Source organism: Hevea brasiliensis, chromosome 18 (genome assembly GCF_030052815.1).
Source record: "Hevea brasiliensis isolate MT/VB/25A 57/8 chromosome 18, ASM3005281v1, whole genome shotgun sequence".
Classification (NCBI taxonomy): Eukaryota; Viridiplantae; Streptophyta; class Magnoliopsida; order Malpighiales; family Euphorbiaceae; genus Hevea; species Hevea brasiliensis.
Window position 1 is genome coordinate 4,989,090 of NC_079510.1, and position 144,179 is coordinate 5,133,268.

General features: G+C 32.4%; 1 protein-coding gene, 2 non-coding genes and 1 pseudogene across 7 annotated transcripts; 3 read left to right on the top strand and 1 right to left on the bottom strand.

The window, feature by feature from the left end:
• The first annotated feature begins 9,610 nt into the window (after positions 1-9,610).
• Positions 9,611-35,734, top strand: LOC110640929 (uncharacterized). 5 transcript variants are annotated; one of them, XM_021831713.2, is made up of 4 exons: positions 9,611-10,873; positions 11,111-11,236; positions 34,800-34,893; positions 35,328-35,734. In XM_021831713.2, exons 1-4 carry the CDS (start codon positions 9,770-9,772, stop codon positions 35,339-35,341), a joined length of 1,338 nt encoding a protein of 445 aa, XP_021687405.2. In that variant the 5' UTR covers positions 9,611-9,769; the 3' UTR covers positions 35,342-35,734. The 5 variants fall into 5 exon arrangements, with proteins under 5 accessions (XP_021687405.2, XP_057997219.1, XP_057997218.1 ...); XM_058141236.1 differs by having other exon boundaries at positions 35,338-35,734; XM_058141235.1 differs by lacking the exons at positions 34,800-34,893; positions 35,328-35,734 and adding exons at positions 24,301-25,308; positions 25,409-25,760.
• A 546-nt stretch (positions 35,735-36,280) lies between these two features.
• LOC110669870 (uncharacterized) lies at positions 36,281-103,865 on the top strand (annotated as a pseudogene).
• On the bottom strand, positions 54,447-54,553 carry LOC131176118 (small nucleolar RNA R71). The gene has a single exon (XR_009146246.1). It is a non-coding gene; the product is annotated as a small nucleolar RNA R71 (small nucleolar RNA).
• On the top strand, positions 88,031-88,137 carry LOC131176288 (small nucleolar RNA R71). The gene has a single exon (XR_009146411.1). It is a non-coding gene; the product is annotated as a small nucleolar RNA R71 (small nucleolar RNA).
• Positions 103,866-144,179: the final 40,314 nt, after the last annotated feature.

Below are 144,179 nucleotides of genomic sequence, written 5' to 3' on the forward strand. Positions count from 1 at the left end.
TTGTATATGTGTGGTTTGAGTTTGATACTACTTTCTTACTTGTACTATTTATGGGTATATAAGTATGTGTTGACTTCGACTAGTTATATATGGAGATAGGTATTAGTTAAGATGGGATCCGTTACCCTAAGTAAATAGGGATAAAATTCTATGCCCATTTAATTGTTCTTGGTGAGTTCAAGTATGGGCCAAGACAGATAGACTTAGTCAGAAAAGAGATTTTGATAGGAAAGTCTTATTAATCAAGAATTAAAATTAAAAGAAGAGCATATGATTCTAAGCATAAGAGTTTGACATGAACCATGACTCTAGCTGGAATCAGGATTTTGTAATGGAGAGATTCTAGTAAATGGTATGTATGATCAGGGTTCTTGAATTGAAAAATTAATTCAGAACTAATTGGGTAGTCATAGCATATTATGCTAGATGTCAACTATGACTTATGAGAACTAAGATGAAATGAAAATTTCTTTTGAGTTTGGAATGGTTTCAATAATATTAAAGAGTTAATATTATTCTTATTGCCAATTAGTAATGAACCTAGTAAGTCACACACAAAAGAACTCAATGATCAAAGCAAGATTAATTTAATTAATTAATTGAATTAACAAATTTAATTTGTAATAAGATTGCAAAGTCTCTAGCATAACTTGAAACTAAATTATTTATGAAAGTATTCAAGTTAATATTTAAAGTGTTAAATATAAACTTGAATAAATTTGGCATAAAGAAAGAAATCAAATTTTGACAAGCTTGACTTTTTAAAATTTGACTATTTGACTTGGTCAAATGCTTACATAGCATAAGTTGACTTGGTAAAAAATGGTGGCTTAAGGTTAATTAATTAGTAATTAGATTACTAATTAATCAAGATTAATTTCTTTAATTAAGATTAAGTATTGACAAGTGTACCAATAAGGTGATGAAAACTCATTCAAAGGTTGAATTAGAGTGTGACACTTGTCTAATTAATTTTTATTAAAGAAATTAAAAAATGACGAATTTGTTGTCTTCTTCACTTGGTTGGCCAAACCAAAAGTTTTCCTCCATAGCCATTTTGATTTCTTCCTTCCATAGTCAAATTCAAGGTGTTTAAATGTTAAACACTTGAATTAGAACTTGAGAAAAGGTTTCTTACCACTTCCATAACCTTATAACCGAAGAAAAACCAAAGAATTCTTTCTCCTCTTTTGGCAACCCCATTTAGAGATGAATTCAAAGGGTTTTTGCTTGGACATGGTGCTATGATCATGGGGCTTGTGTGGACAAGCAAGAGGGTCAACAATTGGCGGCCTAGCTCCCCGAATTAAGGTGATAGAATTTGATTCTGTACCTAATTGAGTAAGTTGTTACTTAAAATCCTAACTTTATAAATTTGGGATTTGTTTCTAAATTGGCAAATTGGGATTGTTAGCAATTGTTTGGGACCTATTTCAAGTGTTTTGTAATAGTATAAATTGGTTATACATGTTGCATGAAACTTAGGGTTTGAAAGTTTTCAAATTACTAACTATGCAGCTAACTAGTGAAATGTTCCAACTTTGGTGCATTATTCTTTCATACACTACCTAGAGTATATGTAAATATATAAAAAGGGAACGTTGACATTGCTCAAAATCCCCTTTATGATTTATATTATTTATGAAAATACTAATAAAAATGTATCTATAGCAACAAATGTAAATATTTGTCACTAATAACTTAAATAGCAGAGAAAAATTTGTCGCTAATTACTTTTAGTAGCAACATATCTGTCATAATACTTTCAACAACGAAAAGCTATTATATACAAATTTGTTGCTAATAGTTTTAAGGATTACATATTTGTCACTGATACTTTCAGCAATGAGAAAATTATTCTATATGGCTCAATTTTTTTATCTAAAATTACTTTATTATATTAAATATCAATTTTTTATTAAATATTTTGAAATTTCAACTATAAAAATCTTATATAAAAAGAATAATTATTATACTACATCTTTTAAGAATTTTAAAATTCATATGTTTACAATTTTGGATATTACAAAATTTTGCTCATCATATTATATATTTTTAAAAATCAATTTTTTTTTAACTAGAGCTTGGCAAGATTGGAAGAGGGGAAATTATTTGTTTTATATATATATATATATATATATATATATATATATTGAGGTAAAAAACTATTTATAAATTTTAAAATTTTATTCTTCAAAAATTTTATTATATTTAAAGTCTAAGAATTTTAAGAATAATAGTTCCAAAATTGTCATGTGGTATATGTACTTTTTCTTTTTTTTTTTTTTACTTTATTTGTCATTTTATTGGTATATATCAATTAATTTTAAAAAAAATAAAACTAATCTATCAATCAACTTATTTATTTATTAATATTTGAAATAAAATTATAATTAATTGAAAATTTTATTATTAACATTATAAAAATGTAATATATATATATATATATATATATATATATATATATATATATATATATATAATAGAATAAAAAAATAAATAATTTGCCTGTTACACAAGAAAAATAACTAATTTTAGTTGTAATTACGTGAACTTCACAATTTAAAAAGAATAATAATATTTTGATTATTGAATAAATTCACAACTAACTTTTGAAATTAAGATAAATTACTAAATTTAAAATATTTGAAAATGATTAAAAATTTCACACACACATGCGCGCGCGCACACACACACACATATACACATATGCCCTTTCTTTATGCTTATTTCAACCCTATTTTTTAAGGCCAATACAAATTGATAGAAGCTATAAGTTAAGAAGGAAGCTAAACTAATAGATGTACTTTTTGAAAAAAAAAAAAAGAATAAGATTTAAAAATTTAATTTTTCCCCAATTTTTTTGATAAAAAATATTAACTAGTGGAGAAGGGTACATGCAATAAAAGATAATTTATAGGTAAAAAGTATTTCAAAAATGAATTATTTTTTATTGATTAGTAATAACATTAAATATCAATTAAAAATATTTTTTAACGGACGTTAATAATGATATATATTAGTATGACATAAAGTAATGCTATATTATTAATGTATTGAAAATCCTTAAGGCTTAGTCATGAAGATTTGACTGGGTGGTAATGCACATTTAAAACCTATACTCAGACACAAGTTCGAGTAGCAGAGTTACTTTTTATGGGGAGGACTTTAACATAATCACACTTAGCCTAAAAACGGGGGATGAGAAACATCTAAATATTCCCCCCCCCCCCCTCCAAAAAAAAAAAAAAAAAAGGCCTTGAGGCTCAATCCAATAGAGTTGATTAAAGCTACAAGACTTATTGGCTAAGAAAGGTGGAGACATTTTATAGCATTATTGATAATTATAAAGTTCTCGTTTGCTCAAGAAGTGATTTAATCGTTTGATAAAGTTGTAACTTTTTTTTTTAGTATTGGGGATGTTTTAATAATTTTTAAATACTTTTACAAATTAAAAAAAAAATTATTGTCTAGCCTAATTTGATTCAGTTGTTGAAGATATATCACTCACATAGTAAATGCTCTCCGGTGAAGTAAAAGAAATTGATTTCTTGATTTCGTAGGAAACTGAGATAAAATGACAATAAAATAATATTTATTTTTACACTTTTCTAAGAACTTGAAGTTCATTAACCAAGTTATCCCCAACCAACCAAGGCCCTAGTCTTATGATTGGGGTATTCTTAATTCCAAGAAATTATTCAGTATATTCGATGTACATACACTACCTAGAATATACGTAAATGTATGAAGGGAGAACATTGACATTGCTCAAAATCCCTTTTATGATTTATATTATTTATGAAAATACCAATAAAAATATATCTATAGCAACAAATGTAAGTATTTGTCACTAATAACCTAAATAGCAGAGAAAAATTCATCACTAATTACTTTTAGCGATAATATATTTGTCATTAATACTTTCAACAACGAGAAGCTATTATATACAAATTTATTGCTAATAGTTTTAAGGATTACATATTCGTCACCGATGTTTTCAGCAATGAGAAAATTATTCTATACAAATTCATCACTAATAATTTTTAGCGATGACTTATGTAATCTAAATTTATAAATAATTTCAATTGCTAATATTGCTATAATTAATATAAATTAAAATTTTAAAATTATTTTAATAGTAATTCTGCTTATACCAAAAATCATATTATAATTATATATTCTTAATTCTATAATATTATTAATTCATTAAAAGTTATTTAATTTATTCTAACAAAATTAATAATAACTTTAAACATTGAATTTAGTTTCTACTAATTTATTTTTTTAATTATTCTAAATATAGACATACTTATTACATTAAATTATAAAATTACTATTAAAAAATTAACTGTTTAGTTAACATAATTATAAATTATTATTAAAAATTAACTATTTAAGTAAATAATTTTTTTTTTCATTTATATCAATAGATATAAAATTCTAATTCTATTCAGTGATAAATATTTTATTTATTATAAATTTGTCACTTTTTTTAAAAAAAATAGTAATAGGCACGTATTATTTTGTATGTCATAAGTATCATAAAATGGTAGTTATATATGAGTGTAATCACTATAATTTTGTTATCATTGCCAATATCAAATGATATTTTTGTAAATTCAATGATATTTATATAGGTTAAGATATATTGATTTTTCTATTTGTTTCATTTTTAATATTGATACGTCTAATAATATTTGGAATTATTAATATTATTTTTACATAAAAAGTGCATTTTACATGTGATAGTATGATAATTTAATTTTCTTAAATTTATTTAGTATAAATTTAGATTAATTATAATTTATTAATATCGTTACGTGTATAAATATATTTTTTATTTTTAATTTATTAGTAAATCTTAATTAGGTTGTTGATTTTGAGTATAAGACTATAAGAAAACTTAATTATATTTTTGCATAATGTATGTGAGAACTTACATTTATTATTACTTTATTTTAATTTTTAAATATCTTCTCCTATTTATATTTTTAAAACTTATTATTATATTTTTTTATTATATTACATTTGATTTTATAATTAAGTTAATATTATATGTTAATAAAATAACACATAACTTTCATAAAAATATGATCCAGTAAAAAAATTCTTAAATTAATAATTTTTTTATTTATATAATCAATTAAAATAACATTAAAATTAATATTTTAATTTAAATAATTAAATGTAATATTTATAATACCATAATAATATTACAACATTTAAAAAAAACAGAAAATTATATAAAAAATTAAATTATGAGATTTTATAATATGGACATAGTAGAAGAAACAAATTAGTTAACATATCATAATAAAAATGTATCGTTATTCATAAAAGTAAACTAATGAAAAAGATTAAAAAAATATAAAAGTATCATCATCATAATTAGTAGATAAATAATAAAAATAAATAAAATAATAAAGATAAAAGAAAACACATGTAAAATCAGCATTAAAAGTTTATCTTGGTACACATTCATAAATAATTTTATTTCCTTGCTACTATTACTTTTTTTTTTAATTTAACTAATTACAATCAGTTCTACTAAAAGTAAGAAAAATATTTTTATGTCATCTAAAATCTTATAATTTTGGACATTTTAAATTAGTAGAACCTCTAAGAATCTTTGTTGATAATTATTAGGTTCTCTTATAAAAGCTTTAATGATACAAAATAATAAAATAGCCATAACATCTTCTTCTTCTCCTATTTGTATAATTTGTCTATTTTCTAATTTAACAATTATAATTTTAGCATTCAAAATACTATTGCTATCATTCTGAGTAATATAATTATTTCACTATTTTTTAAGTGATCCAGTGAAATCAGAAATTAAAATATATGCTATTTTAACTTAAGAATTTTCTTTGACTCTATAAGCAATAAAAGCCATAGCCACTTGTAAAATATTTAAAATTTGATATCCATATAGTGTTAGTAGTATACCCTAGAGCATATCATTTAGTATGTGTTTTGTACATCTTTTATTAATAAAAGGCATTTTCACTTTTGCGTTTACATAATGTATTTATATGTAATAGAAAAGGTCCATTGATATTTTGTTAGAAATTCTATTCTTAAGTTGTCAAGAATATGAGTGACAGTATTTCTAGTACAAAATATCATAAATAGGTTCACAATCGAGGATACTTCATAATAAGGACATGACTTATCCAGAAAGATTGTATTCATGTTTGTTCCCAAGTTATTTATATGAGATATAAATAAGATGGAATGGTGAGTCTCACATCATATAACAAACATGATAGGCATTTATGCATGATAAGTAGGCCGAACCAGTGACACTTATGACAAGCACATGGAGTTTACTCTTGTCAATGTATTGTCATAAATCATATCAGTGCATATAATCTTTAAACCTGAGATAGCACAGTTATCTTGTATATAGGTGGTTTGAGTTTGATACTGCTTTCATACTTATACTATGTATGGGTATATGGACATGTGTTGTCTCCTACTAGTTATATATGGAGGTAGGTGTTGATCAAGATGGAATCTATTTCTCTAAGTAAATAGGGATAAAATCCTATATTCATTTAATTGTTCTTGATGTTTCAAGTTTCTGGCCAGGACAGATAGATTTAATAAGAAAAGAGTTTCTGATGAGAAAATCTTTTAATCAAGAACTGGAATTAAAAGAGAACATAATATTCACAGCAAATGGAGTTTGACATAAACCATGACTCCAGCTTGAGTTGGGATTTTGTAACAGAGAGATTCGTGCATGATAACATATGATTATAGGTTCATTTAAGGTAAACCTTATTACTAATTGGGTGGCTATGGCATGCTATGCTAGGTGTTAACCATGGTCTATGAGGTGCATAAAATGATTTAGAAAAATCATTTATGGTAAGAAAGAGTTCTGATGATATTAAGAGTTGATATCATATCTCATTGCCAATTAGTGATGAGCCTAGTAAGTCACACATATATACAAGTAATCACCTAATTAAATATGATTTAATTAATTAATTAAAGAGTTTAATTGATTAATTAAATAGGTTTGGTTTGCAATTAGATTGCAAAGTCCCTAGCATGACTTGAAACCAAATCTAGGTTATTGGATGTATAGTATAAGTTAAATTTATATTTAAAGTATTTAAATATGAATTTAATTAATAAGAAATTAATTAATAGAGATTAATTAATTAATTTATATTTGATATAAATTGATTAGAAGAAGAGAAATAATTATTTTGGGTTAAGAACTCAAAATTAAGACACGGGGGCATTTTGGTCATTTCACAGGGTGACATGTGGCACTACACATAAGCTTGCCAAATGTCTTTTAATCATGTAAGATGATTAAAATTAAGATTAAATATATGTTTGACACTTGGCACAATGTGATTGAGTCAATTAAACCTAGAACCAAGCACAGGGTGACATGTGGCAAGGGTTTTATGTGTTGACCTAGCTATATAAGTGTTGTTATAAAAAGAAAACAATACAACTAGCAGCTGATATCTTTGGTGCCGCCACCCAAGAAGCTCTCCCTCCTCTTCATCTTCTTCTCTCATCTATTTCAAGAGATTAGCAAATAATCTCTTGAATTAAAAATACTAGAAATTGTTTCTAGTGTCATGTTTATATTTTTAATCTCTTAAAAATCAAAACTTGATTTTCTAATTCATAGAAATAGTTTTAGAAGCTGTTCAAGGGCTGCTATATGTGAATTTGGTGTGGACAAGCTAAAGGGACAACATCTGGTGTCCTAAAGAAGCATCTCAAAGGCACAAATACGCTGCAGTGCATCAAGAGGTTAGTGTATTTGTTCTTGATCTAGTCTAGGGTTCTAAAATTAATCTGATTAAGTTTAAAAATCTTAAATGGCAAATACAGATCCAAAAACATATTAAAAGTGTTTTAATATGTTGTTTATCATTGAAATCAAATAGATAAAAATAAATCTTGCATGATGCATGTGACCCTAGGTGAAAAATTTTTGAATTCAATGGTATAAACTTGTGTTTTTCATGCTTTCGCTCCTTCAGATAGACCATCTAAATTCCACTCACAAATAACTTTATCATCATATTTAGCTTGAGTAATTTGACTTCTTCCTTCAAATTGTATATCAAGAGGAGTAGGTCTTGAATAATAATTTCTAGTCTTAAATTTATATTATAGTATTAGTTTATTAATAATATGTTCTAGTTTATTACTATTATTTTTATTTTTCACTTATTAATTTTTTTATTTCAATTAATTATTTCTTATAAAATTTTATATTTAATTGAAATTAAGTATAATTAGGATTAAAAATTTTAAATTTATACGTACTCTAAAATTAAAATTTTAAATTTATATAATTTTAAAAATTAATTTAAATAATAAAAATATAATTATAATTAATTTGAAAGATGAAGAGCATTATTAGCAATCCTAATTAGGGGTGTGCAAACGGTCGGTTCGGTTTCGAACCGAACCGAACAGATAAAACCGAAAACTGAAAATCAAAAATTTTAAAAACCGAACCAAATCGATTAATAAGAGAAAATCAAACCGAATCGAACCGATAAATATCGATTCGGTTCTGTTTTAAACCGATCAAACCAAAATTTATAAAATTTCATATTTTTAACATTAAATCTAAATAATAAAACATAAAAACAAAAAAAAATTAGAAATCAAAAAAATTCTTAAGGTTCGGTTTGGTTTTCTTTGATTTGGGTTCGGTTCGATTCGGTTTGGTTTAATTTTCTTTGATTTCCTATATATATTAATAATTTCGGTTCGGTTCGATTTTTTTTTTATTTTTTATGAAAATAACAGAACCGAACCGATTAACTGAAATTATCAAAATTATAAACCGAACCGAACCGATTGAATTTTAAAACCGAACCGATTGAACAGAATTGAATCGATTCGATTCTGTTTTTCAGTTTAAACCAAAAACTGCTCTCCCCTAATCCTAATGTCTCCAAAGATAGAGTTATAATTTATAATTTAATATTATAAGTTAACTAAAAGAATAATTTATTAATAAAAAATAAATTATAAATTCAATGATTAATCAGTTAAAAAAAATGGTCTCAAATGAAAAATATCATAAAAAATAAAGTTAAACTTTTGAATTTGGATTGGAAATACACAAGCTTTTATAAAATATAAATGTTACAAAAAAAGGTGAATTTCTGTGTACTTCGTTAATTATTAAAAAAATGATCAATTTTTTTTAAAATGATTTGGGAAAAAAATTGATTTTACAACTATAATTATTATTTTATAAAATTTTATTTTAAATTATATTAAAAAATTTAATTACATAAAATTTAAATACAGATAGAATTAAAAATTTTTAAATAAAATAAAATAAAATTTAAATTTAAGTGAAAATCAATCTAATCAACAAAGTTTAAAATTTTTAAAATAAAAATAATTGTTAAATTATTTTTTAATTAATCAAAATAGAGCTTTTAAATCCAACTAATTAAGTTTATTTAAATGTTTTTTAATTTTTTTAATATCATTAATAACATAAAGAAAATTCTACTTATTTTAAAATTAATTTTAATTTTTATTAATCAATTAAATTTAATTATTTATTATTATAATTAATTTTAAATTACCTATTTCATTTTAGGGTTTTTTTGCCCAATGTTGTCCTCCTTCGTCTCGATGCGCCAATTGTGAACCTAGCCCTCCATCTGAAAATTCTTCACACTTCGAATTGAAGATTAGCTCCAAACCTATCCTTGTTTAAACTTCCTTTATCAAAACCGAATTCGCCGAGGAAATGAGTACAACGATTTACATGTTGTTGCGTCATAGATGTGGAGAAATGGTTCTCTCTATGTTTGAAATCAAGATCCCAAAAGATGAAACAGCGGAACCTCATCATCTCTCTGCGATTCTTGAATTTCCGGAACAAGAATATCCCAGAGGAATGTGCTCCGTCCAGTTGGGGTCTGAATTCTACTTTCTTGGTGGGGAACACGACTTGGAGGATCCCAGGCCTCCTTTTGATCAATGGTTTCCAAAAGATGTGTATATCTTTGACCCTATTGACGGCAAAGGTTCGATCAAAAGGGGTGTGTCTATGAACACCGGAAAATGTGATCCATGTGCAGTTGTGGCTGATGGTAAGATTTTTGTTCTTAGTAGCAGCATTGCTTTTGACTTCACTCTACCTTGTTATAACGAGAAAGGGATGCCCATCGATAATTCTATCAGATTCTTTGAATGCTTTGATCCTGAGAGCGATAAATGGATGGTTCTTGATGATCCGCCAATAGATATTCCGATCTGGTGGCGCTTCTCCTTTGTTGGCGGAAGGTTTATTTTCTTTGTTGGCAGGGATGCAGACGGTTTCTGGTTACTTTCAGTCTTCAATCTGGACACCTTAGGATGGACATCCTCGACGAAGGTGGAGAAAGAGAAGATTACCACTGACGATATGCTCATTTTTACTGCAGCTGGGGAAGATAGCAGCGGCAAATACCTGTATGGATTGCATGGATATCGCAACAACCGTATCTTAAGGTTAGGGCCCTTGTCTAATGTAGACCAAAATCCAAGAATGTTCAGCAGCGTCCCAATTAAGACTATATCAATGATGGAAGAAGTCGACTCTTTTCATAAGTTGAATTGTAGCAGTTTTATTTTGCACTTGGGGAATCGGCGTTTCTGTTATCTGCTCACTGGATCTCCTCCTCGTGGTTTTGGATTTCCTGCTACTATTCAAGATGATTACTCCCGCACTGTTAAATTGTTTGTCTTCGAGGAAACCAACTGCAGTGCATCCGAATTTTATCCAAATGTTGTTTATTCTGCCAGTTTTGAGATCAAAACTTCATTCATTAATAGGGGTGATATCATTAGCTGCCATATCCTTAGCCCAGTAAGCTTTTAATTTTGTGTTTTTGTTACTATAAATGATACATCTTTGATTATTTACAACCATCCAACTTGTTACTGTGCTGAAATGGCTTAACTCATCAGTAATTCTTTTCTGATGGGATCATTTTGGTTTTAGCTTATATGAGGAAATTTCCTCTGTTACATCCTTCAGTGCTTCTTTTTTATTCGTGTAGTATTTTTGTTTGGCTTTTGTTGGAATTTGATAATGGTTGTGCAGGGAGAGAAGCATGAGAGCATGAAGAGGAAACAAGAAGATAACTGGAAGCATGAGAGCATGAAGAGGAAACAAGAAGATAACTGGAAGCATGAGAGCATGAAGAGAAACAAGAAGATAACTGACAAAGTAAGATTCGATTATTGTTTGTTTCCTTCTTGCCTCTCCTTTGTTACGGTTTGAATCCCTAATAAGGCAGTTATAGGTAATTGGGAAAGAAAAGAACTAGGAAGAAAAGAAATAGAGAATTTAGAGAGAGATAATAGCAGAGATAGAGAGAAGAAAGAATTAGAGAGATGAGAACTTCAGTTATCATTTCAAGTGTTCTTTCTACTTATTTATACAGCTTCAGCTAGCTTCAGTTATTCTAACTGAGTAGTCACAACTGTTCTTGTCTAAATGACTCCTCTTAACTACCTCTATAACAGTTCATCCTCTTAACTATTCTCTAGACTTCTTCCTTCTGTACTTTTTCCTCACATATGTAACAATCTTTAGCACCTTCTTGCCCCAAGAAGGGTGCAAAATCTGGAAATTGGGACATGATGAATGAGGCATCCTCCCATGTTGCTGAATAGTGAAGCCATTTGATGAGAACTTGTGAGACTGGTAGACTGTTCCTGGAGATAACGCTTGACTGCAATAGTTTTTCAGGGGCTACCTGCTGTAGTTCTTCTTGCAACACTGGAAGCTCTATGTTAGGGTTTATGAAACCCTAAGAGAAAGAAATAGGGAAATAGAGGTAAGAATAGAAAGAAGAGAGAATAGAAGAGAGATGGTGTATTCTTGCTAATTCTTGGAATGAATTACAACAAGGTTACAGTTGAAGTATTTATAAACAATAACTGCCTTGTAACTACTTCAGCTGACTATTCTAGCTAACACAACAGAATTAGTTACGCTTCCTGCCAATTAATAACCCCTCAACTCTTCTAGAATTCCTAATCACATCTTATTCTTATATTTCCTCCTATAATATGTAACAATACCCCCTCCTCTGGTATTTTCTTGTCCCCAAGGAAGTGGAACTTCGGGGAACTGGCCTTCAGTAAAGCACTATCATCCCAGGTGGCGTCTTTTGCCGACAGATTAAGCCATTTTATAAGCCCTTGTTCCACGTGCTGGTCCCCTCTCATGACAACTCTAGTCTACAATACCTGTTCAGGAACCACTTGAATGCGATCATCTTCCATAATAGGCCAATCAGTAGCAACAAGAACACCATCTCCGACCTTCTTCTCAAGCATAGACAGATGAAAAAACAGGATGAATAGCAGATGTTGGAGGCAAATCCAGGTGATAAGTTACCTTCCCAACTCTTGCCAAAATTCTGTTTGGCCCATAAAACTTGGCAGGCGGCTCAAGGACTTGTCTTACATCAATTGAAGTTTGCCTGTATAGCTGGAGCTTCAAATAAACCCAATCCCCAACACCAAACTCCCTCCCAGTCCTCCTTTTGTCAGCCTGCTGAGTCATTCTGTGCTAGGCCACTTGTCAATTCTCTTTCAATAGATGATTAAGCTGCTGCCTCTCTTTTAATAACTTCCTTAGAGCCCCTACTGATGAATCGAGTTTCTTCTTCATGAAATGTGGGAGGAGCATACCCATACAATGCATCAAATGGAGTCATTTGAATAGCATCGTGAGAAGATGAATTGCACCACCATTTTGCCGTAGGCAACCAAGACCTCTAATTAGGGGGCTTTGAATGGACCATGCACATCAAATAATTGTCCACACATTGATTAACTCTTTCAGTCTACCCATCGGATTGAGGATGATAGGCAGAACTAAAATTGAGTTTAACTTCCATGCTCTTAAAAAATTCCTGCCAAAATGAGCTAGTAACACTTTGTCCCTATCAGAAACAATCACTTGAGGAGGACCATGCAATCTAAAAATGTCATCCATGAAAAGTTGAGCAACAGAAATAGCAGAAAATGGGTGTGCCAGTGGAAGAAAATGGGCAAACCTGAATCTACACACAACCACCAAAATAGTATAATGCCCCTTTGACTTAGGCAGGCCTTCAATAAAATCTATAGACACCTGCTGCCATGCTTGAGTAGGAATAGGTGGAGGCTGTAACAACCCTGGATACGCACAATGTTCCCTCTTACATATAGCACAAGTCTCACAAGTACTAACTCAATGTGTTACATCACTAAACATTCTAGGCCAAAAGAAAAAAAAAAGAAAAAAAAAAGAAAAAAAAAAAAAATATATATATATATATATATATATATATATATATATATATATATATATATATATATATAGAGAGAGAGAGAGAGAGAGAGAGAGAGAGAGAGAGAGAGATTTCAAATAGGTATAATGGACACCTGAATGACTTTGTACAACTGAACTATGATAGGATTCCATCAACACATGCCTTAAATTGGTTTTAACTCCCACATACATTTTGTCTCTGTAATATAGAATCCCATTTTTCACCTAATACGCAGAAACAACATCCTTACCCAATGACTGCCTCTTAATTAAATCAGAGGCTCTCCTATAAATAGCAATCAACTTTTGCATCCAAGAAAGAATTACCACTGAATACATAGAATAAAAATGGGTGCGCACATCAATAGACCTCCTGGATAAAGCGTCTACTACCTTATTTTTAATACCCTTCCTGTATAGTATTTTAAAATCCAGTTCCAACAACTTGAGATACTTCTTCGCTGCAGATTATTATTTACAAAAGTGGCATTAATTTTGGAGTGTTCCCCAAAGTGAGAATTGTGATAAAGAGCCAGTAGATGCTCTTTTAAACTCCTATTACTCCCTACATACAGCTTATCCTTATAAAGCAAAAGGCTATCCTTATAAGAGTACCCAGGATGAGCCAACTCATCTATTGAAAGCTGAGATATTAATTCTGCAGCTTGAGGATCCCCATCATAATTGTGAGACAACTGAGTCATCCAAGTAAACTGCAAGGAGGCATGAAGAGTGTAATTCAGCATATGCTACTGCACGTTTTCTAGACAAAGCATCAGCAACTTCGTTATCTACACCCTTTCTATACAAAATCTTGTATAGTTGTATTGCAGCCCTAATAATTTAGAAACACCCCTTAATTGCAAGTTGATATGCAATATTTGCTCCATGAAGTGCTCAATACTCTCATAGTTAGTCTTAATAAAAAATGGACCTTTCTCCAAGTAATGTCTATACTTGGAGACAGCAAAAGTAATGGCCAACAACTCTCTCTCACAGACTGACAAGGCATTTGTTTTGGAACCAAATGCCGTAGAGATATATGCAATGGGATGCCCTTTCTGTTGCAAGACTGCCTCCATCCTAGAACCACTAGCATCTATTTCAAAAGTAAATGGCTTAGAGAAATCAGGAAGTGCTAATACTGGTGCTTGAGACATGATTGTTCTAAGATTATCAAGTGCATATTGAGCTGCATCAGTCCACTGGAAAGCATCCTTTTTTAACATATCAATAAGAGGTTTACTGATTATACCATAATTGTGGACAAATTTTCTATAATAACTCCTCAATTCTTTCACTGATTTAGGGGTTGGCCAAGATGTAACAGCCTGAATCTTGGCAGGGTCTATGGCAACCCCCCTTCCAGATGTATTAAGGCCCAAATAATCCATCTCAATTTTGCTAAATGAACACTTGCTGAGTTTGGCATACAATCGTTGTTGTTTCAACACTTCAAAAACTAATTCCAAGTGTCGCAAATGTTGTTCCCATGATGAACTATATATGAGGATATTATTAAAGAATACTGACGCAAACTTCCTCAAATAGGGCTGAAATATGTGATTCATAATAGCCTGAAAAGTGGTAGGGGCATTTGTTAGCCCTAAGGGTATAACAGTAAATTCATAATGCCCATGATGCATCCTAAAGGCTGTTTTATGAATATCAGGTGGACTCATCCTGATTTGGTGGTAACCTGCCTTTAAATCAATCTTAGAAAAGATTAAAGCACCATGAAGCTTGTCTAAAGGATCATTAATTATTGGAATTGGGAACTTGTCTTTGATAGTGAGGTCCTTTAACGTTCTATAGTCAATGCAAAACCTCCAAGAACCATCCTTTTTCATGACAAGAAGTATTGGATAAGAATAAGGACTGGAGTTGGGTTGTATGACCTCATTTTGTAACACTTCATCCGCCAATTTCTCTATTTCTGCTTTGTGAAAATGAGGGTACCTATAGGGCCTAATATTCACAGGTTATACTGTTGGTACAAAGGGAATAGAATGATTGTGGCTTCTTATTGGTGGCAAGGTCTTTGGATCTTCAAAAATACTCTGATACTTATTTAATAGATTCTTTAATTCAACTGAATTAGTATCAGGAGTATTTGAAACAACATTACCTATTAATTTAAAATGCATTGAATGTGATTGAGACACTTCCACACAGAATAAAGGAGTTTCAAAATACTTCCCTTGCTTTTGTTAGACCAGCTGAAAACTCAAACAATTAAGTAGCTTGGATTGAAACTCCATGTCACTAACTAATATTATCTCCTTTCCATCCTTCTTGAAACTGATTTTAGAATACTGGAAATCAAATAAAATCGGATTAAAGTGTTTTAAGCCAATCAACTCCAAGGATCATATCAAAATTGCCCATTTCTAATAACCTGAAGTCAAAGCTGAAAGGATATTGATGAATCTTTTAGCTAAATGCAGGCAAATACAAGTACTACCAATTTTTCTACCATCTGCTACCTTAACAAAAATTTGCAGTTAGGTATCCAAGAAGCTATGGGTACTTCCATTGTCCACCAGAATTAGGAAAATTCCCTGTTTTGAAACTTGCCAATAACCCTAATAGTTTCAATCCTTTGAATTCCCTCCAAAGCATGAACTGAAAGAGTTATTGCCTTATCATTGTCAGGTACATCTCCCTCCATTGCATCATGTCATTCTTCCTCCTCTTCTTCATTTCCCTGCAATAGGAAAATTTCTCTTTCCTTCTTAGTCACTTGCAAGGACATTAATGTTTTCTGTTTACATTGATGGCGAGGGTTGTATTTTTCTCCACTTAAAGCAGGGCCTGGGTTGCCTAATTGAATTTGGATTAGTGGAATTGATGGAATTAGTCTTAGTGACAGGGTTGATTTACAGAAGATTGACTGGTAGTAGTTAAGGTTTTCTGCACAGAATTTGATTGTTTTGAATTGGCATTCTGGTCTGTAATAGGAGGTTTAGGAGCATAGGGATAACTTTGAGAATGTTGATTAAATTTATAGGTGAAAGGTGCTGAAGGTGAGAAAGTGTTAGATCTAAAATTAGCTTGGTAGGCTCTAGAGTAAGGAGTAGGTTTCTTGGTAGAATTTATGAGTTGTTCTTGCAATCTTGCAACCTCAATAGCTTGGGAAAGATTAACTAGTTTCATCATTTTAACCATGGGTCAATGTCATTCCTTAATCCACTAATAATGCTCGATCAAAATAATAATAATAAGCTTCCCCTAGGTTAGGCATAAGTCATTCCAATCTGATTCTCCATCTTCAAATCTATCTTGATACTCTTCAAGAGTGCTTTCTTGCCTTAATCTCATAAATTCTTCGACTACATCTCCTAATCATTCATCCCCAAGCCTGCAACACAATTCCTTCTCAAAATCTTCTCCAAGAATGACCTCCATCACCCTTAATCCAATTATGATATGCATCAGCTCTTTCTATCAAGAATAAACTTGCTATTCCCTTCCTCAGGAACCCCATACATCTCAAAACACTTAGCATATTTCCTTAGCCAAGCCTTAGGTTCTTTGCCATTAAAAGTAATCAATTTAACTTCGGGCAAAATTTTGGACATACCTTCCACATCAGTTGCAGATCCAGAGCTATTGTTATCACCATTCTGAGTTACATTATTGTTCTCCTTTGATGTGGGAAGAATTCCCCTTCCCTCAATAGTGGCAGCAGAGGCACCGGCTTCCTTATTGTCACCCTGATGCATTCCTCTGCCTTTGTCAAGTAGATTTCCCCTAATTTTGTATCACAATTCTTCCAGAAGAACATTTCTGGTATCAATTATACCTTGTTGAGCTCCTTGTTGCACACTTTGCTTAATTTCTTCTTTCAATTCCTCCTTATTCCTTCTGGTTTCCTCTTGCAAAGCCTTAATAACTTCCTCCAAATTAGAGATCCTTGATTCCTGAGTAACTGCTCCAGATCTAGTCATCTTCACAGTGTTTCGAATCCAAAAAGAAAGCTAATGCCTCACACAACTTAGCTCTGATATCAAATTGTTATGGACCAGATCTGATACAATCTCTAGATAGAGATTGGAACTTAGAACAGAGAAGAAAGATGAGATGAGAAGAGAACAGATTGGATGAGAAGAGAATAGAAGAGTACAAGAGAGAAATGTATTATGTTATTGATTCTTGGAATGCCTTACTACATAAGTTCTCTCCTTCATACAAGAGCAGTGTAACTGCATCCTAACAGAATGGCATAATCGCCTACAACAGATTTTGTTGCTAGTAAAGTATCTTTCCCTCCAATTCCTTAACCACCCAAGACTAACACTACTTATCATTATTCCTCTTTCTCCCCCTATAGTATGTAACAGATCACTAGTGAGATGGTCATCTTTATTAATACTTCGAAGATACACATGGAATGTTTTACACAATTTGCTCTAGTAAGTTCGTTCTTATGACGAATCAGAACTAAATTAAAATAATAAATATAAGTTTAGTTCTACATGATTTTGTTCTTACAATAACAATTTTTTTTTCAATGATATTTAGTATGATTTTTTGATTTGATTTAAAATCCTATGAACCATGCACAATCCCTATATTAAATGTTTAATAATTTATAATAATTTTATTTATATATATGTATGTGTGTTAAATTTAATTATTTAAAATAAAATTAAATTAATATTGAGAAAATTAATACTCAAAAAAGAATATAATTTCATAAAAATATCTGACATATTTTAATATTTAAATTATTATTTTTACTGCTTAATTATATATATATATATATATATATATATATATATATATATATATATATATATTGTAACTCAATATTATTAAATAACGGTGTCTAATATATTTTAAATTATAAAAAATTGTGATAAAAAAATATAAATACTAAATTATAACTTAAGAATAAATTTTGTTCATCACAAAATTTTTATATCTATTTCGAAAAGAGTTAAAATCTTAACAAAAAAAAAAGTTAGAATTCTTTTCCATGCATTATATAAAAAATTATTTATAATAGTATATTATAATATTCAATTTAACATTATAAATAATATAAAAATAAAACTATTTTTATATATTCACAAATCACTTCTTCATTTATATTTAAAAAAAGCATATAGGAATCTTATAATTCACAAAATTTGTCAAAAATATTTTAAAAAAATATAAAAATGTTATAATTTTACACTTATACCCTTTAAGGCATTTATTTTCTTAGTAAAAGAACTATGATTTAATAATTGCCATGGTAATTTGAATCAAAACCAATGCCAAAGACTCATCAATAAATTGCAATGAAAAATAAAAATACAGAAATGCCCACATATTGAATTAACATGTTAATGAATGATAAATTTATTCATAACATATTTTATCAACTTTGGAATGACTACGAGTCGGGTGCAGGAATTAGTCCCTCTGTACTTATCCCATAGAAAATTGGGATAAAGCAAGCTTTCTAACTAGAATTTTTCTTTTTATTTTAATTTATAATTATATAATATAAATTTATTTATTAAAAATATAAATTATAAATTAGGAATGTAAATTTTACGCATAAATACTTTAATACATAAAAAAAATAATTTAAATAAAAAATAATAATATACTACTATTTGATAGGTTAAAAGAATTCAAGGCAAAGATATTTTTTTTTCATCGCTGTCTTGCACAATATCAAATTTGTAAAAAATTGATCAAGTCAAATTTAAAAACAATTGTCATTCTATTTTAACTCTACTAATGAGAATCAATGCCAAAAAGTATTGAATAATTAATGATTTTAAAAAATTAAAAATTTGATATATAAATTATTAAAATGCAATTAAATATTAGCAATTAATATTAAGCATTAAAGTAAAAAAATACATAATCAATTTTAATTAATTTAATATTAAGATTTAATTGTTATTCTGTAGTACAAAAGGATAATAAATTAGTGGTAGAAAAAGTAAGAAAAAAATAAAAAAAAATCTAAAATAATGCATTTTCGTAATATCAAAAAGTTGATATTCAATTTTTCTTTTAATTGTGAGATTCACATATATGGATTTATAATTTTGTTTATAAAATAATATTTTAATTGTAAGAATTTCAATTTTGATTATTGAATAAATTTATAACTAAATTCTAAAATTAAGAAAAATTATTAAAATTAAATTATTTAAATATAATTAAAAAAATTCATATAGATTTATTTATTTATTTTTATTAAATAGAATAATAAGTTTTAAAAAATAGAATAAGTTTTAAAATCTTAATTTTTCTCTAAATTTTGTTTGTTAAAAAAACTAACTATTGGAGAGGGGCGTCCATTAGGCCTGAGCAGTATTTAGTTTAAATTGATAAATTGAATCGAACGTCGCCATTTCACTTTAATTGATTGCTTTTTTAGTCCTAACGATTTAGTTCGATTAATAATTTTTAATAAATTCAGTTTTCAATTCGATTTTCTTGCCCATTATAACCGAACAACAGACTAGGTAAACTAATGATTGCATTTTAAGGTTCTTGGGCCTTTTGTATCGTTTAATCCTACAGGTTTAGCCATTCAGGCCTTCCTATCTCTTTCTTAGTTTCTGCTGATTGTTATCTCCATTCTATTCTGTTCTCCTTGGTGCTACTATCACTTCACTCCCATTGCATTTCTTTCTTCTCCTCTCCTTTTCTCCCAATCGCTAGTCCCACTCGCCTCGCCTCTCTTCTTCCTTTCTTTCTAGTGCGTTTGTTATCCCTTGGAAGGCCATTCGAAGGTTACACCTCCTGAGTGCTGGTGAGTGAGCTCCCATTCCCATTTTTCTATACTCTATTGTTGATTTTCTTCATCTATTTTTGTACAAATGGGTTATTGTTTGAATAGATTGTGCCTTCATCCAATGTAGATTTTAAAATGACCTCTCCAATTAAGATAGTTTTTGTTTGAGGTTTGAGAGACTTCACTGGTTTGATGGTTTTTACTTCTTAGTTTGATGTGGTCCTGTTCATACTTTATTTCATTTGTAGAATATTCCTAAATGAGGCTGGGCATAAATGTTTAGATGGTTTCCTTTATTTTATTTTTATCAATTAGACTAGCCATTTTTGTGATGTTGTCATGTTGGATTAGTAATTTTTGTGATACTATGATGGTGGACTAGTCATTTTTTGATTCTGTGATGCTGGCTTATCCTTATGAATTTTTATTTATGGATTTTAATTCATTATAGTTATAGACTTCTATGTAATATTGTGTTGTGTGGAGTTTTATGTAGTAAACTGGTAATGTGTAGTGTTTTAATCTTATGGACTTTTATGTAGTTTAAAGTTATAATATTATGGAATGTGCACTCTCATTTAGTATTGATTTATAATTTTATAGATTTTGGATGAATTTATAATTTTATGGATTTTGATGTATTATTTATATTTATTTCTTAGGAGTAAACTGATTTTTATGTAATTTTGTAAAGATTTTAGTTTATGGCAACCGAACTGAACCGAACCGTCTATTTTCTGTTTGGTTTGGTTATTCTTTGAAGGTCGGTTTGGTTTGGTCTATTTTTTTCATTGATTCGGTTATTCAGTTTTTCTAGTTTGTTTCGATTTGGAACCGAACCGACCGAGTGCTCCCCCCTAGAAAACAAGTTTGATATTGGCTTAATAGGTAGTCAGTTATAGCTAGCATAAAATGTCTCCAAGCATATCAACGGTTAAGAAAAGAAAAGTAAATTTACTTTGTTTGAGTGCAAATAGAAGGCACCTGCGCTTGCTTGAGAATCTTCTCTTCCATAATCAGACCCATTTTCTTGAGTAATTATATAGTAATTCAGTGATTTCATGTAGGATGCGTCGATAGAATGGCAAACTACTGACAAGTTAACATGTAGATAAATTTAGTTATAAAAAAAAAAAAAAAACTGTTTGGTAGTTACTTATTTTGGGGTCCACTTTTTTTATTTGTAGATTTATTCATGTGTCTAAATTTTATTTGCTTGTCATTCCATATAGGATTGACTATATGGAATCACCATTTTATTATATAATTTTTCTATTTTCTTAGCATTTTCTCCTTTTCAAGCGACTATTACAGTTCGTCCCTCAATAATAATAATAATAATAATAATAATAATAATAATAATAATATTTAATTCTTGTTATACTAAACCTCCTCAGCCTTCTTAAAAGAACGAACCTCCCTTTCACCGTTTTTTTAGCACCAAAATAGAGAATCTCCTTTTCCATAATCAGACCAATTTTCCTAGCATTTTCCCTTTTTCTAGTGAGTGTCACAACTCATTCCTCAATTTTAGCATCGGGTGATTCCTAGGAGCAACTGCTAAAACAGAACCCAAGACTCATAGGCACATCACCATTACAGCTTATAGGGGTGGCCACGGTCCGGTTTCGAACTGGAACCGAACCAGAACCGGTTCGGTCAAAATCGGATCGAAAGCGGTCAAAATCGGAACCGGCTTTGAATCGGACCGAAACCGTCCTTCTACGGTTTGGTTTAGGTTCATATTTGTTAGAAACTGTGAATCGGCGGTTCCGAACCGAATTGAACCGACTGTTCCGAACTGGACTAAACCGGCGATTTAAATACAAAAAAATTCAATAAATACCTCACTCTACTCTTATATATATATATATATATATATATATATATCATTAATTCTCAACACAATTATTCTCTATGCTCTCTTTAATTCTTAATACTCTTTCAATTTCTCTCAAATTTTCTAAATAATTATTTTCTAACACTCCTTTTAATTCTCAGTACTTTCACAATTTCCCTTCTTTATTATTTTATATGCTCACTGAAATTTTTAATACTATCTCAATTACTCTATTATTATTTTATATCTTGAATGAAATTTTCAATACCCTCTATTTTAATTTTTTTTCTTTTATACTTTTTTAATTATCAATTATCATATAATTTTTTAAAAAATGGAAAGTAATACTCAACTCAACTAAGCTTTTATCCCAAAAATTTATTGGGGTCGGCTATATAGATTCTCTTTCTCCACTCTAAACGATTTTGGGTTAAATCCTCGGAAACGTGTAATGCTTTTAGGTCATATTGTACTACTCTCCTCCAAGTCAGTTTAGGTCTACCTCTTCTTTTCTTTCTATCCTCTAACCCAATATGCTCTACTTGTCAAACTGGAGCTTTTGTATGACCACGCTTCACATGACCAAACCACCTTAATCTCCCTTCTCTCAACTTATAACTGAAAATTTTGATTCTCCTAAATCCTAAAGGAATACATAGGCAAAATTAAGTTCATGCACCTTTTTCTAATTTTTTTTTTATAAAAAGTTAATTTCATCTCTAGTTTTTTAATAAGCTCAAGTCTTTACTTATTAAATTTTTCTTAAAAATAAGTCATATTCATTCTTTTTTTTCTTATTTTATTTTGATTGAAAGATTTATAAGAAAAATTAAAATATTTTTACAAATATAACTTAAATTCTAAATCAATAAAATTTTCCTCTAATTTTTTTCCTTTAAGACGCTCTTAAACTGCCTCTAAACCGCTTTCAAACCGTCCTTCAAACTGTCTCGAATCGTTATTTTTCGAATCGTCCTTTAAACCGTTTTAAACCGGGACTCGAACCAGAACCGGCGGTTCAGGAACCGTCTTTCAAACTGTTCCATAAAGGTTTGGTTCAGGTTTATGATTTCATTGAATCTGAACTAGCGGTTCAGGAACCGTAATCGGCGGTTCCTGAACCGTGGGCACCCCTAACAGCTTAGACCTACCCTAGCGCCTACCCATCTTTAACCTCAATCGCTCTCTTTCTCTTGCAAGTCATAGCCCCTGCCCTTGCCCCTGCATCATCATTCTTTTCTTTGATTTCTACCTATTTCATCTACTGAACTCAACCTATGCATTATCTTTCTTTTCTTTGATTTCTACCCATTTCATTTACTATATTCCCACCCATTCCTTTCTCCTTGCTCACGCAGCAATCTTCGCTTAGTCGAAATAGCAGACCCGACTTGCCTGCTAGTTCTTCTTGGTTTTGACTTCACCACAGCAGTTATTTCGTCAATTTCAAGTCACATGGCGTTCTCCCCATTTGCTTTTTTTGGCTAGACTCATTAATGCTAGTAGGTAACCTCAGCTAGTGTTGATTTTCATCATTCTAGTGCCTCGTTGAAAGTCCATGCCCTTTTGCAATCCATTCTGTATCCATATGTTGTGCCAGGATAGGTGAAGGTATAATTTCTTGTTTAAATACCATTGCAAATAAATGCTTGTGGGTTGTTGTATTGCCTTAAAAATGAATTTTTGAATATCCATTTGTTGAATTTTAATTGCTGGCTGAGAGATGGTACCTTGTTTTTTATTGTTATGTCCTGCTGTTGAATGCTAGAAATAATTTTTGCAAATCTTTAGTTTGATTTGTCTTGAACACTAATAGTTATTGATGTTTTTGGACAAACCCTATATCATTCCATACATAGAAGTGGTTAATAGTTTGATGGAGCAAAATATATAATTAGATGGTTTGATAGTTTGTGCTTATGATTTGTGGCCCTATATATTAAAGATACTTGTTTAGTTATTATATGCTTATTTTCAAATCGGATGTTTAGTTTATAAATGGGAAGGATCCATTTGCACTTTAAGGCTTCTGACTGTTATTTTTTTTTTCTTTCTTAACCTAAAAGTTGTTGAATTTGGGGAAATGATTGTTTTGTATATGCATAAAACATGCATCCACCCATGTCTAATATAATGTTTTTACTATATATTTTTAAGATCTACCTTTCATAATTGCTGGGATGTTTTGATATTTTGAAATGAATATGGGTAGTGAGTTCTTGTTTCATTGAGTTGGGGCTTCTTCAATGTGTTAGATCACTTTTTCTAGATTAATATCTAACTAGTGAGTTGTTTATTTTATTGAAAAATAACAGCTGGAAATTAAAATTAATTTAAATTGAATTGCTATAACAAGTTTTCTTTAATTTTCCTCAGGTGATGACTACTCAAAGGAAGAATGTATGTGTAAATGAGTCATACGATTATAATCTTGAAGAATGGTTGATTAAACACAACACTAATGCTAGGTGGTCAAGCAAGCACCACACATGGAATTTGGATCCTGCTAAAAGTAACAACAAGGTGGCATCTATTAATTGGAACTCAGAATGGCCCACATTAGATACGGTGCAATTAGTGCAGGGCGTGATAATAGCTGTCATAGAATTTCATGATAAGAATGGGATTCATGGTTATCTTCATAATCATAAGAACTTTTTGTTGAAATTTGGAATGAAGTGCTATCTAGGTGCATATGTGAGGGACATCGTTAAAGTTTTTATCGTGCATGATGATAAGTCAGAGAAGAAAAATAGTGATTTGAAAGAGAAATCCAAAGATGCTGATATGACCGAGTTGGCTAGCATAATTTGTCATACCATACTTGGTAAAGAGATTAAAGAGTTACCTTCTGATTGGATTAACCTAATTGACAGCATTAATATGTTACACATGACTGATAGACATAAAAATGTTATTCCAATGGAATTCGTGAAGAATCATCCAGCATTGTGGCCATGGCAAAGGAGATTTATGTTTTACGAGGAATGTTGGGTTCGAGCTAAACATGCAACGACTGATGTGCACACATTTAATAGAAAAAGCGATTTCATCCACAATTGGGTTGGAAATGTTGTATTCGGTATCAAATTTGTTGATTGGTCTTCTAATATTCCTATCGATACACCGATGCGACGACTTTTTAATGATATGTGTGGGCGGTCTAGATTGAGAACAAATAATGGCTATGATCTCCTTCACTTTCTCAGGTCTTTTCATCATTACTACTGTGATCAAGATAAGTCACGAAATCCTATTATACATCAAACTGATAGCAAGGATTATACGAAGGAAGAATTTATCGAAATTGTAACAACACAGTGTTTTCCATTGTTTTTGGTGACCATATACAAAACATTATGCATAGATAATTTATTTTTGTAGGTATGTGCTTCTAGAATTTTATAAGCTATTATTTCTTTAAGTAATTAGAATTTATTATATTAATGTATCTTTTTGTGCAATTTCCTTTTATTTGGTGTAGGAAGTGTAGGGGGAAACAATCTTTTTTCTGTTGTAGGAAGTGTGAAGTGTGAGAATAGGAAGAAGGCCCTCAGCTAAAACAAATTCATGTATATCAGATGGAGTCTACATTCAAGGATCTAGAACTTCAAATTTAGTTAGTTAATTTTTAGTAACTAGTTTTCAATTTTTAGCTAGTTTTGGTTGGTTAGGCTGTTAAAAAAGTCAACATTGGTTGGCTTTCAACTAGCTAGTTATTATTTTTCCACTTATTTTCTTCATTCCACCCTCAATTGTATACAAGAGAGAACAATTATTGTGATTGAATTGAATGAAAACTTGCAGTTATCCACCAAGTGGAGACATTTCTATCATTGTTTTTTTCTTCTCAGAAAGCTAATATTGTTGCAATGATTTATGGGTAGATATGTGGAATTCTTATCTCTACTTTTAGATTTGGTTATCAAGATTCAATTATGTAATTCTGGCTTAAATTGGTTACTACTGCAGATAAAGCAGTTGATTGGCTTAAACGATTTAATCCCACATTATTTGATTTATAATATTCTAAAATCAGTTTCAAGAAGGATGTGAAGGAGATAATATTGCAGGGAGTTAGTGATATGGGGTCTCAATCCAAGCTACTAAATTGTTTGAGTTATCATCAGCTATTACAGAAGCAAGGGAAGAATTTTCAAACTCCTTTATTATGTGTGCAAGTGTCATAGTCACCTTTAACTACATTTTCAATTATTGTAGTAGGTAATGTTGTTTCAAGTACTCCTGATACTAATTCAGTTGAATTGTAGAATCTATTAAATAAGTATTAGTGTATTTTTGAAGATCCAAAGACCTTGCCACCATTCAGAAGTCACAATCATTCTTTTCCCTTCGTACAAACAACAGAACTTGTGAATATTAGGCCCTATAGGTATTCTCATTTTCAGAAACAGAAATAGAGAAATTGGTGGATGAAATGTTACAAAATGAGGTCATATAACCCAACACCAATCCTTATTTTTCTCCAGTACATCTTGTCAAGAAAAAGGATGGTTCTTGGATGTTTATTATTATTATATTTTATTTTTTACCAGCTTTGGATTTTTGTCTAGCTTAGCCGTATCTATGTGAGTGTGACATTTTGTTTTTGTGGCCTCTTCAATCAATATATCTTAGTTCTGTATGGTTACTCCAGTTAGGTGCTCTAGCAGAATCACAAACCATGTCACTTCTCCATGATACAAATGGATTAGAAGTTGGAATAAGTGATGCTATGTACTCCTTATTGTGCAGGGCAGTGCTTGTTTAATTGTCGTTGAATCACTATATAGGTTGCTGACTTAGTTTAAGATCATTAGTTGTGTGAGCATCTTTTCAATTAGAGTGACTCTACTAAGTTTTAGTAGCTTTCTGTTATTAATGTAGCTTTGACTACTATTCACTTCAAACTCAATTAAAGGCATTTGACTATTGTTACTTACTCTGTACTAGCATTCTTTTGCATGGAATTGTTTTATAGTGTGAATTCTAGTATCAATTCAGAGTTTGTAGCTTTTTGTTCCTTATTCATGCTAAAAAGATAGAATATGCCAACACTACTACGTAGTGGACTTTAGGTAACAGACTGTTAGCAACAAAACAATAGTAAAACTGTTGGGATAAATTTTGACAAATGTTCCTGAAGTTATCTAGTTGTAACATTACAGTCCCTCAATTTAAAAATGTAACATAAAACCCCATCATCTTTCAATTTTTGCACAGTAAAATCCTTCTAACCTCTAATTACCAGTTTTTCAGTTAGACGCTGACTTGGACAGTTTCAGCATGGAGCTTAGTCAGTATTTCTCTTTTCTCTCTCAAGCCATGTGTGAATTGAATCCTTTCTCTCTATAGACAGAATAATTTTTCATGTGTAAAAAGAATTATTTTATACTTTGCATAAAAGAGAAGAGATAAATATTAACTAAGTGTCATGCATGAGCTATTTACATCAGTTTCTAATTGAAAAATCAGTAATTGAAAGTCAGAGGCATTTTACTGTGCAAAATTTGAAAGTTTAGGGGGTTTTATGTTACATTTTAAAGTTAAAGGACTGTAGTGTTACAACTATATAAATTCAGGGACTGTTGTTGAAATTTATCCAAACTGTTGCCATTGAATATACGTGGCAACAGTTTAGTAGCAGTTCAAAACCATTACAAACAAATTAAGAAAAGGTATTAACATTTATTTAAACCACTATTCAAACTTCTACAATTCTACAAGTAGACAGTGAATTGCCAAAACTGCTGCACTAAACAAGAAATGGCAGTAATTTGAAGTGGTGCTTCATGCCCTAAACTAGCATTGTTTGTGAATTTTTTTACCTTCAGTCTGTCTCATAACAAACGTAGTGGTTTTAGGTTGCACGTGCGCCAACTCACCTTCATTGGTAGCACTATGGATAAGCAAGGCAACTTGATTTCAATCTATGTTGGTACTTGTTAGGGTATGGTTCTGGAATTTTTCTGATGCAGATTAGGCTTATACCAAAGATGTGGAGACGTCTCTAAGATATGGAGGAGATTGCAAAGCTCTAAGAATCCATGCCAAGGAGAAATTCCCTCTCGGTTCTAAAACTCACTTGCAGGTGATTTAATCATTCCTTGTGTAGAAAGAGATGATTCTCCTTAATTTCAATTAATCTGTACATGGGTATATATATACAATTGATTCCTATAATTGTGTTCTACTAATTAGGAAGAAATCTTAAATAAGAAATTCTAAATAGGAATACAGAATATAGAATATACAAAGAAATAATATAGTGATTGACTTTCCATAACACTCCCCCTCAAGTTGGAGCATAGATGTTAATCATGCTCAACTTGTTACAAATGTAGTCAATCCTAGCTACATTCAGAGCTTTTGTAAAAATATCTCCTAATTGCTTTCCAATTTTGATGTGTTCTGTTGAGATGATCTGTTGTTGAATCTTTTCACAAACAAAGTGACAATCAATCTCAATATGTTTGGTCCGCTCATGAAACACCGGATTAGAAGCAATATGGAGAGCAGCTTGATTATCACACCACAATTTTGCAGGCAGGGAGGTCTTAAAACCTGTCTCATCTAGTAATTGAAGTATCCACATTACCTCACATACTGATTGTGCCATGGCTCTGTATTCGGATTCAGCACTAGATCGAGAAACTACACTCTGCTTCTTGCTTCTCCAAGACACTAAATTTCCTCCAACAAAAATGCAATATCCAGTAGTTGACCTCCTGTCAACCTTAGATCCAGCCCAGTCGGCATCTGAAAAACATTCAACATTCAAATGCCCATGATTACCATATAACAAACCTCTTCCTGGAGCGCCCTTCAGATAACACAAGATTTGTCCCAAGGCTTCCCAATGAGCAACAGTTGGAGAAGACATAAACTGACTTACCACACTAACGGCATAAGCAATGTCAGGACGAGTGACTGTAAGGTAGTTCAATTTTCCTACAAATCTTCTGTATCTCTCTGGATTTTCAAACAACTCACTATCCCCTGCTAACAGTTGCAAATTTAGAGTCATTGGTGCACTACAAAGCTTAGCACCTAATTTTCCTGTCTCTGTCAATAAATTGAGGACATATTTTCTTTGAGACAAGAAAATACCCTTCTTCTCATAACTTCAGTACCCAAGAAATACTTTAACAATCCCAAGTCTTTGGTCTGAAACTGGGTTTGGAGGCAGGTTTTAAGAGATGAAATACCTGCAGAGTCACTCCCAGTGATGACAATGTCATCCATATAGACTACCAGTAGAATTAGACCAGCCTCAGATTGCCTATAAAATACTGAGTGATCACACTTACTCTTTTGCATACCAAATTCCTGTACTGCTTCACTGAATCTCCCAAACAAGGCCCTAGGACTTTGTTTCAAGCCGTAAAGAGACTTTCGAAGTCTACAAACTTTACCCAACTCCCCCTGAGCAACAAACCCAGGTGGTTGCTCCATATACACCTCCTCCTGAAGATCACCATGAAGAAAAGCATTATTGATATCCAATTGGTGCAGGGGCCAATCATATGTAGCTGCTAAAGAGATAAACAAGCGAACAGAAGTAAGTTTAGCTACAGGAGAAAAAGTGTCAGAGTAGTCAACCCCATATGTCTGAGCATATCCTTTTGCTACAAGCTTTTAACCTAGCCACAGAACCATAAGGATTTACCTTTACTGTAAATATCCATTTGCAATCAATAGTTTTCTTACCAGTGGGTAAAGGCAACAGTTTCCATGTACCATTAGCATCTAAAGCCTCTATTTCCTCTTTCATAGCAGCACACCAGCCAGGATGAGACAGTGCCTCACCAACAGTATTAGGGATAGGAACAGAGTCTAAAGAAGTAACAAAACACCGAGAATAAGAAGACGATTATAAGAAACAAAAGAAGAGATAGGGCAAGTACATGAACGTTTACCTTTACGAAGAGCAATGGGTAAGTCTAGATCAGAATCATGATCAGTATGAGGTACAGGATCTCCCAACGAAGTAGCTGGTGAAGGATTTGAGTCAGGAATCTCCAATCTCCTGGAATAAACATGAACAACGGGAGGTCGAGTAGGTCTAGAGGCAGAAGGATCAGGCTGTGGGAGAGGACTAGACATTGGTTGGACAGTATATATTAAGAGATCATCCTCCTCTTCTTGACTCTCATACACAGATGATGTAGGAAAAAATGGAGTGGACTAAAAAAATGTGACATCTGCAGAAACAAGATAACGATTAAGAGTAGGAGAGAAACAGCGGTACCCCTTTTGGAGCCGGGAGTATCCAAGGAAGACACATTTGAGAGATTTTGGATCCAATTTAGTAATCTGTGGACGAACATCACGCACAAAACAGGTACAACAAAAAATACGGGGTTCAACAGAGAACAAAGATTTTGTAGGAAACAAAGCTGTATAAGGAATATCCCCATTAAGGACAGAAGACGGCATACGATTGATCAAAAAACATGCCGTAGAAACTGCATCCGCCCAAAAGTATTTAGGAACTTTCATCTGAAAAAGAAGAGCACGAGTTACCTCAAGAAGATGCCAATTTTTTCTTTCGGCCACGCCATTTTGGGATGGGGTATCCACACAGGAAGACTGATGAAGAATGCCATTTTGTGTCATATAAGACTAAAATTGTGCTGAAAAGTATTCTTTGGCATTGTCACTTCTTAACATGCGCACAGAAATATTAAATTGAGTTTTGATTTCATTACAAAAGGCACAAAAGATAGAAAACAACTCAGAACGATTCTTCATTAAATATAACCAGGAACACGAGAGTAATCATCAACAAAAGTAACAAAATAACGAAATCCAGTTTTAGAAGTAACAGAACAAGGACCCCAAACATCAGAATGAACTAACTCAAAAGGGGATGAAGCCCGTTTATTGACTCTAGACACAGAAGGCAAACGATGATGTTTTGCAAACTGACACGACTCACATTCTAGTACTGATAAAGACTGAAACTGAGGACACAGCTTCTTCATGGTAGACAAAGAAGGATAACCCAATCTATAATGAGCTTCAAGAGATGTTAAGGTACTGGAGCAAATAAGCGACCGCGGTACATGATTTCCAGAATGTAGAGACCACCTGACTCACGTCCTCTACCAATAAATCTGCTTCGTCGTAAGATCCTGAAATAAACACTGATCAGGAAAAAAGAAAACAGAACAATTTAAGGTACGAGTAAGTTTACTAACAGAAAGTAGATTAAAAGAGAATTTTGGTAGACACAAAACAGATGACAAAGAAATTGACGAAGTCAGGTTCGCAGTTCCAGAACCCGTGACACAAGAAGTAGAACCATCAGCTAAAGTAACCGTAGAGGAAGTGAGATTAGACTGAAAAGCAGATAAAAGACTAGAATTACCTGTCATGTGATCTGTCGCATCAGAATCAATAACCCATTTGGATGAGGAAGACACAAGGCATGTAGTGAATTTACCTGACTCAGCGATCGCAGTGACAGGGGAACTGGTAGGCTTTAGAGATGCCTGATACTGGGAAAGCTGTGCAAAATCCTCTGCAGATACCAAAATAGTTTTCTCAGAGGAAGATATTGTAGAATCCTCTACTGCCATATTTGCCATCTGTGATCGCTGATTTTTCCTCTGAAGTTGCGGACAATTATATTTTGTAGGGCCAGACTCATGGCAATAATAACAAATGACTCCTCTTGAGTCCTGATTAGAACTAGCCTCTCCATTACGCTGATTACTTCTGTTGCTTGTAATTCCTCCTCTACTTCCTCTTCTATTATCCTGTTGTTCATTTGGATTATGGCCAATAAGAGCACTACTGGCAGGTTGTGAAGATTGTGTACTTTCTGTACGAAGGACTCCTGTGAACGTTTCATGCAAAGAGGAAATTTTAGAACTGGAGAGAATCTGAGATTTAGCAGTCTAATACTGTGAAGGAAGGCCTGCAAGAAAACTCATAACAGCCAGTTGCTCCCGTTGGGCCTGCTGAACTTTCACATCAGGACTAAGAGGCAACAATACATTAAGTTCCTCATATACCCGTTTAAAATCCATAAAATAAGTCGTGAGAGACTTATCCTATTTCTTAGCACGGTAGAATGCCTTACAAATATCATAAATACGTGAGATATTCCCTTTACCAGAATACAAAAAATTTAAGTAATCTATCAATTCCTTAACAAATTCACAGTGATTAATTAAACTAATTATCTCACTGTGAATCGATTTCCGAAGTTGCAAAAATAACCGAGCATCCTCTCTTAGTCAAGTTTGTCGTATATCATCAGTAGGTGAATCTTGAGTAAGGTGATCATCCTTATCAATGCTACGCAAATAGACCCTAACAGTCTTACTCCAATCTAGATAATTCGAACCATTAAGTTTGTGTTCCGTGATCTTAGTCATCACCGGAATCATATCAGAAATAATATTCTTATTGTCTGCCATTTGTTGAGACAAAGAAAACTAACCAAAATGCTAATCCAAAGTGTTTACAGCAGCAAAATAATCCAAAGTCACAAATCAAGTAAATACCGAAATAGGATCTGAGAGCCCAACCTAAGAAGTCATTTAATGGTGTACTGGATCAGGCAACAACACACAGTGGTGGAAGGAGGGGGTTGAGGCGACGCCGGCGATGTTGATCGGAGTTGAAACAGTCGGTCGGCGGCCAAGGTCTCTCCTGAGCTGGGTGGTGAGAACAAATAGTCACCCTAGATAGATGACTTGCTCTGATACCATGTAGAAAGAGATGATTCTCGTTAATTTCAATTAATCTGTACATGGGTATATATATACAATTGATTCCTATAATTGTGTTCTGCTAATTAGGAAGAAATCCTAAATAAGAAATCTTAAATAGAAATACAGAATACAGAATATACAAATAAATAATATAGTGATTGACTTTCCATAACACCTTGTTATGCTTGTTCTGTAAATTTGCTTCTGATTCACCTACATATTCTTAATTAAATGTTTGATTTTGAGGTTTAACTTCTAATTAACTTTATTATTAGTACAATGATAGAAGCGTCTTATCATTTTAGGCAAAAGTTTTTGCTATTTGTCTATGTTTTTCTTCTTGATATTATGATTCATGTAATTACTTTCATGTCTGGCCTTCTTTATTTTTTTTGGGATCTTTTTGAATTGTTCTTTCTGGATTCAGTCATATTTGAGGTTGTGATTAATAAGATTAGTTATTGATAACGATATAAGTATTTTATTGCTATTTTGATTTTTATAGAATTTCTCATTCCACTAGTTCAGGAAAAAAAAAAAAAAAAATCTCATTTCACTATTTTGTGCAATTTGTAGATTTTAGGTAGTTATATGCCTTTTGATCTTAGAAAGAGGCTTGATTCAGGCAATTCCCGTTTTTCTTAATGCATTTACTGTGAACCCTTTAGCCCAAATTAAAGCAACTTTGGCCTCAAAGCTTTTCTTGTCAAAGCTTTCATTTGTTATGTACTTATTGTGAGAAGAGAGCATAATGGTAAAGATCAGGATTTGTCAAATTCTCACTTCTAGGAAACTCTCTTCTCTGGGGGAAGGAGATAGTATTCTATTGTTAGGCGCATAGAAAAGCAATGGATTCCATTGGGAACCATTTTGGCAGATAGCTGACTTAAGAATGTGCTCTATATTTTTAAGCTCCTAACTTGGTCATCTGCTGTTTGAGGCATCGATCTGATCTTTATGATTAGAGTGAAAATTATATATTTGTTGACTTTAGGTTAACTTTGGATTTTATTTCTCAATTTCCTTGAATTGGTTTTCCTTGTTGAGCAAAAATTGAAGTATAAGAGGGGATAGTTGAGAAATTTCAATAAAATTAATATAAACCTGTCCATTATATATAATAGATATTTGTTTTGATATTTTTTTGGTTGGAACGTATAGAATCAATGATGAGTTTTCTTGATTATCTAGATAATTTTTATTTTGCACTCAACCTGTTTGTGTGGATGTCCAAGTGAATAATGGTATCATAATTTGAGACTTTTACCTATCTCTGTTTTCATGTGTTATCATTTCTTATATAATAAAAAAATACTTTAAATTTATGAATGCTATTCATGCTCAATAATCTTTTTACATTTAGAATGTAAGGATTTTGATTTATATTCAATTTAGACTTTTTTCCCTAGCTCACTCTATCTTGAGACTTGAGAGTACCAATTATTTGATGACTATTGGTTGATTCGGAGGTTTTGGAAGTTAAAGTTAACAGTGTGTCTCTATGCATTTATTATAAAGAAAATTTTACTCTGGGTAAAATAAGTTGTTCTTGATAACATGAAGCTCTCTGCTCTGCTCTTTACTTTTAGAAGTATAGTAGCTTGACCAAAAGTGTTTAAATATTTCAGTTAGCAGGTTATCTAGCCTGGCATGATGGGTGGAAGTGCAATAGATGATGAATGGGAGCTTACTTCACCATCCAATGGGGTTCGCACTTTGGCCTTAGTTGGGGTTATCTGTTTTAATGCGTTATCATTTCTTACAAAAAAATCACTTTAAATTTATGAATACTTACCATTATTCATTCTCAGTAGTCTTTTTCAATTTAGAGTATGAGAACTTTGATTTATATTCGATTTTAGACTTTTTTCCCCTAGGTCACTTTATCTTTAGAGTCCCAATTAATTTTAGAGCTGGGAAAAGTATTCCTCTTGATTATATTATATAACATTAGTCATTCTCTTGATTGTATTTCTCTAAATGTGTAGGTGGACTGGTTGAAAAAGTTTCCTACCTTATGTTGATTGGGTAATTGGATGATAAGTAAAATATCGTAAATTCTTGGATAGATGGTTATTTGTAAGATAATTTGGTCATGTGTTTTGAAGATGATGACGCGTATAATGTTTTCATGATGTGGTTTGGAAGGATTTTTTAAAGGGCGTCAGGGTCCTTCTCTTGGAGGAGGATAGCAGTTATGTTGCAGAAATAAAATCAAAACTTGAAGCAATGGATTATATTGGTTAGAGATCGTGATTTCCCCTTTTGTTCTTCACCATTTGTGTACTTCTTTTATTTTTGTTCTGATTTAGAAATTTTTATTGCATTGTTAACTTTGTTGGCTATAGAGTCTCATCTCTTTAGTTTTTCACTGTTTAGTTCTTTATATTAATTGGGTATATGTCATGGACTGCTCAAATGAATCTTAAAGATGTGTTTTTCTAAGATGATAAATAAAAAGATTTAAAAAAAAAAAAAAACAACAATAACAACTTCTCTAATATAAATGGGATGTTTTCATATGGAACAAAAATAACAAATTGATCTTAGATATTCTCTGTATGAAATTAGAATACAAGAATTTCTGGTAAAACCAATAAAATGTTATTAAAAATGCATCATAAGATCTCAATGCAATAATTATGGTTTTCTTCTTTAATAGTTTTTGTTTCTTAGTCTTGTACAGGTAATGACTTAAATCAAAACACAACTTCAATGTATGGTGATCTCATAGCCAAAAGAGTGCTTCCCAAAGAGCAATAGCTTCTACAGGCCTGGAAGAAAATTGGCCCTGCTTAAAATCAGAAAAAGCTGTAACAAAGTGTCTTGTACTGCTCCTGAAAGCACCACCAAAAGCCAAACTTTACTTCACCTTTCAACATAGCACCATTAATTAATATTACATTAAAATAACCAATTAAATTTTAATTTTCATTAAAATAAAATGCGTAGTTCTTTGAGTCTATGAAAATGAGTGATTGATGCTGCCTTAGTGTTTACAGAATTTTCTTGGATCAAGTACAAGTTATAAATGATAGAAATGTATTTTTATGCTTGTATGCATCTGTGCATATTTTATCTTTTTCTTTTTTTAATTTCAATTTTATATGTTCATTAATCTTTAGGATTATTAGATAGCATTATGACTAAATTAATCAATCCAAATCTGTTAATGGCCATTGGACTATCTCAATTACTTTGAATCAATAAAAACCAGTCAAAAGGAATTTAATAAAATAAAAAATAAATAAGAAACCAGATATTGAAATCCCAGATTTGGTCTTTTTGCAGCATAGGTTCTTGCCATTCCACTTTAAGTTGCTGTTAGTTGGTTTGCGTAAAAATATCTAAAAAAATCATAGAAAAACATGTATGAATCAGTTTTTGGTTGGGGACCCCTAAAAACCATGCATAGCCCATCCCATTAGTACCTTTTTACCTTAATTTCTATTTTTTTTTAAGAAACATAATGTGTAATAGGTTTTTATTTAAATCTGCCTTTAAATTTCAATCCCAATTAACATTTGTGATAAAATAAATTCGGGCAAAATTTTTCTTGGTACATATTTTTTCTCAATTTTATTAGTTAAACTTAAATGAGGATTGGTATTTGCAAATTTTTTCATAGCATGAGTACTAATAGACTAAAAATTGGTAGAAATGGTGAAAAGGAGGAGTTATGGGTTGAAATTCGGACAAAGATCATGGCATCTATATCTAATTTTAGAAAAAAAAATTGCATGATGAGTTTGACTCAAAGCATTAGACAATTACATTTGATTAACTTGTGTAGTGTTTTGGTAACCTCTAGCTATTTCTTTTCTATTTTATTTTTGAATATACATTTGTAGTGGTTTATGCTGCATATCTATATTCAAGAATTGTTTTTATGCCTTTAAAGTGGGCCTTAGGTTATCAACAATGCCCTTGGAGCCATGATTTTGATAAGAGGGTTTGTGAGGTATAGTGTTGATGCATTATATCAATACATTGACCACTATGGGATCTCAAGCTAGATTGTTTTTATTTATTTATAACTATGGAAAGTCAAGTTTTAATAGTTTCTTTTTGCAAAGTTTTGTGTATAGCTTTTACTATGAGCCTTTGATAGTTAGACATCATATATCATTTCTTCTTGTTTTTGAGCCTTTTGCAATTGTAGATTGTCGGAACATATAGAAAGAAGGGCATTCCTTGTGATATCATATGGATGGACATTGACTACATGGATGGTTTTTGTTGTTTCACATTTGACCAGGCATGTTTCCCTCATATCCTTTGGATGATAAATTCATCCCTAATTAAATTGAAATGTTAGGTTACTATATGGCTAAACACTTCTCATTTTTTTTTTCCCTTGAATAAGCTCAATGTGATCATTCTTTCCTTTCCTCATTGCTTCTTATTACATGTTCACTATTAGACAACGTTGAAATTTGCCACTTATGGATGATAACTATTCAATTTTAGAATCAAGAATGATATTTTTCCGTGGGGCATATTTAGCGGCTTGCATTATCCTAATCTTGGTACTCACGCCTATGGACCTATTTGAGTTCCTACACATACAAATACAAAACACAAATTCACATAGATATGTCATATACATATATGTTGAAAAGAAAGTTTATGATATTCCCATTTCCAATAAAAAAATGAATTCTTCTGCATTATTGGTGGGCTGAGGCTATCCATAGACTTCAAAATTGAATCCCACCTTGCAACTTAATAATTCAACTCTCAAGATGGAAATAAACCAAATGTGCATTATTCCAGTCTTTAAAGATAATTATTAAAATGAAGAGGGAGAAGAAATAAAAAGAAAATGTGGTGAAAATGATAGATTATTCCCTCAAGCCTTTGGTTATATACAGCACATAAACTAAGAGTGGTATGTTACCCATTTACAGCACATAGGAAAAATTATAAGCATAAACATAGCACACATTCATGGGCCTAATTCACCCATTCACAGCTTAATAATGTAACACCCCTATTTGCATAGCCTGATATATTTCACTATTCCAGTGACCGGTGTCGGTCCGGACAATTAAGAGGATTAGAACCACACTTAAGACAACTAGATAAGCCCTGAACACAAATAATTAGTAATTGTCAATTAGTTAAGTATAAATAAGAAAAACAGAACATAAGAAGTTAAACGAGCCGAGAGTCACAGCGATGGGTGACCTTCTCGGGAAGGATTACGAAGTCGATTTAAACTCAAATTTCGAACCGTAAAATGTGACGCTGCGGTCCTTAGGACTATTGCGAACACAGTGGAAAAGAGAAAATCACGAAAAAGAATTGTTAAGCCAGTCAAATAATTAGGTCAGAGATCCAGAAGAAATATTGAATTATTTACAAACCGGGTTGAACCGGCGAGGGGTAATTTGGTCAATTGACCCCGAGAGCTGACTCCTGACCTCACTGTCAAATAAAATCGGAGAAAAGAAAATTTCAGAATCAGGAATTTGAAGAACTGTTTTCTCAAAATACAGACGGCACTTTGCCGAAATTTTAAAACTAGTAAAATTTTTGTCCCATTTTATTTTTTCGCAAATTTTATAGAAATTTCGGCAGAGTGCCGTCTGTATTTTGAGAAAACAGTTCTTCAAATTCCTGATTCTGAAATTTTCTTTTCTCCGATTTTATTTGACAGTTAAGTCAGGAGTCAGCTCTCAGGGTCAATTGACCAAATTGCCCCTCGCCGGTTCGACCCGGTTTGCAAATAATTCAATATTTCTTCCGGATCCCTGACCTAATTATTTGAATGGCTTAACAATTCTTTTTCGTGATTTTCTCTTTTCCACTGTGTTCACAATAGTCCTAAGGACCGCGCTGTCACATTTTACGGTTCGAAATTTGAGTTTAAATCGACTTCGCAATCCTTCCCGAGAAGGTCAGCGAACAGAGGGGTAAGGTGTGACATGTTTTAGTGGTATCAGAGCTTATCTAGTTGTCTTAAGTGTGGTTCTAATCCTCTTAATTGTCCGGACCGACACCGGTCACCGGAATAGTGAAATATACCAGGCTATGCAAATAGGGGTGTTACAAATAATGTTACTTATTCAATCATTCACAATGAGCATTCTAACACTCCCCCCTTAAATTGGAGCATACATATTATATGCTCCTAGCTTATTACAAATGTAATCAATTCGAGCACCTTTAAGTAATCTAGTGAGAATGTCTGCTAATTGGTTGTTTGAATTGATGAAACTAAAAGCAATATATCCTGACTCAATCTTTTACCTGATGAAATGACAAGCCACCTCTATGTGTTTTGTCCTTTCAAGAAAAACTGAATTAGAGGCTATATGTAATGCTGCTTGATTATCACAAATCAACTTCATATGTTTGGTATGCCCACATTTCAGTTCTTAAAGAAGTTGTTTCAACTAATAATTCTACTTCTGCACTTGACCTAGCGACTACATCTTACTTCCTACTTTTCCAAGTTATTAAATTTCCTCTGAACAAGAAAAAATATGTTGAAGTAGACCGTTTGTCTAAAGGAGAACCAATCCAATTTGCATCCGAATATCTAATAACTTATGAGTGACCCTTGTCTTCATCTGGATTGTATAACTTTGATTTCTAGAAAATATTTCAATTTACCCAAGTCTTTGATCTTAAAGTAACTGAAGAGCATAGTTATTAAAGGCTCAAGGCGCATTAAGGCGCCAAGGAATCATGGAGCCTAGGCACAAGGCACAAGGCTCAGGTGCGCGCCTGAGTGAGGTGAGGCGCAAAAGTAAAAAATTTAAAAAGTTCATAAAAATCAAATAAATGTGATGCTTTTCTTTTTTTTTTTCCTTTGGCATATATCTTGAATTAGGTTTGCTGGTTTGAGTTTAAGTGGTTGTCCTTTTTGCTAATGAAAGTGCTCGCTAAAGATAGAAATAAAGAAAGCATGCCTTTCTAGAACCTTGTGCCTGGAACAAAGGCGCACACCTAGGCACATAAGGCGCTAGGGTTCGAGCCTGGTGAGCCTTGAGCCTGAGGCGCGCCTTTAATAACTATGCTGAAGAGGTGTTGTTTTAATTGAGTAATTCCATCATAATCACTACCATGATAACAATATCATTGACTTAAACCACGAAATAGATGCTCTTACCATGATCAGTATGATGATAAAATACTAAATGATTAGCTCTACTTTGGGTCATCCCAAATTGTTGGACATAAGCACTGAAGTGTCCAAACCATGCCCTCGGGGACTTTTTCTTTTTTCCATGAGAGGATCAATGCAGTCTACATTTTAAGCTTGAGAAGTAAAATTGCTCCATATAATCCTTTTCTACTAACTCCCCATTTAAAAAAGCATTTTTAATGTCAAGTTGATGTGGCTCAACCACAAGTGCACGGGTCGTTCAAGTAGTATAGAAAAGTAATCGTTTCCTCGAAGAGTTGTGTTAATGATTGAATTTTTGATATAAAAATTGACTAATTCAAGCTAATTTTGAAACTCAGGTGATAGATTGATATAAATTGAGGTGTGAAATCTATATATTCAAAATTAATAATCTAATTACCAATATGAAGATTCAACTAAATTTGCGGAAATTTAAAATGAGCTAATTGAAATATGGCAAGAATTAAAATGATAAGCAATTAAACTCGATTAAAATTAACAATGGTAAAAGGGCGATTCTGGAGTTTGGGAATTCATATTCAAGCTATTTTGGGATTTTTAAATTGGTTATCCAATGTTATAGAAATTATGGGTTTTAAGGAGATTACTTCTTAAATCCTTTGAATACCCTTTCGAGTGAGACAAAGAGTGCCTTAATTAACTTAATCCTACTTTTGTGGAGTTAAAATTAATCAAGACCCATTAAATTCCTTAATTAATCTGTAAATCCTCTTAATCCTTAGTCTATTTCTAGATCTAAGTTAATCAAGTCCAATTTCTTGATTATCTATCACAGGGTTTTCTCCTTTCGGTGACCATGGATTAAGAACAATACTTAATGGGATCCTACACTAAGCATGTCATTAAGCATACAAGAAAATGATAAAACCTCATAAAAATCACAGAATATGGATTATCCAATCAAAATCCACAAAATATCTCAAATATTACATCCCAAATCCAGAACCTATGAAAAACTACTCACTATCCATAATAATTACAAGAAATTCTGAGTAAATATGGAAATAAATCTTGAAACTATGCTAAGAACTAAGAAACCCAATACAATAGAGGTAGAAAATAGAGAAGAAAAGAAGAAAAACTCCAAATCTGGTTCAGAAGAGAGAAGTGATGCCTCTGCTCTGTTTTTCTGACATTTTCCCTTGCTTTCTGCTCTTTCTGTAACACCCCTATTTGCATGGCCTGGTATATTTTACTGTTCCGGTGATCGGTGTCGGTCCGGATAATTAAGGAGATTAGAATCATGTCTAAGACAACTAGATAAGCCCTGAACACAAATAATTGGTAATTGTCAATTAGTTAAGTATAAATAAGAAAAACAGAACATAAGAAGTTAAATGAGCCGAGAGTCAAAGCGATGGGTGACCTTCTCGGGAAGGATTGCGAAGTCGATTTAAACTCAAATTTCGAACTGTAAAATGTGACGCTGCGGTCCTTAGGACTATCGCAAACACAGTGGAAAAGAGAAAATCACAAAAAAGAATTATTAAGTCAGTCAAATAATTAGGTCAGGGAGCCGGAAGAAATATTGAATTATTTGCAAACCGAGTTGAACCGGCGAGGGGCAATTTGGTCAATTGACCCCGAGAGCTGACTCTTGACCTAACTGTCAAATAAAATCAGAGAAAAGAAAATTTCGGAATCGGAAATTAAATTAAAGAACTAATAGAAAAATAAATAGAAAAATAAAAAGGAAAATGAAAAATGTGAAAAGAGATGACATAATGCATGACATCATGCATGATGTCATAAATATTATAATTAAAAATTAAATTTATGGTAATTTGTGGTCTTCCTAAAGACATAAAAAAAAGAAAAGAAAAGAAAAAAAAAAGAAAACACTTATTTTCTTCAAGTAGCCGTCCACCTCTCCCTCTCATCTCCATGGTTGTCCTCCATTGAAGCTTGCATTCAAGCTTAAATTCCCTCACTTAACCTTAATATTTTTCATAAACACCTCATCAAAGCTTGTTATCTCAACTTAAGAAGAAGATTGAAAGAGGAAAGAAAGGGCAAAAGATAGAGAATTGAAGGATTTGAAGTTCTAAGGAAGGTTAGTAAGCAAACTTGACACTTTTAGTTTGATTTTTACATTTTTAACTTATTGAACTTGGAAATAAACTTTAAATGAAAAGAAAATTTTTGTTGAGGGACCATATGTGAATTCGGCCAGCTAGATAGGGTGTTGGATTTGATAGTGTTTAGTTAAACTAAACATGAATTAGAGCTTAAATAATGTTGAATATGTGATTAGTGTAATGATTTGATTAGGAATTAATCAATGGCATGAACTAGGGTTTTGGCATCTAGGGTTTTGGAAGACAAAAATGTGAGAAATTGTTAAATGATGTGTTGGACTTGGTTTGAGGTGAGAAATGGTCATTTGTGACCAACTGAGGTATGTTGGAAGTGTTAGAATTAGGCTTGAATTCGGATTGGTTGTGGGCAGCCTGCAGGCAGCAGGACCAAGGTCCCTTTCAGGGACCAAAACTGAAAATTTACAAGTCCAATTGATGTAAGGCCAATTGTGAATGAAAATAGACACAAAATGGAAAATTTTTCATTTAGGAATCATGCCCAAAAAGTGACCAAAACCTAGTGAACAAATTGACCAAATCTGGAATTGGCAATCTGACCTGTACCAAAAATGGCCAAATGAACATTTGTTCATTTGGCCATAACTTGAGCTAGGCAGGTCCAAATGACCTGATTTTTGTGGCATTAGAAAGGTATGACATAGTACTACAACTTTCATGAAGAACACTAATCCAAATTATGCCCTTAACCAAGTCATTTAGCCACCCAAAATTGGTGACCTAAAACTACCAGAACCAGTTTGGTGCCCAAAAATCTGAGTTAAGTCCAATCCGGCAGCCATAATTCAAATGGCTATAACTTGAGCTACAAAACTCCAAATGGAGTGATTCAAAAAGGAGAATAAAGTTAAGACATTAAGGGACAATTTCTATGAAGAAAACTTAGCCCAATTCTAACAGCAAAATGACCAATGGAACAGTGAAACATAAGACACTAAAACTGAAAATTTGCAATTTTGCCTAAAAGACCTAAGTTTTGAGAAAACAACCAAAACCAACAAAATTGGTGACCAAAATATGGTATGTGAGTATAGTTGGAGTTCCCATACCTTTTAAGTATAAGAAAGTCAATATTTTGACTTGAATAGTACCATAAATAGTAACCTCAACATGAAATTTGCAAGAATGTAAGTTTAAACATATTGGAATTGTTATGAAGTAAAGATACTGAGACACTATAAATTTTGTGTTTCAGCTGAAAAAGACTCGAAAAGTCTGAGAGACTGAGTTAAGGCCTAGAGGCCACTCACGTCAGGTTTGTGCACAATAAATCCTATTTCAACATTTTATCCTTGAAAAATTGATTTAGTATGCATTATGAGTTTAAGAACTTTTGTGTTGCCACTTTGTGATGAAATTGTAACTTTGGAAATTGATTTGATTTTTGTATGCAATATTTGAATAAAATGTTTGAAATGGATTTTTGATTCACACTTAGCATGACAGTGCCTTATTATTCCTCCTCCATTTATGGGGTTGAGATCGATTATTTTCCTCCCTCTCTGGTTTACCAGTTGTGGTTGTAGATCGGATGAGTACTCATTAGCTAGCTGGCCATCTCCCTCATTGATTCTATTAGTGGGGTTGTAGATTGCTTTGTCGTGGTGTACAACACGGCATTGATCGAAAATTTTGTGTCATGGCTTAAGTTGTGTATGAATTAGCAACACTGTGTTTATTAAATTATTTGACCAAAATTGTGCTATAATGAGTTTCGATAAATTGTGAAATGTGATTATGAAATATTCAAATTGTGAATTTGTCAAGGAATGTTTTATGTATTGTATTTCAATTTTTATTGTGCACCACTGAGTATTTTTATACTCAGCGATAGCTTATTTTGCTGTTGCAGATAAGGGCAAGGAAAAAGCAGCAGAGTGAGCTGCTAGATTGGCAAGAACTTCTTTGATCACTTTTGTACGGGTATTTATTTATACCCTTGTAAATATTTGATGTAAATATTATAATGTTTTATGTATCAATGTAAAGTTGAGCAGTTGTACAGTAACTTATAATAATGGTATTTTAGATTTTCTTTTTGTAAATTAAGACTTGTATATGTAAATTAAATTTTAAATGCAATGTGAATGAAATGACGAAATATTTTGAGATGACAAACTTTGATTGAATTGTGGAATTGATTTGAGTTATGTTGAATTGAGATTATTTGGAGGTTGGGAATTGTGGAAAAATTTATTGGAAGTGTTTTTCTCAGGTATTTGAAGAACTGTTTTCTCAAAATACAAACGGCACTCTGCCGAAATTTTTTTAAAATTTGTGGAAAAATAAAATAGGACAAAAATTTTAATTAGTTTTGAAACTTCGAATCAATGATTTTAATTTCTTCCAAAATGCTTACCACTTCCAAAATGTAAGAAAATTGTTTTAAAATCCCTTGTAGGATACTTAATGAGTTATCGGTAGGTGGAGTTCGGTAGTTCATTAGGTATTTTATGGGATCATGTCATGCCTTACAAAGGGGTAAGGTGTGACACTTTCTTTTTTCCTTTCTGCTCCTTCCAAAATGAGATAAGGACACTATTTATATTCTTCTAACAAGTAGCCCTAAAATGGTGTGTTTGAGGTGAGGTTCACGTGAGAGAATCTTTCTGCCAGCTCATTATGAAGAGTTGCATAAGTTATGCAAGCTTCTTATGCAGGTTCCATGCAAAATTGGTGGTTCTAGGTGCTTTCCGTGATGTTGCATAAGCTATCCAGGTTGGTTGTGCAAGTTTTTCAAGCTTTTGAGTCCTTTATGAAACTGCATAAATGGACTGCATAAGTTATGCAGCTGGTTATGCAAGTTTTGGCAGGTTTGGTACTCTTTTTGTGATGTTGCATAGGTAAGGAGTGAATCTGCATAAGTCATGCATTAAAGTTTCGGCCAAAGTAATTGTCTTCTCCGTGAAGTTGCATAAGCAGGGCATGAACCTGCATAAGTCATGCAGGTAAGTCATGCAGATTTTGGCAGGTTTAAGAATTTGCTTCTTTTCCCTATGTAGAACTGCACAACTTGTGCTGCAGGTTATGCACATTTTGGCCATTTTACATTCTTCAACTTTCAAGCTTTGTTTTTGACATATTTGGCTATAGGAATCACTCCTCATTGGCATAATTTCTTTTTAGTTCCTCAAAAACACCATTTTACCTACAAAACAAAGCAAAAATTATAATTTAACCCAAAAATTGATAATTATGAAAAACTATCTAAATAACTAATAAAATTAGCTAAAAGTGACTAACAAATAAATCAAATGGCTATGAAATTAAACCTAAATGACTATGCAAAATGCATATATCACAAGTTCATGAAATGGCCAATGATGAATAGTAGCCACTGAGATAAGTAGATTACAAAAGGCAATATTGGCCACTGGAGAAAAAGTATTACTATAATCTTGCTAAGAAGTTTGAGTGTACCCTTTAGTAACAAGTTAAGCCTTCAGGTGATCAAATTTTCCATTAGGATAGACCTTATTTGTATAAATCCAATAACAACCAATAGTAGACTTTCTATGAGGCAAGGGAATTAAATCTTAAATACTATTAAAATGAAGAGTAGTAATTTCCTCAATCATTGCCTTGTGCCACCTAGGGGGTTAATTGCACCAATTGTCCTTGAACTTAGGAGCCTTTTCATTTTCGTCCCTGAACTTCAATTTCTTAAAATAAAATCACTCAACTTAAGTTTTATTTCAAAAAAAGTCACTTTCACCTGTAATAACAGGTTTTCCACTCAACATTGAAACTTTCCCTTTAAAGTCTTTCCCCACTTTGTAATCAACGATGAAATGGGATTTTGTGGTGGCATGGATTTCTTCTCTGCTCCTCTTGGGGAAGTTGTGCCTGATCCGCAAATTAAGCTAGAGCCTACTGTGGAGGATGATTATCGCGATGAGGAGATTGCTTCTTTTCAGAGATAGACAAAATAGTAATTTTATTTTTTTGAACTGGTAAACCTACTATTGCAGGTAAGAGATAGCAAGTAAGAGTGACTTTTCTTGAAATGAAACTTAAGTTGAGTGATTTTATTTTAAGAAATTGAAGTTTAGGGACAAAAATGAAAAGGCCCCTAAGTTCAAGGACGATTGGTGCAATTAACCAGCCACCTAGGATGGGATAACACTTACTTAACAGTTTTTGGAACTTGGATAGAGAAAATTTGGAACAAAAGCATAATAAGGTGAAGATAGACGGTGATAACTAAAGACATTGTAAATGGTATAAGGATTATAAAAAGTACGAGTACCTTTATGAAGAGCAATGAGGAGAGTAGTTACTTTTGCTAGAGGCATGACCAGTGTAAGTGATGATGTTGATATGAGAGATAAGTCACTTAAAGCATTCTGTGGACTTGTATCATCAAGAAAAACATCATTTGTGCTAGTCTAAGGATTTGGATGAGGTAGTTGTAAATAACCTGAAGAGGAGGTGGGATAGCATTTGGAGTAGGAATAAGAGGAACTAGAAGAGCTTGAGATGAAATTTTAGTTTACTGCTTAGGTGAGAAGTTCAGAGATGTTTTGAGAAGGTTACATATACTGATATGAAATGTTTGTTTGTGGCTAGCTCATAAAATTTGTAACCTTTCTAAAGGTGAGAATATCCTAGAAAAATACATTTAACAGGTTTTGGTTGAAATTTGTCTTTTCAGGAGTAAGATTATGAACAAGAGTGTGCAACCAAACACACAAGGAGAATGATAATATGGATTTCAATGTGGAAAGAAACGAGAATGGCTACTCTAATTCCATAAAATAGAAGAAGACATATGATTAATTAATAGGCAGTAAGAACATCCCCCCAAAAAATGAAGTGGAACATTGTAACGCCCTCACTTTAGCCTGACCATACGTTCTATTGTTTCGGTGACCAAGGTCTGTCCGGACAGCTAGAATATTTGAAATTGTAATTAGACTAGAGTGAGGAGTAATAAATAATTCAAAGAAGTGTAAGAAAAATTAAAGAAAAATTTTAGAAATAAAATACAACAAAGTTAAATGAGCCGGTGCCCTAGCGATGGGTGACCAAACGAGAAGTTGCTTTCTTCACAGCTAGTAGCCCTAAACCCGAGGGAAATTTCGTGAAATAATTTCTGAGACGTCAGAGAAGAGTTACGGCGCACTAGGTAGCATTAGAATGTCAAGAAAAGGTTAGGAGAATTTTTAAGATCGGTACAGACAGTTTTAGCTCCTTAAGCTAAACGGAGGGCATTTTGGTCATTTCAACTGCAGAGATGATTTTTGACCGACTTGTCCAATTAAGTGAGTGAAGATTTTGTTCAAAAATATGAACAAATATTTATGAAAAATTAATTAAAAATGAGTGAAGAAAAGAAGATTAAAAATGGGAAAATGAAGTGAAAATTTGATTTATGACATCACCCATATGATGTCATAATTATGAAATTAAATTTTCCCACCAATTAGATTTCAACAACACTTTAAGAAGACTTAATAAGAGACAAGAATTAAAAGAAAAAAAATAGTATTCTTCTTCAGCCAAAGTGGCCGGCCAACATAGGAAGAGAGAGAGAGAAGAGAGAAAACTCCATTGATGCTTGTTTACAAGCTTGAGTTCACCCACCAAATCACCTCAAAACCCTAGATTGTCTTCACTAAAATTTATCCTCACACCTAGAGCAAGACTTGGATAGCAAAAAAAAAAAAAAAAGAGAAAAAGTAGAGTTTTCAAGCCTTGGGAATTGGCTAATTCAAGGTTAGTGCCATTTTATCTATCAATCTTTGAGTTTACCTTTTGTAGATTAGGAATTGACCTTGAATTTGGATTGAATGAAACAAATTTTGCATTTTTGAAATCCTTCAATTTTTGGCAGCCTTAAGGTACCATAGGGTTTCAATGATTCAAGTGAATTATAGTTGTGAATTGATGTAATTGAACATGAATTTGATGATTAGAACATTTGATTGCATGTTGTTTGAGTAAATTGGAATTTTGGAGTTAGGGTTTGGAATAAAATTAGGATTTTGCTCATGTGTTGGTGAATGGAAGTCCTAGTGGTCAATTAGTGACCATTTGGCTATGTTTGATGAGAAATCGAAGTGAATTGTGGCTTTGGATTTGAGGTTGGGTATGCTGCCTCATAGGACCTACAGGGCTGGATGTGAGTCTAGCAGGTTTGGGTAGCTATAACTGGAGTTGTGTAGGTTTAATTGGTGTAAGGCCAATTGGATATGAAACTAGACACATAATGCCACAACTTTGATGAAGAAACCTTGCCCAGAAAACAAACTTTGAATACTCTAAAAATTGACCAAATTTGGGTAACCAACCTGCTGGTTCGGGCAATTGACCAAATGAACAGTGTTTGTTCAAATGGTTATAACTCAGTGTAGAAAAGTCCAATTGACCTAAATTTTATATCAATGGAAAGCTTAGATAATTTAGGACAACTTTCATGAAGAATACAACTTCAAATTCTGACCAGAACTTAATGAAATTGCCTACCAAAATTAGGACACCAAAACTGCCAGAATGGGATTCTGCCCAGAAATTCTGGGTAGATACCAATCCGGCTAGCCTTGCTAAAATTAGCATAACTTGAGCTAGAAAACTCCAAATGGAGTGATTCAAAAAGGAAATTAAAGAAGACACAATAAGAAACAACTTTGATAAAGAGAATTTTGCCAAATTTTTACTGTAGCAATGACCAATGGAAAAGTAAACTTAAGGTATGAAATCTAAAAATTTTAAATAACATACAATAAGCTTTGAAATGGTATTGGCAACAAATGCCAACAATTTTAGAATGCAAATTGTGACATGTTGGTGCTAATAGAACTAACCTATCTATTGTGTATGAAAAGTCAACATTTTGGGTTGACCAGTGAAATGAATAAGAACCAATGAAAATTAAATACAAAGAATTAAACATTAAATCTTGTAAAATGCCCTAGTATTGCCTAGTATGACTAGTTTGGATAGGTTGGCATGCCAATAGGGTTCTGATAGCAGTACTGCATATGGCTTCATGCCATTCTATGGTTTATGGCCTATTATGCCATTCTGTGATATGATAGCCTATGGCTATACTGATTATGTTATTATACTCAGCTTTATGTCTGATTGCTTATATGGCTTATTAGCCATTCTGTTTGCACACCAGGAGACACTTTGTGACCGATGGTGTGACAGCCCGAGGTGCTTGGTACTCAGTGCTAGTTTACCCATTTATCCAGTCCAGTCAACTAGTATAGGTTACTTGGGCAACCAAAATAAATCTCAATAAATATTTAATCAAATAATTAATATAAAAAGTACTGAATTAATAATACTACAAATAATTACCAAAACTTGTTTGTACGAAAAATTAGCATACACTCTGCATGTTTATTTCATTTTAGTTATTTTTATTTTATTATTGGCACCACTAAGCAATATTGCTTAGCGCGTTGCTTTTGCCACGCGTAGGTACTGGAGATACGGAGCACGAGCCCAGTAGACCGTAGACTGGGAATCAGACTTGGATCTGCATTTTGCATTTTGTGGTACCTCGACCAACAGTGCATTTGGTAGGATTGCTAGGCTTCATTTTGTATTAGATCTACATTTTGTCATGTAAATGATAAACTTTTGTAATTATTGTACATATTATGAGTTAATGAATTTGAACATTTCTTTGTAAATATGAGTATGTAATTATTCATGCATGGAATGAAATTGAAAATTTGAGTTTGAAATGTTGAGAAGTGTTGAGATTTGATGAATTGTGATGACTTTGTGTTGAAATTATTTGGAGTTTGGAAATGAATGAAAATTTGGGAGTGTTTTTCACAGGTTCCAAAGAACTATTTTCTCCATTTTTAGCCAGCACTCTGCCGGATTTTCTATAAAATTTTCAGAACCTTAAATTAAATCATAATTTTAATAAATAAAATAAAAGGACATAAATTTCACTTAGTGATAAATAAATAAATAAATAAACAAATTAAGAAAGGGTAAATAGTAATAAAATAAGATATGCTGCTTTGGCACACTGTGTGGCATATCTTGCTCGGCTACACTGTAGACGGGTAAGGGGTGTCACAAACATGATGGTGCATGAGTAAAGTACAGGTTTTCTTAATAAGTTGTCAATCCTTATGTTTAGCTACTCTATTTTATTGAGGGATACGAGCACAAGAATTTGATAAATGATTCGTTGAGAAGACATGAAATATTTAGAAGGAAGAGAAAAATATTCTCATGTACTGTTACTATGTAACACTAATGGAAACACCAAATTGATTATATCGAGTTGAGCTTTAAAGAGCTTAGCTTGGTTAATTAAAATCTTTGTACAAGCAACTTGCTAGTAGCTTGAATTATCTACATCCTTAATGAGTTTAAGATTTAGAGTTATAAAGTTCAAACTACCTATTTTTTTATTAACTTTCATATAAAAAATAACTTAAATTTCACAAAATATTAAATTTAAATTACAAATAACTATATTCTACAAATGCATTTTATATATTGATTATATCATAATTTTAAAAAATATATTATTTTTAGAATATTCATTAATAAAATAATAAATATTTGAAATATAATGAAATACAATAATTAATATAAATATTTTTGTAAATTAGCCTGTTTAACAAGCTTGCTCACCAATCTTAATCAGCTGAATATTGATAAGCTGGAGCTCAGCTCATTTATTAAATGAACTTAAAAATTAATCTCGAGATCAACTCGCTTTCTAAACAAGCCAAATCGAGCCCGAGCAACTTGTGAATAGCTTGATTCATTTACAACCTTAATCTCAACGCAAAAATTTTGAAGATAGAAAATAATTCAAAATTATCTTTCATAAAAAATAACAAAGTGCATTGAGAATAATCATCAATAAAGTAATAAATAGTGAAATACCATAGTTGAACCGACGCAAATTGGACCATATGTGTTCAAATGAACAATGTAAAAAATGAATGCAACCCAGTTAAGCTTGGGAAAAGAAGAACGAGTTTGTTTTACAAGTTAACATGACTTACAATTTAAAGAAGATAAGATCGAAAGAGTAGGAACCAGTTTTCGGAGTTTGGATATACTGGGATGACCCAAACAACTATGAAGAATATCAAGAGAAGTAATGAAAGCAAAAGCAATTGAAGATTTTGTGCCAGAGAGATAATATAGTCCTTTTGATTCATGTCCTATATCAATCACCTTCCTGGTACCTTAGTCCTGCATAATAATAGAATCAGTTATGAATGTGATAAACAATTAAAGTGTTTGGTTAATTTGCTAATGGAGATTAAATTGTATGGACACTTAGAAGCAAATATTACTGAAGTTAAAGAAATAGAAGGGAGAGGACATGCCTTCCCTACTTCTTTAATCACAATTTTTGATCTATTGGTTAAAGTATCATTAGATTGAACGGGAGAAGAGATAGGGATAAAAAAGATTTCTATTATAAGAGATGTGATTAGAAGCACCGGAATTAAGGATCCATGGTCTAATGGTTGAGAATCATTTTAGACAATCAAAGATATTACCAAATTGGAAAAATGAGAATAACTACTGGTTGGGAACTTATACTGCAAGTATTATTCATATTTGACTTTAGTCAAGGTGATAAAATTAGTTAATTAATGATCCAAATGACATATGATTGTATTTATGGAGACTACTGCGCCAATCACCTTTTTTTTTTAATCAGGTAGGAACAATATTTTGAATTTACAAGTCCAAGAAGTATAAAAGCAATAGCAATAGAATTGGTTGAGCCTAAGTCTAAGTTAGGAGAAGTAACCCTTAAAAAAAAAGTGCTAGAGAGACACTAAAATACCTCGAGAAAGACTTTGAAATGGCTAGGGTTTCACGATACCTAAATAAAGGAAGGAGGGCCAAAAGCTACAAATCTTAAAGAAAATAGACTAAAATAGACTTTTGTTAGATGAGAGAAGACAAATCTGCAGTAATCCAATGTACCAAAACCTTTTTATTCTCCAAGACACCTAAGATACCAAAGGATTTAGTTGAAAGTCTGCAGCTGAAAGGAGTTCCACAATCAAAGCAAGGTGACTAGTATTGATTCCAATGGAAAAAGAATGGTTATTTACATGCATGTGTATAAGAGTCTAGAACCTTGTGATGGTGCATTCGGTGAGGGGCTTTTCAGCGACATGATTATAGGGCAGAGCTGATTGGTAGCAAGCAATGTATTTGGGATAGGTCACAAGGCTAAACAACTCTCAAACACACTTCATTGTGATAAGTGCATAATTTATTAATTTTACTCCCATCACATTTAGTGTTTCTAGGGTATCTTTATGCCTAATTCAGTTGATTAAAGTATAATTATTTGTTAGGCATATGTTTAGAGAGTTGTTGAAATAATTGTGTTAAATGGAGAAATTTTTAGCATTTGCATTAATTTGACTCTTTCAGAATTTTGGTGAAGTCCCAGAACATAATACTGTGGAAGGCAGCTTGGAAAGGTTAAAGGATTGAGAAGCGTTGCTGATACAAAGTACACGGGTCGTGTAAGCACAACTATGGACCCGTGTAACATTCTGCCAGAAGAAATCTAGAGAATTGAAGAAGAAACAAAATACACGGGCCACCCGTGTAAATCTTGGAGACCCGTGTAACCTTCTGTGCCAATGCAAGACATACCCATTCAGCTCCAGTAAGTTACACGGCCTGTGTATTCATCGACAATCAGTTTCCTGAATTTGCTCCAGTTGCAGTTTTTGACAGAGAGAAAGACTCTTAAGACCTCAAGGACTCTAAAAACCTAACCCTAGGCCATTTATTATAAATAGAAGAGGTAGCAGCCGTCACAAGGAAGATCAGACCTTCGTTCTCCATTCACATTCTAGATTTCTTCAAATTTCTTCTTTAATTTTCTGTAAGCCATGAACATGAGCGGCTAAGTTTTCAATTCAGTTCAAGGGATTTAAGTTCTTTTGCGTGATTTGTGAGATCAGGTTCTTAATTTAATTTATATTTTTTTGATTATCTATTATTTTCTGATTTCATTGTCTTTGATCTATTGAATGATTTGCTAAAAAGGCCTATTAGTTAATTGTTTGATGTGATCAATTGCTAGTTCATCTTCATAATCTGTAATTGTTGTGTAAGATTGAACATGAGTAGCAATTAGGTTTTATTGATTATGATCCTAGTTTTCGATAATAACCTAAGGAAACAATAGGATGAATTAAATGATTTATCCTTCATAAATTGTTGTTCAGCTTAACTACTTCCTATTCTTAAAGCAGTTATTAATTTGATGAGGATTGCTTAATACCAATTCAGTTAATAATTAGAGTCAACAAGAGTGCTAGGCTCGAATTGATGAGTATAGGGAAGTTAGGGATTTTACCTTGCTGTTTGGTAAATCTACGTTAAGTATTCAATAAGAGATAATTGTATTTCTTTTGTCTATAATCGAATCAATGCATTGGAATGCGAATTACCTTGGACTGAAGTTTGTTTAATTTGAGAGTTTCATATTTAATTTTAGCTCTTAATTTTTGATTTTTGATTTCTTCTTTGGATTGCTAATTATCTACCCCCCCTACCTTTGTTTCTTTTTTCCATTACACAAGTGCATGAAATTTAATAATTCAGTCTCTAGGATTCGACCTGGATTTACCACTTACTATGGAAAATATTTTATAACTGATAATTTCAGTTAATTTAATTTAATTTCTGGTGGATTCGACAGCCATCAAGAATTTTGGCGCCGTTGCCTGGGACTGAAATTTATTGGATTTTGTGTTTTTAGTATTAGGATATTCTGTTATTAATTTTATTTGTGAGTTGTTGCTATTTTCAGGTTTTCGATAAAAAAATTACGGTGTTACTATTCATCAAGAATTTTGGTTGAATTAGGAGGGCAGCCCATACCTAGTTTGAAGGAAATGACGTTATGATCAAGACTAATTAATAAGATTCTTTGGCCCCACTCTCTTGAGGCCAAATTCCATCGTTTTCTAGGGTTTTGAGGCATTTTTCTATTTTTACTTTGATTTCTTTTTGTTTATGACAAGAACTTCTCAATCTGATGAGTTGATCTTTGATCCAGAAGTAGAAAAAATGGCTAAACAGCTGAGAAAATTGGCTAAGCAGGCAAAGCAGATTCTGAGTACATCTGAAGGAGTCCAATCTCCAAGGGAGTTAAGTTTGGATTCGGATTTAGATTCAAATTCCGAAAACGAAACCATGGCTGTTAGGACTTTGAAAGAGTTAGCTGCTCCTGATCTAAACCAATAGCCTTTGTGTATTCAATACCCTGCTTTAAATGTTGCTTTTGAGTTGAAATCTGGACTAATCCATTTGTTGCCTAAGTTTCATGGTCTTGCAGGTGAGGATCCACATAAGCATTTAAAAGAATTTCATGTTGTGTGTTCCAGCATGAAACCTCAAGGAGTTTCAGAGGATCAAATCAAGCTTCGAGCTTTCCCTTTCTCACTGGAGGGCACAGCTAAGGATTGGTTGTATTACCTTCCTTCTGGATCCGTCAACTCATGGAATGGGATGAAGTAGATATTTTTGCAGAAGTATTTTCCTGCTTCCTGTGCTGCCAATATAAGAAAAGAAATTTGTGACATCCGACAGTACAATGGAGAGAGCTTGTATGAGTATTGGGAATGATTTAAGAAGCTGTGTGCAAGCTGTCCCCATCATCAAATAAGTGAGCAGCTTCTAATTCAGTATTTCTATGAGGGACTTCTACCAATGGACCATAGTATGATAGATGCTGCTAGTGGAGGAGCTTTGTTGATAAGACACTAGAAGAGGCAAGGAGGCTGATTGCTAACATAGCAACAAATTCTCAGCAGTTTGGAATGAGAATGGATCACACACCTATGAAGGTTAATGAGGTAAATACATCTAACCTTGAGAAACAGATTTCTGATTTAACTTCTTTGGTGAGGCAATTGGCTGTAGGGAATATGCAAACTATTAAGGTATGTGGAATTTGTTCGGGTTTGGGTCATGCTACTGACATGTGTCCTGCGTTACAAGAGGATGAATCAATGCAACATGCTAATGCAGTAGGAAATTATGGACAGCCACAATGCAGGTATGATCCCTTTTCTAGTACTTATAACCCAAGATGGCGAGATCATCCCAATTTGAGTTATGGGAATCAACCGGTGCAAAACCGATATCATTAGCAAAGACCACAAGTGAATCAACCACCTCCACCTCTACCTCCCTCAAATCAAGGTATGTCACTTGATGAAATTATTAAGGCTTTGGCTAACAATACATAATAGTTTTAACAGGAGACCAGAAATAACATTCAAAATATAGAGAGGCAGATTGGTCAGTTAACTTCATCTGTGAGCAAACTTGAAGCTCAAGGTTCTGGAAAGCTTCCATCACAAACAGTCATGAATCCTAGAGAAAATGCGAGTGCTATAGTGTTGCGGAGTGGGAAAGAAGTTGATAACAAGACTCCATGTGAGTCAATGAAAAAGAAGAAGCAAGGAGCAAAAGAATCTGAAGTTCCTGAAGTTAAGGTAAATACTGAACCTAAACTAAATAAGGTTAATAATTCTGTTCTTCCTCCATTCCCCTGCAGGTTGGCTAAGACTAAGAAAGAAGAATAAGAGAAAGAAATTTTGGAGACTTTCAGGAAGGTGGAGGTTAATATACCTTTACTTGATGCAATCAAATAAGTTTCCAAGTATGCTAAATTCCTTAAGGAGTTATGCACTACAAAGCGTAAGTTTGAGAAATAATGAGAAGATCAGTGTGGGGGAAAATGTGTCAGCATTAATTCAGCAAAAATTACCCCCTAAATGTAAGGATCTAGGTTCATTTTCTATTCCTTACAGAATAGGTGATTCTAAATTTGAACGTGCAATGGAAGATTTAGGAGCATCTATTAATGTTATGTCAAATTTAGTTTTTCAAACTTTAAATTTGGGTCCTTTGAAAGAAACCAGTGTCATTATTCAGTTAGCTGATCGTTCTAATGCTTACCCATTGGGAGTAGTTGAGCATGTGTTGGTGCAGGTTGGAGAATTGATTTTTCTTGCAGATTTTTACATTTTGGATATGGAGGATAGTGTTCCCACATCAAAGTCAGCTTTGATTTTGTTTGGAAGACCTTTCCTAAAAACTGCCAAGACAAAAATTGATGTGGATGATGGTACCTTAAGTATGGAGTTTAATAGAGAGACTGTCAAATTTAATATCTTTGATGCCATGAAGTATCCTGCTGATGACCATTCTATTTTTTCTATTAAAGTTGTTGATACATTTGTGCAGGATGTTTTTGAGTTAAGCATGAAGGATGAGTTAGAAGTGGTGATTAATCAAGGAATTCAAGAAATCAGTACCAACCAGCCATTAAGTGTAGAGGTTCAAGATGCAATAATGGCATTGCAGTCATTACCTCCTGTTCAAAAAAGGTATGGAGTATCAAAGATTGACTTACCTGTATCTCATACAAAATTATTACCTTCTGTGGTGCAGGCACCAGTTCTTGAACTCAAGCCTTTACCTGAGCATTTGAAGTATGTTTACTTGGGAGACAATGAGACACTTCCAGTTATCATCTCAAGTAATTTAACAAAGATTCAAGAAGACATATCGATTAGAGTTCTGAGAGTACATAAGGAAGCAATTGGATGGACAATAGCTGACATCAAAGGTATAAGTCCATCAGGGTGCATGCACAGGATTTTACTGGAGGATGAGGCTAAACCAAGTAGAGAAGCTCAAAGGAGGTTGAACCCACAGATGATGGAGGTTGTGAAGAAGGAGATTTTAAAGCTACTGGATGTAGGAGTTATTTACCCAATTTCAGACAGCAAATGGGTAAGTCCAGTCCAAGTAGTGCCAAAAAAATCAGGAGTCACTGTGGTAGCAAATCAAGATAATGAACTTGTTCCAATAAGGATTCAGAGTGGATGGCGAATGTGCATAGACTACTGCAAGCTGAATTCAACAACAAGGAAGGACCACTTCCCACTGCCATTCATTGATCAGATGCTTGAGCGGTTAGCAGGTAAGTCTTATTTTTGCTTTCTCGATGGCTTTTCTGGATATAATCAAATTGTGATTACACCAGAGGATCAAGAGAAGACTACCTTCACTTGCCCTTTTGGAACTTTTGCTTTTAGAAGGATGCCCTTCGGGCTTTGTAATGCACCTGCCACATTTCAGAGATGCATGATGAGTATATTTTCAGATTACATTGATAATTGCATTGAGGTGTTCATGGATGATTTTACTGTGTATGGTGATTCATTTGATGCATGTTTACATCATTTAACTTCTGTTCTTGAGAGATGCATTGAGAAAAATCTTATTTTAAATTATGAGAAGTGTCATTTTATAGTGGAACAGGGGATTGTTTTAGGTCATGTTGTCTCTAATAGGGGTATTGAAGTGGATAAATCTAAAATTGATTTAATTGTGAACTTACCCTACCCCACAACTGTGAGGGAAGTACGCTTTTTTCTTGGTCATGCAGGTTTCTATCGCAGGTTCATTAAGGATTTCTCTAAGATAGCATTGCCTTTGTCTAGACTCTTACAAAAAGATGTTTCTTTTGAGTTCAGTAAAGAGTGCAAAGAACCTTTTGACAAATTGAAATCTGCATTGACATCACCCCCTATTATCCAGGCTCCTGATTGGACAATACCATTTGAAATTATGTGTGATGCGAGTAATTATGCAGTGGGAGCAGTTTTAGGGCAGCGTGTTGGGAAGCTCTTTCATGTGATTTATTATGCATCTAGAACACTCAATTCAGCTCAACGCAATTATTCTATGATCGAAAAAGAGTTTTTGGCTATAGCTTTTGCTTTAGATGAATTTCAGTCGTATTTGCTTGGTTCTAAAATAATTATCTTCTCTGATCATGCAGCGTTGAAGTATCTCTTGGCAAAGAAGGAAGCAAAACCAAGGTTGATTAGATGGATCCTTTTGCTGTAAGAATTTGATCTTCAAATCAAGGATAAGAAAGGAGTTGAGAACTTGGTGGCAGATCATTTGAGCAGGTTAGTGACACAAGAAGAGCAAATTCCTTTGCAGGAACTTTTTCTTGATGAGCAATTATTTAAATTGCAAGGTTTGATCCCTTGGTATGCTGATTTGGTGAATTATTTGGTTACTAAGGTTATGCCTTTTGATTTGAGTAGAGCTAAGAAAGAGAAATTGAAAAGTGAGGCTAAGTATTATATGTGGGATGGCCCGTATTTGTGAAAATTTTATTCAGATCAAATTATTAGGAGATGTGTTCCAGATAATGAGATTCAATCTATTCTTGCTTTTTGTCATGCCTATGCATGTGAAGGTCATTTTAGACCCAAGAGAACAGGTAGAAAAATATTAGACTTTGGTTTTTACTGGCCCACTATATTTCGTGATTCATATTTGTTTTGCAAAAACTGTGAACAATGTCAAAGAACAGGAAGTTTAACCCGCAGGAATGAGATGATTCAGAATCTAATACTTGTTTGTGAGATTTTTGATGTGTGGGGTATTTATTTTATGGGTCCATTTCCTTCTTCTTTTGGCTTTATTTATATATTACTTGCTGTTAATTATATTTCGAAATAGGTGGAAGCCAAAGCCACAAGGACTGATGATTCTAAAGCTGTCGTAGGTTTTATCAAGTCAAACATTTTTAGCAGGTTTGGAGTTCCTAGAGCTTTGATCAGTGACCAGGGCACACATTTTTGTAATAGAACTGTTGAGGCATTGTTGAGGAGATATGGTGTTTTTCATAGAGTATCTACAGCTTATCATCCTCAAACAAGTGGGCAAGTAGAGGTGTCTAACAGAGAGATCAAGTCTATTTTGGAAAAAACAGTGAAGCCAAATAGAAAAGATTGGAGCCTTAGACTTGATGATGCTTTGTGGGCTTACAGGACTTCTTATAAGACACCCATAGGTATGTCCCCCTACAGATTGATATATGGTAAGTTGTGTCACCTTCCTGTTGAGTTAGAACATAAGGCTTATTGGGCTGTTAGACATTATAATTTGGATTTGGATACTGCTGGTATGGAAAGAAAATTACAAATTGCAGGAATTAGAGGAAATTCAACTTGAGGCTTATGAGAACTCTAAGATCTATAAAGAAAAAACCAAGGCATTCCATGACAAACTAATTCTAAGGAAGCAGTTTGTGATTGGGCAAAAAGTTTTATTGTATAATTTCAGATTGAAGCTGATGCCTGGTAAGTTGCGTTCTTGTTGGATTGGACCCTTTGTTGTTACTAATGTGTTTCCTTATGGTGCAGTTAAAATTCAAAGTTTAGGAACTAACAAAGTATTCAAGGTCAACGGTCATAGACACAAGCCATTTTATGAAGGGTTTCAGGAGCATACAGTGGAGGAGCTCAAATTGAGTAACCCAATTTATGTGGATTAAGGAGCTTTGCCATGTCGAGCTAACGACGATAAACAAAAGCACTTCTTGGGAGGCAACCCATGGGTAGCTTGTTAGCCCCAATCAGATTTGTTTTCTTTCCCTTATCTTACTTTATTTTCTAGCATTCTTTTTTTTTTTTTTCCTTTTCTTTTGCATTTGGGCTTTACATTGGGGATAATGTAAGTTTTAAGTATGGGGGGGGGGGGGGGGGAGAAATTTGTTGCTGCAATTTTCAAAAAAAATAAAATAAAATAAATAAAATAAAATAAAATATATTCTCATAAGCTTGATTCATGATTCTATATTAACTCCCAGAGAGAAGTGCTTTGTCCTTGAAATGACTTTTCCACTTTAGGTTGAGTTTTTGAGATTTTAGGCAAGGTAATAATAACTTTAATGATGGATTTTCCCTCTTCTCTATACCATAGAACAATTTTTTTCTTGCATAAATCATTTAGGCTTGATCTAATAGTGAAATGATTAGTTATGTGTGCTTTAAACTAGTGCCATGCATATTTCAGAACTTTGTTTAATCTATCAGGGCACTTTATAATATGTAGATGCATAAATTAGGGGAAATAAAAGGCTAAACTTGAAAATTGCTCCGCTATTTAGTTAATCAAAGTAACCAGGGGTCTTCATGAACCCCATGTCGATTCTCAAGCTAAAAGCTAGCTAGGATATGAGCAAGGTACTTTTTTGAAGGTAACAGTTAAAATAAAGAAAAAAAAGTAACTGTGATGAGAGAGAAGTACCAATTTCAAAAAAAAAAAAAAAGCCCATTTCTATCTCCCCTAAGATTTGCAAAGAGCTATAATTGTTGTGCCTTGATAAATTAGCTTTGTGTTTTGGTATATACAGATTTAAAATTTTATGGAACTTTAATTGTGTGAGCTTAATTGATTTCAAGCCTTTTGTTTTGTGTTGGAGAATTGTTGATATATTGGTATGGTGTTGATGGAATTTATTATGATGGTTATTACCTTACTTACCTCTTCTTTCAAACTTTTAATCTTTTGTTAGAGAATGTTGTGCTAGGATGAAGTTAAGTGAACTTCTAAGTGGAGTTGATTGAGAATTTAAGTCATCCTTAAGGACAAGCATGGAATAAGTATGGGGGAATTTGATAAGTGTATAATTTATTAATTTTACTCCCATCACATTTAGTGTTTCTACGGTATCTTTATGCCTAATTTAGTTTATTAAAGTATAATTATCTGTTAGACATATGTTTAGAGAGTTGCTGAAATAATTGTGTTAAATGGAAAAATTTTTAGCATTTGCATTAATTTGACTCTTGCTGTATTTTTCAGGGTTTTGGTGAAGTCCCAGAACATAGAAGTATGGAAGGAAGCTTGGAAAGATGAAAGGATTGAGAAGCGTTGCTGATAGAAAGTACACGGGTCGTGTAAGCACAACCATGGACCCGTGTAACATTCTGCCAGAAGAAATCCACAGAACCGTGGAAGAAATAAAGTACACGGGCCATGTAACTTGACCTGTGTAAATCCGAGTGTAACACCCCTGATTTTTTTATATATTATTATTGGTAGGTATCCTCAAAGTCTCGGGTGGATTTAGGTTTTGGCTACCCCACCATTGTCACCTTGCTTTTTCGTAATTTTCTAGTGCTTGAATAGGATTAAAAATCCATAAAATATTCGTGGTAGCTTAGAAAATTACGATTCTTTTTGCAATAGCTTAGTAATATTAAGTTTTATAATTTTTAGAGCTTGTTTTTTGCAAAAATGAACAATAATAAGGACTAAATTGAAAGTTTGCGTATGTGATGGATGATTGATTTGATGGGGTGATATGATTGAGATATATGGATTGTGAATATAGAAGTGCGTTTTTAGCCCTTTTGCGGTAGGTCCTAGGTATATGATCTTTTCTTTGTTTGTATTGAGTCAAATTTATTAAATAGATGTAATGTAATTGCAAGTTTGTGAGTAAAATATTAATTTTAATTGTAATTTCGATATTATTATATGTTTGCCCATACATCACTTATATGCATATATTTATGTAGTTAAACTCTAGGCACGATTTATGTTGCATTCATAAAATGTGCCATGAGTGTTGTTGTGGTAATTTGGGTGATGTGGTGTGGACTATGGATACCTCGATTTGGTTTATTAAGCGAAAGTCCGATTTAAGAGACCAATATATTATGATTGATGCTAGTGCTCCAAATTACCTTTTGATACTATGATGTGAATATGATGTTGATGTTGCATTTCACTCTATAGTTATAGAGATTATGGTTAAAATTGATATTTTACTCGAGGATATTTTATTTTATACTTCGCAGTTGTTTATCGATATTTGTGTAATTTTATGTACTCCTAGAATTTCCGCATGTGTTAATTATTTGAATTTGGTCTGTAATATTATTATCATGTTGGACTGTAAACTTAATATTCTATTGATGGATTGGATGAGGAGCCGAGCTCCATTTATTATTATGTTGATGAGTATGTGGAGGGTGCCCAATTGACTATATATTGTGTTTGAGTCGAAAACTCCGGTAAGTCCATTTTATGGGTTTTCTTGATATTGGGCCCAAATGGGTCTTAGAGTTGGGTTAATGAACAGTTAGGCTTACTACGGGCCTCGGGCTTTGGTTGGGTCGTGACAAATGTGGTATCGAGCTTAGGCTCCTTCTTAGGAAAAGTTGTCTAAGTGTTGGGAAGAGTCTACTAGGAGTCACATGCGGAGTATAGGATTACTTTTTTTTTTTTTTGTAATTTTTTGTTTCTAGATTCTACGTTATACCAAATATAAGATTACCTCTAGTGTCTTGATTTTCGTGGAGTAATGTGAAATAGAGTTAGTAGACATGTGAGATCTATCATGAGGATACGTACTCAAGAAATGTTATATTTTTGTCAAGATGGGTTTAAATGGTGTGCCCATTTCGTATAAGACACAGTACATAAAAGTGAGTCTTAAAATAGATAAGGATGAGGATACCAATAAGTTTGTGATAATAGAAGATTCGGAGAGATAAGAAATTAGGAGACCTAGTCCATCCGGGCGTATCGTAGTAACTATACACATGTTTCTCGATGCCGCTGTGTAAAGACATGATTTGCATGCATGAGATTATTGTGTAGAGTCGCAGCATCCCCGGTGCTCCATAATGAGGGTGTTTGAGATGGCAGTTCTATATTTGCAGAGGAGTTGGGAACTCCTGGCTAGAGTCTAGAGTTAGAATATTGAAAGGTCACGGTTGGGTGATAACTATGAGCTAGAGTTACATCAAGAGTTGCCAGACTAGTTGCAAAGTAAAGGTGACACTTATAGAGTGAGAATAGTATACCTTGTGTGTATCAAGATGGAATAAAGTACAACTCTACTACCTAGAGAAGGTCGAACTATGAATTGATGATTTATAGAGCTATGATATGATAAAAGAGTCATTAACTTGACATGGTTCAAGGTGGTAGATGTAGTACCTTTGTTAGTTAGGATATAGTCCTATCTTTTGAGAATGGATCAAGGTTATAATGATGACTTATGGAATAGTGTGAGAGGATACAAGTTCCATTATAGGAATCATATATAATCGGATCACGATGGATGTAAATCCTTTGAATTATCTTAAGTTTTGGCTAATTGAATAAATATAGAAAATAATAATAATAATAATGATAATGATAACAACAAATAAATAAAATTAGTAGTAAGGATATTATGTAAGCTAAAGGATAAGAATAGAGATCATACGATAAAGGTATGATTGTCATTTCTGAGTTCTTTGTAACTTCATATTGTTCAAAACAATAGTATAATCTAATTATAATAGTGTTAAGAGTAATAAATTAGCGAAGATAAATCAGGCCATTGAATAGAGAAAGTGCGTAATGAAAGTTTGGACAATTGATTGCAGATGCAATATAATTTAAATGCCATGGGAAGTACTAGCTAGAGTGGTCAAATGACCAACATATGATAGAAGATATAGTCATGTTAGGAAGAAGAATGGAACCAGGATAGAATAGTTAAGTTCTATTTTGGATAAGAAAAAGGAAATAAATGAAAGGACAACCTAAAAAAGGAACAAAGTTAAGATATAGGGTAGGCTAAGTGTTATTCTTGGCAAGGAGAATGACAAGGATGGAAAACCCAAAATGGGACCACATTAGTAAGAACAGTGATGGAGGTATGGAATACAATAATAATGAGTAAAAGCTAGAAGGTGTGCGATGATGTTGTTGACTATCTAATTAGGCGAGAAGAAGAAGTTAGTAAGTAGTAAGTTTAATAAAAGTTAATCTAAGGGATCAAAAAAGGTATGATGAGACGAAAAGAATGATAGATAAGGACACAGAGGCTTTAAGTTAGACTTTTGAGATAGTGACAAGGTAGTTAGAGGTTCATTATGAATGTCAAACTTTTTTAGTGTGATCATCTTAATCACTTTGTAGTAAAGCAATAACGACATGACAAAAGTAGGGGTAGAACGAGAAGTGACAAGTCTGTGTTGTTATAAATCACTAGAAAGTTCAAGGATCAAACTAATGACCATAGATAAGATTAGAATTAGTGTTGGAAGAATTTATTAGTGAGAGAAATCTTTCAGGAATCAACAAAAGTTAAGAGCACAATATAAACGATGATAGATATGAATCATTGGTCGAGTATAAGTAAAGTTAATAAATTATAAAATATTATGTCAGGAAGGACAATGGTTAAGAGTTCATGCAGATGACATCTTATAGGTAGAGCACAATTGTGCTAGGAGATGATGAAATTTGAAGAGAAAGACCAAGAAACATAGGTTAAACATTATTATATGGACAATCGAGTTGAGTATAAGAGTATTTTTCTTTCTTTTCAAGTTTAGCTCGTGTTTTTGATTCTAGAGCATTATATAGGAGACCTAGTTAATTGAGAGTTTGGTAGGCACCAATTCATACATAATTTCGATATGAGAATGAGTGCATACCTAGTATTAAGTATGAAAGGGAGTTAAATTGAGTTAGCTATACTAAGGCTTTTTAAACTATGGAGGAAGTACTATTTATGGTTGAGATTCAATAGATGAAATTGTTTGATGGGTAATTTGAGGTTGAAGTTTAGAAAGCTATGGGCGGATATATGATTATATTAAGGAGAATGAACACGTGAAGTATCTTGTTTGGAATTAAGGCATGACACATATTTCCTACAGTAGTGTTAGTTCGATGGAACTTATAGTTTATGGGGCTCATATTCATCCAGATAAGCAATTTCCTACTAAGGCTGAGGGAATGATAATGTTACGATAGTTAAGTTGGAAAAAGGGGATAAAAAAAAAAAATTTTTTTCTATGGGTAATTATAAGTGTTACATAAGGTGAAGAATGTGAGTAAATCATAGGGTTAGAATTCTCAAAGTAATGAAACTAGTAATCAAGATAAGACTAAGAAATAAAAAGAAAGTTAAAGTTGATGATGGGATAGACATCTTTGAAGGAAAAGGTGTAAGGATGAGATAGGACTAAAATTAAGGAATAAGTTGAAAAGATACCAACAATACCAAAAATAGGAAAAGGGAAGTGGATAAGATGCAAAGGACAGAAGAGAGCTCGATAGAGTCGGTTATAATGATGAGGATAAGGAGTGTCTAACCAGTTAACACTACCTATGAGCGATGAAGGATACAAGTTGGCCTAGGGTGTGTTTTGATGCGGATGGAAAAGTAGTGGCTTATGCTTCAAGGTAGTCAAGAGGTATGAGCGTAACTATCCCACCCATGATTTGGAAATGGCGGTGTAGTCTTTGCACTAAAAATGCGGAGACACTACGTATGGTGAAGTGTGAGAGATATACACCGACCATAAGAGTTTGAAGTACATCTTCCAACGAACAGAGGGATTTAAACTTGAGACAGAGGAGATGGATGGAGCTTACGAAGACTATGATTGCACCATCGAAGGCCAATGTAGTAGCAGATGCTTTAAGTAGAAAATCTTAAGTACATGAGTTGATGGATCAAGGTTTAATCCTAGATCTTTCAGATGAGGAGGTCTTGTTGGCTCATTTTTCAAAGGAGGCCGACTGCGAGATAGAGTTAGAGTTTCCGACCAACAATTAATGAAGATCATAGAAAAGGTGAAGGTCTTGAGTTTGGATTTGCCAATGATGGTGCCCTAGTGCAAGGTTCTAGGATATGTGTGCCCGATGTGGACAATCTCGGAGATGAAATCATGCGAGAGGCACACTATACAATGTCCACCTGTGTTCCACCAAAATGTACCATGATGTGAAAGATAGCGTGGAATGGCATGAAGAGAGACATAGCGGACTTTGTGTCCAAGTGCTTGACTTGTCGGAAGGTGAAGTTTCAACATCGAAGTGGGAAATGATCACTATGGATTTTGTGGTAGGTTGCCCTCGTACCACGCGAGGATATGATTCGATATGGGTGATTGTAGACCGCTTAACCAAATCCCAGACTACATACTGATCTACATTCGAGAAATAGTCGATTGCATGGAGTTTCGCTTCCATAATATCGACGAGGGGCTGATTCTCTTCGGTCTTTGGAGAAAATTGCAGGAGGCACTTGCACACGATTGAACTGATCACGGCTTCCACCCTCGGACAGACGGGACGGTCGAAAGGACAATCCAAACATCAAGACATGCTTCGCATGAGTGTTTTGGATTTTGGAGGTCGATGGGATGATCAACTAGCTTTGGTGGAGTTTGCCTACAACAACCTATCACTCCGATGCCACCCATGAGGCACTATATGGAAGAAAGTGTAGGTCTCCTCTGTGTTGGGCGAAAATGGGGAAGCGAAGGTGCATGATGTAGACCTAGTGCAAGACACTTGATAGTTCCTTTAATCGTGAACGATTGAAAACAATTTTTCAAGAAAGTGAGTTATGTATTCTGAAGGTTTCTCCAATGAAGGAGTCGTTATATTTGGAAAGAAGGGCAAGTTTGCACCTCGGTATATTGGACCTTTGAGGTTACCGATAGAGTTGGTGTCTAGTTGGAACTACCACCCAACCTTTCTCACGTTCATCCCGTATTTCACAACTCCATGCTCAGGAAGTACATCCCATATCCTCCCCATAGACTACGGCAGGATGTAATAGAGCTAAAAGAGAACTTGACCTTTGAGGAGCAACCTGTAGCCATAGTGGACTACCAAGTGAGAAGATCAAAACAGATCCCTATGGTTAAGGTTTTGTGGAGGAGTCGTCGGTGAAGAGTGCACTTGGGAGTTAGATCAATGTATAATCATGTGCTTTATTAAGAATGTAACACCCGATTTTTATATATTATTATTGGGCTTCGTAGGTATCCTCAATTAATTTCGGCGGTTGTCGGGATCTGAAATTTTTCCGCGAGGACACCTAGAAAAAAAAAAAAAAGAATTGGATTTAGGTTTTGGCTACCCCACCATTGTCGGGCATCCCGGCGTTCGAAGAAGTCAAATCGGCAAAGTAAAAAAAACCTTGCTTTTTCATAATTTTCTAGTGCTTGAATAGGATTAAAAATCCATAAAATATTCGTGGTAGCTTAGAAAATTACGATTCTTTTGCAATAGCTTAGTAATATTGCTAAGTTTTATAATTTTTAGAGCTTGTTTAAAATGAACAATAATAAGGACTAAATTGAAAGTTTGCGTATTGTGATGGATGATTGATTTGATGGGGATATGATTGAGATATATGGATTGTGAATATAGAAGTGCTTAGCCCGTAGGTCCTAGGTATAGGGAGATTCTGGATTTTTTCGCGACACTTAGGACGACTTGATCTTTTTCTTTGTTTGTATTGAGTCAAATTTATTAAATAGATGTAATGTAATTGTCAAGTTTGTGAGTAAAATATTAATTTTAATTGTAATTTCGATATTATTATATGTTCAAGATGCCCATACATCACTTATATGCATATATTTATGTAGTTAAACTCTAGGCACGATTTATGTTGCATTCATAAAATGTGCCATGAGTGTTGTTGTGGTAATTTGGAGGCGGTGTGCGTGCGTTGGCGCGTGTGATGTGGTGTGGACTATGGATAGGACGGGGGTGAGTTCTTCGAGGGGTATCTTGAGTTCTTCATTGGGACCTCGATTTGGTTTATTGAGTTCTTTTGGATTTAAGAGAGTCAGCAGGGATCAGCCCCAATATATTATGATTGATGCTACGAGTGCGTGAGTGCTCCAAATTACCTTTTGATACTATGATGTGAATATGATGTTGATGTTGCATTTCACTCTTAGTTATAGAGATTATGGTTAAAATTGATATTTTACTCTCAAAAATTTTTACGAGGATATTTTATTCCAGGTTAACTCGCTTTTACTACGCAGGTTGTTTATCGATAGTTGTGTAATTTTATGTACTCCTAGAATATCCGCATGTGTTAGAACTAATTATTTGAATTTGGTCTTTAATATTATTATCATGTTGGACTGTAAACTTAATATTCTATTGATGGATTGGATGAGGCCATTTATTATTATGTTGATGAGTATGTGGAGGGTGAGCCGAGCTCCAATTGACTATATATTGTGTTTGTAAGTCCATTTTATGGTGTTTTCTTGATATTGGGCCCAAATGGGTCTTAGAGTTGGGTTAATGAGGGCTTTCCATAGGTTGGGTCGTGACACCGAGAGACCCGTGTAACCTTCTGTGCCAATGCAAGGCATACCCATTCAGCTCCAGTAAGTTAGTGATACACGGGCCATGTATCCGTCAATAATCAGTTTCCTGATTTTGCTCCAGTTGCAGTTTTTGATAGAGAGAAAGACTCTTAACACCTCAAGGACTCTAAATACCTAATCCTAGGCCATTTATTATAAATAGAAGGGGCAGCAGCCGTCATAAGGAAGATTAGACCTTCATTCTCCATTCACATTCTAGATTTCTTCAATTTTCTTCTTTAATTTTCTGTAAGCCATGAACATGAGTGGCTAAGTTTTTAATTCAGTTCAAGGGATTCAAGTTCTTTTGCATGATTTGTGAGACCAGGTTCTTAATTTAATTTATATCTTTTTGAATATCTATTGTTTTTTTATTTCATTATCTTTGATCTATTGAATGATTTGCTAAAAAGGCCTATTAGTTAATTGTTTGATGTGATCAATTGCTAGTTCATCTTCATAATCCGTAATTGTTGTGTAAGATTGAACATGAGTAGCAATTAGGTTTTATTGATTATGATCCCAATTTTTGATAATAACCTAAGGAAACAATAGGATGAATTAAATGATTTATGCTTCATAAATTGTTGTTCAGCTTAACTACTTCCTATTCTTAAAGCAGTTATTAATTTGATGAGGATTACTTAATACCAATTCAGTTAATAATTAGAGTCAGCAAGAGTGCTGGGCTCGAATTGATGAGTATAGGGAAGTTATGGATTTTACCTTGCTATTTGGTAAATCTACGTTAAGTATTCAATAAGAGATAATTGTATTTCTTTTGTCTATGATCGAATCAATGCATTGGAATGTGAATTACCTTGGACTGAAGTTTGTTTAATTTGAGAGTTTCATATTTAATTTTAGTTCTTAATTTTTGATTTTTGATTTCTTCTTTGGATTGTGAATTACACCCCCTCTACCTTTGTTTCTTTTTTCCATTACACAAGTGCACGAAATTTAATAATTCAGTCTCTAGGGTTCGACCTGGATTTACCACTTACTATAGAAAATATTTCATAACTGGTAATTTCAGTTAACTTAATTTAATTTCTGGTGGATTCGACAGCCATCACATTGAAAAATGTGTCTCATTTCTCAACAAATGAAATAGGGGAAGGGGAGAAATAGAGAATAGGAGACCAAAACCCACAAATCTCCTACCATTTAGATAATGAAGTGGGAGAAGTAATAGAAAGAGAATGTGAGAAAGAATGGCTTGATTATTCCCTCAAGCCTTTGAGTATATGTATTATTACATATTTATAACACAGGAACATTTATAGGCATAGACATGGCACACAATCATAGACTTAATTCACTCAATCATAGCTTAATCCATACTCAAATGCTCATTCAAACTAGCATTCTAAAAGTAACCATCTTAGTGCAAGTATCTAAATAGTCGGGCCATGTTTAACTACAAAACCGCTTTATTGGGGCAACACAGGTTTATGGACATTTTGTGAGTGATTAATGATTATCTATTCCTTTGGATGTATTTACTATTGTACTCTATAATTTTATTAATTTCTTGTCTTTTGCCAAATTCACTACGCATCAAGAATGATCTGAATCAAGGATATTGGCATAGATATAAATGTATGTTCTGTGATAAACTTGTAATTGTCAATCTTGACATAGAAATTTTGTTATAAATTATTTCAGGAATGTTTTCTAAATCCACAATCTTTGATGAAAGATCTCCATGATATAGATTTTGAAGCAACTTGGATGTTTGCTGGTATCAAATGTGAAGAAGGTTATTTTGTGTATGATAGTGGTTCTAAAAGTGATGTTTGGGTTCAAAGAGCAAATGGAAGACCATTTATTGGTTTGTTTCAATTTGCATTTAGAATTTACTTATCTCCTTGTGCGCCCTGGTGCCGCCCCTCCCCCCCTCTCCCCCCCTCTCCCCCCCTCCCACCCCCCTAACGTAACCAGTAGCCTGAAAAAAAAATGGTGAGTTATTACTCTCTTCTTATCCATTTTTGGGGGAGGTGTGGCCTGGGCCTTGTGTTTTCCTTGACTTCACATAATCAAAGGTTCGCTCTTGGTGGGCTAGTTTAATTAAAGATTTCATTCCTAATGGCATTAATGGCATATGGAATGATATGAATGAGCTAGTTGTTTTTGAGGTGACTCTCATGGTTACTTTCTTTAGTGATACTTAGACTTATTATTTAACTTTTCAGATAGCAACAAACACAATGCCTGAAAGCAATATTCATCGAGGAGATGATGAACTTGGGGGTTCTCAGGAGCACTCATACTATCACAATGTATTCATGCTTTGCTTTTCTTTTGTTTTCTTTTTAACAAGAGAATGATTTCTACTAATGGAATTTAAAATAGTTCCATGTTGTGATTGCTTTTATTTGTATTTACTATTGATAACCAAATAAAATTCTGAACTTGAAGTTCTTATTTTTAGGTATTTGGCACGCTGATGGCAAGATCAACATTTGAAGGCATGAAATTAGCTAATGAAAATAAGCGTCCCTTTGTTCTTACTAGAGCTGGATTTATTGGCAATTAAAAGTATGCTGCAACATGGACAGGAGATAACATTACAAATTGGGAGCATCTGAGCATGTCTATCTCCATGGTTCTTAAATTGGTGAGTAATTTATGAAGTTTGAGAAATTAGATTGTTGTAATTTCGGGCTTAAAGTCATGGGAAAGTATGGAAAATTGAACAAGTGAGAGGTCTAAAGTTTATGAATGTCTTACATGAATGCTAATAACAAAGTTTACCTAATCAAAATTATGAAGATTACGCACCTTGCATCCTCTTTTCTCTGGATTATTGGATTTTGGGGCTAGCAATCTTAGTTTTATGCATAATTGAACCATGGATTAATTTGAATTGTTTTAGGAGGAAAAGGCTATCAAATGTGCAACAATACAAAAATAGTTTGAACAGAGGACTTTCACAAAGTTTTTGCACATGTTGAGCCAATGATATGATTATATTAGGGCTTTGATTTTAAATGCTATAGAACTTCACTTGTAGAGACCTTTACTTGTCTTTTATATGTTTCTATTATTATATCAAATAATGGCTGCTAATGAATTTTGAGTGTCCCATTAAGACCTTACCCTTAATGATACTTGGAAAAAGGTTGCATGGTTAACTACCTTCTATGCAAATGTATTGTGATTACAGGATATGATATTGAAGGTATTAAAGCACTATATAGATGTTAAGGCCCCATGCCAGGGATCAGGTTACAAGTCTACGGATAGAATATGTAGGTTGGTTTAAAGTTTGTAAGGAGAGTGTATAGGGTTTTTCTTCTTACCACCCATGATTGCTAACTTATCAGAAAGCACGCGAAAATCTCTTAAGTTGAAAGTGCATTCTAATCAGTTTGGTACTATAGGAATGTATATGTTTACATATGATTAGTGTTTAATCAATATAACAACTGCAAATCTATTTTATCTGTCTTTGTTTATTTTGATTGTCTTTTCACTGCAAATTGCATATCCATTTTTCTGAATTTTATTCTTTTGTGGAACTCATTTTCTTTATTTTAATCCCCCTTGTCTTCCATTCTTCCTTCTTTTCTTGAATTGTTCATTGATTCTTAGTATTTTTCAAAGCATAGTTTGATTTGAAAGGAAGTAGAAAGTTATATTTTTATCTAAAGGAAAATAAATTACTTCAATAATAAAAATACTTTCTAGGTTCATCTCTTACAATATAATTATTTTCTCTAATTTTGGTTTTACATTTTGAATAGGGACTTAGTGGTAACCATTTTCAGGACTTGATATTGGTGGATTTGTTGGAAAATGCAACACCTAAGCTTTTTGGAAGGTGGATGGGCGTTGGTGCGATATTTTCTTTCTGCCGTGGGCATTCTAAAAAAGGCTCTTCCATCCATGAGCCATGGTCTTTTGGAGATGAGGTTTGTCCTATGCACTAGTAATTTGATAGCAACCATATTCAGATTTCCTACTACTGATATGTATGTAGATCTTCCATTTAATTAAGCAAATCCCAGAGTTGATTTAATGCTATGATAGATTTGTTTAGACCTGAACTTGAGATAACTATGTGAAATATTTATTTTTCATAAGTATCATGGTTTATATCACGTTGCTTTTATATCATGTGTTTGCACCTATCTAATCTCTTTCTAAATTTTCTATATTGTTTTTCAAGTTTGTCTTAATTATCCTGTTCTGCTGGCAACTACATTATGAACTCACTTCAGTTCCAACTTCCAATAGTATGAAGAAGTTTGTCGTTAGGCATTGAAGAGACGTTATCGCCTTATACCACACTTGTATACTCTGTTTTATGATGCTCATATAATGGGTACATTTGAAAATTCCTTACTTTTGGGTCCACTTCTGGTTTATGCAAGGTTTTGCTTATTTTATTTTCAAATAAATCACGAGGTGATAAGACAAATGTATATGTGCTTTATTGACTTTATATCAATGCACACAATGTGGGTTGGTTTATAAGTTTTTCTTTGAACTAATACTTATAGCTACATTACATAAGGACCATTGTGCGGTACAATGGTAAGAGCTTCAGTTTTCAATGGAATGTTTGCAATTATAAGGATTGATAGTACTTCATGTGAGGAGTATTGTTGTGTTACGTATAATAGAAGGGAGGGAAGGCTGATGAGTAGCTTATTCTAAATTAGGCACAATTAGCTATAGTTATTTATGGTTTGTTATATAATAAACTATAATATATATACATATACAATTGTAAAGTGGGAATTCATTGATTGATAAATAGAGAATTTGCCACCATTCTTCTCCTTCTCCTACTATTGTCACCCTTAATTCCTTAAGACTAGTTTTCCATTCCTAACATATTTCCAAAATTGCCTTCTAGGGTCTTACTTGCCATTTTGCCTTTTAGGGTCTTACTTGCCATTCCCATAATTGTAACCACCTCTTTTTTTCCCCAATCTTCTTACCACACACCAGGGCTAATCAAATCTCCATTCTTCTTGCTGCACATAGAAGGCATTTAGTATGAGGTTAACATGAGTTAATTATTATCCTTGTAACTTTTAACTCGTTAATGTTGTCTGAATATTTAAAAGATTGGGTTAACTTTTTACCTCATTAATATTTAAATACTTTTGAGGGGTTAAATGTTAATCTTGGGAGAACTAGGTTAATAATTACATTCTTCAAAGGTTAAAACTTATAAAAGTAATATTTAACTCTTGATTTTTTAACCTTTTACTAAATACACTCTTAGAGGTAATCAAATGAAATGAGCCAGAATTGAAAATGTGAAATTGAAAAAAAAAATGGTTAGATGAGCTTGTTAGATTAGATAATAGTCATGGTTTTTCATTTTGGGTTTTTAGCTACGGATTTCAATTTAAGACCCTATTCGGCAACAGTTTTTTAAGGTAGGAATCAAATGAAATGAGCCAGAATTGAAAATGTGAAATTGAAAAAAAAAATGGTTAGATGAGCTTGTTAGATTAGATAATAGTCATAGTTTTTCATTTTGGGTTTTTAGCTATGGATTTCAATTTAAGACCCTGTTCGGCAACAGTTTTTAAGGTAGTATTTACCATTTTAACCAGAGTCAAAACACTAGTTCTCTTATTTGTACTGTTTGGTGACATAGTATTTATACTAGCTTTTAGAGGTTGAGAGAGTGGTTTAGGAAAAACAATCGCTCCTGACTTTTAGAGGTTGAGAGAGCATTTTTACTAAGGTCAACAAGATTTTATCACTATTTTTACATTTAACAGCTAATCTAACAACTTTTATCAAACACTTCTATATAAACAGCTAATATCTAATAGCTAACAGCTACTAAAATAACTAACAGATATTAGAACGACTAATATTACTGAATGAGCCCTAAGAATCCATTGATTAACCAATGGAGAAGTGAGACAAATAGATCAATGTGATCGCAAAATACCAACTAAGTTGAAGGGGGAATTTTAGAGGACCATAGTTCTACTAGTTATGATATATGATAGTATGGCAAAAATGAGGATGTCATGATAAATGTGCAAAAAAATACAATGAGGGACAAGGTAAGGAATGAATTGATGTATAGGAAGGTGAAAGAGGTAACAATAGGATAAATTGAGAGAATAGAGATTGAGGTGGTTTGGATGTATGCCTTGTAGACTAAGCAAACTCATCAATATAGAAGGTTGGGCATATTAAATTTAAGTGATAAGAGAAAGGAAGTGAGGTTAGAGCTACTATGACATGGGAGCAAATAGTGAGGAGGATATAATACTAAATCAATAAAAAAAATGGAGCAAATGCATCTATATAACCAACCCTAATCAGTTTGGGATTAAGGACTCCAATACAAGCTCATAAGGAAGCTAACAACCTACAAGTTCAATGTGGGAGCCTACAACCTATTTAGAAGAGAAAAAAAAGGCTAAAAATCTTTCCACACTTTATTCCTTATTTCAATCCATATATAAATACACATATTATTAAGCTTTATTTGGAATAATACATTTAATTGCATAATTAACTCCTATTGTTACAGATTGTTGCTAACCAATTTTATCAAATCATAAGAGTAAATTACTACATAATTTCTATAATGAGAACTTGATTATCATACCTGTGTGAAAAGAGAAAACTTGGTTTTCTTTCTTTAATTAAATTGATTTACTGTTTTGGTCACCCAAATTTGGCTCTCCCAGTCTTGTGGTCTTCCACGCCTGATCCAGGCTCTCAGATCAAATTTACTAGTCTTCCAGTCTACTGCCCTTGGGGAAGGCACCAGATCAGCTTCACTAGTCTTATGGTTTATTGGTTCCCCCATTGCCCTTTTCCTCAATCTCTTGTACATCTTCCCCTAACTTGAAATGGAGCTTGTCCTCAAGTAGTTCTGTATGGGATGTGAAAGGTACGTGGTTAATGTATCCTAAGAAGCTTCCATAATACACTTACCTTGCAATGCATGAGTAGTCCCAATTTGTTTCTAGAGTGTCAATGATCTAAAATGGCTTGTGGTGGGTTAAATACTATGAAGGTTAATGCGTTAGGTAAGGTGGGAGTGATATGGTGGGTGCCAAGATGAAACGGTGATGTAGAACAAAGAGAAAAAAGCGAGAACTAAGAAAAATCAAAGACCAATCCTTAAAAGAGAACTAATTCTCAATAATTTTATTAATGTCAATAATAATCATCATAATCAAAGCTTATCTAATAACAATAGAAACCCTAGTTCTTATTTATAGAATTAGGAATCCCAATCACATTCGAATTTTAGAACCTAATTCAATCCTAAGTAGGAATATTAAATTAAACTAAAATAAACTAGGAAATAATAACATTTCTAAATAAGAGACCTAATAGGATAAAAATTCCTAAATAATAAAACTCTTAAATTTACTAATTTTACAATGAGAATAATTCCTAAATTCTACCTTCCCATACTACATTATTCTCCCCTGGTTAGAAAAACACTCATCTTCGAATTCTTAAGTGTTGAAGGATCAAGAATCAAGCAAGGAGAACACATAGTACGATCTTCGTGGATGGTAGCAACAAGAATGACTAGAAGAAGTTTGCACTCTCTTTTGTATTCCTAGAAACATTTGGGCAAATAAAATCAATTAAAGCAATAATTGAGACTTGATTAACTTTTTGCTCTAAAACAGGCCCTTCAACAGGTAAAGGCTCAACAACCACAACTTTGGATTCTTCCATTTTCATTAACCGTTTTATAGCTTGATCATCTTCAATTTCAAGTTGCTCTTCTTTTACATTTTCAATACTTTTTCTTGTATCCAATTGCTCTCTTAATTAAAATATATGTGCTTCTTTCCATGCTTCAAACTCTTCAAGTTCTTTATCTTTAACTTGTTGATGAGTTTTTTGAACATGGTATTCATTCTTACACTCTTCAAGTGCTTTCTCCCTATATTGTAAGATTATTTGTATATCTTGATACTCATCAAATAAGCCACAAGGGGTATAATTAGGACCACCATATAAATCTATCAAATAAGATATTTCATCAAGTTATATATAATATCCATCAATCTCAGTTTGTACTTCTTGAATTGTATCCCATAACTCATCTAGTTGTGCCGATAGATCATTCAAGTCATTTTATTGTCCATTATCAAACCACATTATGATTTCAATTTAGAAAAGCATACCTCATTGAAGAAAACTAAAATTTCAGCAATTTAGGAATAATTTTCATAAAAAAAAGGAATCCAGCGGATTCTTTGACCTGACCCACTGGATTTTTTGTAGCTGGGAAGTTAGACAACAGTTCTGACAACAAAGTTAGGCAGATTAGCTGCTGGAGAAGGGCTAGGGAGGATCAGATGGCCAGAAAATCCGAATTCCACCAAGTTGATATTCGGGCCAAAATTTGACTTGATCAAATATGGAGCTCCAAGCAATTGTTAGCAACTAGAAGGGCAACGCTGGACTTGCCACAGGCCAACGAGTATTTTGGCAGTAGCGTGGGGCTATTCGGATTGCTGGACGGTGGCTGGTGAAGGAGAAAGTCGATCAGTACTGCTTGGTTTGCTGATCTGTACTACTTGATTTCTTTCGGAGACTCTATTTCTAGTTTTGTAATTTTTTTTAAACAATAACTAAGGAATTTCAAGGTGAAGAAAGTGATAGTAGAAGGTTTGAATGTTTGTAGAAGCTTTAGATTGAAGTTGTGCTTTGATATCAAAATTGATGTAGAACAAATAGAAAGAAGCAAAAACTAAGAAAAATCAAGGACCAATCCTTGAAAGAGAACTAATTCTCAATAATTTTATTAATCTTAATAATAATCATAATCAAAGCTTGTCTGATAACAATGAAACCCTAGTTCTTATTTATAGAATTAGAAATCCCAATCACATTAGGATTTTAGAACCCTAATTCAATCCTAATTAAGAATACTAAATTAAACCAAAGTAAACTAGGAAATAATAAAATTCATAAATAAGAGACCTAACAAGATAAAAATTCTTAAATAATAAAACTCTTAAATTTCTTAATTTTACAATAAGAATAATTCGTAAATTCTATCTTCCCATACTGCATTAAACTATTTTAGTTGGAACACATAGAACACTAGGTGAATCTTTTAGTCCAGTGGGAGGGACAGTTTATAAAACAATAAAGCCAATCTTTTGGATGATGAACATTTTGTGATGAAGGTTTGTCTTGTGATTTGGAGCACATGATCTGGATTATGGAACACATGATCTGGATTATAGAACCTAAGGGGGGAAGGCAAATCCAGTAACTGTGGTTTGGTGAAAGAGTTGAACTAGCTTTTGTGCGGCTTTTATCTCCTGTGTATATTTAGAATCCATGAAGCTTTTTAGTTCTATATCTTGACTCTTTCCTTCAACATGGAAAAGTTTTAGTTCTTGAGATAAATATTTAAAGCCTGACTCAAGTCTAATTTGTTGAGTTATAATCATATTGAAAAGAAAGTGAATTCAGTTGCAAACTGGGTAGCTGAATCGACCATAATGATTGTTCTTCCCCCAAATTGGTTTTCTAGCCTTGCTTCCTCACTTTCCATCCTTTTATTGAAAGATGTATCTCTTTCTTCTGTAGAGTGAAATTATGATGTTCTAAAAAAAGGGCTAAACTATCAAAAAAATCCAAAAACCTTTAACCTTTTGCAATTATATCCAGTCATATTTTTCGCGATTGTAGCCTAATTTGAAAGGTTTGTTGCAATTGTAGCCCCATGGTCAAAGCAAAAAAAAAAAAAAAAAAATATATATATATATATATATATATATATATATATATATATATATATAATTTTATTAATGGATCTTGCATTTCTTACAACCTAATAATAAAAAATCGAAACCTTTTTGATATTTTGTCAATTTTAGCCAAATTTAAAGGTTTGTATTAATTATAGCCAATTCACCCGAATTAAATAATTTTCTTTTACTTAATATAAAAGTAATGTGGGTTGGTTTATAAGTTTTTCTTTGAATTAATACTTATAGCTACATTACATAAGGGCCATTGTGAAGTACAATGGTAAGAGCTTAAGCTTTCACTGGAATGGTTGCAATTCCAAGGACTAATAATACTTCATGTGAGACAAAGTTTTGATGTGTTATATATAAGGGAAGGGGGTAAGGCTGATAAGTAGCTTATTTTAAGTTAATTATGGCTTTTTAGGCTGTTAGCCTTTTTTGTCATTTCTATGAGAGTTTTTTATGCTTTTTAGAATACCCAGGCACAGTTAGTTATCGTTAGTTATGGTTTGTTATATAACAAATCGCAAAATATACTAATATAATTGTAAAGTGGAAATTCATTGATTGATTAATAGAGAATTCACCACTAATTTTCTTTATATTCTCCTCCTCCTCTTTCTTTAACTATTCTTATCTCTCTTAATTCCTTATGTAGAAATGTATTTTGGAGAGAAATTTTCTATGCATTTTCTTGACAAAAGACTCTTTACATAGCTTCTATTCATATACAAGAATAAATCCTAGAATAGGAAACTAGATACATAGGAAACTTAATCCATAAAATCTAGGATTCCCATAATTATGGGATTCTATCACTCTCCCTCAAGTTGATTCATGAATATTACACATGTTAAACTTGCAAATTAGAGTGTGAAATAATCTGTTGCTTAATCCTTTAGTAAACACGTTAACCAGTTGTTCCTTCGAAGTCACATGAGAGACACTTAAAGAACCATCTGTTATTTTCTTTTTTATGAATTGTCGATCAATATTTGTATATTTGGTTCGATCATGATGAATTGGATTGTGCACTATACTAATGTCAACTTTGTTATCATAGAACAAGGATAGACCATTTATTTCTGATAACTTCAATTCTTCCATTAACTTTTATTACCATAATAGCTTACAAATGCCTTGTGCCATAGCTCTATATTCTGCTTTGCACTTGATTTTGCTATCATATTTTACTTTTTTACTTCTCCAGGTAACTAGGTGACGCCCAACATGTAACACCCTAGGCAAATCCCACATCGGCAAAACACGGGAGAGATGCTGGGTTTATAATAAATGTAATGGCCCGGCCCACTAGTGATATTGTCCGCTCTGGACTGAAGCCCTCAAGGTTTTAAAACGCGTCACTAGGGGTTACGAACCGCCAACTTATAAACCCAGCATCTCTCCCGTGTTTTGCCGATGTGGGATTTGCCTAGGGTGTTACAATCCACCCCCTTTATGGGACTCAGCGTCCTCGCTGAGGTTTGCCCCACCATTGTTCAAGATTGCACGCGGAGTGGCTCTGATACCACAAATGTAATGGCCCGGCCCACTAGTGATATTGTCCGCTCTGGGCCGAAACCCTCACAGTTTTAAAACGCGTCACTAGGGGTTACGAACCACCAACTTATAAACCCAGCATCTCTCTCGTGTTTTGCCGATGTGGGATTTGCCTAGGGTGTTACAATCCACCCCCCTTATGGGACTCAGCGTCCTCGCTGAGGTTTGCCCCACCATCGCTCAAGGTTGCACGCGGAGCAGCTCTGATACCACAAATGTAATGGCCCGGCCCACTAGTGATATTGTCCGCTCTGATATCACAAATGTAATGGCCCGGCCCACTAGTGATATTGTCCGCTCTGGGACAAAGCCCTCACGATTTTAAAACGCGTCACTAGGGGTTACGAACCACCAACTTATAAACCCAGCATCTCTCCCGTGTTTTGTCGATGTGGGATTTGCCTAGGGTGTTACACAACAAATGTACAATAACCCAACAAGTAATATGATCTTACTTCTACATTGTTTGATAAATGGGTAGGATCAGCGTTACTTTCATAGTATCCAAAAGAGATCATGGCCTTATTAAATAATTCAAACCACAGTCTTAGCAACTACTTTAAACCATAATGCCTCCTTTAATCTACAAACCTTCCCTTTAGTTTTTTCTTCATCAAACACTAGTGGAATTTGCATATAAAACTCTTCCTCTAAGTCTTCATGTAAAAGTGCATTTTTAACATCAACCTATTGGAAGTCCCACTCAAGATTTATTGCAGACGACAACAAGATTCTGATGCTATTCATCTTTGCAACAGAAGCAAAAGTCTCTTGATAATCTACTTTATATGTCTAAGTGAAGCTTTTCAATACTTATCTAGCCTTATACCTTTCGATTGGACTGTCTACCCTATGTTTTACTTATTTTACTATGAGCACCCCTTTGCATCCAATTAGTTTCTTTCCTAAAGTAGGATTAATGAAACCTCATGTCTCTTTTTTTGCTAAAGCTCTCATCTCTTCAACCATTGCCACCTTCCATTTTGAAAAGAAGTATACTTCCTTCCAATCTCATATGAAGGAGACAAAGAATCATAGGAAACAAAATTGGAAATAAGATTTTTAGTACAAGCCTTGACTTCTGTTCTTACAGCAATGGGTACATCAAGATCATCAGTAGAGGCTTTAGGGTTAGAATCAAACCGTAACAGTACCCATGCAATTGTTTTGATGTTCTTTTTCATTTTCTATAGCACTATTCCTGATCAGGGAATAGATGAATTGCAGCATGAACTGCCTAAAGGAATTTGGTTGAGATTTGATTTTGATGATTCACATCCGGTATGCTTATTACATTAATTGTGCTTCTTTTCTAAACATGCAATTTTCTTGTCCCTAAACTGTTTTTCTTTTCTTTTTTTTTTTTTTTGCATAATAGGATTTGCCAACTTTATACTCATAAGGTGGATCAATAATTCCTTTGGAGCCCCCTCATCAGCATGTTGGTGAAGCTAATTTTTCTGATGACTTGACGCTCATTTTAGCTTTAGACGCAAATGGTAATTTGATGCATATTAATTTTCGTAAAGAAAAATTGATGGCTGTCAAATCCACTAGAAATTAAATTAACTGAAATCACCAATTATGAAATATTTTCTGTAGTAAGTGGTAAATCCAGGTCGAACCCTAGAGACTGAATTATTAAATTTCGTGCACTTGTGTAATGGAAAAAGAAATAAAGGTTGGGAGGGTTAATTTGCAATCCAAAGAAGAAATCAAAAATTAGAAATTAAGAATTAAAATTAAATATGAAACTCTCAAATTAAACAAACTTCAGTCCAAGGTAATTCGCATTCCAGTGCATTGATTTGATCATAGACAAAAGAAATACAATTATCTCTTATTGAATACTTAACGTAAATTTACCAAACAGCGAGGTAAAATCCCTAACTTCCTTATACTCATCAATTTGAGCCCAGCACTCTTGTTGACTCTAATTATTAACTGAATTGGTATTAAGCAATCCTCATCAAATTAATAACTGCTTTAAGAATAGGAAGTAGTTAAGCTGAACAACAATTTATGAAGCATAAATCATTTAATTCACCCTATTATTTCCTTAGATTATTATCGAAAACTGGGATCATAATCAATAAAACCTAATTGCTACTCATATTTAATCTTACACAACAATTACAGATTATGAAGATGAACTAGCAATTGATCACATCAAACAATTAACTAATAGGCCTTTTTAGCAAATCATTCAATAGATCAAAGACAATGAAATCAGAAAATAATAGATATTCAAAAGACATAAATTAAATTAAGAACCTGGTCTAACAAATCATGCAAAAGAACTTGAACCCCTTGAGCTAAATTAAAAACTTAGCCACTCATGTTCATGGCTTACAAAAAATTAAAGAAGAAAATTGAAGAAATCTAGAATGTGAATGGAGAACGAAAGTCTCATTCTCTTCCTTTGTGACGACTGCTGCCTCTTCTATTTATAATAAATGGCCTAGGGTTAGGTTTAAGAGTCTTTCTCTTTGTCAAAAACTGCAACTAGAGCAAAATCAGGAAACTGATTGTCAACGGATACACGGCCCGTGTATCACTACACGGTCCAGGGCCGTGTAACTTACTGGAGCTGAATGGGTATGTCTTGTATTGGCACAGAAGGTTACACGGGTCAAGTTACCCGGCCCGTGTACTTTGTTTCTTCCTCGGTTCTCTGGATTTCTTTTGGCAGAATGTTACATGGGTCCATGGTTGTGCTTACACGACCCATGTACTTTGTATCAACAATGCTTCTCAATCCTTTGACCTTTCCAAGCTTCCTTCCACACTTCTATGCTCTGGAACTTCACCAAAACCCTGAAAAATATAGCAAGAGTCAAATTAATGCAAATGCTGAAAATTTCTCCATTTGACACAATTATTCCAACAACTCTCTAAACATATGCCTAATAGATAATTATACTTTAATCAACTGAATTAGGCATAAAGATACCCTAGAAACACTAAATGTGATGGAAGTAAAATTAATAAATTATGCACTTATCAAATTCTCCACACTTATTCCATGCTTGTCCTCAAGCATGACTTAAATTCTCAATCAACTCCACTTAGAAGTTCCTTAACTTCACCCTATCACAACATTCTCTAACAAAAGATTAAAAGTTTGAAAGAAGAGGCAAGTAAGGTAATAACCATCACAACAAATTCCATCAACACCATACCAATATATCAACAATTTTCCAACACAAAACAAAAGGCTTGAAATCAATTAAGCTCACACAATTAAAGATCCATAAAATTTTAAATCAATACATACCAAAACACAAAGTTAATTTATCAAGGCACAACAATTATAGCTCTTTGCAAATATAAGGAGAGATAGAAATGCTCCCTTTTTTCTATATTTGAAATTGGTACTTCTCTCTTGTCACAGTTACTTTTTTTTATTATTTATTTCAACCGTCACCTTCAGAAAAGTACCTTGCTCATATCCTAGCTAGCTTTTGGCCTGAGAATCGACATGGGGTTCATGAAGACCCCTGGTTAGTTTGCTTAACTAAAATAGTAGAGCAATTTTCAAGTTTAATCTTTTATTTCCCCCAATTTATGCATCTACATATTATAAAGTACCCTGATAGATTAAACAAAGTTCTGAAATATGCATGACACTAGTTTAAAGCACACATAACTAATCATTTCACCATTAAATCAAGCCTAAATGATTTATGCAGGACAAAAAATTGCTCTATGGTATGGAGAAGAGGGAAAATCCATCATTAAAGTTACTATTACCTTGCCTAAATTTTCAAAAATTCAACCTAAATAGAAAAGTCATTTCAAGGACAAAGCACTTCTCTCCTGGAGTTAATATAGAATCATGAATCAAGCTTATAAGAACAAAATTATTTATTTATTTATTTTTTTTTTTTTTCAAAATTGCAGCAACAAATTTCTCCTCCCCCACACTTAAAACTTACATTGTCCCCAATGTAAAGCCTAAATGCAAAAGAAAAGGAAAAAAAAAAAAGAATGCTAGAGAATAAAATAAGATAAGGGAAAGAAAACAAATCTGATTGTGGCTAACAAGCTACCCATGGGTTGCCTCCCAAGAAGCGCTTTTGTTTATCATCGTTAGCTCGACATGGCAAAGCTCCTTAATCCACATAAATTGGGTTACTCAATTTGAGCTCCTCCACTGTATGCTCCTGAAACCCTTCATAAAATGGCTTGAGTCTATGACCGTTGACCTTGAACACTTTGTTAGTTCCTAAACTTTGAATTTCGACTGCGCCATAAGGAAACACATTAGTAACAACAAAGGGTCCAATCCAACGAGAATGCAACTTACCTGGTATCAACTTCAATATGGAATTATACAATAAACTTTTTGTCCAACCACAAACGGCTTCCTTAGAATTAGTTTGTCATGGAATGCCTTGGTCTTTTCTTTATAGATCTTAGAATTCTCATAAGCCTCAAGTCGAATTTTCTCTAATTCCTGCAATTGTAATTTTCTTTCCACACCAGCAGTATCCAAATCCAAATTACATTGTCTAACAGCCCAATAAGCCTTATGTTCTAACTAAACAGGAAGGTGACACAACTTACCAATTACCATTCTGTAGGGGGACATACCTATGGGTGTTTTATAAGTAGTCCTGTAAGCCCACAAAGCATCATCAAGTCTAAGGCTCCAATCTTTTCTATTTGGCTTCACTATTTTTTCCAGAATAGATTTGATCTCTCTGTTAGACACCTCTACTTGCCCACTTGTTTGAGGATGATAAGCTGTAGATACTCTATGGAAAACACCATATCTCCTCAACAATGCCTCAACAGTTCTATTACAAAAATGTGTGCCTCGGTCACTGATTAAAGCTCTAGGAACTCCAAACCTACTAAAAATGTTTGACTTGATAAAACCTACAATAGCTTTAGAATCATCAGTCTTGGTGGCTTTGGCTTCCACCCATTTCGAAACATAATCAACAACAAGTAATATATAAACAAAGCCAAAAGAAGAAGGAAATGGACCCATAAAATCAATACCCCAGATAACAAAAATCTCACAAATAAGTATTGGATTCTGAATCATCTCATTCCTACGGGTTAAACTTTATGTTCTTTGACATTGTTCACAATTTTTGCAAATTAAATATGAATCACAAAATATAGTGGGCCAGTAAAAACCACAGTCTAATATTTTTCTACCTGTTCTCTTGGGTCCAAAATGACCTCCACATGCATAGGCATGACAAAAAGCAAGAATAGATTGAATCTCATTATCAGGAACACATCTCCTAATAATTTGATCTGAACAAAATTTCCACAAATACGGGTCATCCTACACATAATACTTAGCCTCACTTTTCAATTTCTCTTTCTTAGCTCTACTCAAATCAAAAGGCACAACCTTAGTAACCAAATAATTCACCAAATCAGCATACTAAGGGATCATACCTTGCAATTTGAATAACTGCTCATCAGGAAAAAATTGCTGCAAAGGAATTTGCTCTTCTTGTGTCACTAACCTACTCAAATGATCTGCTACCAGGTCCTGAACTCCTTTCTTATCCTTGATTTGAAGATCAAATTCTTGTAGCAGAAGGATCCATCTAATCAACCTCGGTTTTGTTTCCTTCTTTGCCAAGAGATACTTCAACGCTGCATGATCAGAGAAGATAATTATTTTAGAACTAAGCAAATATGACATAAATTTATCTAAAGTAAAAACTATAGCCAAAAACTCTTTTTCGGTTGTAGAATAATTGCGCTGAGCTGAATTGAGTGTTCTGGATGCATAATAAATCACATGAAAGAGCTTCCCAACATGCTACCCTAAAACTGCTCCCACTGCATAATTACTCGCGTCACACATAATTTCAAACGGTATAGTCCAATCAGGAGCCTGAATAATAGGGGGTGATGTCAATGCAAATTTCAATTTGTCAAAAAGCCTCCTTGCACTCTTCACTGAACTCAAAAGAAACATCTTTTTGCAAGAGTCTAGACAAAGGCAATGCTATCTTAGAGAAATCCTTAATGAACCTGCGATAGAAACCTGCATGACCAAGAAAAGAGCGTACTTCCCTCACAGTTGTGGGGTAGGGTAAGTTCACAATTAAATCAATTTTAGACTTATCCACCACAATACCCCTATTAGAGACGACATGACCTAAAATAATCCCCTGTTCCACCATAAAATGACACTTCTCATAATTCAAAACAAGATTTTTCTCAATGCATCTCTCAAGAACAGAAGTCAAATGATGTAAACATGCATCAAATGAATCACCATACACAGTAAAATCATCCATGAACACCTCAATGCAAGTATCAATGTAATCTGAAAATATGCTCATCATGCATCTCTGAAATGTGGTAGGTGCATTACAAAGCCCGAAGGGCATCCTTCTAAAAGCAAAAGTTCCAAAAGGGCAAGTGAAGGTAGTCTTCTCTTGATCCTTCGGTGCAATCACAATTTGATTATATTCAGAAAAGCCATCGAGAAAACAGCAATAAGACTTACTTGCTAACCGCTCAAGCATCTGATCAATGAATGGTAGTGGGAAGTGGTCCTTCCTTGTTGTTGAATTCAGCTTGCAGTAGTCTAAGCACATTTGCCATCCACTTTGAATCCTTGTTGGAACAAGTTCATTATCTTGATTTGCTACTACAGTGACTCCTGACTTTTTTGGCACTACTTGGACTGGACTTACCCATTTACTGTATGAAATTGGGTAAATAACTCCTGCATCTAGTAGCTTTAAAATCTCCTTCTTCACAACCTCCATCATCTGTGGGTTCAACCTCCTTTGAGCTTTTCTACTTGGTTTAGCCTCATCCTCCAGTAAAATCCTGTGCATGCACACTGATGGACTTATACCTTTGATGTCAGCTATTGTCCATCCAATTGTTTCCTTGTGTATTCTCAGAACTCTAATCAATCTGTCTTCTTGAATCTTTTGTTAAATTACTTGAGATGATAACTGGAAGTGTCTCATTGTCTCCCAAGTAAACATACTTCAAATGCTCAGGTAAAGGCTTGAGTTCAAGAACTGGTGCCTGCATCGCAGAAGGTAATAATTTTGTGTGAGATATAGGTAAGTCGATCTTTAATACTCCATACCTTTTTGGAACAGGAGGTAATGACTGCAATGCCATTACTGCATCTTGAACCTCTACACTTAATGGTGGATTGGTACTGATTTCTTGAATTCCTTGATTAATCACCACTTCTAACTCATCCTCCATGCTTAACTCAAAAACATCTTGCACAAATATATCAACAACATCAATAGAAAAAATAGAATGGTCATCAGCAGGATACTTCATGGCATCAAAGATATTAAATTTGACAGTCTCTCCATCAAACTCCATAGTTAAGGTACCATCATTTACATCAATTTTTGTCTTGGCAGTTTTTAGGAAAGGTCTTCCAAACAAAATCAAAGCTAACTTTGATGTGGGAACACTATCCTCCATATCTAGAATGTAAAAATCTGCAGGAAAAATCAATTCTCCAACCTGCACCAACACATCCTCAAATACTCCCAATTGGTAAGCATTAGAACAATAAGCTAACTGAATAATGACACTGGTTTCTTTCAAAGGACCCAAATTTAAAGTTTGAAAAATTGAATTTGACATAACATTAATAGATGCTCCTAAATCTGCCATTGCACGTTCAAATTTAGAATCACCTATTCTGCAGGGAATAGAAAATGAACCTGGATCCTTACACTTAGGGGGTAATTTTTGCTGAATTAATGCCGACACATTTTCCCCCACACTGATCTTCTCATTATTCCTCAACTTGCGCTTTGTAGTGCATAGTTCCTTAAGAAATTTAGCATACTTAGGAACTTGTTTGATCGCATCAAGTAAAGGTATATTCACCTCCACTTTCCTGAAAGTCTCTAAAATTTCTATCTCTTGTTCTTCTTTCTTCGTCTTGGCCAACCTGCATAGGAATGGAGGAAGAACATAATTATTAATCTTATTCAGTTTAGGTTCAGTATTTACCTCAACTTTAGGAACTTCAGACTCTTTTTCTCCTTGCTTCTTCTTTTTCATTGGCTCATGTGGAGTCTGGTTATCAACTTTTTTCCCACTTCGCAACACTATAGCACTCGCATTTTCTCTGGGGTTCATGACTATTTGGGATGGAAGCTTTCCAAAACCTTGAGCTTCCAGCTTACTCATAGATGAGGCTAACTGACCAATCTGTCTCTCTATATTTTGAATGCTATTTTTGGTCTCCTGTTGAAACTATTGTGTATTATTAGCCAAAGCCTTAACAATTTCATTAAGTGACATACCTTGATTTGAGGGAGGTAGAGGTGGAGGTGGTTGATTCACTTGTGGTCTCTGCTGATGGTATCGGTTTTGCACCGGTTGATTCCCATAACTCAAATTGGGATGATCTCGCCATCCTAGATTATAAGTATTAGAATAGGGATCATACCTGTGTTGTGGCTGTCCATAATGTCCTACTGCATTAGCATGTTGCATTAATTCATCCTCTTGTAACGCAGGACACATGTCAGTGGCATGACCTGAACTCGAACAAATCCCACATACCTTAATAGTTTGCATGTTCCCTATAGCCAACTGCCTCGCCAAAGAAGTTAAATCAAAAATCTGTTTCTCAAGGTTAGATGTACTTACCTCATTAACCTTCATAGGTGTGTGATCCATTCTCATTCCAAACTGCTGAGAATTTGTTGCCATGTTAGCAATCAGCCTCCTTGCCTCTTCTGGTGTCTTATCAACCAAAGCTCCTCCACTAGCAGCATCTATCATACTGCGGTCCATTGGTAGAAGTCCCTCATAGAAATACTGAATCAAGAGCTGCTCACTTATTTGATGATGGGGACAACTTGCACACAGTTTCTTAAATCGTTCCCAATACTCATACAAGCTCTCTCTATTGTACTGTCGGATGCCACAAATTTCTTTTCTTATATTGGCAGCACGGGAAGCAGGAAAATACTTCTCCAGAAATATCTGCTTCATCCCATTCCATGAGTTGACAGATCCAGAAGGAAGGTAATACAACCAATCCTTAGTTGTGTCTTCCAGTGAGAAAGGGAAAGCTCGAAGCTTGATTTGATCCTCTGAAACTCCTTGAGGTTTCATGCTGGAACACACAACATAAAATTCTTTTAAATGCTTATGTGGATCCTCACCTGCAAGACCATGAAACTTAGGCAACAAATGGATTAGTCTAGATTTTAACTCAAAAGCAACATTTAAATCAGGGTATTGAATACACAAAGGCTATTGGTTTAGATCAGGAGCAGCCAACTCTTTAAAAGTCCTAGCAGCAATCATAGTTTCATTTTCGAAATTTGAATCCAAATCCATGTTAGTAGTATGCCCTAGAGCATATCATTTAGTACGTATCTTGTACATGTTTTTATTAATAAAAGGCATTTTCACTTTTCCGTTTACATAATATATTTATGTGTAATAGAAAAGGTCCATTGATATTTTGTTAGAAATTCTATTCTTAAGTTGTTAAGAATATGAGTGACAGTATTTCTAGCACAAAGTATCATAAATAGGTTCACAATCGAGGATACTTCATAATAAAGACATAACTTATCCAGAAAGATTGTATTCATGTTTGTTCCCAAGTTATTTATATGAGATATAAATAAGATGGAATGGTGAGTCTCATGCCATATAACAAATATGATAGGCACTTATACATGATAAGTAGGCTGAACCAATGACACTTATGACAAGCACATAGAGTTTACTCTTGTCAATATATTATCATAAATCATATCAGTGCATATAATCTTTAGACCTGAGATAGCACAATTATCTTGTATATAGGTGGTTTGAGTTTGATACTGCTTTCATACTTGTACTGTGTATGGGTATATGGGCATGTGTTGGCTCCTACTAGTTATATATGGAGGTAGGTGTTGATCAAGATGGAATCTATTCCTCTAAGTAAATAGAGATAAAATCCTATGTTCATTTAATTATTCTTAATGTTTCAAGTTCCTGGCCAGGACAGATAGATTTAATCAGAAAAGAGTTTCTGATGAGAAAATCTTTTAATCAAGAACTGGAATTAAAAGAGAACATAATATTTATAGCAAATGGGGTTTGATATAAACCATGACTCCAGCTTGAGTTGGGATTTTGTAACAGAGAGATTCTAGTGCATGGTAACATATGATTATAAGTTCATTTAAGGTAAACGTTATTACTGATTAGGTGGCCATGGCATGCTATGCTAGGTGTTAACCATGGTCTATGAGGTGCACAAAATGATTTAGAGAAATCATTTATGGTAAGAAAGAGTTTTGATGATATTAAGAGTTGATATCATATCTCATTGCCAATTAGTGATGAGCCTAGTAAGTCACACACATACACAAGTAATCACCCAATTAAATATGATTTAATTAATTAATTAAAGAGTTTAATTGATTAATTAAATAGGTTTGGTTTACAATTAGTTTACAAAGTCTCTAGCATAACTTGAAACCAAATCTAGGTTATTGGATGTATAATATAAGTTAAATTTATATTTAAAGTGTTTAAATATGAATTTAATTAATGAGAAATTAATTAATAGAGGTTAGTTAATTAATTTATATTTGATATAAATTGATTAGAAGAAGAGAAATAATTATTTTGGATTGAGAACTCAAAATTAAGACACAGGGGCATTTTGGTCATTTCACAGGGTGACATGTGGCACCATGAGATGGTGACACATGGCACTACACATAAGCTTTCCAAATGTCTTTTAATCATGTAAGATGATTAAAATTAAGATTAAATATAGGTTTGACACTTGGCACAATGTGATTGGGTCAATTAAACCTAGAACCAATCAGAGGGTGACATGTGGCAAGGGTTTTATGTGTTGACCTACCTATATAAGTGTTGTTATGAAAAGAAAAATAACACAAGCTGCTGCCTCATCCTTGGTGCCGCCACCCAAGAGACTCTCCCTTCTCTTCATCTTCTTCTCTCATCTATTCCAAGAGATTAGCAAACAATCTCTTGAATTAAAAATACTAGAAATTGTTTCTAGTGTCCTGTTTACATCTTTAATCTCTTAAAAGGCAAAACTTGATTTTCTAAATAATAGAAAAAGCTTTAGAAGCTGTTCAAGGGCTGCCATAGGTGTTCTTGGTGTGGACAAGCTAGAGGGACAACATCTGATGTCCTGAAGACGCATCTCAAAGGCACAAATACACTGCAGTGCATCAAGAGGTTAGTGTATTTATTCTTGATTTAATCTAGGGTTCTAAAATTAATCTGATTAATTCTAAAATCTTAAATGGCAAATACAGATCCAAAAACATATTAAAAGAGTTTTAATATGTTGTTTATCATTGAAATCAAATAGATAAAAATAAATCTTGCATGATGCATATGACCCTAGGTGAAAATTTTTGAATTCAATGGTATAAACTTGTGTTTTTCACGCTTCTGCTCCTTCAATTGGTATCAGAGCCACTATATTTGCCATTTACATTATTGATTATATGATTTAATTGTGTGATTTGATCATGAGATGATTTATCCATTGCTGGTTGCAATGGATGTGTGGCGGCATGCTTGATGAACTCTAACATGGTGCGCATTGTTTGGCTTCATGGGTGGTGCAAGGTTTGGCTTTTTAATTCTACAATTGTTGTATGATCTAAGGCCTATCCTATGACTAATTAAAGTGTTTAATTATTAGTTTTAATCACACAATTAAATTTTGATTGAAATCAGAATTTTAAAAATTGTTTGAATGTGATTCAAATCTGAATTTTAAAAGTTGTTTGAATGTGATTCAAATCTGAATTTTTAAAGTTATTTGAATCATATTCAAATCTGAATTTTTAAAGTTGTTTGAATAATATTCAGATCTGTATTTTTAAAAATTGTTTGAATGTGATTCAAATATAATTTTTTAAAAATTGTTTGAATGTGATTCAAATATGAATTTTTAAGGTTGTTTGAATGTGATTCAAATCTGAATTTTTAAATTTATTTGAATGAGATTCAAATCTGAATTTTTAAATTTATTTGAATCATATTCAAATCTGGATTTTTAAGTTGAATATGTGATATTCGATTTAATTTAATTATGTATGTTTTATTTAATTGTTAAATAGTGATATGCATGATGGATGATCATGGACTATAAAAGACCAATGTGATTGGATTTATTTCTTTTATGTTTCTTTGGAATTGTAAATTAATTAATTTATTTTAATTTATTTTAGGCATGTATTATTAAGTTTGTAATAATTTTTGGGTTGTAATTTCATTTATTTAAATTCTTATAAATTCGCCTTGGTATGCCAAGGATTACTATGTAATATTGGATTGCAAGAAGTTCAAGGAGGTCAAGAGCATTGGTGGGACCAGTGGGAGGAATTCAAGATCAAGTGTTGATTATGTACTCCTTCAGTAACTCTTGTAAAATGAATGAATGAAATGCACCTAGGAATGCCCTGATTCAATTCTTGGTGACTTAGAATTGAATCTCTTAGAAAGTCCATGATCATACCATATTTATTGTTTATCCATGAATGCATGAGATGTATGGGAATGTATGCAATTATATGATATATGCATGCTAAATGGATAATGTGCAAAGTGAGACCTTAATAGTAATTAGGATGACCATAAAATCTTCTAAACAAATGATTAAGTTGGAAATGCTATAATTAAAGTAATTATAACATGGGCCCTCCATTGGGACAATTATTTTAAGAAATTTTAAATAGTTGCATAAGATGCAATTAATTTAAGAGATTTTCTTAAGAATAATTGTTAAGCATGAGATGTTGTAAATATGTAAATGGTTTGGTGGCCAATATTGGATGTACCTGAGGACATTAAAATTATTTGCATAATTACTGGCTCAATGGGATGTACCTGAGATTTTGAGCATTAGGGGCTAGGTAAAGGATTGAACCTCACATGAGATGTGATGGGCAAGGAGTTGCTCACTTATAGTTTATTGTAATTCCAATAATGGATGTACTTGAGGATGATCAATAGAATTATAAGAATTCAATCACCCACTAGAAATCCATCCAACTAGGATTTCTGTTTTCTACTTTGGAAGTGTAGGATTCGCTAAGTTAGTGGGAGGACCAATTTGATTAAAAGACCATAATCATTTTGGTTAATTACTTGATACATTTACTAATTAATCTGGTTATTTTCTGCAGTTAATTTTCTGATAATAATGAGCACAGAACAACCACCACCATCCAATATCCTTGCAAGCATACTTGATCGCAATAGGTTGACAGGACCTAATCTCTCTGATTGGCTAAGAAATTTGAAACTTGTCCTGAACCTTGAACATATAGGATATGTTCTAGACTCAAATGTTCCTGGTCCCTTACCTCCAGAGGCCACTCCAGAGGAACATGAAACTTTGGACAAGTGGAAGGAGCATGATATGAGAGCTAAGTGTTACATGCTTGCTTCCATGAGTAATGAGTTACAGAAGCAGCATGAGAACATGCAGAGTGCGAGTGAGATCCTCCTTCACTTACAAGAGTTGTATGGTGAGCACAGCAGGAATGCTAGGTATGAGATATCTAGACAGCTATTCCACATGAGGATGTCTGAGGGACAAAATGTTGGGGATCATGTCCATAAGATGATTCGGCTGATTGAGCAGTTGGAACATCTTGATTTCAACATGGATTTCCAACTACAGACGGATTTGATCCTTCAGTCCCTTCCTGAGTCTTTTGGAAATTTTGTGACAAATTTCCATATGACTAAATAGGAATGCACCTAAGCTGGTTTACTCAACATGCTGGTTATTGCCCAAAAGAATATGCCGGGCAATAAAGGAAAAGAGGTTGCTTTGATTGCATCTTCTTCTACTGGAAAGTCCAACAAGAAGAAGGGCAATAAAAAAAAGAAACCTCAAATTCCTGGTACTTCTAAGAAAATAGCTAAACAGAAAGGGAAAACTAAAGCTGATGGAGGCAAAGGAAAGTGTTTCCACTGCTAGAAGGATGGGCACTAAAAAAGGAACTGCCAGAGTATCTTGCTTCTCTGAAGGATAAGAAGGATAAACCTTCAGAAGGTATATCCATATCTTGTTATTTAGATTCTGATGATACTCATAGTTCATCTACAGCTTGGGTTTTAGATACTGGTGCCAGTTCTCACATTTCTAATGATATGCAGGAACTAGCAAATAATAGCAGCTTGCGTTCTCAAGATGTTAGAGTCCGGATTGGCAATGGCTCAACTATTGAAGCTTTAGCCATATGATCTAAATCTTTTTACATGTTTGGATATGTTTTGTGGTTGGATAATATTTTATATGTACCTGATGCTTTTAAGAGCATCATTTCTATATCTAGTTTGACTAGAAATGGCTATGAATTTCAATTCACAGATGATGTTTGCAATATTTATTTTGGAAATAAATATGTTGGTTCGGGTTATATGAATGAAGGTCTTTATTATTTAGATAATAATGACAAACACAAAATGAATGCAAGTGATCTAAATGAATGCAATGCCATGGTGAAAACCAACTCAAGTTCAAAATATATTTGGCACTTAAGGTTATGTCATGTTGTAGAAGATAGGATTACAAAATTGGAGAAAATAAGGATTCTATCCTCATTGGGCTCTGAGCCTACTCCAACTTGTGAATCTTGCCTTCAGGGCAAAATGACTAGATCACCCTTTGTTGGACAAGGGCTAAGGGCTGAAAATATTTTGGAGCTAATACATAGTGATGTATGTGGTCCATTTAAGGAAATGGCTAGAGGCGGTTTTCATTATTTTATTACCTTTACTGATGATAAATCAAGGTTTGGGTATTTGTATTTGATGAAATACAAACATGAATCCTTTGAAAAGTTCAAAGAATTTAAATCTGAAGTAGAAAATCAAACAGGAAAGAGTATTAAAGCTCTTCGATCAGATCGTGGAGGTGAATATTTGAGTACTGAATTTGATGAATACTTGAGAGAGCACGGCATTGTTTCTTAGCTAACTCCTCCAGGAACGCCACAGTTGAATGGTGTGTCTGAAAGGAGAAATTGTACCCTATTGGATATGGTACATAGTATGATGAGCTATACTGATATGACAATCTCCTTTTTGGGATTTGCATTAGAATCAACTTTGTATATTCTGAATAGGATTCCATCAAAATCAATTTCTTCCACACCTTATGAGATATGGCATGGAAGAAAACCAAGTCTTAAGCATGTTAAGATTTGGGGTTGTCCAGCTTATGTCAAAAAGCTGAACACTGATAAATTGGAAATCAGATCAGAAAAAGGTCGATTTGTTGGATATCCAAAAGATAGTTTTGGATATTATTTTTATTTGCCTACTTCACAAAAGGTTGTGATAAGTAGAGATGCCACATTTCTTGAACAACAATTTGTTCAAGAAGGAGGCAAAGGAAGGCAAATAGAGTTGGAATTGGAGAATTCTAACCAACCAACAGATCAGATAGATATAGATCCATCTAGTCAACCTACACCCGTTGATGAAACATCTACAGCTATTCCTCGTAGAACAACCAGGGTATCTCACCCACCAGTGAGATATGGTTTCCTTCATGAAGAAGAGCAAGAGTTGTCTACTCATGAAGAAGTAGATCATGGAGATGATCCACTTACCTATGAAGAAGCTATATCAGATATAGACTCTTCAAAATGGATTGATGCTATGAAATTTGAGATTGATTCCATGTATAAGAATCAAGTTTGGGATCTTGTTGACCCACCTGAAGGTATTGTACCTATAGGGAACAAATGGGTTTTCAAGAAGAAAATTGGTTCTGATGGAAAGGTAGAGACCTATAAGGCAAGGTTAGTAGTGAAAGGGTTTCGCCAAAGGCAAGGAATCAACTATGAGGAGACTTTCTCGCCTGTTGCCATGCTTAAATCAATTAGGATTCTATTAGCAATAGCTGCATACTATGATTATGAGATTTGGCAGATGGATGTCAAAACAGCTTTTCTCAATGGATATATTGAAGAAAACATTTTCATGGAACAACCTAGGGGTTTTGAATCCCAAGATGGTTCCAAGGTATGCAAGCTAAAGCGATCCATTTATGGGTTGAAGCAAGCTTCGAGGAGTTGGAACATCCATTTTGATGAAGCCATTAAATCATTTGGTTTTATCAAAAATGAGGATGAGCCATGTGTATATAAGAAGGTTAGTGACAGTGCTATCACTTTCCTTGTCTTATATGTGGATGACATACTGTTGATGGGTAAGGACACAGGTATGTTGACAACTGTAAAGGTATGGTTGTCAAATACATTCTCCATGAAAGACTTAGGGGAGGCAACCTATATTCTTGGGATTCGATCTATAGAGATAGAGCGAAAAGAATAATTGGTTTATCCCAAAGTCTATACTTGGAAAAGGTGTTAAAGAGGTTTAACATGCTTTATTCCAAGAAAGGATTATTACCAGTGAGACATGGTATCCATCTTTCTAAAGAGATGTCTCCAAAGACACCTGAAGAAAGAGATAAAATGGCCAGGATTCCATATGCTTCGGCTATCGGAAGTTTAATGTATGCAATATTGTGTACTAGGCCGGATATTGCATATGCTGTTAGTTTGACTAGCAGGTATCAATCCAATCCAGGTTTGGAACACTGGGTAGCTGTCAAGAATATCCTTAAGTACTTGAGAAGGACTAAGGATTTATTCTTGATCTATGGAGGTGGAGACTTGCAATTGGATAGTTATACTGATTCTGATTTCCAATCAAATATCGATGATAGAAAGTCAACCTTTGGATATGTGTTCATTTGTAATGGAGGTGTAGTTAGTTGGAAGAGTTCCAAACAGAGTACGACTGCAGATTCCACTATAGAGGCTGAGTATATTGCTGCATCAGATGCTGCAAAGGAAGCTATTTGGATAAAGAAGTTCATGACAGAACTTACAGTAGTTCTTTCCATTGAGTCAGCAGTTCCACTACACTGTGACAACAATGGAGCGGTCATACAGGCTAAGGAACCTAGGTCTTACCAAAAATCCAAACATATAGAAAGGCGCTACCACATTATTAGAGAAATAGTTGGGCGAGGCGATGTAGCCATGCAGAAAATAGCATCAGTTGAAAATCCAGCTGATCCATTCACTAAGCCTATGTCACAAACTCAGCTAGATCGACATCTTGAGAAGATGGGTCTAAGATATTGTATTGAATGGCTCTAGTGCTAGTGGGAGATTGTTAGTAGTATGCCCTAGAGCATATCATTTAGTATATATCTTGTACATATTTTTATTAATAAAAGGCATTTTCACTTTTCCGTTTACATAATATATTTATGTGTAATAGAAAAGGTCCATTGATATTTTGTTAGAAATTCTATTCTTATGTTGTTAAGAATATGAGTGACAGTATTTCTAGCACAAAGTATCATAAATAGGTTCACAATCGAGGATACTTCATAATAAGGACATGACTTTTCTAGAAAGATTGTATTCATGTTTGTTCCCAAGTTATTTATATGAGATATAAATAAGATGGAATGGTGAGTCTCATGCCATATAACAAACATGATAGGCTCTTATACATGATAAGTAGGCCGAACCAGTGACACTTATGATAAGCACATGGAGTTTACTCTTGTCAATGTATTGTCATAAATCATATCAGTGCATATAATCTTTAGACCTGAGATAGCACAGTTATCTTGTATATAGGTGGTTTGAGTTTGACACTGCTTTCATACTTGTACTGTGTATGGGTATATGGGCATGTGTTGGCTCCTACTAGTTATATATGGAGGTAGGTGTTGATCAAGATGGAATCTGTTCCTCTAAGTAAATAGAGATAAAATCCTATGTTCATTTAATTGTTCTTAATGTTTCAAGTTCTTGGCCAGGACAAGTAGATTTAATCAGAAAAGAGTTTCTGATGAGAAAATCTTTTAATCAAGAACTGAAATTAAAAGAGAATATAATATTCATAGCAAATGGGGTTTGACATAAACCATGACTCCAGCTTGAGTTGGGATTTTGTAACAGAAAGATTCTAGTGCATGGTAACATATAATTATAGGTTCATTTAAGGTAAACCTTATTACTGATTGGGTGGCCATCGCATGCTATGCTAAGTGTTAACCATGGTATATGAGGTGCATAAAATGATTTAGAGAAATCATTTATAGTAAGAAAGAGTTCTGATGATGTTAAGAGTTGATATCATGTCTCATTGCCAATTATTGATGAGCCTAGTAAGTCACATACATACACAAGTAATCACCTAATTAAATATGATTTAATTAATTAATTAAAGAGTTTAATTGATTAATTAAATAGGTTTAGTTTGCAATTAGATTGCAAAGTCCCTAGCATGACTTGAAACCAAATCTAGGTTATTGGATGTATAGTATAAGTTAAATTTATATTTAAAGTGTTTAAATATGAATTTAATTAATGAGAAATTAATTAATAGAGGTGAATTAATTAATTTATATTTGATATAAATTGATTAGAAGAAGAGAAATAATTATTTTGGGTTAAGAACTCAAAATTAAGACACAGGGGCATTTTGGTCATTTCACAGGGTGACATGTGGCACCATGAGATGGTGACACATGACATTACACATAAGCTTGCCAAATGTCTTTTAATCATGTAAGATGATTAAAATTAAGATTAAATATAGGTTTGAAACTTGGCACAATGTGATTGGGTCAATTAAACCTAGAACCAATCAGAGGGTGACATGTGGCAAGGGTTTTATGTGTTGACCTACCTATATAAGTGTTGTTATAAAAAGAAAAATAACACAAGCTGCTACCTCATCCTTGGTGCCATCACCCAAGAGACTCTCCCTTCTCTTCATCTTCTTCTCTCATCTATTCCAAGAGATTAGCAAACAATCTCTTGAATTAAAAATACTAGAAATTGTTTCTAGTGTCCTGTTTACATCTTTAATCTCTTAAAAGGAAAAACTTGATTTTCTAAATAATAGAAAAAGCTTTAGAAGTTGTTCAAGGGCTGCCATAGGTGTTCTTGGTGTGGACAAGCTAGAGGGACAACATCTGGTGTCCTGAAGATGCATCTCAAAGGCACAAATACACTGCAGTGCATCAAGAGGTTAGTGTATTTGTTCTTGATTTAATCTAGGGTTCTAAAATTAATCTGATTAATTCTAAAATCTTAAATGGCAAATACAGATCCAAAAACATATTAAATGAGTTTTAATATGTTGTTTATTATTAAAATCAAATAGATAAAAATAAATCTTGCATGATGCATATGACCCTAAGTGAAAATTTTTGAATTCAATGGTATAAACTTGTGTTTTTCACGCTTCCGCTCCTTCAATCCGAATCCGAACTTAACTCCCTTGGAGATTGGACTCCTTCAGATGTACTCAAAATCTGCTTAGCCTGCTTAGCCAATTTTCTCAACTGTTTAGCTATTTTTTCTACTTCTGAATCAAAGATCAACTCACCAGATTGAGAAGTTCTTGTCATAAACAAAAAGAAATCAAAGTAAAAATAGAAAAATGCCTCAAAACCCTAGAAAACAATCGAATTTGGCCTCAAGAGGGTGGGGCCAAAGAATCCTATGCATTGATTGGTCTTGATCAGAACATCGTTTCCTTCAAAATAGGTATAGGCCGCCCTCCAAATTCAACCAAAATTCTTGATGAATAATAACACCGTAATTTTTTTTTTTTTTTGAAAACCTGAAAACAGCAATAACTCATAAACAAAATTAATAACAAAATATCCTAACACCAAAAACACGAATTCCAATAAACTTCAGTCCCCGGCAACGGCACCAAAATTCTTGATGGCTATCGAATCCACCAGAAATTAAACTAACTGAAATCACCAATTATGAAATATTTTCTGTAGTAAGTGGTAAATCCAGGTCAAACCCTAGAGACTGATTTATTAAATTTCGTGCACTTGTGTAATGGAAAAATAAACAAAGGTTGGGGGTGTTAATTCACAATCCAAAGAAGAAATCAAAAATCAGAAATTAAGAATTAAAATTAAATATGAAACTCTCAAATTAAACAAACTTCAGTCCAAGGTAATTTGCATTCCAGTGCATTGATTCGATCATAGACAAAAGAAATACAATTATCTTTTATTGAATACTTAACGTAAATTTATCAAACAGCGAGGTAAAATCCCTAACTTCCCTATACTCATCAATTTGAGCCCAGCACTCTTGTTGACTCTAATTATTAACTGAATTGGTATTAAGCAATCCTCATCAAATTAATAACTGCTTTAAGAATAGGAAGTAGTTAGGCTGAACAACAATTTACGAAGCATAAATCATTTAATTCACCCTATTGTTTCCTTAGATTATTATCGAAAATTGGGATCATAATCAATAAAACCTAATTGCTACTCATGTTCAATCTTACACAATAATTACGGATTATGAAGATGAACTAGCAATTGATCACATCAAATAATTAACTAACAGGCCTTTTTAGCAAATCATTCAATAGATCAAAGACAATGAAATCAGAAAACAATAAATATTCAAAAGACATCAATTAAATTAAGAACCTGGTCTCACAAATCACGCAAAAGAACTTAAATCCCTTGAACTGAATTAAAAACTTAGCCACTCATGTTCATGGCATACAAAAAATTAAAGAAGAAAATTGAAGAAATATAGAATGTGAATGGAGAATGAAAGTCTCATTCTCTTCCTTTGTGATGGCTGCTACCTCTTCTATTTATAATAAATGGCCTAGGGTTAGGTTTAAGAGTCTTTCTTTCTGTCAAAAACTACAACTAAAGCAAAATCAGGAAACTGATTGTCGACGGATACATGGCCCGTGTATCACTATATGGCCCAGGGCTGTGTAACTTACTGGAGCTGAATGGGTATGTCTTGTATTGGCACAGAAGGTTACACGGGTCTTTGGGATTTACACGGGTCAAGTTACACGGCCCGTGTACTTTGTTTCTTCCTCGGTTCTCTAGATTTCTTTTAGCAGAATGTTACACGGGTCCATGGTTGTGCTTACACGACCCGTGTACTTTGTATCAGCAATGCTTCTTAATCCTTTGACCTTTTCAAGCTTCCTTCCACACTTCTATGCTCTGGAACTTCACCAAAACCCTGAAAAATACAGCAAGAGTCAAATTAATGCAAATGCTAAAAATTTCTCCATTTAACACAATTATTCCAACAACTCTCTAAATATATGCCTAATAGATAATTATACTTTAATCAACTGAATTAGGCATAAAGATACCCTAGAAACACTAAATGTGATAAAAGTAAAATTAATAAATTATGCACTTATCAAAAATCTTGAAAATTTGCATACATTAGTGGTGTTTAAGGAAAAAAATGAAAATAAAAATTAAATGAAAAAAAAAAACAGACTGGACTAAGCCGACTGTTGGACCACTTCCAGGTTTCACCAGTCAGCTTTCTCATTCAATCTTATCCAAATCTTTAAAACACTAGTAATAACCAGTATATAAGTTATGCTATTTTTCTGTTGATAAACAATAAATAAGATTTGTTGTTTTTGTATCTTTAAGTAGCAAATAAGATTTGTTGTTCTTCTATCTTTAAGATTTCTCAAGAAAATCCAAGTTTTAAAATCCCCATTGGCAATGATATAATTTTTGTTGTCCAAAGCTTAATCCGTTACTAAAAATTCATGTACTTCTATTAGAAATAACTTTTAATCCTCCATGTATAGATGATGAATGTTGATGGCTTTAACAGATTAAATAACCCAGATGCAAAGCATCTACTTTTTATGAAGTGCTCTAGCTTTGTAGATTTCTTGTAAACTTTAAATTATCTATATGACAATTCTTATTATGTAAATTTGATGTGGCCTTCCTCCCAAAGCTTTAGATTTTGAAAAGTGTAGATATAGGACTCCCTTCCTCAGTAGTTCTATGATACTAATTCTGCTAATTCAAGTGTCCTCAGTGATGTAGGATTTACTAGAGATTTTAGGACTACCTATTTTAGGAAGTAAGTATTGGAAGTAAAGTCTTAATTTTGCTTAGGAATTTGTGTTGATTTGAGATTCCTAATTAGTATTGGATTAATATTTTCTTGTTTAGGCTAACAAATCTTGGTACTTGTAGGATTACAAATACTCTATATGCACTTATCTTCTAGGTATTTTGAGGAGAATTTTTCTATAATTGACAATTGATTTTGGTATTAATAAAATTAAGAATTTTTTTTTCTCATTCCCCTTTTTTCCTTTTTGTTCTATTGGTTCTACATCACGTAGTCAACAAAAAAGAGGGAACCAAGAAATAAAGGGAAAATTGTTATACAGTATAAACCACCATGACATTATATAAAATTTACATTCACATTCTTGTCTTTTGGAAAGTGAATCAAGCAGTCCACTTTAGTCCTTCCATTACATTTTAGTCATCCCTGAAAAATAGAATAGTGAGGGACTAAGGAGAGGTTATTTTATTTGAAAACTCAAAGAATAAAAAATGTAATTGAAAATAAAATCTTAGGGAATAAAGTATATAATATTTTAAGTGAACGACAAAGGTGTTATGAAATTAAAAGTTGAGGTCTATTTAATTCAATTTTGAAAATGAAAGGACAACAGTGTGAATAAATGCTAGAGATATTTTTTGTAATTTTACCAAAAATAAAATAGTTATTGGCATTATAATGTACCGTACAAATAGGGAGGGTTTAGAATGATTAGGACATACAAGATTCCAGCTGGTATGTCCATTCAACCTTCACTCACTCTGTCTCTCTCTCTCTCTCTCTCTCTCTCTCTGTGTGCAAGAACATGAATCTGTGTTGGTCAGCTGGCAAAGGGATGTATGAACCATTTCTTATGTACAAGGCAAGCTAAAGGTGCATGATGTCTGAACCATTTCTTATGTACAAGGCAAGCTAAAGGTGCATTATTTAAAGATGATGGTGATGGATATGAATTCATCGAGGGTCGATATCTGCTTACACATTATGTTGCTGAACATCGATATTCAGTTGTTATTGTTAGAGTTTCTGAAACAGAAGGGTCTTGGAAGAGGCCCCAAAGACTCCTATAAGTGCTATTATTGCTTGGTGGAGGTGCAATGTCACATCCTTTTTACTCAAGGGACATTGGCTTAGTTAGCATTGCCTATAATCTGCCATTTGATTTGAAATATTTTGCAAAACTTATTTAATCTATTCAAGTAGATTGAAACATGGGCAATGGATGGAGGCATTGTGATAATTTGGATGCCTTCAGAACTTGATGTTTCTGAGTTGGTATCAATAAGCGAGAAACAATATAGGAGTCGTTTAGGTAGTATTTCTTCTTTGGAGCTATTAGCCTGCCCCTTCATCCTACTTTGCCTTCTCTTTCTGGTTCCCATACACAAAGTTCGATTAAGATCTATTTTAATATTACTATAATTTTCTTCATTGACACTATTTTGATGCATTAAATCAATGGCATAATTATCTTGTTCCAGTGATTATGTGCATGCTAAACATTTGGTGTGAAGTACTAATTCTTTTTGTTGTATCCTTTCATTATATTTCAATTATCTAACTCCATATTCTATCTTAGTTTCTGTACTACTGAATTTTTTTTTTTGTAATTTATTTTGGGTTTTGTTTCTTGAGCTGCCATTGTTTTGATATTATGATGGGTAGACATTTTTCGAAACTTTGAATTCTTAGTTGAAAGCTCCCTGTTCTTCTTGTTCTTTTTCTCCCATCTTTTGTCCCGGGGTTCTCTTAGTACTAAGATTTAGATTTTGCTATGGTTATATACTGTATTTCTGGCTTTGACTTACATATATAATTTTTTTAGGGCTTTCATGTTTGATGGATTTTGGGATAGAATTTATAGGATGAATCAGTTTTCTACAGTTAAGTGTTGTTAAAATTGGTGGAAATTTTAGTTCTCATCCTAGATTGCAAGTCAATTAGGAATTTAAGGACTACCAGCATGATTTTACCTGTTTTTGCTAGACCTTCAGGAGTCCTCTTTTCATTTATACTATAGTTATTTCTCTTATTAAAGTGGCAACTGTAAAATCAATTATCTCTCTTTCTTCTCTTTTCATAGGATATTTACTAAATCAATTTCTTTTAAAAATAAATTTATTGATGAATACTAAACTTCAAATATTCCTATATACCAATTGTGAACTTTTAAATAATGCCATGTTCATTGCTCATTGTTCATTGCAGAAAGTTCTAAGCATATCCAAATGTTGAAGAGGTTTCAGAACCAAAGGGCGTTGAGCTTTGTAGAATCCCTATTAAATTGAAATGCAGTGATTGGATTATTAAAATAGTTCCCTGGATTGGGGGTAGAATTATTTCTATGATGCACCTTCCTACAGGTAATGATCATATTTTGGTAAGAGCAGTAGAGGCACAAATTATAATTGTATCTTTCTATTCATGTGCGACTATACATTTATTCATCTTGTTTTCATGGCAATCATTCAGTGGCATTATATTCCGATCCATTTAGAAGTCTTCACAAACTTTAACAATGATAAAATTAAAAACTTCTTGTCTCAATGTTATTTAATTATACTTCATGTGATGAGATTCCTATTTTGTTGATGATGACAATAGGAACACAGTGGCTTTATAGCAAGATTGAGATTGATGGATATGAAGAATATAGTGGTACTGAGTACCCATCAACAAGGATGCTATGAAGAATACAAGATCATTGAATAAGTTGCTATGAATATCTGTTTTCTAATACAAACATGATTTTGAAGTACATTTTTTTTTCTATTCCTTATTTCTATTTAATGAACATGGCTATCTGTGTGATAAGTTGAAGCATGTGAGATAATTACTTATGAAAGTCATAATATACTGTTCTACAAGGAAAATATTTTTAGATCAGTGGCATAGACAACAAGAAGCTGAAGGAAAAATAAAATTAAGCAATCAGGAAGCTTAGAATTAAAGGAGGGATTTTAAGTAATAGAGATGTAAATGGTTTTGGACTTGGAAACAACATAGTGGAATCAAGTTCAATCAGTCCAAAATAGACCAAATTAGCCGCCAATTTCTTGAATTTTTTAAAAACTATCAATAAAATGACATATATTTAAAGTTAAATTACTTTTTGTAATTAAAACCTTTTGTTTTTCCTCGCACAGCATTTCCTTCTTACTTTGAAATTGTTATCCTCCTTCCCCTTAGAAGATAATCAAACTTAAGCTTGAAATTGTCTCCCTTGCTTCTGCCTTATGTTATGTAGTTGCTACACATTTTGACATCTATTTAATTTTACTTGAACATGTAATGCATCTATGCACTTCCTTATAATGAAAAAGAGTAAACATGTAGAAGAAAGTCTGATATACCTCATTTTGCTTATGTATGTTAATCTTTATTATTTAATAAATCTTTTTTTTTAAATCACCTTTTCATCCTTATCAATCAAGGATTAACATCTAAAATTATAAAAGTGTACTTACTTTTATAGCCAAGTCCTAAAAGTTTTTTTTTTCTTAATATAAATTTTAACAATCAAGTCCTTTTATTTCAAAAATTGCTCATTATTAATCTTGTCCATTAATTGAATGCCAAAGGCACACACACACACACTCTCTCTCTCTCTCTCTCTCTCTTTTATTTCAATCCTAATACTTCTAAAAAGTACTTTCTTTTCCATTTTTGCATTTTCCCCCACTCTTTTCTTATTCAATTTGTAAGAGAGAAACTTCAATAATTCTCCAAAATCAGATAAAATGATCATGGCCAATTTAGTGATGGAATGCATTAATGTATAAGCCAAGTTAATATAGCAAGATTAGTTGACCAAAAGTCTTTAATTTCTGTATAATGCTAATAAATATAAAATATTTTTCTATTATTTTCCTTTGAAAAAAAATAAAATGTTTTGCAGTGGTTGATAAATAAAAAAATTATATTTTGGGAAGAAACTTTTAGGAAATAATTATTGCATACAACTAAAGGTAATTCAAGATAAATTATTGTTTAGTTCCTGTAGTTTGTCATAATTAATGATCATGTCCCAGTAGTTTAAAAACTCAACAATTTGCCCCTAAAGTTTAATTTAATCAATGATTTCATCCTTCTATCTATTGAACTTGAGTTTTGTCATAAGTCAAGCTAACCAAATGAGAGGTTCTCTCTCTCTCTCTCTCTCTCTCTCTCTCTCTCCCTGTGCTTCATGACCTACCCCTGCCCCCACCTACTACTTCTCAACCACTATTTTAAATAAATGTAACAGCCTTTATTTACAAGTTTCATGGGATATTGTTTGGTCATATGCTTGTCGAGGGTGTTTGACTTACCTTATAAGCTTATAAACACTTATTGTTTATATGCCAATATGAGCTTATGAGCTTATAAGCATTTAAAATTTTAAGTAGTTAATTATTTGGTTAGAGTGCTTATAAAGAGCTAATAAGTAGCTAACATATTATGTAAATGATAAAATATGACATTGTGCAATAAACATTTTCTTCGAGTTTATTCTGCAGATAAATTTTGGAAATTAAAGTCACAATGCATTTTATTGCCACTACAAAATCTAGGGATCGATTTTATGAAGGGAATCTTTTGCCAAACGGTAGTTATGCTTTTTCCTTTTTGTTTTGCTTCTACAATTTTGTGAATTCTTTTTTTTTTTACAAAAAATGTGAAAGCATAAACGAAGCAAAAGAAAACTTGGACTAGAAAAGCAAAAAAAAAGTTTGCATAACTGATGATTTTTCAAGTTTTTTAAAACCTGAGATCATTCTAATATAGTCATAAGTTAGCATATAAAACTAGTTATCCCATGTTAAATGCTTTTATCACTGATCATGGATTTAAAATCCACACTCGTTCATTCCAGCTGATGACAAGGTGTTCATAAGTGATGGTTTTTCAAGCTTTTCCAAAGCTGAGATGACTAAAATGCATGTTATATGCTAATATACAACTGGCCCTTTCCTCGTGCCTAATAATTAATATACTGATATGCAATAGTAAAAAATTATTTAAATGTTAAACTATATTTTCACTAAATACAGAGTCATCTTTTGTTGTAGTAGTATTATTTAATGCAATACAAAAATTAGAAAGTGCCGTAATTAGACCTAATTTCAGGCATTGGAAATGTACTTAAATGTAGCTTCATAACTTTATCTTCACGTTGACTTGAATATCAATTTTTCCTTCCCGCCACCATCTTCTTTTTCTTCTTCTTCTTCTTCTTCTTCTTCAAAAGCTGGATGCCTTAAAATAGTATTCAATTTTTTATTTGAGAAGTCTTCTAGAATTACATGCATGATCATGAGACAATCTTGAAATATTATATACATATTAATTTGATTATGGTTTCTCATTTTAGGAGAATGGATGTAATGCATAATAGGAAGATCATATTCCTAAAACAATTACATGTAAAATTAGAAAATTAAGAGTTTTATTATTTAGGAATTTTATTCTTATTAGGTCTATTATTTAGGAATTTTATTATTTCCTAGTTTATTTTGGTACAATTTAGTATTCCTAATTATGATTGAATTAGGATTTTAAAATACTAATGTGTTTGAAATTCCTAATTTTATAAATAAGACGGACGGTTTTTATTATTATCAAAAAAGCTTTGTTATGATAATTTTATGAAATCGATAATATTTGAGAATTAGTTCTCTTTTTTTAAGGATTAGTCCTTGATTTCTTTTCTTCTTAGTTCTTTCCCTTTGTTTTACATCAATTTTGGTATCAGAGCCTAAAATCGAGCTGCATTTCCATCGTTTTCCGCAAAATTACCAGACTTCACATTTAAGTCTTCCCATTCCTTAGATTTTCATCAGTGTTTTTGTCCTTCGAAATTTTTCCATGTTGCCTACAGTTCAAAAAAAATGTTCAAAATCAAAAGAACCGAGCAACTCGCCATCAGCAGATCTGTCTCTTCACATCGTCGGAACTTCAGTCTGATGCCTCTGGAGCTTTAACCCAATGGATCGGCATTTGGACCAACTTCCACACCCACCAAGCTCACCCAGCTTTATTGTGAGCTTACAAGCAATGGATTTAGCCCTAGCAATAACCCACATCGGATATCCACATTAGCTTGTCACTTCAATGCCATGTCTCCTACCATCACTTCCATGGCATCACTGCCACATTAGCAAAATTTTAAGAGTTTCTTTTCCTTATTAAGTTTGACATCCTGCATCTGATTTTGTAGCTCATTTTCAGTATAAACAACTCTTAAAAGTTGAATTTGGGGTTTTATTTTCAAGTAAGATATTTTTCTTACATTAAATGCCATGGAAACTTATATTGAAAGGCTAAAAGAGGAGATCAATTACTACAAAAATGTTCTTGAAGAAATTAATTATGCCATTGGATTTTATAAAGGTCAATTACTATCTCTATGTCATTTGATAGATAATTATAGTTATAGACATGATCGTGAAAGGTGTTCTTTCTTACATGGTGAATATCAAGAAGTTAGATAGGTTTTACTTGATAAGGAAAAGGAATTTGAAAATTTATAACAATTCTAACAAGTTAAGAAAAGAGAGCTTGAAGCATGTAGAAAAGAACTTGTGATTTTAGGTGTGACAAAATTGAAAGCATGGCTAAGTTATCGAAAGAGGAAGTATAGGTTGATGAGCTATCAAAAGTAAAGCTTAATAAGTTATCAGTAGTTGTGTAAGAACTTAAAGAAGATATTCAAATTATAATTCAAGGAAAAAAGCTTGACATTGAAGATGAAAAAGAAGAAGAATTTAAAAAGCAGCTTGAAGATGAGAATAAAGAGTATGGGATTGAAGGGTCTAAAGATTCGAGTCTTAAACATTCACATGATGAAGAACCCATTCTAGAGCAAGAAGTTGACGAAAATGCACAAGTAAAACTTAAGGAGGATAAATTGCAAAATAAAAATGATCATTCTATGGAAACTTTAATGGAGATTGAAGAAAATCAAGTTATTCTAATGATTTGAAGAGTCTTTCAATTGTTAATAAACTTGATTTTATTTGTCCATATCCTTTAAGAGATGCAAAAGAAAGCATGAAGTGCTTGATTTCAAGCTTATTACTGCCATACAAGAATGAAGAGTTGATTGTTCTTCTAATGCAGATTCTGATTCTCTCGCACTTCAAGACTCGAGGTTGAGTTTATTCTAACCAGGGGAGAATAATGCAGAATAAGAAGATGATATTCCTAAAACAATTCAGGAATTATATTCCATATAAAATTAGGAAAATTAAGAGTTTTATTATTTAGGAATTTTATTCTTATTAGATCCATTATGGAGAGTGTTAGAACAAAAGAGGGCATCTATCAGGTACATACAAGTGTTGAAAGATATGTATGAAGGAGCAACTACTGTTGTGCACACAGTGGGAGGAGACACAAGAGATTTTCCTATCTCAGTTGGCTTACACCAAGGTTCAGATGTAAGCCCTTTATCTTTTTATATTAGTTTTAGATGAATTGACGAAACATACACAAGAGAGTATCCCTGGGTGCATGATGTTTGCGGATGATATAGTTCTAATAAATGAGACGCGAGAAAGAGTCAATAGAAAGTTAGAGTTATGAAGAAGTACTCTAGAGTCAAAGGGTTTTAAGCTAAGTAGAACGAAGACAAAATACATGTATTACAAGTTCAGTGAAGGCCAAACTGGTGATAGGGAAGGAGTTAGTTTGGATGGAGTGGTACTGTCCTAAAGTAATCACTTTAAATATCTCGGCTCAGTCCTTCAAGTAAATGGGGGATGTGAAGAGGATGCTAGTTATAGGATTAAAGCTAGATGGTTGAAGTGAAGATGTTCCATGGGAGTTTTATGTAATAGCAAGATTCCTAATAAGTTGAAAGGAAAATTTTACCGTATAGCCATACGACCGGCCATGTTATATGGTAGTGAGTGTTGGGCACTGAAGGAGTCGTATGTGTCTGAGATAAGAGTTACGGAGATAAGAATGTTAAGGTGGATGAGTGGCCATACTAGACTAGATAAAGTCTGTAATGAGAGTATTAGAGAAAAGGTAGGAGTGGTGCCAATTGAGGATAAGTTGAGAAAAAGGGAGATTGAAGTGGTTTGGTCATGTGAAGCGTAGACATACGGAGGCTCCAATTAGATAAGTAGAGCACATTAGGTTAGAGGATAGAAAAAAAAAAAAAAAGAAGGAGTAGACCTAAACTGACTTGGAGGAGAGTAGTACAACATGACCTAGAAGCATTACACATTTCTGAGAATTTAACCCAAAATCATTTAGAGTGGAGAAAGAGAATCCATATAGCTGACCCCCAAATTTTTGGGATAAAGGCTTAGTTGAGTTGAGTTGAGTTGAAGTCCATTATTTAGGAATTTTATTATTTCTTAGTTTATTTTGGTCCAATTTAGTATTCCTAATTATGATTGAATTAAGGTTCTAAAATTCTAATGAGATTAGAATTCCTAATTCTATAAATAAGACGTAGGGTTTCTATTATTACCAGAAAAAGCTTTGTTATTACAATTGTATGAGATCAATAATTTTTTAGAATTAGTTCTCTTCTTTTAAGGATCGGTCCTTGATTTCTCTTTTTCTTGGTTTTTTCTCTTTGTTCTACATCAGGATGCTTGTTGATAAATGTCTTGGTATTGCGTTAGTCAACCGATTTAATGTTAATGAGGTTTATAAGTGTTTCGTCCACTAGGGAATTGGAATAGTTAATCTAAAGCTATGGTCTAAAGATAGGCCTATTTCAAGGAAATCTACTCTCATAATTTCCCACTAGTATGAAGTAAGAGGAACCTCTTAGTTGCTTGTATTATCAATTGTACTTGTAAAACTTTTATCATAATAAGTTTTGTGCTATAACACTCAGTGTTATCAAAGGCATGAGAGGCGCCCAACTGAGGTGCCATGCGAGGCGAGGTGCCCCTCTGCCACCTTGCCTGGGACTCCTCTCTTGGCATTCCGAGAGGCGACGCCTGAGACCAGTTAGGGGAGGCATGACACAGGCAAGAGCTGTTGCCTTCTTCAATGCAGCAGTAACCCCTTTTTTTATTTTTTAAGATAAAAAATAATAAAACCCTAAAACCACTTACCTACAGATAAAAAGGAGTTGCAATCTAGCTTCCTTTTTGTGTTGCGACTTCAGGTATGTCTCTCTCTCTTTCTCTCTCATCTTCTTCTTCTTCCTCTGTTTACTCTATTATCCTGTCTCTCTCCCTCTCCTACTCTTTTCTTTCCTCACAGCTCATGATACAGCAATAATTCTCCCTTTTTTTTCCTTCTCCTTCTCTCTGATTGGGTATTATTAATTAGTTATTTATTTGTTATTAATTTAATTATTTTACTTTTTATGTTCATCAATTAATTGTTTAAATTTTATGGGTATTCTTAAATTAATTATTTTACTTATTGATCGTTGATTATTTAATACAGGTATTGTTAAATTAATTATTTTGCTTGTTAATTAGTTGATTATTTAATATGGGTATTGTTAATTAAATGGTAATTAGTTTACTTTTTACTTATTATTCTTGTTAATTTAATTAGTTTTGCTTTTTGTCTTGTTAATTAGGCATTAGTTCTTATTAGTTTTTTATTTTATATTGTAATTATTAATTTATTATTAATTTGATTATTTTTCTTTTTGTTCTTGTTAATTAATTGCTTAATTAATATGGGTATTGTTAATTTGTTTGTAATTAGTTCACTTTTTAATTGTTATTCTTGTTAATTTAATTAGTTTTGCTTTTTGTCTTGTTAATTAGTTATTTATTTTATATAGGAATTATTAATTTATTGCTAATTTGATTATTTTACTTTTTGTTTTTGTTAATTAATTATTTAATTTATATAGGCATTGTTAATTTGATGGTAATTAATTTACTTTTTACTTGTTATTCTTGTTAATTAGTTGTTAGTTTGATTAGTTTTACTTTCTTTTCTTGTTAATTAGTTGTTAGTTTGATTAGTTTTACTTTCTTTTCTTGTTTGATTACTTTACTTTTTATTCTTGTTAATTAATTGTTTAATTTATATAGGCATTGTTAATTTTTTAGTAATTAGTTTACTTTTTAATTGTTATTTCTTGTTAATTTGATTAGTTTTACTTTTTGTCTTATTAATTAGACGTTAGTTGTTAATTAGTTGTTCATTTTATATGAGAATTATTAATTTATTGTTAATTTGATTATTTTACTTTTTGTTCTTGTTAATTAATTGTTTAATTTATACGGATATTGCTAATTTATTGTTAATTAATTTACTTTTTACTTGTTATTCATTTTAATTACTTGTTAGTTTGATTAGTTTTACTTTTTTTTTTCTTGTTAATTAGACATTAGTTTTTAATTAGTTATTTATTTTATATGGGTATAATTTTATTGCTTTACTTTTTGTTCTTCTTAATTAATTGCTTAATTTATTTTTTGTTCTTATTAATTTTTTTGTTAGTTTATAGATGGGTGATAAGGGTAATATAACTAGATCTTCTACTAGCAGTAGAAGAACAGACCCAGATGGGCACATATAATTTAAATTAGTGAAAATAATACCAATGACTTTCAATGCATATACTGTATGAAAGTTTAGAAAGGAAGAGTTAATAGAATCGAGCAACATCTTACTAGAGGCTACAAAAATGTAGTTCGGTGTCCAAAATATCCAGAAGATGTAAGAAATCGAATGTAGGAATTCATTGCTAAAAAAAGAGAGCAGAAATCAGTTATGAATATGGAAAGACCACCTGAATTTGATAATGTTGAAGTACTAGGGTTTGATGAAAATGAGGAAGAGGAAGAGTTGATGTAAGAAATTCGTAGTGAAAAACAAAGGTAAATAATTAATGTTAGTGGCATTGGTACTAGTGCTTGAAAAAAACCAAAAGTTTTACCACCCCAAAACAGTAGAGGACCTATTGACTATTATTTTTCCTCTAGACCTGCTGTTATGGGAAAAAATATGAGGCAAACTACTATTAATGAAAATAGTCCAGCTAAGGAGTTAAGGGAGCGTGCTTGTGTTGCCATAACACAATGGATGTATGATGTGGGACTAACTTTTAATGCTGTGAATTATAATAGCTTTAGAGAAATGATTCGAGCAATTAGAAATTATGGGAGGGAAATGAAACCTCCAAGTTTTCATAAGGTTAGAGTTCGGTTGCTTAACAAGGAAGTGCAAACCATAAATGATCTTCTTGAGTTTCATAAAGAAGAATGGAAAAATTATGGATGTTCATTGATGTGTGATAGATGGATGGATAGAAAAGGGAGAACCTTCATTAATTTCTAGGTTAATAGTCCAAAGGAAAGCGTATTTATTAAATAAGTTGATGCAAGTGATGAATTAAAGATAGCAGCATTATTGGCTAGTTTGATTGAGAAAGAATTGATGGAAATTGATCCTAAAAAAGTGGTTCAAGTGTTTACAGATAATGCATCAAATAATGTTGCAGCAGACAAAATTTTTATTTAATTTTTTTATTACTAAAAAAAATATTATTTTATTATTATTATTAATGGAATGAATTATGACAAGGAGAATATTGGAAGCAAATTTTCCTCATCTATACTGAACTCCATGTGCAGCCCATTGTATAGATTTGATGTTGGAGGATATTTTTAAGATCCGAGTTTTTAAAGAAACATTTTCCAAAGCTGTTGAGGTTTCTGGTTTCATATATGGCTCTTCAGGAGTTCTAAATATGTTGCAAAATTTTACTAATGGAGTAGAATTGCTAAGACCAGGGCAAACTAGATTTGCTACTGGTTTTATTACATCCGGAAGGATTCATCTTCAGAAGGCCAACTTTAGAAAAATGTATACTTTGAAAAGCTGGACAACTAGTAAATGGGCTAAAGAGGTGTAAGGCAAAAAGTGTGAAAGGAAGGTTTTAAGTCTTGCCTTTTGGAATCATGTTGTTTTTGCTCTTAAGTTTTTTGGTCCTCTTGCTCGTGTGCTTCGACTAGTTAATAATTAAAAAAAAAAAAGCAGCCATGGGATATATTTATTAAGCCATTGATAGGGTTAAAGAAGCCATTGCCAACTCACTCAATGGCAATGAAGAGAAATATAAGAGCATTTTTGAGATTATTGGTGCAAGATGGTCACTTCAATTGTATTATCCTTTGCATGCGGTCGAATACTTTTTGAATCCTTAATTTTTTTATCCAAATAAGATGAGAATTGAGTCTGATAAAGATGTCAATACAAGATTGCTTTCGTGCATTCATAAAATGGAAAATGATTTGGCAAAAATTGACATGATTCTTGATGAAATTGAGAGATACAAGGCAACTATGGCGACCTTTGGCTTTTCTTCTGCTATTAGAGAAAGAACAACTAGATCTCTAGGTTATTAATTCAAATTCTTATTAATTTTTTATTTTGCTCATTTATTAATTTATATTATGAATTTAACAATCATTGGTTCTATATTTTAACAGCTACTAAGTAGAAAACATATGGTTCTTCAACTCTAAACCTACAAAAGTTTGTTGTAAAGGTTCTGAGTCTCACATGTAGTGCAATTAGTTGCAAGAGAAATTAGAGTATATTTGAGCATGTAAGTAAAAAAAAAAAAAAAAATATATATATATATATATATATATATATATATATATAATATTCTTAATATTCTTACTTTGTTATTTTATTTTGAACCTTTTGAGTTTAAAGTTTAACTTATTTGTTACTGTAAAATTAATGACAGCTTCATAATAAGAAAAGAAATCGGCTATTTCAAGAATGCTTAGATAATTTGGTATATGTGAAGTACAATAGAGCGTTGCTACGCCAGTACACTTTTAAGGATATCACAACACCTGTTGATTTGGCAAATATTGATGAAAGTAACGAGTGGCTGCTTAGTGAATTAGAATAAAGCGATGGGGACGATGATGATGATTCTCTTATTTTCATGGATGACGTGTTGACTTGGGGTGATGTTGGTATAGCGGCTGGAGTTTCTGAATCTCGTTATGAATCGAGATCAGCTACAAGATCAACACCAGTTGAAACCCCATCATTTCAAAGGCCTCATCCAATGAGAGGTGCATCCTCTTCTCAAGTTGATGATGATGAAGAGAAGGAAGAATTTGTGGTGGTTGTTGTTGAAAATGAAGATGATTTTGAAAATCTTGATGATAAGTAGTTTTAGTTATAAGTTTTTTATGTACTTCTTGTTAGGGTATATAGGATATTTTTATCTTATGTTTGTGTGTTGACTTGTTCAATTCTATTTTGTAGAGTTTTACACCTGTACACTTTCATTTTGTATCTACTATATAAGCTTCTGTTTATAACATTTTATAGTCATTTTCAATAAAACAATTCATTTCAAACCCTTACATGGTATTAGAGCCTTTCTTCAAACATGAGCTCTTCAAGTGCAACCTCTTCTGCTACTCAATCTTCTCTTCCCTTTTCTATTTCTTCAACTCCAACTTCTGCTCATCATACTTTTTCAATTAAGCTAAACACCAAAAATTTCTTAGTTTGGAAAATGCAATTTATTCCTTTATTGAATCATCAAAAACTCCATGGCTTTATCGATGGCACCCCTCCTTATCCTTCTAAAACCATTCCTGGCACCTCAACTGATGCACCTATTCCTAATTCTGAGTATGAAACCTGGTTCTCTATTAGAATTATGACTCAAAATCCTAGCAGGATTTGGAGAGACCTTTTCCTAATTTGAGTGGGAGAAATATTCCTTAATAGGATAGAGGAATATTTCCTATATATAGTAGAATTCTTATTTTAGTGTTATTCCTAAATTGAGTGGGACTCCTAATTAGATTAGGATTGAGGGAATTAACACTATAAATGGAAGAATGATAGAAAAAGTTATTTGGCTTTCAGCTTATGGAGTGAAGCTGTTGCCCATTTGTAGAGAGGGACTTTGCCAATGGCTGAGGATTTGGCTCTGCCCATTGATGAGGGGCTCCTGCCCATTGTAGTCCCATGGAGGGAAAGAGGCTTCAGCCTAAAGTGGAGAAAGGGCATAGAATTCAAGAGAGAGTAATTCTTGTCTATTGGTGAGAGGGCTCTTGCCCATATAGTTGAAGACACCATTTATGGTGTAGCAATTAAAATAGTAAATATATTAAATTATGTCTACAAGAGACTAAGAGGGACTAACTAATGATATGATTGAAGAAACCCCTTGTGGTGTAGCAGTTTGATGTAATGTGAGTTCTCTTGGGTGTAATTAGGCTGATGGGTAGTATAGCTTTGAGCTTGTAATGATGATTTATTACTATTGATAGTGGAAGATGGCATGCCTGCGGATGTAGCCCTATGTTAAGAGGGTGAACCATGTAAATATTAGTGTTTTATATATTTGCTTTATTTCTTTACAGTTTACACAATTCCGCAGTGCACAACAAATTAGTATCAAAGCATGGGGATTATCTTGGTGCGTTTGGTTGAAGGTGGAGCTATTGTGATATGTGAAAAGATGCACATGCAACAATGGTGATGCAAGTTCAAGGTGATGGAGAGATAAAATTTAAGTAGAGCTCTTAATGCGAAATCAAGATGGTTGATGATGCGAAGATTTTTTGAAGTAAGAAGCAAGTTATACCCAAGATGAAGATTGAAGAATGGAGATTTAAAGGGTTCAAACTCAACCATAGAGATTTAATGATTTGATGACACCCAAGAATTTGAGGTATGCAATGGTTGATGGATTTTGAGTCAAGGTGGTGATTGTTAGAATTATGACTCAAAATCCTAGTAGGATTTGGAGAGACCTTTTCCTAATTTGAGTGAGAGAAATATTCCTCAATACGATAGAGGAATATTTCCTATATATAGGAGAATTCTTATTTCACTGTTATTCTTAAATTAAGTGAGACTCCGAATTCGATTAGGATTAAGGGAATTAACACTATAAATAAGAGAATGGTGAAAAAAGTTATTTGGCTTTCAGCTCATAGAGTGAGGCTATTGCCCATTGTAGAGAGGGGCCTTGCCAATTGTTGAGGGTTTGGCTCTACCTATTGATGAGGGGCTCCTGCCCATTGTAGTCCCATAGAGGGAAAGAGGCTTCGGCCTAAGGTGGAGAAAGGGCATAGAATTCATGAGAGAGTAATTCTTATCCATTAATGAGAGGGCTTTTACCCATATGATTAAAGACACCTTTTATGGTGCAGCAGTTAAAATAATAAATATATTAGATTATGTCTAGAGGAGATTGAGAGGGACTAACTAATGATATGATTGAAGATACCCTTTATGGTGTAGCAGTTTGATGTAATGTGAGTCCTTTTGGGTGTAATTGGGCTTATGGGTAGTATAGTTTTGAGCTTGTAATGATGATTTATTACTATTGATAGTGGAAGATGGCATGCCCATGGATGTAGTCCTATGTTGAGAGGGTGAACCACGTAAATATTAGTGTTTTATATGTTTACTTTATTTCTTTGCAGTTTACACACTTTTGCGGTGCATAACAAATTGGTACCAAAGTGTGGGGATGATCTTGGTGAGTTTGGTTGAAGGTGGAGCTATTGTGATATGTGGAAAGTTGCACATGCAACAATGGTGATGCAAGTTCAAGGTGATGGAGAGATAAAATTTAGGTAGAGCTCTTGATGCAAAATCAAGATGGTTGATGACGCGAAGATTTTTTGAAGAAAGAAGCAAGTTATACCCAAGATGAAGATTGAAGAATGGAGATTTGAAGGGTTCAAGCTCAAGCATGGAGATTTAATGATTTGATGACACCCAAGAATTTGAGGTATGCAATGGTTAATAGATTTTGAGTCAAGGTGGAGATTGTTAGAATTATGACTCAAAATCCTAGTAGGATTTGGAAAGACCTTTTCCTAATTTGAGTGAGAGAAATATTCCTCAATATGATAGAGGAATATTTCCTATATATAGTAGAATTCTTATTTTAGTGTTATTCCTAAATTGAGTGGGACTCCTAATTAGATTAGGATTGAGGGAATTAACACTATAAATAGGAGAATGGTAGAAAAAGTTATTTGGCTTTCAGCTCTTGGAGTGAGGCTATTGCCCATTATAGAGAGAGGCTTTACCAATTGTTGAGGATTGGGCGCTACCCATTGATGAGGGACTCCTACCCATTGTAGTCTCATGGAGGGAAAGAGGCTTCGGCCTAAGATAGAGAAAGGGCATAGAATTCAAAAGAGAGTAATTCTTGTCCTTTGGTAAGATGGCTCTTGTCCATATAGTTAAAGACACCCTTTATGGTGTAGCAATTAAAATAGTAAATATATTAGATTATGTATAGAGGATACTGAGAGGGACTAACTAATGATATGATTGAAGACACCTTTTATAGTGTAGGTGTTTGATGTAATATGAGTTCTCTTAGGTATAATTGGGCTTATGAGTAGTATAGTTTTGAGCTTATAATGATGATTTATTACTATTGATAGTGGAAGATGGCATGCCCATGGATGTAACCTTATGTTGAGAGGGTGAATCACATAAATATTGGTGTTTTGTATGTTTGCTTTATTTCTTTGTAGTTTACACACTTTCGTAGTGCAAAACATTCTCCAAAGATCAAATGCTATTATCACGGCTACTCTCTTCACTAACTGAAGAAATCTTTCCCTATGTAATTGGTCTTGCTTCTTCATATGATGTGTGGCAAGCATTGGCTAAAGCCTTTGGCTCAGTTTCTCAAATAAATTTCAATAATTGTCCTTGAACTTATATAGTTATAACACTACAGTCCTTTAACTTTAAAATGTAACATAAAAACCCCTAAACTTTCAAATTTTGCACAGTAAAATCCCTCTGACTTTCAATTACTGATTTTTCAGTTAGAAACTGATGTGAATAGCTCCCGCATAGCGCTTAGTCAATATTTCTTTCTCCTCTATTATGCAAAGTGTAAAATTATTCTCTTTATGCATAAAAAATTATTCTGTCTATAGAGAGAAAAAGGATTTAATTTACACATGACTTTAAAGAGAAAAGAGAATTACTGACTAAGCTCTGTACTGGAACTATCCAGGTCAGCGTCTAACTGAAAAACTGATAACTAGAGGTTAGAGAGATTTTACTGTGCAAAATTTGAAAGTTGATGGAGTTTTATGTTACATTTTTAAGTTAAGGGACTGTAATGTTACAACTAGATAAGTTCAGGAACAGTTATCAAAATTTATCCCAGTTTCTCAAAATAGGCAATTGCAGATTCACATTAAACTGCAAGAGCTCAAGAAAAATGACCTCTCTATTACTGATTATCTCTGTCATGCAAAAACACTAATTGATGAATTACAAGCAGCTAATTGTCCTTTATTTGTGGCAGAATTTAATGCGATTATATATCGCAACATTGGGGCTAAATATCACCCAATTATCACAGCTTTGAATCTACGCAGTGAGCTAGTATCCTTCTATGAACTTTACGAACAACTGGTGGCACATGAGATTTTGATCAAGAGCTCTTAAGAACCTCCTATTGCTAACATGGTCATTCGTCCGTCTAGTAATTCACCATTGCTTCCTACTCCATGCCTCTCCTCTAAAAATGGTGCACCTCGCCGTCCTTCCAATTTCAACAATGGTGGCTTTCGTCCGCGAGGTCCTTGCCAAATATGTGGCCTCAAAAATCATACAGCTGATCGATGTCGACGTCGATGTACACCATCATCCTATGGTCCACGTTCTTTAAATTATCCACAAGCCAATGCTCACAATTTTCATGGACCAGCTCCTATTTCTACTATTTCTCCAATGGCCACTAATGATACACCAACTCCATGGTTTTCGTATACTGCTGCGAATTTTCACATCACCCCAGACCTCTATAGTTTGAGTATTGCCAATGGATAAATTTCAACAACTATCCCCGAACTTATATAATTGTAACACTACAATCCTTTAACTTTAAAATGTAACATAAAACCCCCTAAACTTTTAAATTTTGCACAGTAAAATCTCTCTGACTTTCAATTACTGATTTTTCAGTTAGAAACTGATGTGAATAGCTCCTGCATGGCACTTAGTCAATATTTCTCTCTCCTCTCTTATGTAAAGTGTAAAATTATTCTCTTTACGCATGAAAAATTATTCTGTCTATAGAGAGAAAAATGATTCAATTTACATATGGCTTGAGAGAAAAAAGAGAAATACTAACTAAGTTCCTTGCTGGAACTGTCCAGGTCAGCGACTAACTGAAAAACTGGTAATTGGAGGTTAGAGGGATTTTACTGTGCAAAATTTGAAAGTTGATGGGATTTTATGTTACATTTTTAAGTTGAGAGACTATAATGTTACAACTAGATAAGTTCAGGGACAGTTATCAAAATTTATCCTATTGCCAATGAATATAAGGGGACAGACCAACTTCACGTAGGCAATGGACAAGGTATTCCGATTACACATACTGGTGTTGCATCACTCCATTATCCTTCTGCCTCTTTCAAATTGAATAATGTTTTATGTGTTCCTAACATTATGAAAAACCTTCTTTCTGTTCAAAAATTTACTTATGAAAATAATTGTTTCTTTGAATTTTGGCCTAAATAATTTCTTATTAAGGACCAGGTTACCAAGAAGGTTCTTCTTTAGGGTTTAAGTGAGAATGGTGTACTCTTTCAATCCACCAATAAAGCAAGCCTCTGAAGTGGAACAGCTAAGCATGGATGAATGGCATTCTCGTCTTGGTCATCCACAGTCTAGAACAGTGTCTCATGTCGTCAATAAATTCCAATTGCCTATTTCAAGTTCATTAATGTCTCCATGTTCTTCATGTCTATTAAGAAAATTAGCCAAATTACCTTTAGCTTCTGGGATAAATATTGACAACCATCCCTGAACTTATCTAGTTATAATAATACAATCCCTAAACTTAAAAATGTAACATAAAACCCCATCAACTTTCAAATTTTGCACAGTAACATCCCTCTAACCTATAATTACCGATTTTCCAGTTAGACGCTAACCTAGACAGTTTCAGCATTAAGCTTAGTTAGTATTTCTCTTTTCTCTCTTAAGCCATGTGTAAATTAAATCATTTTCCTCTCTGTAGAGAGAATAATTTTTTATGTGTAGAGAGAATAATTTTACACTTTATATAAGAGATGAGAGAGATATGTTGACTAAGCACTATGTGAGAGCTGTTCACGTCAGTTTCTAACTGAAAAATTAATAATTGAAAGTCAGAGGGATTTTACTGTGTAAAATTTAAAAGTTTGGGGGGTTTTATGTTACATTTTAAAGTTGAAGGACTGTAGTGTTACAATTATATAAGTTCAGGAACAGTTGTTGAAATTTATCCTTAGCTTCTGTTCAACATAAAAGCATGGCTCCATTTGATATAATACATTCAGATGTATGGGGTCCTGCTCCTATGATGTGCTCTTTGGGTCAACGTTATTTTTTTTTTATTTGTAGATGATTTTACCTGTTATACATGGGTATATTTCATGAGTAATAAAAATGAAGTTTATGACATTTTTATAAATTTTCAGAGTCTGGTTGAACGCCAATTTCATTCCAAAATAAAATCCTTTCGTTCAGATTAGGGTGGTGAATTTCAGAAATTAAATAAATATTTCCAATCTTGTGGGATTATACACCAAATTGCTTGTCCTCATACTCATGAACAAAATGGCACTGTTGAACAAAAAATTCGTCATGTTGTGGATACTGATCTAACATTGTTGTCTCATGCTTCCATGCCATTAAAATACTAGAATTATAGTCAGTACCCAGTTGATAAATGTATTTCCATCTAGTGTTCTACAAAAACAATCCCCGGATTTTCTTTTGTTTAACACACCACCAAATTATTTGGAAATATAGCCATTTGGTTATGCTGTTTATCCATTACTTCGTCCTTATAATTGTCATAATTTTTCTTTTCATACTCAACCATGTGTGTACCTTGGTTAAAGTCCAACTCACTCTGCCTATCATTGTTTAGATCCTGCATCTGGTTGTGTTTATATTGCATGGCATGTTAAATTTCATCCACGTCAATTTCTTTTTTGTGAGTCAACCATGGTGAAATTTAATTCTCATGCCTCATCCATGCCGCTTACCATGCATCCTTGGCTAACTTTATATGGAATACAACAACATACTCCAACCGTGGACTTATCTTCTAGTAACACTCTATCTCATCCACTTTTATCCATTCAAAATTCTAATCCTGCTTCTTCTCAACAGCCAGCATCTAATCCACTTTTAAATTTAACTTCTACTTCTACTGTACCTCAAATACAATCTGATCCTATCTGTAATAACCCGAACCTCCGAGTTATGAATAGTACCATTTTTGGTCCGTGACCAATACTATTCAAAGACACCTTGAGGACCAAAAATAAATAGAAAATTAATTGAGATAGACACAATAAAAATTCTAGTGAACAAAAAAGCTAAGGACTCATCGGGTATTATAAAAAGAAGGATTATGACCAGATGAGGGGCATTTTGGTCAATTCACCTCAAGAGTTGACTTTTGACCAAAATGTCAATTAAATTAAATGAAATTAATGAATTGAATTATGGGATAAAAATTGAAGAAAAATTCAAGTGAAAATATGTAAGGGAAAATTTGTGAAATGAAAACTTAAACTATCATTTCCATTTTGACAAAATTAAAATGAAAGACTTATGGGCTTTTGATAGTTAAATTTAATTATTTAATTAAAAGGAAAAATTAAGTGTAAATGTAAAAAAAAAAAGGAATAAAAATTTAAGTTTAATTATCCTTATGACACAATTAAAATTTATAATTTTAATAAGCTAATTTTGGGAATAAATATATATATATATATATATATATATATAAGAAGAAAAATGTCTTCTTCATTTCTTTTTTTTTTCATAAGATGCCACCACCCTCTCCTCTCTCTTCGTCTTTCTCTCTTTTTCTCTTCTTCTTCCACTTCTTCCCCTCATTGATTTCCCCTCCCAAGTTTTAATTCCCTTAAATTCCCTTCATAAATTCCATAGCCCACTAAAAGAAAACATCAAAGAGATCTTTGATTGAGAGATTAAAAGCAAGGAGAACAAGAATTGGAAGAAAAGTGAAGTTGGAAAGAAATCAACAAGAGGTAAGTTTCTTTTCATGTTAGATTAGTTGTATAAACTTTGAATGAAGTTAATTTATGATGAAACTTCATAAGAAAATGAAAGAAAATATGTATGGAACCTAAACTAGGGTTTTGGCCAAATGAGAGAAAAATTAGGATTTGATGCATTTTTAGTTAAATTGATGATAAATCTAAGTTAAAGTGAAGTAGTACGCATGATTGGAAGTAGTAAGATTTCATGGGATTGCATAAATTGAATTATGGAAGATTAGGGTTCATGGGGAAATTGGGTTTTGGTGCTAGTGAGTGAAGTTGGTGTGTGTAGTGTTAAATTATGATCATTTGATATTTATTTAGTTTGAATTGACATTGGGTTGATGAATGGAAGTAATGAAATGGTAGGATTAGGGAAAATTACAAACTTTGGTGTTTGAAAATTGTGGGGTTTGTGCTAGGAAGTGCCATTGATGTGTCAATGCTAAATTATAGTCATTTTGGGTGAATTAAATGTGAATTGAGGTTGGTTAATGGAAGTAATTGAAGAAATGAAAAATTGACTTAGGACAGAATTTTGCACACTGATATCAGTGTGTTTGGAAGCCCATAACTTAAGCTACACAACTCCAATTGGTGTGAAACCAATTGGAAATGAAACTTAAGACATAGGGCTAGAATTTTTATGAAGATACCTTACCCCAAAAATGACCTTAAGCTACCCGAAATGAGCCTTGAAATGGGAGATAAAATTCAGGAACCTGCAGAATTATGCACATGAACAGTAAAGTTTAAACAGCCATAACTCTCTCTAGAAAACACCAATTTAGGTGATTCTTGAACCGATGTAAACCTAAGATATAGTAGAACATTTCATATGAAGAATGCTAGGCCAAATTATGAACTTAACTCAATCAAATTGCGGAACGAATTCGGGTTACCGAATCTACCAAAATCTGGGCACCTAAAATTGACTAAATGAACAGTAAACTTTGCAAGGCTAAAACTCTCTCTAGAAAACTCCGATTTAGGCGATTCTTGAACCGATGGAAACCTAAGACATAGTAGAACATTTCATATGAAGAACATTAGACCAAATTATGGACTTAACTTGATCAAATTTTTGAACGAAGTTGGATTGATAAATCTGCCAGAACTAAATTTGCAGCATGAACAGTGACGTGAATAGTAATCGTGTTTTAGGCATAACTTGAGCTACATAGATCCAAATTAGCCGATTCAAAAAGGAAAATAAAGTTAAGACCTAAATGAACAATTTTCATGAAGAATACCTCACCCAATTATGATCAAAACTAGGTACAAATTGGGTTCAAAGATTGGGGCACCAAGCTGTCCCAAAACCAAAATATTCTACAATTTTCAAAGCTGACTTGGGATGCATTAGACATGCATGTAATGAGTTCTTGGCAGCAATTGAGATTGGTATTGAGGTATTCTATTTGTATATTTTTAGTAGAAAAAGAAGTTGGAACGGACAAGGAGAAGTAGGTAACAAGGAAGGAGAATTATTGAAGGTTTGTGCACAACTAACCTTTTTCTTTGTTTTAGCTTCGTAAATTGATTTGAATGAGTTTATTTGAATGAGTTTGATTTGAAATGAGTTTATTTTGAATGAGGTATGTTTTTCTCTTGTATTTGAGGAATTTGTGTGTTGCCACCCCTTTTATGGGTTTTATGATGATTTGAATATGTTATTGTTTTGCAAACGTGATTATTGATTTAGAAACTCTTGAAAGTTGTTTTGAAACCACAGTTAGCATGACAGTCCCTTCGAAACTCCCCAGTAGTAATGGCTACTTGGGGTTTTATAATTGATATTGATTATGTCTCCCATTAATAATGGTTAGTGGGGTAAGACTACATGAGTACTCATTAGCTAGCTAGCCCTTCCCTCATTAATAACGGTTAGTGAGGTTGAGATTGCTTTGTCATGGTGTACAACACGGTACTGATCGTGAAATTTTGTGTTATGGCCTGAACTGTGTGTTGATGTTGGCAACACTAATGCTTTGTGAATTGTGATTTATGAAGTATGATTTCTCATTTGAAATGTTATTCCAATAAATGGCTCTTATGAACTTAGAACTATTGTGAAGTTTTCATGCTTAAGAAAAATGTGATTTATTATGCTTTGACAAATTGTGTTTTACCTTAAGTTTTAAAGTTATTAGTTGTGCACCACTGAGTGATATACTCAGCGATAACTTCTTTATGCTGTCGCAGGTAAGGGAAAGGAGAAGGCTGCCGAGTGAGAGACTTGGAAGCAGCATTTTGGTATTGTTTGTGGGTATATATTGTAGTTATACCCCTGTAATTTCCTTTTGATGTATTTTGCACCTATATGCATGGATGTACAGACATTGAGCAATTTGTATTTAAAAGCATTGCATTGCTATCACATTTTGAGTTTATAACTATTTTGTATTTTACTTTGAGACTTATGAAAATGTAACTTTTGCAATATTTAGTCTATCATTATTTCCAATGAATGTTTACATGGAATTTTAACTATTCTCATACAGTTTTCCGCAAAAGAATTGATAAGATAAAAAGCTATGGTTTGTTTTAAAATCCTTTGTAGCATAACTAATGAGTTATCAGTAGGTGGAGTTCGGTGATTCATTAGGTATGCTACGTGAACATGTCATGCTTTACAAGGGATAAGGTGTGACACTATCCCTTTGTTAAATTCAAATCCACCACTTCTAACTACTATACCAAATCCTTCTTCTACTCAACCTCTACCATTATCTTCTCCAAATCCTATCTTATCTTCAACTGCACCAACCCTGAATCTTTGTGTTAATCTCTTTAATTATCCACCACTACTAACTACCACATCCAATACACCCAATCCACAAAATTTATGCACTCACTCCATGCAGTTATAACATTCAACTATGAGTCGTAGACAAGCAAATCTTGTCTTCACAACAACTGACTACCTCTCCACCGAACCTCACACTTTTAAACAGGCTTATTCTTATTGTCAATGGCGTGATGCAATCTCAGATGAGATCAATGCCTCGGTTCAAAATAAAATTTGGAGTCTGGTTCTGAAGCTTTCTAATGCCAATATAGTTGGTAACAAATGGATTTTTTGAATCAAAAGACATGTCGATGGCTCTGTTGATCGATTTAAAGCCCGATTAGTTGCAAAAGGCTTTACTCAATAGGACGGGATCGATTACGCTGAAACATTTAGTTTGGTTGTCAAGATAACTACAATTTGTACTGTCTTATCCATTGATGTAATACACCGATTTTGACACCCCTTACCAGTCTACAGTGTAGCCGAGCAAGATATGTCACACAGTGTACCAGAACACCATAACTTATCTCATTGATATTTATCAGTTCTTAATTTATTTATTATAGTTATTAAATGAAATTTATGAAATTAATCTCATTTAGATCAGTTATTGAAATTATAAATTAATTTGCGGCTCCGAAAATTTTATAGAAAATCCGGCAGAGTGCCGACTAAAAATGGAGAAAATAGTTCTTCGGAACCTATAGAAAACACTTCCAATAATTTTCAATCATTCTCAAACTCCATTTGTATCACATCAATTTACAATAATTTCTTAACAATTCCTCCATTTGTCATTCATTCATTTCACATCATCATCATGCTCAAATCATAAATAAATTCTCACATGGTATTTATATACACAAAGTTACAAATACTTACATTAATACAAAATTATATTACATTTGTTTCAAATATACATGATAAAATAAGAGTTTAATTACAAAACTTACAAAAATTACAAAATACAAAATGGGACCTAGTGTCCTACTAATGCACTGTAGCCTGTGAGATGACACGGACACTATGCAGAACTGTGAATGGCCTTACCCAATCTATGGTCTACTGGGCCCTCTGTCCAAATCTTCAATACCTACGCATTGCAAAAGCGACGCGCTAAGCATAAAGCTTAGTGGTGCCAATAATACAAGAAAATACCATATGCAAATAAAAATAATAATTTCCTAGTTATTATGTTAATAAAAAAAAGAAATGATTACTAACTTATTGTTTAGTCGAGGCTAACTGCATTTTATGATATTAACTTCTTCATGCATTTTGTTAATTGTTTTCTTGATGATTTTGAGCTTCTTTATTTTATTGTAATCATTCTTGATATTTAATTTTCGTATTTTCTTTAATAATCAGTTCAATTACAATTATACTTTTCCATGCCCAAGTAACCTATACAAATTGACCGGACTGGATAAATGGGTATACTAGCACTGGGTACCAGGTACCTCAGGCCATCACACCATTGGTCACAATGTGTCTCCCGGTGTGCAAACAGAATGGCTAATAAGCCATAAAAGCAATAAGGCATAAAGCCAAGTAAAACATCATAATCAGTATAGCCATAGGCTATCACATCACAGAATGGCAATGAAGCCATACATCATACGCAGTACTGCTATCAGAACCCTATTGGCATGCCAACCTATCCAAACCAATCACATTAGGCCTACTAGGGCATATTACAAAGTCATTTCTTGAATATTTGTACTTTATGTGTAAGGTTACTATTCATTTTATTAGTCAACTAAAATGTTGACTTTTTCATAAATAATAGGTACATTGGTTCCAATATCATCCACATACCACATTTTTCATTCTAAAGTTGTTGGCATTGGATGCCAATTCCATTTCAAAGCTTAGTGTTGGTTATTTACAATTTTCAGATTTCAAGCGCTATGTTTACTGTTTCATTGGTCATTTGTACAGTAGAAATTTGGTAAAATTGTCTCCATGAAAGTTGTTCCTTATTTTTTCTAGTTACATTTCCTTTTTTGAATCACTCCATTTGGAGTTTTGTAGCTCAAGTTATGGCCTAAATACCATAACTGGCCGGATTGGATAGAATCCAAAATTCTGGGCAAAACTGGTTCTGCTAGATTTGGTAACCTAAGTTTGGTTGGCAATTTGACTAGGTTATGGTCAGAATTTGGATTTGTGTTCTTCATGAAAGTTGTAGGTATATGTCTCAGCTTTCTGCTGGTAAAATTTCAGGTCAATTGGACCTTTCTACACTGAGTTATGACCAAATGAATAGACACTATTCATTTGGTCATTTTGCCCAGGCAGGATGCAAGTCACCCGGATTAGGGCAATTTTTAGGCCAACTTGGTTTGGTTTTCTGGGTAGGGTTTCTTCACCAAAGTGATGCAATTATGTGTCTAGTTTCATGTCCAATTAGCCTTGCACCAATTGAACCTCTACAACTCCATTTATAGCTGCCCAAACCTGCTGGACTCACATCTAGACCTACAGTGCAGCCAAGGCAGCTCACCCAAACTCAAATACCAAGCCACAACTCACTTCATTTCTTTATCATACACAGCCAAATGGTCACTAATTGACCATTTAAACTTTCATTCACCAACACATGAGCAAACCCTAAGTTTCTGCCAAACCCTAACTCCACAATTTTAATTTGTTCCATTTTCATATTTTCTAGTTTAGATTAATGTTGTAACAAAGAATATAAGAGAAAAATAAACAAAAGTGGCACTAACCTTCACTTAGTCACTTTCCAAGACATAAAAACTTCACTTTCTTCCTTTCAAATTGCCGCCCAAGGCTTGCTCTAGTGGTAGGGATAATTTTTAATGAAGGCAAATTAGGGTCTTGAGGTGGTTTAAGGTGGGAATTGAAGTTTTGATAAGCTTTCAATGGTGGTTGGGTATGGAGGAGAGGAAACGGCTAGTTTGGGTGAAGGAGATGAATCTGATTGTTTTTGTTTATTTTTGTCTCAATTATCCCTTTTTAATAGGTTAGCTTAATTGTGACTGGTGGGGAAAGGGTTGATGACATCATGTGATGTCAAAATTGTCGTTTAATTTCATTTTCTTTCCTTTTCTTCTCTACTCATTTTCAATTTAATTTTTAGCAATATTTATTCACATTTTGTGTCATAATAATTATGTACTTAACTGGACAAGTCAGCCAAAAATTACCTCTAAAGGCGAAATGACCAAAATGCCCTCCATTTGGCTTAACAAACCAAAATTGTCTGTACCGATTGAAAAATTTTTCTAAGCATTTTCTTGGCATTCTAATGCCATAGGAACCTCAATGACCCTTCTCTGCAGTCCCACAAATTATTTTATGAATTTTCCCCCTGGTCTAGGGCTCCTAGTTGCGAGAACCACAACTTCCTCCTGGGTTACCCATCGCTTGGGTACTGGCTCATTTAACTTGATTGTATTTTATTTCTAAAATTTTTCCTAAATTTTTCTTATTAATATTTGAGTTAATTATGGTTCCTCACTTTAGTTTAAATATTTTTTCGGATGTTCTAGCTGCCCGGACCGATACTAGTCACCGGAACAGTAGAATATACGGAGTTGCTACAGGGAGGGTTTTACAACTCTTCCCCTCTAATTTAAATTTCATCCTCGAAATTTACCTGACTTAAGTAATCGTGGAGTTGCCACCTCATTGTTTCTTCACTTCCTTGTATCGCCTCATCAGTGTCTGGGTTTGGCTCCTCCTGAGCTTCCATAGCATATACCTGTGGTGCCACCCTGACTTCGGGCCTTTCAACTGTCTCAGAAACAATCTTCTGTAAAATATCAGCCGTTCCTGCTCTACCCAATCTTTTACCCCTTTGAATTGTAGGGGCAGGTCTATCAACTTGTACTGGAGCTATTGAACCACTCCTCTAAGGGCAATCTCTTATGAAATGATCCGTAGCCCCACACTTGAAACACTCGCTAGTTAACAGTCAATACTCCCCTCTGTGTCTCCTACCACAGTGCATACATTCAGGCACTGGGGTTGATCCCCTTGTTGTTATGCCCAGGGAGCTAGCTATAGATATTCCAATCTGGCCTCTCTGGCCTTGTGTCTGATCTTGTGAACTAGAACCTTTAAACTTCTTACTATCAGTCGGTATACTTGACTGCCCTGGTCCAAATTCCCTCTTACGCTGCCTATCTTTCCTATTTTGTTCACTTATTCTGACCCTTTCCACTTTCAGTGCAGCTTCAACTAATTTCGTGAAGTTCGTAATCCCCAAGGTAGTGATCATTATTTTAATGTTGTCATTTAGCCCCTTTTCAAACCTTCTGCACCTCTCTGCTTCTGTGGGGACTATCTCTCTTCCGTAGCGGCTTAATCTGATAAACTCCTTCTCATACTCTGCTACTGATAGCTGTCTCTACCTCAGGTTAATGAATTCTCTCCTCCTCTCTTCTAGGTACACACTTCCTACATACTTCTTCTTAAATTCAGCAAGGAAAAAATCCCAAGTTATCAACTCTGGCTGGACCTCACTAGATATAGTGTCCCACCACTGATAGGCATCATCTTGAAGTAGGGATACAGCACCCTCCAAGTTCTGCTCTGGGGTGCAATGCGGTTGCTTCAATACCCTTATGGTACGGTCTAGCCAATTCTCAGCCGCCACCGAGTCATCTTCTTTCTTACCAATGAAGTCCACAGCTCCAAATTTTCTCAGTTTTTCCAAATGGGATTTCTGCTGTGGAGGTGGTGGTGGTGGCATAACACCAGCCATCTGTCTAAAGAATTCAGCCATTTGCTGAAACATAGCCGGTGGAGGCTATGCAGGCACTGCTGGTGCTGTGGAGCAGGTTCTCCCTGGCCCCCAGTCTTAGCTGCACGTGGAGCACGACTCTCTACTTCCTCATCTACTGCTCTCTGTGACGTGGGGTCCATATTCTAATCAAAATAAGAAAAATAAACAGATCTGCATTAGTGTCACCTCGATTCTTACAAATACAATGCATGGTATGGACTCGATCTAGACCCAGAAACGCCTAAACCGTGCTCTGATACCACTAAATGTGACACCCCTTACCCGTCTATAGTATAGCCAAGCAAGATATGCCACACAGTGTACCGGAACATCATAACTTATCTCATTGATATTTATCAGTTCTTAATTTATTTATTATAGTTATTAAGTGAAATTTATGAAATTGATCTCATTTAGATCAATTATTGAAATTATAAATTAATTTGCGGCTCCAACAATTTTATAGAAAATCTGACAGAGTGCCGGCTAAAAATGGAGGAAACAGTTCTTCGGAACCTGTAGAAAACACCTCCAATAATTTTCAATCATTCTCAAACTCCATTTGTATCACATCAATTTACAACAATTTCTTAACAATTCCTTCATTTGTCATTCATTCATTTCATATCATCATCATGCTCAAATCATAAATAAATTCTCACATGGTATTTATATACACAAAGTTACAAATACTTACATTAATACAAAATTATATTACATTTGTTTTAAATATACATGATAAAATAAGAGTTTAATTACAAAACTTATAAAATACAAAATGGGACCTAGTGTCCTACCAATGCACTGTAGCCTGTGAGGTGACACGGACACTATGCAGAACTATGAATAGCCTTACCCAATCTGTGGTCTACTGGGCCCTCTGTCCAAATATTCAATACCTACGCGTTGCAAAAGCGATGCGCTAAGCATAAACCTTAGTGGTGCCAATAATACAAGAAAATACCATATGCAAATAAAAATAATAATTTTCTAGTTATTATGTTCATAAAAAAAAGAATGATTACTAACTTATTGTTTAGTCGAGGCTAACTGCATTTTATGATGTTAACTTCTTGATGCATTTTGTTAATTGTTTTCTTGATAATTTTGAGCTTATTTATTTTATTGTAATCATTCTTGATATTTAATTTCCGTATTTTCTTTAATAATCAGTTCAATTACAATTATACTTTTTCATGCCCAAGTAACCTATACAAATTGATCAGACTGGATAAATGAGTAAACTAGCACTGGGTACCAGGTACCTCGGGCCGTCACACCATCGGTCACAATGTGTCTCCCGGTGTGCAAACAGAATGGCTAATAAGCCATAAAAGCAATAAGGCATAAAGCCAAGTAAAGCATCATAATCAGTATAGCCATAGGCTATCACATCACAGAATGGCAATGAAGCCATACATCATACGCAGTACTGCTATCAGAACCCTATTGGCATGCCAACCTATCCAAACCAATCATATTAGGCCTACTAAGGCATATTACAAAGTCATTTCTTGAATATTTGTACTTTATGTGTAAGGTTACTATTCATTTCATTAGTCAACTAAAATATTGACTTTTCCATAAATAATAGGTACATTGGTTCCAATATCATCCACATACCACATTTTGCATTCTAAAGTTGTTGGCATTGGATGCCAATTCCATTTCAAAGCTTGGTGTTGGTTATTTACAATTTTTAGATTTCAAGCACTATGTTTACTATTTTATTGGTCATTTGTACAGTAGGAATTTGACAAAATTGTCTTCATGAAAGTTGTTCCTTATTTTGTCTAGTTACATTTCCTTTTTTGAATCACTCCATTTGGAGTTTTGTAGCTCAAGTTATGGCCTAAATACCATAACTGGCTGGATTGGATAGAATCCAAAATTCTGGGCAAAACTGGTTCTGCCAGATTTGGTAACCTAAGTTTGGTTGGAAATTTGACTAGGTTATGGCCAGAATCTTGATTTGTGTTCTTCATGAAAGTTGTAGGTATATGTCTCAGCTTTCTGCTGGTAAAATTTCAAGTCAATTGGGCCTTTCTACACTGAGTTATGACCAAATGAATAGATACTGTTCATTTGGTCATTTTTCCCAGGTAGGATGCAAGTCACCTGGATTAGGGCAATTTTTAGGCCAACTTGGTTTGGTTTTCGGGGCAGGGTTTCTTCACCAAAGTGGTGCCATTATGTGTCTAGTTTCATGTCCAATTGGCCTTGGACCAATTGAATCTCTACAACTCCATTTATAGCTGCCCAAACCTGCTGGACTCACATCCAAACCTGCAGGGCAGCCAAGGCAGCTCACCCAAATTCAAATACCAAGCCATAACTCACTTCATTTCTTCATCATACACAGCCAAATGGTCACCAATTGACCATTTCTTCATTCAGCAAAACATGAGCAAACCCTAGGTTTCTCCCAAACCCTAACTCCACAATTTCAATTTGTTTCATTTTCATATTTTCTAGTTTAGATTAATGTTGTAACAAAGAATATAAGAGAAAAATAAACAAAAGTGGCACTAATCTTCACTTAGTCACTTTCCAAGACATAAAAACTTCACTTTCTTCCTTTCAAATTGCTGCCCAAGGCTTGCTCTAGCGGTAGGGATTATTTTTAATGAAGGCAAGTTAGGGTTTTGAGGTGGTTTAAGGTGGGAATTGAAGCTTTGATAAGCTTTCAATGGTGGTTGGGTATGGAGGAGAGGAAACGGCTGGTTTGGGAGAAGGAGATGAATCTGATTACTTTTGTTTATTTTTGTCTCAATTATCCCTTTTTAATAGGTTAGCTTAATTGTGATTGGTGGGGAAAGGGTTGATGACATCATGTGATGTCAAAATTATTATTTAATTTCATTTTCTTTTCTTTTCTTCTTTACTCATTTTCAATTTAATTTTTAGTAATATTTATTCACATTTTGTGTCATAATAATTATTTACTTAACTGGACAAGTCGGCCAAAAATCACCTCTGAAGGCGAAATGACCAAAATGCCCTCCATTTGGCTTAACAAACCAAAATTGTCTGTATCGATTGAAAAATTTTTATAAGCATTTTCTTGGTATTCTAATGCTATAGGAACCTCAATGACCCTTCCCTGCAGTCTCAAAAATTATTTTATGAATTTTCCCCCTGGTCTAGGGCTCCTAGTTGCAAGAACCGCAACTTCCTACTGGGTTACCCATCGCTTGGGCACCGGCTCATTTAACTTGGTTGTATTTTATTTCTAAAATTTTTCCTAAATTTTTCTTATTAATATTTGAGTTAATTATGGTTCCTCACTTTAGTTTAAATATTTTTCCGGACGTTCTAGCTGTCCGGACCGATACTGGTCAGCGGAACAGTAGAATGTACGGAGTTGCTACAGGGAGGGTGTTACACCGATGGCCTGTTTGTCAATTAGACATCTCTAATGCATTCTTGCATAGTTTTCTTGACCATGATATTTACATGTCTCAGCCACAAGGATTTATTGATGCTCAACATCCTGATTATGTTTGCAAGCTTCACAAGTCGCTCTATGGCTTAAAACAGGCTCTTCGTGCCTAGTTTCATCAGCTATCTTCATTTCTCCTTCGCATTGGCTTTGTCGCTTCTAAAGCGGATACCTCATTGTTCATTTATCGCAAAGGTGTTGTCTCTCTATTTGTACTTATTTATGTTGATGATATATTGCTTACAGGTTCCACATCTGCTATCTTGGAGTGGTTTTTAACACAACTTAAAACAGCTTTTCCTGTCCATAACCTTGGTGCCTTGCATTATTTTCTTGGTATCAAAGTGAAACAACTTCCTACAGGACTCCTTTTATCTCAGAAGAAATATATAGAAGATATATTATGTCAGGCTAGCATGGATACTAGCAAACCATGTGCTACACCAATGGCAACCTCTCCACCTTTAACAAAGTACTCTGGCTCCTCCTTTGCCAATCCTCCTCTTTATTGTCAAATTATTAGGATGTTGTAATATGTTACACTAACCAGACCTAACATTGCATTCACAGTCAACTGCCTCTATCAATTTATGCATCATCCAATGGAATCTCATTGGCAGGCTATGAAACGCTTGTTGTGCTATCTATGCCATAGTACTAATCATGCTCTTCTCCTCTCTTTGGATTCATCTCTTGCATTGCAATGTTATTCCAATAGTGATTGGGGAGGTGATCCGGATGATCGACGCTCCACTAGTGGTTATGCAATCTACATGGGCAAAAATTTGATCTCCTGGCTGGCCAAGAAACAGCCCACTATTGCTCGTAGCTCAACTGAAAGTGAGTACAAGGCCCTTGCAAATGTCACGGCTTAAAAATTTATTAGGCGAACTTGGTTTTTTACCAAAGACCCCAGCTGTGCTTTAGTGTGATAATGTTGGGGTTATTTATCTTAGTGCCAATCCGGTGTTTCATGCACGGACAAAGCATATTGAGCTCGATTTTCATTTTGTGCGTAAACAGGTTCAACGTGGTACTCTCCAAATTAGGTTGATTTCCTCGGCTGACCAAGTTGCGGACATCATGACCAAACCATTAGCACGGAAATTATTTGAGACACAGAGAGACAAGCTGCGGCTTCTGCCCCTTCCACCATCAGCGTGAGGAGGGGGGGGGGGTGTTAGGGTATATAGGATATCTTTATCCTATGTTAGTGTGTTGACTTGTTCAATTCTGTTTTGTAGAGTTTTACACCTGTACACTTTCATTTTGTATCTACTATATACGCTATTGTTTGTAACATTTTATAGTCATTTTCAATAAAACAATTCATTTCAAACCTCTACATATCTTGCATTTTGTTTATTATGACCTATAACTTATTTCTATTTATTAATTCTGAGCTTCTATAATTTATATTTTCTATTCTATGTCTTATGACTTATATTTAATTTTCTATTTATTATGTGTAATTTTATAGCATCACTTTTATCTTATACATAAGCTGAAAATGTAGGTATGAACTATTTCTTTTTCTAACATCTCTTATTATTATTTGTGTTGTTACTTATGCTATATATTTTAATTTTACATTCTCACACTCTCACTTGTATCTTATACTTAAGCTGGAAATACAGGTATGCTCTATTTTCAATTTCTCTTATATTACATATAGATATAGTGCAAATAATTTTTTTTTTCTTTTTGATATGCTATTTAACTTATCAACTATTTAAAAGTATGAATTCTTATATTATAAGTACATATATATAATTTAGACAATTAAAGTTATGGCGCTTTATTTCAAAAAGGCCCTCGCCTTGCCTCTCACCTAAGGCCATAGGATACTCTGTCACCTTAGTATTGCCTTTCACTTTGATAATAGTGATAATACTATGCAACTTGGAATTCTGTTATGCAACCAAAAACTACTAAGTATGCGTGTAGAACTTTTGTGGATTACCCAGAGAGATTGCATTATCTAGAAACAATTGGATTTCTAGTATGGTTCTTTTTTCCCTGCTAATATTTAATTTGCTAATTTTCTCCCACTAATTTCTAGTTAAATAATTTCATGGTATTTTGCTAAAACTTGAAGTAGAGTTACTCTATAGGAGGAAGAAGATTATTATGTTCTTAATATTCTTTCTAAAGCACATGTGTGGGGGAGTTCGATCCTAGTTCTACCTAAGAACTGGAATTCTATCTAAGAATTGAAATTCAATTCAAATCTTTATTTATTTATTTTTTAATTTTTAGGAACTAAAATTAGAGGAAAAATCAATTTTAGTTCTAGTTCTGTTTCAAGTAATTTGAATATGTTTCAGTTCTAGTTTCGATTCTATTTTGGTTTCAATTTCAATTTCAATCTCAGTTTTTGCACCTAAAATGATAACATTTTTGTCTTCATTTTAAAAGAATAAAAATAATATTAAATGCTAACATCAAAATAACACTTAAAATAAAAATGCTAACATCAAAACAATAATGTAAATATTAAAAATATTACATATATATATATATATATATATAATTCTTAGAAGTATATTATATTATCTTCTATCTATTTTTCAATTATATAGTCTTCTAAAAGAAACATATTAAATTATATGATTAACATGTGATTTAGTCATATGATTAAGGATTATAAGGTAATTTAATATATTTATGACTAAAATTATTAAAAAACTGAAAAATAAAAGATAATATTAAAGTATATACGCTATAATTAAAGATAAATTAGATTATATATATATAAAAGATAATATTAAATTATATATGCTATAATTAAAGAGAAATTAGATTATATATGTGGCATTTTTTTTTGAAAATAAATAAATTATTTTATTAGAACTAGGAAAAGCATAACAAAAGGCCTGCACTAAACCAGTAATCAAACCTCGCAGATACACCAAATTTAGGGCTCAAAATGTTAAAGGAAAAAAATTTGGTAAGCATCAAAGTACAAGATATTAGAAAGAAAGCTTGATTGCTCATGCCACACAGTAAGATTAACGTATTGCAAAGCTACCTTAACTAAACTATGAGCAAGCTTATTAGTTTGTCTTCAGACCCAAACAAGGGACACGTTGATCTCCTAAGCCAATAGCAATTTACAATTTGAGATGACCTCTCCAAATTCGGACCAATCTTCTGTAGTTGATAGAACAGCAAAATGCACCTCCTTGCAATCAATCTCTATGTATAATAACCTTAATTATATATAAATATATAATTTTATTGAATATATATATATATATATAGTCTTTTTTTATTAAATTTTCATTTGATATAATTTCGATACGATTACAATTCAATTATTGATAAAGAATCAAAACTGAACCAAAACAATAAATACAAATTCATTTTTGTACGATTTAATTCTTATAATAATAGTTTTTTTCGATTATGAAACAGTTTGGTATGATTTTTCGAAATCCTAAGGCCATGCACAACCTTTTTATCAAATGATTTATAAGTTATAATAATTTTTTTATATAAATGCGTGTTAAATTTAATTACTTAAATTAAAATTTTTAATTTAATTTAATTAATCTTGAAAAATTAATATTCAATAAAAATAATTCTAATTTAATAAAAATGTTTTATAGATTTTAATATTTAAGCAGTTTTTTTATTGCTTAATTTAAATATATATTAACTGTAATTTAATATAAATAATTTATGGTGTTTAATATATTTTAAATTATAAAAAATTTGTGATAAAAAGTTAAATATTTATATTTTAATAAATATTAAATATTATAAATTGAGAATAAATTTTATTCATTACAAAAGTTTTATACCTATATCGAAAAGAGTTCAAATCTTAACAAAAATAAGAATTAATTAAGACATTTTTTTTCTTGCATCATGTAAAATTTATTTTATAGTATTATATTATAAATATAATATAAAATTTCTTTTATTTTTTATAAATAATATTTATATTTTTATAGTAAATATTATCCTTTAAAGCCTTTATATTAAATATAATATAGAAAAATGCATAATATGAAAACGAAATTACAGAAACACCCCCAAATTGATTTAATGTGTTAAAAGTAAGGATTGCTCTTTATAACTCCACCCTATAGAAGATCGAAGACGAGGGGTTTACTCACATAGAGTTATTTCATTTTTTTTATTTCAATTTATCATTATATAATATAAATTTATTTATTAAAAAATAAATTATAAATTATAAATGTAGATTTTGCAAATAATAATATATTAACATTTTCATTAAAATCATAATATTTAAATACATAAAAATAAATTAATTTTAATAAAATAATAAAACTATATCATATTCGGGGCAGGATGTTTTCTCCCTATCCCTGCACCTATAACATTAGGGTCGAGAAAGAGTCGAGAAAAATTAATCAAGTGCGGGTTGAGTTGAGCCAAGTTTGACATCCATATTTCAACTCTACTAATGAGAATCTATAATCTATATCTATAATCCATCTATCCATAATCTATAATTATATATGTGTATGTGTGTTTGTGTGTGTGTGTGTGTGTGTGTGAAGGGAAGAGAATCATTAACTTCACCCAAATTGCCCTTTATTAATTATAGTATTTATAATTATATTTTTTATTATTTAATTTTAGAATTTATATAAATTTAAAATTTTTATGAGTTAAAATTTAATTATCTATATAATTTTAGAGTTTATATATATCTAAAAGTCTTAATCCTACTTGGATTTAAATTCTACTTAATTAAATTTTTAATATAATATAATTTTAAAAAAATTTGTAAAAATTCTTTCATGATTTATATTATTTACAAAAATAGAAAGTATTTTATTTATATGAATAACTTTTTTAATGAATCTTAATGATTTTTATCTCTATCTTAATTATAATTATTTATAAAAAAAATATTTTAATGTGTAAAAAAATTAATTCTTATTAGCCAAACGTATGAATTATTTATTGATTTTTTTAAGTTTTCTTTTAATTTAATTTCATATAAGTTCATTAAAAAATATTTCATATAAAATAAATTTATATTTTTAATTGTAGATATATTCTAAAATTCTTTATTATTGCATTAATATATAAGTTAATACATTTATTAATAAGCTAAATTTATATATATTTAACAATAAAAAATATTATAAAAAATTAATATTCATTGATATATAAAAAAAATATTTAATTATAATATGAAATATATAATAAAACTATATGAATCTAAAATTTTTAAATAATATATAATTATGCATGTAAAACAAATTATATATATAAGAAAAAATTTAAATAGATAAATATATATTATTTAAAAATTAAGATTAATTATAAAATTAATATAATTAATAGGATGAATAGAATTTATAACACTAATTTCTTTATCTTAAAATGGTACATTATTAAAAATTTAATAACATTAATGTGTATATATATAAAAAAAATATAATAATTTTTTAATACTATTATCTTTTCCTAAAGAATTAAAAATCATACTTTGAATATAGAATTATTGTTTTAATTTAATAAATTTATACTTAACTATAAATACAAATTGATATTTGATATAAAAAGAGTCTGATGTTTATATGAATACAAACATTATATCTTTTAATAAAATTTTTTTATTTAACAGCTTTCTTTAATTAAATTTGATATTTTTTATAAAAAAATCATTATAAAATCAGTACTTTTAATTCTATTAACATAGAACTTTTTCATTTTTTACATAAAAAAGTTTTAGTTATTCATTTATTATTATTAATATATTTGTCAATCTTATTTTGAAGTTTTTCTAGATGTCATAAGAAAATATGAAAATTATGTAAAATATTTTATATCAAATAAAAATTAATAATATTGATATTTATTGATGTGGGTATTCACAATTAATTTTGGCAAATAAAATAAAATTGAATAAAAAATAACTAGAAACAAAAAAAAATTATCAACATTATATGAAACTATACTAAATATAATTTATTTTACTATTATTTCTATAAATTATTAAATAGGATTAAAAAATGAAAAATTATTATATTATCATAATGATAATAATAAAAATAATAATAAATTATATAAAAAATTAATAAAAATTTTATATAAAAATATTAGAATTACGAATACGTACAATAAGTGCAAAAAATGTGTAAATGCACGATTAAAAGAAAAAACTAGTATATGTAAATATATTAAGTGAGGGAAATATTAAGATTTTCAAAAATACTAATAATAAATTTTTATTATTATTACAATAGAGGATTATATTTAATTGGCTCTTAAAAATTAATTTATTTTAAATTTTAATATTTAAATTAATTTTATAGCTTATATAAATTTAAAATTTTTAATCCTACTTATATTAAAATTCTATATAATTAAGTTTTTTTATTATAATTCAAAATAAAATTTTATGAAAAAATAACTAAAATTCAAAGAACATTGAACAATGATCCAAATTCAAAAGACGATGCAAATAAAGTGCATTAGATTATGATGACATTATATAGCATGCTAAAATAGGAGTTATCAAATGCAAAAGTAATGCTTCTATATAAGAGAGAATATAATTTTTTTTTTTCGCCTGCATCACAAATGCATGATTAATCAAAGTCCAAGATAAACCAACGGGGATTCTGTATAAAGTGTTCGATCCTTAATAATGGAGAAAATCTCTATTGGGAGTGCTTTACCTCCACAACGAGCCTTTTGACATAAGCAAGATTAGACTTACTTGTATTGATGTTATTATTGTTGTTACATAATAATTAAAAAATAAAATTAAGAAAATAATTTTTAACTTAATTTTAAAATTTAAACTAAATGGTTATACATAAAAGCTTATGAATGAAGTCACTAAAATTTGAGATCTGAACTAAAATTAACAATATAATGTCAGACTGTCAGTAATGGTGTTATATTTGGCTTTAGATAACTTATATTTCAAGTCATTTTCTTCAAGCTTAATCGTAAAACATTAAAAATAAAATCATCCTAATGATAGAGTCTATTCAAATGGTTTGATCATGTCCAACGAAGAGTATTAATGCTCCTATACAAAAGTTACAAAAGTGTGATAAGTTAGTAACAGAAAAAAGTGAAAAGTAAAATGTGAAGACCTAAAATAATGTGCAAAAAATTAGCATAAAAAATTTATAATTTTATTCCAATTATTATAAACTGAAATTATCACACTTCTATATTAGAACATTCAATACTTTATATTACACATGATCGATCCATCTTAACGAAAGAGTTGATTAAAATATTTTGATCATGTCCAGTGAAGAGCATCAAATATTCTGATATAAAAGTATAATAAGTTAATAGTAGAAGTAATATGGAAAATGTTAAAAACTAAAAAAACATGTAGAAAAATAGTATAAAATGATTTATAGTTTTTGAATATTTATGCGGAATTGATTTCAAACAATGCTGGATGGCCAAAAAAAATATTCTATATAATAGATCTAATTAGTTTGAGATTAAGATTTAGTTATTATTCTCTAGTATAGAAGTGTGATAATTTAAGAGTAGAAAGAGTAAGAATGAACCTAAAAGGAGGAATAGAAAAGTATTATTCAAAAATTTATAATTTTTTAATATTAATGTGAAATTAATTTTTAAATAGAGTTGGATGACAAAAAAAAATTCATGTAAATGACTCTAACTAGTTTGAAATGAAGATTTAATTATTATTATTATTATTATTATTATTATTATTATTATTATTATTATTATTATTATTATTGTTATAAATTGAAAATAGAGGTACTTATGCAAATAATTAACTAGGATAGAAATATTACTTTTTTAATCTCAAATATATAATGGCTTTACAATAATATACCGCATAGTTTAATACGAGTATTTAAAAAATTATTATATAGCATATTCTAATTTTCTTTTTATTTTTAATTTATATTTTTAATAAAAAAATAAGATTATCATAATAAATATTAACATTCCATTTAAACATTCTAAAATTCAATTACTAAAATTTTATTTCATAAAAAAATCATTATATAAAATTTTTTCTATATATAAAATTTTAAAATTTTTATGCTTACAATTATATATCATACTATGTATCTATTAAAATGAATTATTTTTAATTAAATTTTCTGTTAAATAAAAAATGGTAAATTATTTTTTAAAAATTATATATATATATATATATATATATATATATATATATATATATATATATATATATATATATATATATATAATTATTTAAAAAAATTATTCAAAAACTTTTGTAAATTTATTTTTAAAAAACATGTCATATATTTAAAGCCTAAAAATTTTAATGATTGCTTAATGAAAGTACTTAAAAAATTATAATGAAACATATCCTAATTTTTTATTTTATACATTTTTTTAAAGAAAATAAATTATCATATTAAATATTTATTTTTATTTAAATATTTTTAAATTTTAATTTCTAAAATCTTATCTCATAGCAAAAATAATTATTATCTAAAATTCTTATTTCACATCTTTTAGAAGGTTTAAAATTCTTAAATTTACAACTATCATATCATGTATCTATAAAAATGAATAATTTTTTTACTAAATTTTCGGTACATTAAAATGGTCAATTGTTTTCTTTTAAATATTCAATAAAAAATAATTCTTAAAATTTTAGAAATTATTTTTAAAAATATTTCTTATATTTAAAGTGTAAGAATTTTAATAATGGCTTAATAAGAGTACTTAAAAGATTGTTATATGGCATATCCTAATGTTTTATCTTTATTTTTATATTTTTTATAAAAAAAATAGATTATCATATTAAATATTAATAAATATTTTAAAATTCAACTACTAAAATCTTATCTCTTACAAAAAAAAATTAATTATTATCTAGAATTATTTTTTCCAAATCTTTTAGAAATTTTAAAATTTTTATGTTTACAATTATCATATTATATTTCAATAAAAATGATTTTTTTATTAAATTATTTATTATATTAAAAATGGCAAATTAAAAAATTATATATATTTAAATAATTATTTAATAAAAATTATTCTTAAAATTTTATAAATTATTTTGAAAAGCATCTCTTTTATTTAAAATCTAAGAATTATAATAATGGCTTATTGAGAGTATTTAAAAAATTGTCATGTTCCATATCTTAATTTTTTTTATCTTTATTTTAATATATTTTTATTAAAAAAAATAAATTATCACATTAAATATCAACCTTTTGTTTAAATCTTATCTCATACCAAAAAAATTTATTATCTAAAATTCCTTTTCATACATCTTTCTAAATTTTAAAAATCTTAAATTTATTATTATCATATTATATATCTACAAAATTATTCATAAAAATTTAAAAATTACTTTTAAAAACATTTATTATATTTAATGTTTAAGAATTTTAATAATGGCTTAATGAGAGTACTTTAAAAATTACCATGTGGCATATCCTAAGATATTAACTTTTATTTTTATATTTTTAATACATAAGAAATAGATTATTATATTAAATATTAACTTTTTATTTAAATATTTTTAAATTTCAACTAGTAAAATCTTATATCATGCAAAAAATATTTATTATCTAAAATTCTTTTTTCTAAATCTTTTAAAAATTTCAAAAATTATTACGTTTATAATTATGATGTTATATATCCAAAAAAATATTTTTTTAATTAAGTCTTTAGTTAAATTGAGAAAGGTAAATTATTTTTTAAAAAATTATATGTGTATATATATTGAAATATTTATTCAATAAAAAAGTATCCAAAAAAAATTAAATTTCTTTTAAAAACATTTCTTATATTTGAACTTTTAGAATTTTTAATAATGATATTTTAAAAATCATCATGCATATCGTTTTTCTTTCCTCCTTTGTTTATCATTTGTTGATATATGACTATGTCAATTAATTTTAAAAAAAAATAATGTATTAATAAATTGTTTGTTTATTTATTTATCAACACATCAAATAAAATTATAATTAATTAAAAATTTTATCATCAAAAAAATTATAATATATATATATATATATATATATATATATATATATATATATATATATATATATATATATATATATATATATATATATATATAAGCTGAGCCTTAAAAAAAGGCTCTACAAAAATGAGCCATCTAGCTTAAAAGAGTGTTTAAAAAATTACTATATCGCACAATTTTTTTTATCTAAAATTAATTTATTATATTAAATATCAATTTTTTATTAAATATTTTGAAATTTCAACTATAAAAATTTTATATAAAAAGAAAAATTATTATACTACATCTTTTAAGAATTTTAAAATCCATATGTTTACAACTTTGGATATTACAAAATTTTGCTCATCATATTATGTATGTTTTAAAAATCAATATTTTTTTTAAACTAGAGTTTGGCAAGATTGGAAAGAGGGCGAATTAATTGTTTAAATTATATATATTCAAAAATTTTTCTTATATTTAAAGTCTAAGAATTTTAAGAATGATAGTTCCAAAGTTGTCACGTGGCATACGTACTTTTTCTTTTTCTACTTTATTTATCATTTTATTGGTATATATCAATTAATTTAAAAAAAATAAAACTAATCTATCAATCAACTTATTTATTTATTAATATTTGAAATAAAATTATAATTAATTAAAAATTTTATTATTAACATTATAAAAAAATAATACACACACACGTATATATATAAAATAAAATAAATAAATAATTTGCCTGTTATGCAAGAAAAATAACTAATTTTATTTGTAATTATATGAACTTCACAATTTAAAAAAAATAATATTTTGATTATTGAATAAATTCACAACTAACTTTTGAAATTAAGATAAATTACTAAATTTAAAATATTTGAAAATGATTAAAAATTTCATGCACGCACACACTCATATATATATATATATATATATATATATATATTGCATTTTGCCCTTTCTTTATGCTCATTTAAACCCTATTTTTTAAGGCCAATACAAATAGATAGAAGTTATAAGTTAAGAAGGAAGCTAAACTAATATATGTACTTTTTG

Coding starts and splice junctions, on each gene's coding strand:
- LOC110640929 (XM_058141235.1), top strand. CDS start 9,770: ATGAGTACAACGATTTACATGTTGTTGCGTCATAGATGTGGAGAAATG. Junction 10,874..11,110: donor GCTGCCATATCCTTAGCCCA/GTAAGCTTTTAA, acceptor ATGGTTGTGCAG/GGAGAGAAGCATGAGAGCAT. Junction 11,237..24,300: donor ACAAGAAGATAACTGACAAA/GTAAGATTCGAT, acceptor AATTTTCCTCAG/GTGATGACTACTCAAAGGAA.